Genomic DNA, 144,179 nt, shown 5'->3' on the forward strand with positions numbered 1-144,179 from the left:
CTAACCTACAGTTTTCCTAATATTCCACATTTTTACATCTTTGTTCTATTCTTTAGTGAGAACATATAATATGCACTTAAATTAATACAAAATTCATATGAATGCAAGTCTTCTTACCAAGTGCCTAAATACACAGTAAAACCCCATCAGACCATCACTAACACTAACAGTATCATATATCTTAATGGGGATCTTAAATAAAGAGTTGCTGCCATGTAGTAGGACACCTACATCATCTACTGACCTTGTGACTCATGAGGTTTGTGACTTTGATTATAGAGGCTAAATCAAGAACAAAGTTGTTCTTCAAAACGGCTTTGGCGGGCTCATCCATGTCAGATGATAGAGAAACAGTGTCACATGACTTATTAAGAAAGGTGATGACCATTGGGGTTTATTTCTGTGTCCTCTAATAAAAACAAGAGACAGTTTGGTTGTCTATCTAAAAAGGGAAACACGAGGTGGAGGCTCGTTGCTTAGCCAGGACTAAGAGATCTGAACACATCACACCAGTTTTGAAATCTTTACACTGGCTTCCAGTCAGTCACAGAATAGATTTTAAAACCCTTCTGCTTGTTTACAAATCCCAGAATGGTTTAGGCCCAGAATACATCTGTGATATGTTCAGAGAATATAAACCTAGCAGAGCTGTTAGGTCCAAAGACTCTGGTCAACTAGTCCAGGCCAGAGTCCAGACTAAACATGGAGAAGCAGTATTTAGCTGTTATGCTGCAAACAAATGGAACAAACTGCCAGTGGAGATTAAACTTTCACCAAATGTAGACATTTTTAAATCCAGGTTAAAAACTTTTCTTTTCTCATGTGCCTATGCATGAAATCTGCACGGTAACTTTTTTTAAACTTATCTTGCTTTTAATCATTTTAATGTAATTTATTATTTTATTGTGATTATGTGTTGATTATGCCTTTTACTATTCTAAATATCTGTAATATCTTTGTTTTATGTAAAGCACTTTGAATTGTCCTGTACATGAAATGTGCTATACAAATAAACTGCCTTGCCCTTGCCTCCCTTAGCTATAAAAGTAAGATAACGAGGTAAGCAACTTGATTCAAACCCAAATTTCTATGAAACTCCAAATGACAGCAAAGCGTTTGGGTTTAATTCATATTTTAACTTAAAAATCTCTCTCTCTCTCTCTAAAAAAAAAAACAAAAAAAAAGCTCTCCAAGTCTGTATCTAATCTTAGACTCCGCAACCTTGCTCTGAACTTAAGTAAACATTCAGGATTTAATGCCCTGCCGTAATCTAATCCTTTGCCAGGCTAATTGGAGTTTCACACAACAAAGACACCCTGACCTGATTCAGACCAGGTGAATGGGTAAAGTGTTAGTGGAGAATACAATTAGCTTATACAAGCTCTCACACACCAGTCAGTCAGTCTCCCATTTTCTCCATTTCTCATTGGAAAAATAACTGAATCCTGCATATAATGAGAGTAAAAGTTGCTTTAACTCCCAAATATTAATGTTAAATAAAAATTTGTCACAGCAGCATTTTGTCATTTTCTGAATTTGTTTTTAAATTAAATTATTATTAGCATAGCCACAAAACTGTTTAATATCTGTAGCTATAAGAGTAACGCAACACAAACACACACACACACACACACACAAATGTTTACTTTGAGTGCATATGCCAGATTTACTTTTAGTTCACAGCTGGGACGGCCCAATGTTGCTTCTTAAATGTACCTACAGGCAGGGCAGGCTAGCAACAGATTACATCTAATCCAAAATCCGTAGCCTAATCAGGTTAACAAAACAACTATAGCTCAGTCTTAAAAAAGGCTTGTTTCATTGTTATTAAATATTTGATGGCATTTGGATTGCATCTTCAAAATCAGGCACTTTGGGCTTATGAGTTGTTTCATGATATGAGTTCATATAGGTAAGTACTGAGTAGTCAGCTGACAATAGTTGGGTACAGATTAGACACGTTTGAGTTTTCAAATGATGATTTCAAGATGGACTTTTATTCCTTTTATCCAGTCTTCCAGGTGGCCTTTTCAAAAGCACAGTAGTGACAAAAGCTTACGCCAAAGAAAAATCATCACTGATGTAAATTTATGTATATCACTTGACTCATAGCACAAGTGCCCAAGTTATATTTTAGGGTTTTATAGGCAATGATGCAGAGTCAGTAAGGGATTACAGTTAGACTATTGTCACAATTTAGCCAAAATTTGACTTAGACAATTATGCTATGCGGCTGACAATATGCCAAATATATTTTCGCTGCACTAAAAATATTCTCAGATGCTTATAATGCATTTTTGTCCATCTCTTACATTCCTTTTTATAATTTTCTTTTATATAACAGATGTATATCTTCCTACTTTACCATGTAGTCCATCCTTTTGTACTTATATATTTATCTTATTTTCTTCTTTTATCTTTTGGTGAAAGAGAAACAGTATTTCAATTCTCTTGTATGTCTGGTGCTGTGCCATTTAATAAAATGACCAGTGCTCCAATGAGCTGGTCGGGTGCATATAACAAATAAATACAATAAACATCTTTGAATAGCTTAATCTTGAGTCTTTGAGTCATGAACTGAAATGACAAACATGAAATTTTGAGAAGCTCAGTTTTTAGCTCCTTCTTTTAGTATAAATTATCTATTATTATTATTATTATTATTATTATTAATATTATTATTGGGTTACATTTTATAATGAATTGCCTATTTAATAGCTGCCTCCATTTCAAAGTTCTTTTAATGCTATTTGTAACCCTGATGATGTTTCTTGAAAAAGGGCGACACCCGAAGGCGAAACGTAGCTATGTTGCGCGGTGCATTCTGGGTGACTTGTATCGCCCGTTGTTTGGCCCGTTTGGCTCACTTTCGGCAAAATGGCGACGTCCCTGGGATCCAACACCTACAACAGACAGAATTGGGAAGACGCGGTACGTGAAATCGCGCTCATCGTTTCAACAGCAACGACTGCAACTGAACGGACGTTCATATTAATTATATTCTGAGACTTGACTGAATTGTAGTAGCATCTGCTAGCTCAGTTTTAAGTGTTCAGTTAGCCTTCCGCTAGCTAGCGATGGCTAGCAGTGGAAGCATGGCTGTTAGCCTATTTAAGCAACTGTGTATTAACGTTAAACACGCTGTTAACATTTTTAGACAGCGAAATCGCGTAACTTGAAAGGATCACAAAAATAACTTCGCAGATAAGATTAAACACGAATAGTATTTATTAAACTGTAACGTGAATTACATAAAAGTTAGCTATTTAGGCTAATAAATATTAGCACTAGCAGGCTAACATTGTTGAAAAGCCTTGGAAAATCTTAAAATATATTACACTCTCATAAGGCCAATACTGCTAGACTCCAGTGGGAATATTATGTGAGTAAGGTCTTAGGTATATTAATATACTTAAACAGGCAGCTGACCATAATGTCAACGTAATAGACTGGCGCTCATCTAGGAAAGTCCACTACTGCTAAATGGGACGTCATCCCATATTATAGCAAGACTCGTGGAAATAAGTTTATTGACAAGACTACTAGATCTGTGCACAGTTATTTGTTTATTTAATAATTTTAGATCATTTAAATGTTTGTTGGTAACGTCTCTAGCCGTATAAAATCGGATATATTCATCTACTATATCGGTGTCCTCCCATGATCCATGGCACAATAGAGCGTTTTAACCAGTGTTCGGTTGTCTTATTGCACTAGATGCAATTTTTTTTGGCACCAAAGTTTGTAACTGTAGAATATTGATTGACGTTTGAGCCACAAGAGCTGCTTATATTTAGACGGTTGGCTGATGTTGTCAGAGGGATGGATTAAGGCATGGTCATATTCAGCACATAGCACTTGGATTGAAACAGCAACCTTTAACAGATGGCAAAGTGGGAGTAAGTTTGTCTTATAGCGTACATGCAGATTTGCCAGGATACCCAAGTGGAGGTTGTAATGGAGAGTTACTTCTTCGGACGACTTAAACAGGGCGACTGTTGGATAAGCAGCAGATATGGTGCTTGGGTTAGCTGAATGGACATCTGTTTCCCCTTCTCTTTCAGGACTTTCCAATTCTGTGTCAGACATGTTTAGGAGAAAATCCCTACATTCGTATGGTAAGTGAGCTTTTCTGTGCCATCATTCTACATAATGTTGGTTGCTGACTGTATTCATACTAGTTGGCAGGCATGTATAAATCTGTTATGTTTTGTTTTCTAGACCAAAGAGAAGTATGGGAAAGAATGCAAGGTATTTATTTATTTTTTTTCTGTGCAGCTCTACCCAGTACAACTTAAGCCCAGAAGAGCATTTTTCTTATAAGATTATTTATAAACCTTCCATTTTTGCCCATCAGATCTGTGCTAGACCTTTCACCGTGTTCAGATGGTGTCCGGGCACACGAATGCGTTTCAAGAAGACAGAAGTTTGTCAGACCTGCAGTAAAATGAAAAATGTTTGTCAGACATGCCTGCTGGACCTGGAGTATGGTGAGTCTTATCCTGATTTTTACTATGTACACATTTTTTCGACTTGTATCATAGTAGCTTTGAGAATAACCCATACATTATGCATTCTTTTTGGCAGGTTTGCCCATCCAGGTCAGAGACACTGGACTTACCATTAAAGATGAGGTTCCCAGGTCAGATGTAAATAAAGAATACTACACACAGAACATGGAGAGAGAGGTATGAGGGCTTTGTGGTAATAACATAATCTAAATTGAATTTATTAAACATCTGTTAAGCCCATGAAATTAGTACAAGTTGGGGATATTTGTTTTCCATATTTGATCATTCATGCCTATTTTCAACCTGTTTGTTTACAGATAGCCAATTCTGATGGCACTCGGCCTGTAGGCCAGCTCGGTAAGGCTACAAGCTCGAGTGATATGTTGCTGAAATTGGCACGAACCACACCATATTACAAGAGGAACCGACCACATATATGCTCTTTCTGGGTGAAAGGAGAGTGTAAGAGAGGAGAGGAGTGTCCTTACAGGTGAGTAATAAGATGGACTGCAGCTGCTCTGGCCTATGAGTCAATATACTATGTGTTTCATTCGGCACATGAAGTACAGCTAATATATAAAATCATAGAACAGCTTAAATGGGTCTTAATATCTTCTTATGAGTGATTGTAACTGTTTGTCTAACATTTTTTTTATAATTATTATGGTTGTCTAAAGGCACGAGAAGCCCACAGATCCTGACGACCCTCTGGCCGACCAGAACATCAAAGATCGTTATTATGGCATCAATGATCCGGTAGCTGACAAGCTGCTGAAGCGGGCATCCACTATGCCTCGACTGGACCCACCAGAGGACAAGTCCATCACCACCCTCTACATAGGGGGTTTGGGAGATACTGTCACAGATGGAGATCTCAAGTTAGAATTTTCTTGCAATCTCTTTCAAAACCTAGTGATGACTTAGGTTTCTTAAAAAAAAAAAAAACATATTAAATATGCTCATTTAGTCTTTTAAAAAATTAGGATTACATTTATTTAATTTTTTCTTTTAATCTGTTTTATTCCAGGAGTCATTTCTACCAGTTTGGTGAAATTCGAACTATTACCATAGTTCAAAGACAGCAGTGTGCGTTCATCCAGTTTGCAACAAGACAGGCAGCTGAAATGGCTGCTGAAAAATCCTTCAACAAGCTCATCATTAATGGGCGCAGGCTCACTGTCAAGTGGGGAAGGTAGGATCCTGTTCAGTTCCCATGCAGCCCCACCAAGCAGAGCCACTTAAAAAAAGTGCTGTAATGTGCTTGTTAAATGCCAGGTGGTGGTCAGGGTGCGCGAGTGTTACAGCCTGAAGTAACGCCACCGTCCCTGTTAAGTGTCAGTAAATTAGTGGCTGTGGTGTTTTTAAAAGGTGATCATTACTGACAGAGTTTCAGGTTAGCCATAATACCGAAATAGTGTTGTTTATTCTGGATGCAATTTTCAACTGTTGAAAGCTTTGATGTTTAAGGGGAGATTATCAGTATTTGAAACACGGATGGGGTGTCTTTTTAGGTCTCAGGCAGCCAGAGGGAAGGAAGGCGTCAAGGACGGTGTCAGTGAGATGGGTACCAGACTTGATCCTGTACCTGGACTGCCTGGAGGTGAGTCTCCAGACAGGAAGAGTTTGAATTTGTGTGTGTGTATGTGTGTATACACAATGACAGTCACACAAGTGAGTTTTATTGCATTTTGTATTGTTTACATGTAATTATTAGTTTAGTGTTTTCAAACGTCTGATTGAAAATACGTTGGTCTTCTGTGCAAACATTTCTGAGTAACGGATAAGAAAATAAGACACCAGTAAAATTTCTTCTTTCTACCAGCTCTTCCACCACCACCAGCACTAGATGAAGAGACTCCTGCAAACTACTTCAATCTAGACCCTAGCTCCTCTCCTACTGTCATGAATATTGCTTTGCCACCACCTCCAGGCATCAACCCACCTCCTCCAGGTAGAAACCATTTGTGATCAGTTATCATTTTTATGTAGGGAAGCTAACACCACAAGCAGATACTAAACATAATGTTTTCTTTTTTTCTTGATCAGGCTTTGGCCCTCCAATGTTTCACCCCATGGGTCCCATGGCGCCACCCATGCCCCCTCCTATGACAATGAGACCTCCAGGTACAATCCACTACCCCTCCCAGGATCCTCAGCGCATGGGTGCCCACTCTGCACACGGCTCACGTCACGGCGAATAGCTCCTAAAGTGAAGTCATGTTGTGGTTGGGTGTCCTTCAGTTGCTCATGAAATACCTGCTCGGGGGCATCAAACTGCTGTGGGCCTGAAACCTGAAGGCTGCCTCTGGAAAGAAATGCACTGTACAGGGATCAGTTATTTCTAAGAGCAGCAAATAAACTGAACGAGCACAGAGATGAAATCCAGGATCTTACATGATACTCAAAGTTAAAAAGTAACACAACTTAACAAAGGAAAAGACTTTAAACATGAGCACTGGCCAGTGTGACCAGGGCTGTGTGGAGCCATTGTACATATAAGTACTTATTATTTGGGGTAAACTTGTATTACCCGTAGTATCACATGAAGCTGAATGCAGAGGAGCATTTTTAAATCTTTTCTTTTTCTTTTTCAGTTACAGTTACCTTTCTTTTTTTATTTGACACAATCTTGAAATTCCATAATTAGTTTATCGTAATGCTTTCTTTAAATGTTTTGTCATTAAAATGACCCAGTTTCATCAATGCACATGTCAGTGTCTTCATCCCTATACATCAGTGTTTTCTGTTGTTTGATTAATGAAGTGTGAAAGGAAAGGAAGACAAAGGGGAAGAATGGATTGGACTGATCAACCTGTGGCAACATTTTCTGGGACTTCAGTGACTTTATATAATTAACTCATTCCATGAAAGGCTGCCTCAATAGGCCAAAACACTTAGCAGTAACAAACACAATATATCATGCAAGAGTGTTCTTTTTTTTTTTACTTCTGAAGTTCCTTACAATCAACAGAAGGATCATCTTTAGAGGGAGATCTCCATGCTTCAGTCTTTTTACTCATTGACTCATTTTCATAGTTCATTTGATTCGGGGCTGTAGTCAATTCCCCATCCCTTGGGTGCTCTGTTGAAGTTGGGCCGTCGGTGCATGCGATCTAGAGCGATGCTGGGAAGGTTCCGAGACTCCACAGCCTCAAAGCCAATCACTGGGATTACCCTCTTGCTGGACATAGTGCCTCCAAATGGCATTGCAGATCTGAGGAAAAAGAAAGTGTTCTTACTGAACTGTATGCACTGTGCTTGATGGTTCTGACAGGACATGACTCCAGTATCACTGTCACGATGGGGGAAATCTTTCTAATGAGGCCTGATATTCACCGCTATAAACTGAAAGTCCTCAACCTCTCTTTCTACTATGTTGCTTCTCTCATGTGTTGGGTCTAGGTTTAGTAAAAGCTTTGTAATTTTATAAACCTTAGGATTTGAGAGGATGCCACAGATGGAGGCACAGTTACAGACTGGCAGCTTTAACTGAGTAAAGCCTGAGTTTGTCTTTCATCAGGTTCATCTCCATCTGCCTAAGCTTAACCTTTGCTCTGCCTTGCTAATTTGATGCAATTCCCTGTGTGTCATGAGAAAAGTGATTCCCTTTTGCGTGCAATCTGTCTCAGGAGATCATGAAGCGCTTGTAGACTCCCCCCACTCCAGTGGATCATCTGTCAAGAACCAGGGTTCAAAATAGCCATCATGCTGCCACACTCCAAGGATGTGCAAGCCAGGGACTAGATTAGTTTTCAAACTGTGGAAACATGGAGTTGAGCCGAGGGGAAAGATGATGGATAACTTGTTTAGGTCATCTGTGGATCTATTTGGAGGCAGATGGGCATTGATTCCAGTCCTTCACATCTCAACATGATTGAATAATTAGTGGTTTGTTTGAATAGATTCAGTGTTGAACAGCAGGTTTACCTGTTGAAGCACCTGTAGTTGGCAGGTTGTAGTCTTTGTGGGAGCTGTGGCAGCTGGGCATTAATAGCATTCAGAAGCTCTTCATTGTCCCCCAAAGCTTCCCTCCATGGGGAGCAGTAGGATTTAGGGATGACTGTTGTGTTGAACTTTTCACGAGGAATTTCTTTCAGAGGGCCAGAATACCCTGACCGAATGAAAAAATAACAAAGTGGGAGCCATGTTTAGCAAAATTCTGAATAATTTAACACAAATTTAAAGGATTGTGCACCAAAGGGAAAAGAGCAATTGTTGTATTAAGTTAAAAATCAAAATAAATAAACGAAGCAAGCTGTATAAAAGTGCACACATATAAATCGTAGCAATCTCTTTGATGTTGCTCCGGTCAGCGACAGGAATGACAGTCATTAGATCTCAGTGTAAATCCCTGATTATAAACTGACAGAAGCAGCACCTTCTGTTAGGCCAACAATGCAACAGCTCTCTAAAGATATTTACAGGTAATTGCTTTCCACAAATTCCCGTCTCTGTTGGATTTGATGATGATAAAACAAATTCTTGTGCTTTGTGCATTTTCTTTGGAAAGGTGAGCCACGACAGATCGTGCCAGCAGTGGCTGTGCATTGCTCAAGCATTGGCTCTGTCCAGTTACTGGCATTGTCCAAGCATTTGGCATTGCAAAGACCTATTAATGGCTTGTGACAATCTGGCAATCCTTTCTCCGTGTATTACCATTTACCTGGCGCCAGGACATCAGGACTGCCCTTCTTTGCTACAGTCTTCTGAAGGTTCATGACCAGGCTATGCTTACCAGGGATGGAGAAAGCCTGGTTCTCTTTTCCTCCCTGTCGCTCGGGAACAGATTGTGGGGGAGGAATTGCCTCAAGATGGACCTAGAAAACATGCTGAGTTAGGTTTCTGTGATTTAATTTATTCCCCAAATGCTGTTCAAACATGAAATGAAGGAGCAATTGTGGAGGATCTTTTCAACATCTGAAGGAAAATTTGCACTACAATAAGGTCATAAAAATGGTGATTGTTCAGCTTCTGCTGCTTTCGTGTTTACCATTCTTAGACTGAGAATATACTTGCTGTTTAACCTCATGCTCACACAGGCAGTCATCGCTATCGTCAGCGTAATTATTTACATATTTGTCAGATTTCACCAGGTGCCATAGTGATTTCAGACCATGCATGAACATAAAGACAGTGCAATACATTAATAGCATTTAGTTTCTGTTAAAATGCAACAACTGCTTTACTTTAGGTATTTGAGGTCTATACACTCACATTTGTCCCTCTTGTGATCACCTTCATTATATTCTTGCTGAAGTGTAATATGTACATGTGTATGGAAAGTGATTAGTGCCAAAAAACAACAACCCATCATTCATTTTTGGAAGGTTCACAAGTTATATATATTTGTATGGAAAGTGATTAGTGCCAAAAAACAACAACCCATCATTCATTTTTGAAAGGTTCACAAGTTATATATATTTGTATGTGTAAAATTAATTTTCACATGTAAACAATGTGCAAATAACTGAAAACAGAAGAATAACAAACAACACTATAAAAACAGTGCAATTTTTTTTTTTCTGAAAGGGACTTTTTGCTGTAACTGCAAACGTGTCTAACAACTCCATTTACATTTTTAATCTTTATGTAAACAAAGTAACACCAAGTATTTACTATTAATTAGTATGCAAATATGTTTATTTGCTACACAAGACTATGAAAGACAAGGGAAAAGAAAATTATTTGTTCATTGAAGCCTCACAATCCTTCTGTCTGCTGAAGTGAATCACACACTTAATCTGGGCTGTAGACCAAAGCAAAGGTAATAAACTCTGTGAACTTCAAGCATGAGTTAAGTGTTGTTTGTGTGTTGTTAATGTGTTAAAAATAAACACATACTTCTTTTCACAGACATTGCATCCTTTACATGCAAACAACTTGTCAATAACACGTGAAGAGCTGTTTTGGCACAATTGGTCTTCCATACTTCTGAGTACATGAACAACCAGTGAGCCAAACAATGCAGGATACACAAGCAATTATACTCTCAGCCTTAATCTATGGGCTAATCACCTTTTAGACAAATGTCTAACTATAACTCAACTGGAAATTAGTCCCTTGATTCTGCATTCACACTCACTTATCTGTATGCTTGTACAGTCACTGTGTTGTTGTGTATGTTTAATACCAATAGCTATAGTTATGTTTTTGTAGTCTTATTGCAGGCGCTGTTGTTATTTGTGTTATTCTTTTTTTTCTCAGTTAAGCCCTTATAGGTGCTCCTGATGATTATCTGCTTTGTTTTTATACAGAAAGTTCCTCAACAGGTGTAGCAACTGGTTTTTCTGTGTTGGTTGTGCATTTGTTGCTATTGCCCTTTCTATCTCTGTCCCTTTTTCTTCACCTTACTCTCTCCTGACACTCCCCCTTTGTCTCATCTCCCCTTGTCAGGTTAAGCATTACATGTAACTTAGCAATATTCAAAATAAAGAACAATAATCAAGTATCAAGAAGAGCCTTTTATCCTCCATTAAGCTCCCCTTGGCAAAGAAAATGCAAAGTTGTTTAGCACAACAAGGCCGCCAGACTGTCTCTCTGTTGTTATGATGCTGCAAAAGACAAGTTGGAAAAAAAGCAAAAAGAAAATAACTTCATTAGTCAAGCCACAAAAAGCTAATCATATTAGTAAATATTGTAAGTAAAATTGGAATTAATTAAGTACATAATTTTGCAGCTTTTAAATAAGATTTATATTTTTGATTGCTACAATGGAATATTTGTATATCTTGGATATGCTTTGGTTATGGTAAGATATTAGAGGCCATTTGCAATCCTATTAAAATAAATAAATAAATGAAAGCAGACAGTAAGAAAAGTCAGATGACCATTAGTTGTATCTCAGCAAAGCAGATGGTGGAGCTAAATCAGATGGTGTCCTCGTGGTAAGTAGTTTGTTAAATACATTAAGTTAATCATTGTCCCAGCTAGTGATAACACTAACAGACTGTAAGGGTACATTGGCCCACATATATAGCAGCTTATTTACTCCTACCCTTTAAAATTTCTGTGTTTGCTTGTGTGCCAAAAAAACAAACAAAAAACAAACAAACAACAAAAGAAAAACAGTATTTGTCAGGTTCCATTAAAGACACATCAAAATTGTCTCATATTTTTAGTATTCTCTTTCCTGCAACTGCAGTGCTTTCGAGTTATCATGCACTTTGTGGTATCTCTCAGATCCTTACATTTGTATTGTAAGGACCATTGGAGATATTCTCCAGTGTGAACATCTCCGACCTCCTCTGTCTCTCCTGAAACATCCGAGATCCTCGATTGGAGGTAAGGTTGAGCTCCTCAATCATCACGTCTTTGGGAACACTGATCTTCTTCCCGAGGTTGAAACCTTTTCCATAACATTATAAAGAAATAGAGCAAATGCAATAGTAACTGACAATAAGTAGTTTTCCTCAGGCCAAAATCCAGAACAGAGAAACAGAGAAAAAAATTATTTTGTGCTTTGTGGCATGGAATTAAAGCCTGGATAAATAACTGATGAGATTCTGGTGTTAGCACAAAGATAATGATAGATACAACACTAGGAAACAGAAGGAAAATAACATACTAATAATAAGGGCCTTTTGAAACTCATAATGTCTCCCTGTTGTCCTTGTTTCTGTCAACACCAAACAGCTGAGGAGGCTTGATACGTAGAAGCAAAACCATGTGCAGCATCGCTAAGTATCCACACAGCTTTTGCTCAGGGTCTCTTCTCATGTTATAGCATGCCATGGTGGTGGGTTTGAAATAGCCTCAAGATGATGTCAAATGGTGTGTAATGTTTGTTGTGCTCCAGACTTGCATGGGTAACTGGGCATATAAATAGGATCTTTGGATGAAAGACTTGTGTCAGAGAGGATGGCCCCTCTACTCATGAATGATAAGTGTTGGGAGAGGTCTGAGCATATGCCACCCTCGAGGAGCTGCCTTTGATCGGCCTGTGTAAAATTCAGTGGTGGGAGTCACATTTTGCTGAGTTTACCAGACTTAGTTTCAAAGCCTAGCTGGCAGACATCACTTGGAAACAAACAGCACAGCTGGTATGGTCCCCGTTGAAAAGTCTGGAGAATTTCAACAACACACCAACATTCCTGGGATTTAAATGTAACCCCATCCAGTTGTCTTCAAACATTGGAGTCACACACTTTGGCTCAGTTCTTCTGTCACACACACCTGTGAAAGGTGCAAAACTAATGTATTCAATATAAACCTACCTCCCTTGGCTTCCCGAGACAGAGCCTGAGCCTGCAACATCCTCTGCTTAGTTAAGTCATCCAGGCCAGACTGCATCATCATTAACTTCTTCCACTGATGGACACAAACATTTAAATAGTTATTAAAAGAAATGTTCCACTCTACAGTTTGTATTACATAAAGGATGCAGCTCCTCACTTCTAATGGTTTCAAATTTATAGACAATAGCACGAAAAACAAAAAGGGTTCTTGTTGGTATGTTTAGCCACAAGTTCTAATTTGCATTTTACAGTTTTTAGTTATTTTGAGACTGCCTTTATTTTGTTAACTGATGTCTTCCTGTTAATTCATTGCCTGAATAACCTCATGCCCACCCTTACCTGTGTTTCCAGCCCGTCTGTTTGCTGACTGTTTGAGCCCGTCTGGGTGGTTGTGTGGTTTGTCCTACACTGGAGCTGGGATGCATCCACGCTCCGACACTCCTCCTCAGAGAAAGAACGCTCTGTATAAAACACATCTCAGAATGCCTTCAGTGCTTACCTCACCAAGTTTATTTTAACCGAGGGGTAAGAGAGTGAAGACGGATTCAGGGGGTGTTTGAGGGGGCGATTAAGGGGAAAGGGTAAGTACAAAGATTTACATCCTAACCTCAGGCTCCTTTGATAATAAAAATCGGATCCCCTCTCTATGTGTGTGTGTTTATGTGTGTTAGCAGCAGCTGTTCAGGCATTGACACACAGGAGGCCAAGCATCCAACCCACCCTCGGCAAACTTAGACACAGACACACACAGAGGCACTTTTATAGGAGCAGCTCTTAAATTGCTGAGGTAGCTGTGATCAGAGGTCGAGCCTGTGTTTCTTTGAACTCTGCAGCAGGTTGCTGTTCCATTTTCTGATGGTTCAAGATCTTTGGCATCTTTTTCTTCTAAACTGCTCTGAGGTATGGACGTTGCATACCTCTCTGTAGTTAAACATTATAACAGCAAATGTTAATTTATCTATATACTTCTTTTTTTTACTATACATCTAATGACCTTTAACTTTATATTTGGTCGTCCTATTGCCACTTTTTTTTTCTCAGAAACTGATTCACTGAGCTTAGCGGGAGCCTGGCGGGAACAAAAAAAATTTTTCTTCATCCCTGCTGAGATTAGATATCGATTTGCACTTTGCCTGCTTTGCAACACTACTATCTCCCAGTGGGAAGCCTTGCAGCCTCTCAAAGAAAATGTGAAGTCGTCCTAAGTCACAGAAAATCATCTGCAGGTGCACAAGAAGAATAGAGGCGTTGGTTTGCATTTATGGTTTATTTAAGAGTGTTAATCAAGATGGAAAAGCAATTTTGCCACATAAAAAGAAACCAGAGCAGTTTTGTTGCCATCTTCTAACAAAGAATGTTTCAGCGTTTTAGCAGGTCTGCCTTCATGAATAGAATAAATCTGTCACTTCCAGCTGCATTTCCTCAGACCTGATTAAACAGCTCCTGCCACAATGAGTGTGTGTGATTATGAAAAGTGTCTATTGTGGCTGTTTTAGAAAAGATTTTCCCTAAATATAACAATGGAAGGATGAGATAAAAACAGAAGTACTGGGGACTCAGTTGAATCTTTGCATTATGAGCATGCACATATGCTCCCAAACTGCCCTTATAAGCCTTTTTATTCTTTTCTTTTTTCTTTCTTTTTTTTTAATGAGATTAAAATGTCTCTACAACTGACTTTGCTGCTGTATTGTACTGAATTGTACATTAGATAATCCCAAAATGATTCGATTTTCTGAAAAATAAGACTTTAAATTTTTTAAAAGGCTGAAAGGTATCAACCCCAACAGCCACAAAGATGTTAATGCTGTGCACCATCTCAGTCTCTTCCACAATAATCTCATGCCATCATTATACTTGTAGTCTATAGCTGAGGCTGTAATTTGACAATAATTGTGCAGTAGAGTGGTGTAGAATATGTCCTGAACGGAGACATTTTTATTCCATCTGTACATGCAGTGAACTTGCCTGTGCATACATCATGAGGTATTCCCTGTAAATGTCCTCATCATTGGTCACTTGTTCTGTAAAAAAATGTCCAAGATATTAAACCTAATAGCAGATACTCAGATTATTCTCTGACAGTGTACAATCTGGATATTTTAGACATTTTTCTTCAGTGGTTCTACAAATTATTACAACACCCTTATCAACATTATATCTAATGTCATCTTCCCCTCCATATGCAGAACAAATAGAAAGGAGCTGCTGGAGGCCAGCCAGCCATGACTCACCAGTAAACTACCAACCATGCACCTAATTTGAGCAGCCTTCAACTGCCTTGAAAAATCATCAATATATTAATTAGTTTAATTAGTTTTTGACTCCCTAGTTGTCAACAGATTCTTCAACATTTCAAAATCAGTCCTATGCTTAACTTTAAAGCCCAACTCAGTATTATGAGGAGCCCACAAATTATATATATATATATATATATATATATATATATACAATTTGTGTTCTTCTGTGACATCTTATGACATCATAAGTTCTTACATAAGTACAGAAAAATGACAGCAGGGTTGGAAAGAATGTAAGCCTTGAGCTACTCAACACACACATCAGACCTTGTTTGGATTTTTTTTTAATAAAGAAACTGTTCACACACACACACACACACACACACACAAAGAGAAAGCCTGACATCTCTACTTGAGGATATTAGCAATATTACGATGCTATAACACAATTAATATAACTTATGAGCTGTATTTTTTTATGACAAATAAAATGTAAAAGAAAAAAGAGCCACTGCCATAACAGTAATATCGAGTATTTTCCAAAACACACAACCATATATTTTCATTTTAAAATGAAAAGGCAGCACAACAACAAACCCAGTAGCATGATTGGGCTGCTTTCCATTAGAGGTGAGAATGAAGCAGAGCTGTGAGAGCTCAGGCAAGAAAAGAATCTCTTTAGCATTTAAAATCGGTGCAATCCCAGTTTAAGGCCTTTATCCACAGGCTGAAAAGTGGTTGCACATAAGTATATATAGCTTTTGAGCTTTTCAGAACTATATCTGATGATGTCTCATTCATTCAACTGCTCTTTTACATACATTTATTTTACATTAAGGCTCTAAAAAGAACCTTACAAACAGGCCTATAGAATTAGTAGTAAACAGCAGAATGCATCAAAGTTGGTCCAGAGCACAAAACCTAATAGCTTTACAAAGAAGGCTCAAATATGGTGGTTACCTCATTTGTTGACCTGCATTTGTTGGCCTTTCAATGTTGTAACATTTTCAAGACTCCAAAAATGTTACATGTCCTTTGCAAAATGTTCCATGCTTACATTTTGCATTACCTGAAAATGTCCAAGGTGTAAAATGAGACAACTGTTGTTTCTAAATCCTTTGGATAGTGGTGTTACACTACAGAGAGTGAATTTTGGGTCCTATCTGTTGTTAATTGTCCTGTATTGCCACTCAAGTTTGGGACTCAAACCTGTCTACTTTGCTATGAGATGGTAAGGGCTAAGTTAAGATGCAAATAACAATATGGTTCCGGTCACAGATAAGATTGGGCTTAAACAGTAATAATGACATAGTTAAAGATTTAAATGGCATCACCTGAATGTTCCCCCAAAGCAACAGAGAGCAAACTACATTTTCACAGCATTCTGGACTTGTGGACGAACATGACATTGTCTTGTGAGGCTTGTCTGTAGAGCCTCATTTCTCTATCTGAAAATAAGAATCACTGAACCATTGGTGCTACACAAAAAATTTGATTTGTGGCTTGCTAAAATTGGGCAAACACTAAAAATATCCATGCTGTGGGTGATGACAGCCCATTTTATAGGCAAACACATGCCAACCATAATACATGATGGAGGAAGTTCATAAATGTTCCCCGATGAAGGGTGAGCTTACCAGCAGGCACTAACAGATAAAAATGCTGTTGTTGACACTGGAACTCACACTCAGCACTTGGAATGTAACTGGCAGATATTCAAGGTTGAAGCTGGGAGCCACTGTGGAGACCGCACCACCAGAGTTTTGAAGGAACATTTGAAAACAACTGGGTGGATAATTTCTTACGTGACTGTAGGGGAAAATGATATATTATACTGTAGTTTTAAAGCAAGATGTCTTTTTACAACCTCTTACAGTGCTATCAGCAATCAGCTGAGACAAGCCAAATATGTATGATGGTTACTGAAAAAATTGATCGTCTACACTAGAGCAGCTTTTGATGTCATCGTATAACTAGCTAAAGACATCATTTTTTCGCTGTGATTGTAGTGGATTATTGTGATAACTATCATGAAAAACTGCTACCAAATAACCTCTCATGCTCTGTGTTGGAGCGGTTTCTATCACAGTGTGTTGTATAGAGTGTGCTGCACAGCCACCAGGCACTGACAGCTGACATTAGAACAATTGAGACCCATTCAGGCTGAAGGGCTTGGGTAATAAGACCAACTTTACAAGGGTTCAACCCGCTGGCCTGCAGATAAGACCTTATTGGTAGTGATGAGAGCAGGAAAACACAAGAGAGAAAATGAAGCAAATTTTTTTTATCTCTTCAGACTAAAATCTAAATGCATTAAAATTCAGCTTGCAGCACCACAGAAGTCTTCATTCAGAACTTTTTTCATTGCCTTTGGGAAGACTGCTGAAAGGCAATCAGCTGGGGAGCCGATTTGACAGAGCTTAGTTTGAGATTCAACCCAGACAGGAATAATGCTTGAGCTGATGTGTGAGAGCCTCCATGACTTCATCAAGGTGCCATACAGAGGTGATGTGCAAGTAGAAATCAAACTGCACTCTGTTCTCTTCTGCCAGGAACTTTGGTCACAGTCAGAAATAATAATCTATATGGGTGTATAATGTTTGTGAAACACTCGCTGCATCGTCATATGTCATTTTTGTCTTGGACTTCACAGTCCTGGTTTTTACAAAGTTTGTTTTTCTAAGCGGCAGTATGTGGCTCTGTAGGTGTGCATGTCTCCACACATTGCAGAGGCAGACATTTAAGTGACAGGCTCACCCTACAGTGAGCTGACAAACTCCTGAGGTGTGTGTTTCCTGCGGTTTGTAGGGAAGAATGGCTTAGAAAAGATAGCAAATTCAAAACTTTGGGAGCTGAGAGCAGAGAAAAAGTTATGTAATTAGTTTCTTTACAGGAAGCAAGTGTAAGGCTTCCTGCACTGCACCATGGGTCAGCTGAGGGGAAATACAGGGAAGGCTGTTCTGACACTGAGATCTATGTGGAGGTGCTGTCTGAGCAGATGGTTGGAGACTATTGCCATGTCTGGTTTGTGAATTCTTACAAAAAAGAAACATCTTTTACACGCTTTTATGTGAGAATTAATCTATAAACTTCTTCCATTCTTCTTCACTTAAAAAATAAAGTCGTTTTTTGTGTGTCTGAGCTTTGACAACTCAGCCTGCCATCACACCATGAAGGAGTATGAGGCAGAGTAGGAAATTTTGCCCATTATCTCAGACCGTTCCTCCTTTTAATATCGATTCCAGACAGGTAATTATTTTGAGTTAACCTCTTCATATTACCAAACACTCTTAAGGAATGAAATTAAGTGGCTGCTCACTGAGCTTTCAAATTCTTTCAGACATGGTGGTGCACAAGGAAGGCTCAGACCTGGCTACTGTCTTCCCTGATGTGGATGAACAGAAGATCAATGAAGGCCTTGTGTTGGCTTCCTGTTGGCTCGCCCCCTGGTGGAGTCTCTCTGGAACATGTTGGGACTTTTCAGAGGGAAAACCCAATCTCCATCCATGAAAAAGAAAGAAAAAGCATTTGAGAAGAAAACCTGCAGTAAGACATTTGTTTTCAGCTTTATTGAACCAGGCGAGCTCTGTTCTTTTTTTTTCTTTCTTTAAAGTAGATTCTGCCCCCAGCTACTTACTGAAAAATATAGATAAGGGAGAGTGGTATTTATGTTTTCATCTAGCTGCTGCCAAGAAAATAAATGAGCATACTTCCCAAAATGTCAGGCTATTCTTTTGGAAATGCTAAATCCATTAGGATGACTTTGTTAACACAGGGCCATTATTATCTCATGCTGAAATCTTAAAAATAACTCTCTAAAATTTTGTCCTTTCCACTTCTCTTTTAGACAGCAACAACTCCCATGCAATACAAAGCTGGGGTGATCAAAGCTGCTGCCTCAAATCACGAGAACAAATGAGATACGTGCCAGCGTGAGAGTCCATCATCTTCTTGGGAACCCCTGTATATGCCCCCCACCCCAGCCCACACACACACTCTCACACACATTAAGATACAGATCTTTATTAAAAGGCTGCAGCAGAAAAGTAAAACATTCTAAGAAAGCAGCAAGAGCTAAAGTGAATTACGAGGCTGGAAATAAAAGGTTGGGCAGTGAATCAAATCAGGGGCCCATTCTAGCAGCACTTACCATGCATGAAATGAGCTGCTAATTAGCTTGTAATCAGACAGTGCAGCTCTTGTGAGCCTAATAGGAACCCATTTGCAACTGAGAGTGTTTTCCACCGAGTACATTACCAAAACACCCCCCCCCCCACCCCCACCCCCACCCCTCCCTTGGAAAACATTTTGTTTTGAAAGCAAAATGCCCCCATGCCTGTATTGATCAAACCACTGAAATGCTAAATGCCACATTGCACTGTTTACATTATTGATGCTGCAGCAGTCCAAAAATAAGGTAGCCCATCATAATGGCCTCTTATTTCTACAATTTTTGTGGGAAACAAGCTTATGCCATTAGTTCTGTATTGCATTATTACTTATTTAGATTGAGCTTTCACTGATTCATTACTCCACTTTCTTCTTTCATTCCCTCTTTATAAATGTCTGTGAGGGATGGAGGGTGTGAAACTTACCATATGTTAAAGAATGATCATTTTATTAATGACCCGAGCAGGATGACTGCAGCAGGAAGCTACCGCTGCAGGGCATGCAGCAGTCAGAGCAGTTTAGAGGAGCTGTGCATTTTCTATGGCTGCTCGGCTCACAATGAGGCCACTTTGAGACCATTCTGTCCACATTCAGTCCACAGAGCTGAGATACAAACTAAACATTTCCCTGTTTTTTTCTACATTGGAAGTACAGGAGAACAAAAAGTCAAGTAAGCTGTAAGAGAACGAAGTTGGACTACAAGATGACAATAAGCTAAACAAAGGATAGATGACCATGGTTTTCCTTCCACAACATTAAGGAATGAGACTTAAAAATTACAGGTTATGAATTGACAGAATATTCTGGAGATAACTTTAAGAAACAAATGATAGATTCAACTGATAAAAAAGGCGAGTGATTAAAATATGTGACATCCACTAACCTCTTATGTCTACTTCTCTGGATTGGGATTTCCTTTCTTGTATTTTTAAAGATAAAGAGTCTTCCCACATATGGTCCATTTTAATTGGCTCGAATTAACTCTAGCAGAAAGAGAGATCAAAGGCAAGGCACTTCTTTAGTGGAGAAGGGAGTAGCTGCCAGAAAGGAATGATATAGCTGCACCAAGGAGTAAGGAATGCCATAATGAGACCTCCATGATTTGTATGGTACTTACCTTAAGTCATGCATGCACTAAAGCAGTGGTATAACCATATGAATAAAGATTTCATCTTGTATCTACAGAGAATAAATGAATGTTTTGCACTTGTTCTTAGCTAATAATGACTAGTCACTCAAATACACATGCTCATATATTAATCCCTCTTAATTCAAACGTAAGGAGATTTTTTTTCAGTGAGATCAGGAGTATTCACTTGTTGGTACTTAAAAATATACACACAAAAAAAATGTAATTAATCCCTTGACCTCACCTCTTCATGCATGCCGTCAATGTAACAATGCAAGTATTCTCTCACCTCCTTTATCTGAGGTATTCCATGACCATCCTGTTCAGTGATGTGGTGGGATTTGCTCACAGCCACATTACCCTCATGCAATTGTCTATGATCAACAATATGTACATGTTGTTTGACATGCTCAGTGAGAAGCGCAGCATTGTTGACTTTTTGTGTGTTTTTTTTCACTAAGTGCTGCTGGTTAACAGCTGTTGTCTCTGTGTTTTGCAGGTTATATAATTGGAGATGCATACAGGGTGGAACTCCACAGTGTCAGATGCAGGACATGAGTGACATAGCCTTGGACATGATGCTCTCCATCAATCACCCAATGACCCATCAAACTGCAATAACCTGCAGATTTATGTTGGTGAGTAGAAGGTGAATGGGCCTGTCTGCACCATTTGTGACCTTACTTGTTGTGTACATGTTACTTTTGGCTGCAGGGATGCACCTTGTGATTGTTATAATGGAGTGAGAGCAATGAGAAGCTAACGTGTTTGGTTTTATATGACTTTGTTGTGACACTTTTGCTCTCACTCTCTTAGGGGATGCACATTCAGCTCATCTGCACCACCTACAAGTACTGGAGATGAAGTTGGCTAATCAATCTAATCTTTTCATCAAGGCAAGAAAAAAATGTTACCATAGCAACACTGTGTTCATTACATGCAATCAGCAATTGCAAGAACATGTAATCAACTGAATGCAGCTGTAGAACATATGAGTAACAGACAGCTCACTTGCTTAATGAATTAAATGGTCAGTAAACTGTTTGTGCATCCTAACAGATGGCAAAGCTTGTATATGAATTGATAGCTACTGGTTAAAAGAAGATGCATGTTATGTACAAACAAATGGAATGTCTGCATGAGATCAAGGCTGAAGCTTTAATTTGAGTAAAATGGAAGGGACTTTTGTGCAACCAGAAATCAGACAGGATAAACATTTATTGAATTTCAAAAGTTGATCATTACTTGCAATGTTTTGGCTCTAGGGAGTCAGCATACTTAGTATTCCTGGCTTGCAGTTACAATTTGGTTGTTAATTTGCCATTTTATCAGCACGCCTGATGCTGTGGCTGTACGTAGCGTGACACTGCCAGCAGTGTGACTCCCGAAGGTTTCTCAGGCAGCTGATTACAGGTGCCAATCTCATGAAAGCTAAAATGATTAATTTGTCATTAGGGAATTGAATTTCCATCCATTTTACTTGCATAGATATATTGTGCCTCTGAGTTTGTGTCATTGAATAATTGTACTTCCTGCATGCTTAGTATCTTTGTATAAAAACCTAAATCCTGCTTCTACTTTTTTTTTTTTTTTTTTTTATTAATCGTCGTCATTTTAAGTCGAATGTTAAAACTGAGGCTTGAAAGAGAAAAACAGACAAGGATGGGAATACTCAGGTAGTGTGTTCTCAGTTTTAAACCCAGACCATCAGCAAGGCCACCATTTCAGGCCTTGAAGCCACAGGATACAAGGAGGGACTTGTAAAGGTTCAACTGAGACATATTTGAAAGGTGTACTATCTCATTTGCTTCAATGTCACATTTGCCATCCCTGATTCCTTCAGGCTCCCCTCCCTCTGTCCATGCCCTCAGGTCTTCCCTCTGATAGAAAGAGAAGATGGGAATGGAATCAAGTCTATTCACTCTCATCTAGATAGGAAATTCTGGCAATTCACTGGGGGAGTTAATAGAGGAGTGCTAAGAGAAAGAGTTGTCGGGTGGAACTAAATATCTGGGCAGAGCATTTTCTAAGCTGCCAAAGCTCCACATTTTGTTAGCTATCTATATTGTTTTGTTGATTTGTTAATGGCGAGAAAAAAATAATAACCTTTTCTCTTTGAACTGCTGGCCATGTGGTTCATGTAGCCCTCAGAAGTTCCACAATCAGCTCTTTGGTCTTGCTAATGTTGAGCAGCAGGTTGTAAGTGCTGCAACCTCCTCTCTGTAAGCTGCTTCATCATTGTCGTGATGTAGCCTATGACAGTGGTGTCGTTAGCAAACTTGATGGTTGTGACGGAGCTGCGCATGGAGGTAATCATAAGTGTACAAAGGTAAAAGGGGGGGTCTGAGGACAGTCCTGGGAGGCCCCAGTGTTCGGACTGTGTGGAGGAAGTGACTCTGCCAGTCTGTACAGATTGTGGCCTGTTCAAAGTCCAGGATCCAGCTGCACTGTGATGGACGGATGTGCAGGTCCCTGAGCTTCATAACAAGTTTAAATGGTTGAAAGCTGTTAAAAGCTGAACTGAAGTCCACAAAACAAGCCCTAAATAGCCCTATGAATATTTTACTACATTATATTTATCATATTTCACTTTTTGTTAAATGAACTGAATACATGCATCGGTAACACAGCTCATTGTGGTTCTAGCCAGAAAACTATTGTAAAATATTAATAAAAATATTAAAATAATCTAAATAAGACATTTTCTGGGTAATACCACTATATGAGTGTGTCAGGTCAGCAAAAACACACCGCTTTAAAACAAACATGATTCAATGAAACATTTTATTATACAATACAATACAATTTTATTGTACAATTAAAGAGATGGAGAGGGAATGTGTGCTACCCAGATGAGGGATGGATAGGAGCAGCAACACATAGTTTACCATTTCAGTGGAAATTCCACTAAAGGGGCAAATTACAAACCAGTCAGCCCGGACATTTAATACCTCATAAAAATATCTGACTATGAAAAGGGCTGTCTTATAATTCTTACAGAATTACTTCAGTTAATGCATTAACTAAAGCTGTCCAGCCTGAATGTTATGAGATACAGAGTAGAAGTTTACACTCAGACAAGAGGTACAAAACTAAACATAACCCACATGCTTGGTGGTGTGGCCTGGCAAATGGTTGATTGCATAGCAGTCATACATTTCAAACCTTTAAGTACCACTGTAACCTTATTTTATATAATACAGTTAGCAAAGATTAACTTTATAAACCACATGGTCTTCAGTTTCAGATACAGCAGCAGCAGTAGATCCATCATCATGTCTATGTGAGCACTGAGGATGTGAGACAAGGTGAGCTCATGTAGGCAATGAAGTTATGCCTTTTTAAAATCAATATCTGTGGCTAATTATAATAAAAGAATCTTAGTAACACGTACATAAAGTAGCTTTTATTCTATTGTACATCATGCTATAAGCAGGTTAAAAGAATCTTGTGTATATCTAGGTTGTATGAGGTCTATCCTTGTGGCAGCACAGAGAGAGAGAAAGAAAGAGAGAGATTAAAGATGCAAGTGAAGAAATTGGCTGTGAAGGTTGCTCTGAAGGTAGTGAGGAGGTTGAGGAGACAAAAGAAGAGGAACAAGATGACAACGAGAGGCTGAGCAACAGAAAAGTATATGCCAGATGAGTCAGGACTATGACCAAAGAAGTCATTTTGCCATGTAAAGGTTGAACTGAATTTGTGTTTATTATCTGTCTTATACAGTTGGAAAAGTGTGTGTGAGAACAATTGATCAAGTCTGAATCGGAGCCGATTGTTTTACATAGGGCCCAGAATTTTGTGCTATGCCCAAATTTGTTTGTCTTGTCTGATCCTGTGGTGGACTCTCAACCTATCATGGGTGTACCCTGCATCTTACCTGATGGCAGCTTGGATGGGGTATAGCACCCCTTTGACCCCTGAATAAATAAACTAATGTGTGTTCTGTGATACTGAGGGAACTGCTTCTTCAGTTCCAGTTTCACCTTCTGTCTTGCTTTGTAGACAAACCAAATCTAGCACTCTGCTCCTCTATCACAACTATAGAACACAATCTAGGGCACAAATTAGGGCTGGTTTATATATTAGAAGAAGTATCTTTCTGTGTCGCTTTGAGCCTCAACAGAGTGGAGGATGCTGGGTATCCGTAGGCTGACAGATTTCACATCCACTTTGGATACTGTGTCTTCCACAGCAGAGAAAAAGCACCAACAACAGGGCTGACACAACCAAGACCAGCCCAGCTTTTCAGGTTGTTCCACATATCCATGATACTGCTCCCAAGTGGCAGCAAAATGCTAAAGCATGCAAAATGTGTGTTTGCAAAACACTAATACAGAGAATCTACAGAAGTATGTTGGGGATATTAAACACTCCCAGTATCTGTTTCACACTGCATGATATGCCACATGCCGTTACATTGGATTGTTAGATGTGTGCCAACCAACATTTGCACACGTCTGCAAGAGAGGTAGCACAGACCCAGACTTTTTGTGCTTGGTATCAGACTTGCATGTTAGTCAAGTTTTACACCTCCTAAAAAAGAAATGGGCCAAGAGCCATCCAGTTCAGACTGAAGTGTCATGGACAGATGAACCAAACTTATGGAAACTAGACTCCAGATATCAGCTAGATGAAAGCATGATTCTTGTAATCGGATCAGTGATGGTTTGGAGGTGTTTCGCTGAAGGCAAAAGTTGCTGATCTCAAACTAACATGGACATCACTTGATCTTGCAGTATCATGCTTTACCTTCAAGAACTTGTTTGATATATATTCTGACTTTGCCATTCAGAAAGAAAATGACCCCTAGCATATCTCTAGGCTGTGCAAAAACTGCTTAGAGAAGAAAGAGAAGGAGGGTGTATCAGTCATGTTCCGACTAACCCAGTCACCTGGTCTTGGCCTTATGGAACAGGTTTGGGATGAGGCTAGCTAAAAGGCTTAAACCAAGCAGGAAATGAGTGCACAGCTACTCTGGGAATATCTTTAAGTTGCATGAGGAGAGTTTGAAGAATCATAGATCTAGTATTTGTAACATTTAACTTTATGATACCTCATGCTGTCATACCATTTCTTATGGTAATAAATCAACTAAATTTACTTAAACCAAAGCTGTGCTTCAAAACTTGAGTGGTTTTGAGCATTTTTGAATTGTTGGCTTAGAACTGTATATCTTAATATGAAAAATAGTTGATTTTCAAATGGCCTTGCAGGACACAAGCTTAGTAATTTTCTGCACTGTTTGTTGTGCTGCACCTTGTCGATGATATGTCTCTTCCTTCCAAGTCTCTCTTCTCTATCCTTCAGCTTACATACATCAGCTCATTGCTCTGCATCAGTCAAAAACACAGCCGACGGCACAATGAAATCATTTGTCAGCTCAGTGAAAACAAATGAAGATGACTGCTGTGAACTGTGCAGATCCATTTGCAGTTGTTTTTCTTGATACACAAAGTCATGTGCACACACTCAAATTTACACTTTCATATATATTACACATCCTTACTGAACACAATTATATGTGGATATAGTTAGACTTCTTACATTTATATGCATGTTTATCTGCATATTCTTTAAATTCCACACAGCCCCATAAAAAAACAATACAATCTTTAGATGTATTTTTATTTCAGCTTTAAAATGCATCAAAGCTGTATGTTTTGTGTTTGCTTAGTTTTCCTTCAATCAATATCAAGTCAATATGGGTGTTAACCAATAATCATACATCACTTTCCCTGGTCTAATTAGACAACATTCCCTACTGACTGGTTTTCAGATGAACTGCACTTATAGGTGGCATCCTCTGGATCTTGGTTGTATCTTTTGGCTGTTTGTGGGTCTTTAAGGGATGAACCGATGGAGCAATGGAAACAGAGGGCAGCAAGGAAGGCCAGCAGGAGCAGGAGGCACACGATGCAAAAAGTGATGATAGTCAGAATGGCGTGGAGTTCCATGTGCTGCTTATCTTGTGGGAGAAGTGTGGTGGTGAGAGGGAGGCTGAAAGCTGTTGGGGTAGGCAACAGAGATTTCACTGAGGCCAGGTCAGTCACGACTGGCATGGTGGATGGGTGTGTTGCCTCTGTGGATTGTGATGATTTGGTTGCCTTAAGTAGAGAGATATATTATTAAACTATTTATATTCAGTTAAAAAAAAACAAGATGATTGTATGTATGCAATAATAATTAGAATAAAAAAATTCTGTCACTTTAAATATAATTTTTTACAATGCTAAGCTTTTTAAAGTCTGACATCAGTGTTTCAAACAATATCTTTGCATGCCATGCATTTCAAAGCATTAGGTTAATTTTGTTCATGTCTTTGTTCTTACCTTTGTGATGCAGTTGAAATGTTTCTGTCCAGTCTCTCTGTGCAGGACTGAGTCTTTCTTTTGGCAAGCACAGCTTGGGCACAATGACAGAAATGGAGGACAACAGAGGGGAGAGCCAGCGCAAAGAAGAGAAGTGTCTGGAGGACCACAAATAACAGGCAAGATCGCCATGGCAACAGTTGCTGAGGGGCCACCAGCATAGGAGTGACATCATATCACCTTAAGTCTGTGTTTTATACTCTGCAGATGAAGATATGGATATTTTTCTTTAACTAATGACAGAAGTTTAAAAATATGTGCATACATAAACCTGAAAATTTTAGGTCCATCACCTGAGTAAATTAATTGATTTAAGTAAAAAAATAATTGTGTTACATAACTGCAGGAATTAAAGCAGGAATTAAAGCATTTACCTTTCCTGATGTTTGGAATGGAACCTAAAATTATAGAAAACAGACTGTGCCAAATCACTTGTTTGCAAACAGAAAACAGAGACTGCTATGATAGTGGTCAGACCCTCTAATAAAGACACCTGCTGGCAAGAAAACAGTATTCAGTAGCCAGTTCAGAATGCCACCTCATCTCACCCTCCCCCAGGGCTAGTGCCGTCTGGTCTCTTTCAAACTATAATAATGATCCCTTTTTCCACAAGTTGTAATTGGTTGGAGCAACCCCTGCTGTTTCCCCCAAAAGAAGTTGAGAGCCAAATGTGTTTTAGGACTTGGTTCAAATTTTTGTTGCCAAAGAGATGACACAGTTTTTCATCCAAAATTCTTTAATTTAATCCACACATCACAAATGGACCAAAAAGCAGTTTTTTCAGAACTACTCATAAATAACAGATGAAATGGGGAAACAGATTAATTTACATAATTTAATGTGGAAAAGGATTCATAATAAAGCCTGCCAGCTGAAGTGATTTTAGAGTGCTTTCAGGTGGTTAATTACAACTCCAGACAATAGAAACAAAGGATCCATTACATCCGACTGCAGCTAAGCAGAGCCTGAATAAAGAACTAAGCATATGCCAAGGTCAGTTGAAAAAGACAAACGCAAGAAGGATGATCACAAGATTGTGTAGGCCTTCAAACCTGGAAGGCCTCTGACAGCTGCCCTCCCAGGAGAGATGAGCTAACGAACAGGAGTTCTGAAATTAGTGTTTCAGCATCCACTTCCAAACCTCAAAACAGACACTGAAGAAGGATTTTGCCTCCATGCTGCTTGATGCAAAGTAGACTATTTGCATTTCTGCTGGAAGAACAAACTGTGCTCACAGCTGGATGTAAGATGTGTCACATGGCCGACTGTCTTGGTGAAAGATGACAATGACAAACAGACACACTGCTGCAAGACAAGCAGCGTGTGCTGTAATAGTTCCTAAATTAACATATAAAGCGTTTGAGAAAAAGTGTCCCTGCTGAAGATCAGTCAGTCTGTCTGTGTGTGCAATTTCCTGCACCGTTTGCTCTGCAGTGTCATTAAGATTTGATATCTTGTTCTACCATGCCACGCGTAATTGTAAACTCTTCTCTGCAAGTCTTGCTGTTCAGTTTGTCACTTCCTCACACTACGATTTAAGCTCTTGTCAGTGTAAAGAGGAACTAAAGCAAGGTGACAGCCGAGCAGGAGCAGACCGGTCTGTTGTTGTTGCTGTTGTCACTCAAGGAAGGATTTCCGTGTTTTCTGTCTGTCACTGACTATATTTTCTGGTATCATTTCACCACTGAGCCTGTGTTTTGTGTTTGAACATGTAGCTCCTGTAAACACAACCCCCAGAGTAAAAGAAATCATACTTTGAGGATGTTCATTCAGCCATAAATAAGTTATTATATGAATAAAATCGCAGTATACAAAACAACTTTCTTCAACAGCTAAATATTCTGGTTTTGAAAAGTTACCCTAATCTTTTCTTTTTGTAAAAATATTGCTAAAAGTTTTGTTTGTTTTTTCAGATGAAGTATAGGAAAGAATTGTGTCATGAACCAAATAAATAATATATTCAGTCATTTGTTGTGGCTCTCCTGGCTTTTATGACAGCTTCAATTCATTGTTGCATGGACTTTACTAACGAAACAAAACAATATTGTTCATCAAACAAGTCCTAACTTTGTTGTTAAGTTGTTAACAGATCAGTTTTGCAGGATACATCTCTGTCATGGATTTTTTTTTCCCAATTCCACCACAAATCTGAACTCAAAGTGTTTGCTGGCCATGTTATTGAAGCAATGGGACTTGCTGGAAGAAAAGATTGAATGCTGTGGAAAGCTCTGCAGCATGATGCATTACTTGCAAAATGCAAAAATGCTAAGCCCTGCGTTTACTGTGGAGGTAATGAGCTCCATTCCCCTGCTCCTGACATCAACCCCATTTCATCGACGACTTTGAAAATATACCTGTTTTCTTTAGGAAGTAATTTTTTAAAATGTTTCATTGGCTGTCCACCAAACATAACTTCTGATCATGTCCTTGTCCAAAGCAGATTTTTGATTCATCACTGACTATAATTTTCATTCAATCATCCATTGACTGTTTCTGTTTAATCAACTGTGACCTTATTTTCTTCTGTTTAGGTGTCAATGATGGTTTATTTTTGGCTTAACTGGATGTAAATCCAGAGAAGCCAAAAGTGGTGGTTTATGTAGTAGTGGTTTCTTACTATTTGGTCACAGACAATGCCATTTTTCCTTGCTTTTGTTGTGCATTTCATATTTTTGAAGAAGCACTACAGAACAAAGATTTTCTCAGTGAAGCACAGCCTATCAATGACTAGTTTGGCATCCATCTTGCATGCTACCTGTACACTGAGCTCTCTCCAGTCACTAAAAGTCAGTCCAATGTTGACTCTTGTCTTGTCATTTTCTCTGTTCTTTTCTCTCATTTACTCTTTTCTCTAATAATATCCTTTTGCATTTCTTTGATAGATCAGCCACAGTACACATTCAAACTGGCCAGTGTATTTAAATCCAGTTGCTGGCGTAACGTGGGGTGTAAAGTGAAACTCAGAGGTACCGTGGCGTAGTGTCCCAGAAGCAAAAGTTATGGTTTTTCATAACTTCAGGGTGCTACTGGGCAGCAATGGCTCCAACAATTTACATAATAAATGTCACTGGGTCATCAAAACGAGTCAGGAATGCATATTTTTAGGGTCAAAAGTTACATGGTGCTACTATAAGGCAGTTTATCTTGCTTTTAAATGCACATTTTTAAGGAAAATATATCTGTAGAATGAGCAGCAGGACTGATTATGTCAGTCGCACACATTAAAACCTTGCCAAATCTTCCCTGCCAATACCAAGCAACTTATTTTGCTATTTACTGCCATGGCTGCCCTTCACCGTCATGCCACAGCAAAAGCTGTGTACTGGAATCTGGTCATGTGGAGGAGCGTTATGTTCAGCCATGATTCTCTCAATGGCAGTTGGATCGTAGGGTCAAAGTGTGGAAAGGATGTGGAGAACACTATGCTGACTGGTGGAGGCAGTGTGATGGTATGGGGATGCATCTTCCTCACTGGAGAAACAAGGCTTGTCATCACTGGATGCTTCATTGCAGAGATATCAAGACGAGATTCTGCAACCAGTGGGAATCCCATATCTCTAGTCTGGGACCAAACTCTATCCTCCAGGCTGGTGAACAGCATCAGGAGACATTGCCAGGTAGACCATAGAGGAATTGGCAGAGAAGATTTGGCAAGTTTTTAATGACAGCACCTTATAAACTCAGCTCTGCAGCTCATCCTACAAATGCATTTTCTTTTCAAATGTGGCACAACTGAAAATGGAAATAAACGGGCTTTCCAAGGATCTCTTGCCAAGAACCGTTACAGCAAAGAAATAATCAAACACAAAGTTCTTTTTGTGCTAAATGTATAGCAGAAAAAATAAGTAAATTCAGTCACATATGGCTCATTTTAAGTTGAAAGCGAAAAAAAAAAAAAAAGCACAAATGACTAGGTATTTTATTTTCAAAAATCTTGGACCAAACTTTACACACACACTGAACTGGTGTCTATGCCACTGACAAACTTCAACTGCATGGCTACTCACTTATATCAGTCTTCTCAGTGTTTAAAAAAGTACTTATATTCACCAGATGAGGATTATTGGAACAAAAGGAATACAAACTTACATATTTGGGACAAAATCATAAATAGATGGCTAATTTTTACTAATGCTAGAATATTTGTATATATTGTCTACATTTGCAAAATATTCATAAAAATGACACAAATTGTAAAAACAAAACTATGATCCCAACCTAAGAGGGGAGCTGAATATATCATATATGAGGTCTGCAGACACTTTTTTTTAAATCCCTTATATGATGCAGACACTGTTTGATCCTGGTGAGTGTGGCTTGGGAAGAACTTTCACTTCTTCTTGTTGACAATATTGTTGCAAATCCAGTTCATCCCATCCTGTTGGTGAAACAGAAAATAGTTTTTATATCTTATTCCAGACAGTTTGCAATGTAAAGCAGTCAAACCATCAAATTAAAGTTAAAGAAAACAGCTGAAGCTGATTTTCAGCACTGTTGTGGCACAGCAGGAAAACAGGCAGGCACCTTGTTGTTGCTAATTAAGTTGGAGCTGAAAGAGCTTTAAATAAATCAGTGTTTGGTCTGACCTGAACTCCCTCTCCAGACACTGCTGAGCAGGCCTGAATCTGCCACTCTCGGTCACGGTATGTGTGCAGGTTGAGTCCCTCAGCAATCTCGCTGGCCGGTGACGCTGTGGCCAGGTCCTGCTTATTAGCAAAGATGAGCACGGGGACGCCCTTTAAATTCTCTTCATCAATCAGCTCAGACAGCTCCTGTACAGACAACCTGTGTTACTCATGGACAAAATGTGGTATCTCTACTATGAAGGGACACTAATACAGCCAAATTTGGGATATGACTTAATATAACTGACGACTAACATGAAAACAATAACATTTAGTATTTTTTGTTTTGAGAAATTTCATATAAATATGCAAATGCAGTGTTATCTAATAAAGTATCCACTAATTTGCATACATTTGCCAAACAGAATCCTAAACAGTGGATAAAGCCTCTAAACAATCTTTCCATTTTGTTAGAGTCATTAGAGGAAAAAGAGGGGATTTTAGAAAACTCTCAAACAACAGCAATTATAACAATCCGATGTCACCTCAGAATAAAATGATATACAAATCAGACAGTGGTTTAGAGATTTCTGGCCCTAAAGTTATCGACTTGCTGATATCACCACAGAAGATCTACATACATGAAGAACAAGCATGTCCTGTTTTATATTGCACATTTCTTTACATCAACTGTTGTTGAAATGAATGACTTCTTGATTGAATTTAGAAATACATATGTTGAACAAAATAAAATCTAAATATGTTTTGAACATGTCTTTCCTCAGGTTTTAAAGAAAGCTGTGTTAAGGAAGCAGAAAAGAAAAGATCAACAGAAAAAATCATGCCCTAGACCAGACTTGATTATTTTTCTGGTCAGACTGCATTAGTGGGCTCACCAGTCCTGTCTCTTCAAATCGCTTCTTGTCCGCACTGTCAATAACATAAATCTAAAAAAAAAAAAAGATAAAAAAAGAAAACACATTACATTAATTTCAAATTCATTTTTCTGATCAGCAAAGAGAAAATGAAAAGAAATTTTGGCTTCAACATTTTACAATCTGCATGTCAGTTTATGAAGGAGTCACAGATGTTTATATGTGCAATACTCTCCCAGGTTATAAATCATTAAGAACTGAGATAATATTTTTACTAGAAACTGAAATATAAAAATGACTTAACTTAGTTTAAATGACTCACCAATAGGTCTGTGTTTTCCAGATACTTTTTCCAGAAGGGTCTGATCTTCCTCTGCCCTCCGATGTCCCAAACATTGAGCTTCATGCCATGGGAGGCAACACTCTTAATGTTGAAGCCCTGAAGTGAACCACAAAGTGCAAAACATCACTGCTGTCAACTGAAAACTGTGCCAACACACCCTGATAATACCTTATTAGATAACAAATTAAGTTGCAGTATAAGTAGGTTTTTTGTTGCTCACAGTTAAAAACACCTTACATATCTCTGAGAAGGTGACATGTGCCTTATGTATTTACAAAGATTCATTTAATGTGTTAATCCACAGCCGTTTCTTAAATAATACATTTCCTCTGTGGTTCAGAGTGCAAAGTTGTATAACAACTTTATCCTGAGGGGCAGCTGAGAAGCAAATCTGAGGATAAGACCAGAGGGATCAAGTGAAGTGTATGGACTAATGTGTCAAGTCTGATTTAGCTTCATGGTGACTATTGCCACATCGCACTGGACCACACCCTCTCACACTTCACCAGGACCTGGCAGTACATTATTTCTTCTCTTGGAGAAGTCAGATAAAGGGATAATGATATAAGGGACTGGATGATCACATCAAAGCCAGATGATAAAAAAAAAGACCTGCCATAATGGCAAGATCTTCTAAGAAAATCTGTTGAGAAAATGCAAAACCATTTATATCTTCATCATAAATTGTTTAATGTCTTGATCTGACATCCTTGCATCAACATTTCACTGATCAGTGGTTCAGCTGTGTTTAGTGTGAGAGATACTGATACTGATAAAAAAAAAAAATCATCATTACAAAGAAAACTATAGCAGCATAAGCATTCAACACACACATTTGTTCACGAAACATCCACCATCTAGATGCAACCTCTTTATTATGTCATAGATGGAGCTTCATGGGACAGTAACACAAAACCCTCATCAGGAAATGTGTCACACAGCGAGGCAGCTTGGATTTTTAAACTTTGTTTTACCTGTGTTGGTGTGATAGTGTTGACATCTTCAGAGGCAAGGCTTTTCAGCAGGGTGGTCTTGCCGGCATTGTCCAAACCCAGAAGCACTATCCTGACCTCCTGCTCCGTGGACCCTTTCAGTTTCTCTATGACAGAGAGTAAGCCCTGCAGGAGGAGGTCAAAGGCAACGTGGTCACGTGGAAAAAAGGAGGCAAAGGTGGTGCCGTACAGATCAATAAACCATCTGCGGTGTTGTTTTTGTCTGTCTTTGTCATGGAAACCAAAGAATAGCAAAGCCATTCAACATTAATGTGGACTAAATACAAAATGGTAATCATTAGCAGTACTTGTATACCGTACCTGTCAAAAGTTTGGACACACTTTCCTGTTGAATCTAATGGAAAAAGTGGTGAGTCAGAATAGGGGATTAGCTAGGTTTGTTCGAAAATTACTTCGTCTGGAAAAATTCCTCTTTCCTCACTTTAAGAGTACAATGATACTCTGACTTGTTTTGGAACATCGAGAAGAAAAAGGAAAGACAAACATGGCTTCCATCTAAAGAGCAAATAAAATCCCACTGACCTCTTTCTGATTTGAGGTCAAAGCTGTTCTAACAACACTGTCAAGAGCACATATGTGAACACATTTTGCTCCACCCAACACTCCGGAGCGTCTGTACAACTACCACCCTCATTCTGTAAGAATTAATCTCCTGCTCCATTTAGAAAAGCGCTGGCGTCAATTAGAGCCTCATTCATAAAATAGTTGTGCTGTTTAATGTGATTAGGTTGCAAGGTTGAACAACTGCAGACCAAGACTTCCACACTCCTGACAAGAGGAAATGTGGCTTTAAACGTTTGATTCAAAACAACAGATATAACAGAGCCTGCGTGATCAACTGTACGTACAAACGAGCCATGTAGGAGTGTAATCACTATTATTACTGTGAACTGGTAAAGCCTGAGGAAATGAGATAATCCAATCTAGCGGCAATTTAGAGAAAAACTGTAAAATTCTGTTTAGCTCATATTTTCTTACACATAAACAAAAGTGAGAATGCAGACTACAAATAATTGCAGTTTCACATTTGGCTTTTTAAGTCCTGTTGTATCAGATCAGGTCACCTACCTTTTGAGCTTCTCCCATGTTGGTATGTGTCCTGTGGCTTGGCTGGAGGGCTACAGCTACATTCTCCAGTGAAGCTCACAGAAGTGTGTTAGCTATCCAGCTCACACAGGTTAACTATCTGCAAAATTAACCAGCAAGCACTACCGTTTCTCTCACCCGTCTTGGTAAACGTCTGTAAGGTTAAGGTCTATGGTATATGTGATAATGTCTACCTGGGCACCAATTGCTCCTTAGTGGCACTGTAGAGTTAGCAAGCAGGAAGAGGGGGAGGGTGGACGGAACTGGGATTAGGAGGCCAGAATTAGCCCTAGTCATCCATGTAAAGGCCTCATCTTTGTCCCTCCCCCCCTTCCTTGGTCCATCCCTCCATCTCCACTTTGCAGTGGCTTTACCTGGATTATCCCTTAGCCACCTGCTGTAGGAGAAAACAGAAAAAAAACCTCTCTACAACCCACTCACACACACAGTAGAAAAAGTATCTTCCATATGGCCCAGAAAAAAAAAGCTCTTAATGCAAGACACTGAGAGCAGCGTGAAAACTGATAACATTGTACAAGCTTAGCACATGAAAGTCATGGGATTATATCACCACTGTTGAACCAGAGAACTAGTTCAGTTTTCATTAGTCAACTCTCAGATCCAACTTACAGCCCTCTCTCGGAGGGATGGAATTATTGTTCCATATATCCATTACAGGCCAGCCGCTGTTAAGCTGCTCTGTTTAGTGTGCGCCCTGTGAGCAGAGCATTCAGCAGGATTAGTGCGAGAATCTCTATCCTGCGTCTGGATTAAAACATTTCGAGGCCCTTTTATTTAACTTTACGGACCAACGCGGCTGTAGTGTTAAATTGTGAATATGCCTCGTATGTATGCTTGTAACCAGCCCCCATCATGACACACACTTAGACTCAGAGATTGAAGAGTTTTTATTTCTACATCAAATACCACTACAGTGAATTATTAAACAAGGTTAGTATTTATTACATTTGAATGAGATAAGCTGTTTGTTATTCTGAATCATCTTGATGGACCGTTGTTCTGCTGAGCCTGCTCCCTCTGTCTCATCCTCGCTTTGTGCTTAGCTGCCAAATAGAAGAGGAGTTTTACATTTAATAATCTGTGTTAAGTAAAGTCAAATCTGTAATGCAAAAAAAAAAAAAAAAAAAAAAAGAAAATCTGGAGCATATATCACTCTCATGTCATATTCAGGATACTGATGGTATGTATGGTTACCATGTTGATGTAGCCAGCAGCCAATGAGCTTAGCTTAGCTCAAAGACTAAAAATGGGAGGCAGCTGACCTGGCTTAGGCCAAAAGTGAAAAGGAATCACAAACCAACAATTCTAAAGTCATAATGCAAATCTCTTTGCAGTCTTCTGGTTCCACTTTCATGTTAAAGAAGGGAAAAAGAGGGATTAAAATTCTTATGTCATCATTTGTTTTTGGCCAAGAAAGCGAAGAAGTGATAAAATGATATAATACGGCTATACTATGGATAAAACTAATCAACTTGGTAATACAAATTTTCTTTTTGTCTACTTGTGCTTCTTTGAGCATTTCAAAACCAGCATTTTGCTTTTCTTGAGTAGTTTTTGCTTATTTTAAAGCGATTTTATGTCACAACCATTCATATTGCCTCCTTTACAGTTCTTTTGTTTTTTTTTTTTCAGGCATCCCCAGAAATGTTCTTGATGTCTCATGTGAAGATATATTATCAGTTTCTCATTTAAATACCTTGCACCATTCAGTCCAGAGAAGAAAAAATAGGCCCATTGTAATGTCTGAATGCATATGAATCCTCTAAAGCTCTGTCAAGAAAATTAAAATCCTTGGCCAGATTTAAGGGATTATTTTGCAATTCGGTGCATGAAATGTGACACCTTAATTTGCATAGTCTGCTGTGTTTACAGGGGAATATTGATATCCACATGCTAAAACTCTTCATCCATCCTGTCAAGAATGTGCAGGAAACAAAATTTAAAAGTAAATATTACTTCTTTTTGGAAAGAGGTTGCTGACTACAGTGTTATACTTAATTATTATTACACCTTATAAATCTTCTCATCTTACACATTAGTAAAAAGCAAATAAGAAGAAACAAATAACTCAAACTGAGCTCTTACCATTGTCTCTGTTCAGCTTGAACTTCATTGCCAGCCCCATTCCAATGACCAGAACTAATGCTGCAACACCACAGATCACCATGATGATGATAGATTCATCTGGATCAAACACAGATTCAGAGACGAACACACACACACACAGAGAGAGAGAGAGAGAGAGAGAGGAAACACACACTGTCAAAAGATCATTGATAAGTATTTCATTATTTACAAGATCCTGAGTTAACTTTCATTTCATAACATCAAAAACTCAATATTTCCAAGCCTTTGGTTAAAAAGTGAGCATCCAGAGTCTAAATAGTATGGATACGTCTACTTACTTGGTACAGTGACATTCAGTGGCAAAGACTTGCAAGAGCCACATATGCTGTTCACAGAGCAGACGTATTCGCCAGTGTCAGCTGAAAGAATCTTCGTAAAATTAAGTGTGGCTTCATTTTTATCTGTAATTTTTTCCCCATTCTTGAACCACGCAAATGTCAGATTCAGAGAAGGAAGGTTATGGACACATGTTAGGTTGACCTCATCACCTTCTGACAGTTCGGATTTAGTGCTGTTGATAGATACGTTGAAGACTGACGGGAAGAGCAAACATCCAGCAGCGTCAGACAGGTTTATATGTTTTAATGCAAATAAGTGCTGATATTTTGGCTGCATTAGCTTGAGCCTCAGTCTAGCACCACACCTGATTGTCAATGACTGCATCTACTATTTTGTATTTGAAACCAATATCTTAAAGTACATAAAAAAATAAAGAGTGGACTAACCATTACTGCACTGATTGTTGTTGTTAAGGTGATTTCGACAACACTCTATAGGAAAAACAGATGAAAAAAAACAGCATTAAGGAAATTTTCTACTGCATCTCATTTTGGAATTTATTAGCAGACAATGTTTAGGTACTGCATATTAGCTGCTATGTAACATCTTCAAATTCACTCTAGACAGAGGGCGTCTTTCTGTGTTTCTTTTTACCTGCTGAGATGTTGCATGTTTTACACTCGGAAGGTACACAGGATAAGCCTATACAAACTAAAAGAAGATGACATTATAGTGAGCCAAACTGACCTAAACACAAAAAAAGAAGTAAACATACCAATAAATGTATAAGTGGCTCCTTACCCAAGAAGAGATGGCTGAGTAAAGGATAAAACAATCCAACTGCTCTTGTCATTTTCCTGGTAGAAAGGAATGGGTTGAAACAATTTTAAAAACTGAACATCATAAGCGTCTTAGAATTTTCAAACAAGTTACGCTCTTAAAATGCTCCATATAGATCATTAATGCTGTAAAAATAAAACTGCAAGCCTCAGATGCCTTAGTCTTACCTGGACTTACGCTCCACATGCAGACTCAGGCAATGACCTGCTCTGCTTTGCTTAACCGAGTACTCTTTGCATTAGAAAAACACCCCTGGTGTAACTGATTGTAAACTGTGATAGCAATGCAAATGATTTAATTCCTGGAACGTCATGGGACAAACAGTAGCACTGTTTGTTTGTATGAAAGGTGGATGTGACAGCCAACCACATCAGTGTGGCTACCACTGTCATTCAGCTTTATTCGTTCTTATATAACATCAAATAGTAACCTAAATCTAATGGGTCTTACAATATTAAAGAGATACTTAAAAATTCCCTTCATGCTAAAAAAAATGAGTAACTTTGAAGTAAAAATGATGGTCTTTTTACACTTCAAACTAAAGAAGGCATATGTAAAACTGAGGTTGGTAACAAAGTCAAACACTGTAAGAGAGAGGTGTGCTAACAGGGAAACAGTGTTTTTCTATGCAAATTAGCCACTGATACAGCCTAAAACATGTAATACGACTCATGCTTAAGATAACTTCCTTTTAGAATTTTGGAAATTTCAGTGAAACTTACTACATTTTACAATTTCTTATACACTAGGGTCATTCATGACCTTGATACACAGACACGTGTTCACAGAATGACCACTTGAGGGTGCTGCTGATCGAGTCTTCGCTGCTTCACTTGCTGCTTCTTAAAGCTGAGAGGCTGGACCTTTTCTCAGCATGCACAGGGATACAAACATGGTTTAACTTGAATGAAACAAATCTCTAAAGCTCACAGTGATCAATTCAGTAGTTAAAAAAAAAAGTTTTGAAACCTAAACATTAACAGGCAAATCTGGTTTGTGACTTCAATCTCCATGTGAGCCACCTATCCACATTTCAGTCAATGTCATGAAAATCAGGTGGTATACTTTATGTAGTCTATGTTTCCTTGTTGGTTTAAATTACCTTTTAGTTATCACAAACCAAATTTTACACTTACTCTGAGTCACTCATGCTAGACATGACTGACCAACCTAGGCCATGTCTTTACAAAAACGATGGAGGGAAACAGCACCAGGAAGAACAACAAAAAAGAAAACAAACTTGTAAACCAGACTGGAGTGTTTTAGTTGTTCTGTGTGTTGTAGTAAACAGATCTTGCCCCTTTCTTGATCTTCTTTCACACTCACAGGAGGAATCACAGTAGTTAAAAGGACTAGGTTCCGAGCAGAGTGAATCACCAAAAAGTAATTACTCTCCCAAGTGCCAGTCTTCTATGGGGGGGGAAATAAATCTAGTCCTCACTGGCCTCAAGAAGCTTGAAAAAAAGCTTTACTTTAATTAAATTAATTTTAGCTGCCTATGCAAGAAATTTCAGCCTGTATTGTGTCCTCATTATAAAGATTAAAGAACTCAATTTTCTGGGAAATCAATTAACAGACATTGTCAGGGTGTTAATTTAAATGACGAGGTTAATAACCAAGACAGTTATTTTTTAAAGTTTATTTTTTTAGATCATTTAGAAAATCTTATAGTTTTAGCTCAGTTTGTTGTCTAGTTTGGGCTTAGTTAAAAATACATCTTGTAGGCTCATTTTCTTTTGATTTTCTTCAGTCATTGAACCACAGATGTTTTATAAAACGCTATGAGCAACTCATTTAAACTGATTATGTTAGTATGTTCGAAATGGCAGTTGACTGCATTGAGGAGCTTTAGTCTCTGTATATGAGGTGCCCACTCAACCATGTGAATTACTGGGTGCCAACTGGAGGTGTGATTTACTAATAAGAAATTTTATAAGGTCAAGAAGAAACTCTGAAACATGCTCCCTTATCTGCTTTGCCCCCTAGTGGGGACATATAACAATTTGGTCTTTGTTGCCTCTTATATCTGAAGATGGAGAAGTCATACTGTGCACAGATGGGAACCAGACACATGCTGCAGGTGGGGTAATGAGCCACACATTTCAAGCCACTGCACCTCTCTGCACACATACGTGCTCATGCAAAAGCACACGCATATGCAAATGATTTATGTAGCTGCAGAGAGTAGGCTTTTAAAACATTTTTCTATTATCTTCAGATATATTTTAAGCGTTTAAAAGCTTGTCAAACTGAGTGCATGGTCACTAATGTAGTGGTGACCTGTAAAATGCATGAAGATGATTTTGAGATCTTTAGTCCAAGTAGGGCTGGCCTTCTCCTTACTATTTACTCTATGTCGGGAGTACAACAAGATATCAAATATAATTCCAAAAAGAGTGTTATCATGATCAGTAGAACCAAAAGGGATCTATTTCTGAAATTTCCCCACTTAAAACTGACACTAAACTGAGAATCTTAATTAAGCACAAAAGTCAGATGATGGAGATCTAGCCTGCAGAGACATCATTGCTTATAATGATACCATGAGAGAACTGTTACTGAGATAGTACGGTGATATCTGGCAGCAAAAAATCAACATTATTTTGTTCTTAGAAACTGAATGTACACATTTATTTGTTGCCTTGGAAGATGAGACATGTACAGTCTGCTATAGTTGCAGAGACTTTAGATATTTCCTTGCTCCAACATACCCAATTCAAATATAAAATAGCTCTAACACCTTGTTGTCAAACTCTGCTTGATCCATTAATTTGAGTCAGGTGTGTTGAAGCAGGGAAACATCTAAAATTGCAGAACAGTATCTCTGGGGCACCAGAGTTTGACATCCTTGCTATAAGGTATTATTGTGCTCTAGTGTTTTATGTTTTTATTCTACTGACTGTCTTGTTTGTATTCTGAACACTGACACTTTTATTAAGGTTAAATTAAAACTGTTTAAAAAAACATTTAGTTTTCAAGTGCAGACCTCTTTGAGGCTGACCATTAATGACGTTTTGAAACTTTTAACATTTTATTATAGAGAAATCTGAGACTTTTATGCTTTTGAGGCCAAAATATTGTAAATAGTGGTATTCTGATTCAGAGGGACACCCCTTAAACAAAGCCCCTGTGTCAATTTCTCTAAAAAATTCTGCATGTAAAATATTGGGCTACATTTGCTGAAGTGAACATAAAGGTCTCAAGACCAAACAGTCATGCTAATAAGCTAAGATGTGCTAAACAGTTGAGAGTCAAAAACTTCACATTTTCAAATATAAATAAACATATTTCTAGGAGAGCTTTCAAATCACCCAAAAGTTGAAAGTTAAGAAGTGGAAAGATTTCAGCTAGCTAAACACACAATAACTGCCTTGACAAAATTAGCATTGCTAATTACAGTCTGGTCGCACCTGCTCATTTGTTAACTGCACATGTCAGATGTTGGCAAACAGACCTGAAATTCTTGAGCGTAGTGCTGAATGTTAGTACCTTTCTTGTTTACTTGTGCATTCGCTTTTTAATTTTTGCCCCGAGAATGGTTACTTTAAGCGTACTTTGTCACAGGTTCTGCCGCCTGGCAAAAGTTGCAGCACAAAGGCAACACAAGAAATATGACTGTGGCATCAAGGAGGTCAGCAAGGTATGATAATAATCAGACAAATAATGTGCACATCCGCTTGTGGCTTAATTTCTTATGTGTTGCAGATCGAATACTTTGACATATGTTCGTGCTACTTAATGCAGTGATGCATTTGTGTTTTAAGAAGTTCTAACCATTGCCTCACACAACCTGAAACAAACAAAACTGACATGCTTGAATGAAGTTATTGCTGCACTGCATTAATAATATATAACGATTAACTCTTTGCTAAGTTGGACACTAAAACCAGAATGAGTTTGTCTTGTTTGTCTGCTCACATCACAGTTTCTCAAGATGTAGATGTAGAACAGTTTGATCATAGTAACCATACTTCCTCTTTTGTGGGTTGTTGCTATGGCAAGACTTCCCTTATAAGCAGGAAGTGACAGGGTACCCAAGTGATGAGTTTTTTTAGGTTTTTTTTTTTTTTTTTTTGAGTATTTGTGTGCATGTATTCTACATCAAGTTTGGGTGGAGCCCTCCACTTTGTCCCCAGACGCTGTGCACTTTGCAGAGGACTTCAGTTTTTATCTGGTGTCTGAGCCAACATGGCGAAGAACAACAGCGCTTTAGGGATTCCTGTTGGCCAGATGGTGAGTTGGCAGTGCTCATTGTAAGGCTTGAGGTGTTTCTGTAAATGTCCTTCCTTTTATTTAGTGGTTTGTTTCTGCATTTTTGATGAAAGTTTTAGGAGTTCAGTGCTTCCAGGTTGAAATGAACCTGTATGCATGTTCAGATCTGGGCCTCTCTTTAGAGTTTTTGGTAAACTTTTAAACAGTGCTGATGATAAGTTGACATCTAGTCAAGTGTATCAAGAGGGCTACAGAGCAGTTGTCCTGTGTTGGCCTGTGCTGTCAGTCTCCACTTCTCAACAGTGCCAGAACCAATCAGGCTGCACGGCTACAGTTGGTTGCTGCTGAAAACAGACTTTCAGAGCCAGAAGCAGAAACCAAGCCATGCCTGTTGGCCAATCTGTCATGTGTAGGCAGGGTTGGCTTAAAATACTCATTGTGAGACTATAACATTTCTTGAAATGGTTTAGCTCTGCAAAAGGTGTGAAGCTGATCTATAGATGTATTTTTATCAAAGCTGAGGAGTGTGAATTAAAATACTTTGATCATTTTCACTAAATAAGGCTCCTTCCTACACAGTATATTCCCACATCTGTCTCTGCCTAAAATCATCTCTAGAGAATCACAAAAGTGGAGAACAAAATGTGTTCAAGTAAGATAGTTGTGAATCATTTGTTTTTCTGGAAGTTGTGGATGAAGTGAGTCTAACTTCTCCAGTTCACTTCCTGTTGTCATGATCCAAACGTACTGCATCTGTAGTTATTGAATTGTGTTTTCAGTATGAGAATTTGGCTAAAAGGGAAGAACATTTTAAGTGTGGGCTAGATGAAGGAGTTCCCACCTGCAGAGATGACCAACCTATTTCTACCTAATATGGTCAAAGTCAAGCAGTTTCCAAGAGCTGCTGTCAAGAACCGTTTACAATGGCTGACACTGTGCACGCAGTCGGTCTTTCACACATGCATAAACTTTTCTAATGGGAAACGTATTGTGTATGTTTGTTCAAAGGAGACAAGAGTTTTAATTAGTAATATCAGTGAAAAGTTAAATGTGCTGTAGTTTCCTTAACCTGCTATTAAATGACACGTAGTCTGAGAGGTGACAATAGTGCTATATTAGTGCACATGCTGCATACTCTGTGTAGGTTGCCACACAGTAAAAACCTGTACAGACAAGTAGACACTCCTCAGAGCAATTTTTATTCTCGACCCATATGTGTGTATTCTGGCAGGAAGCAGAGTCTCCACAGGTGGAAACCCAAACAGAAGTACATGTAGACTTGCTACAGGAGTGTCTCTGGATTCAAAAACAGAATTTCTGTTTTTCTCTTTTTAAATATCATCCTCATATTAAGCTGGTGCTTTACTGTCTGCATAGTCTTGTATCAATATGTTTTCACTGCCGCATACAAACGCGGTTGTTAACACAGGCTTCAGGAGCTAAGTTGATTTACTTTTGCAAGATGTGAATTTTGTGAAGCTTGAAAGCTGAATGAGGGCTGTTGTCGTCAGTGTTGCAACCACTTCCTGTGAAAGCCTTGGCTGATTGCACTCCAGTGTTACACAGAAGGTAGAGGAAAGGGGCTAAAAGACAAAAGCCTGCAGCTGTTGTTCACATTTCTTCTGAAATGTCTTTATTTATGCTGTTTCAAACACATTGTTTAGCTCTTGCTCTATTATTGAAATATAGTCAAATCTTACAGTTTTTGTCTTACAAAAACAAAGGTAAGATATGACTCTAAATATAACATTTCTTAAATCCTAATTCAGCCCAGTGATTGTATTATTAATCAAATATGACAAAAACTGATAAAAAAAAATTCTGGATCAGTGAAGTGTTTTTCCTGTTTTCTTGGGTTGCAACACCTCCTGACTTTAGTCTTTTTGTTCACAGAGCCAGGCAGTGTCAGATGGAGGTAAGCATGAATAGTCAGCATGCATGCAGCCAATCCTGTACATCTCAAACTGGTACAGTCTGAACAAGTCTCTGCATGATATCTGATTCAGTCGTCTTTTTGGTTTTACTTTCAAGTGATGATAAATGAGTGTATTTGTGATCGTGTTGTAGAGCTGAACATGTCTGCGCGGGGCTGCGGAGGCAGCAGCTCCAGCCTTCCAGGGACTCCGGGTGGAGACATCGGCCACGCCAACAGTGTGCTGAGCTGGGCCGTCTCATTTGAGAAGCTGCTAGAGGACCCCTGTGGGGTCAGTTATTTTACGGTGAGACACAATGCAATGTGATGTGATTTTCATCAAGCTCAGGAATAATTAAAATGCTTTTTTGCTCTCTCTCCTCTCTCTAACGGATTCTCACACAGTGAACCATGTTTGTTCATAGTGTTTGCACATGCTTGTGTCTACAGGCTTTCTTGAAGTCAGAAGTGAGTGCAGAAAACATTTTATTCTGGCAGGCATGTGAAAAGTTCAGGAAGATCCCGACCACCTCCTTGGATGAGGTATGATGGCAATTTTCTCTCCACACAGATAATGAGTTTATTTCTAGTTAATGTTGTGAGTGACCCCCTTTCACTTTATTTCCCCCAAACCAATTTATTTTAAAGTGAGCAAGATAGCATTATTCCAGGCTTGTGGGGCAGTTACCATGCTCTTAAGTAGTTTTAATTAACAGCTAGTAAATGTCCTGTTAACCACTGTGATGGAAGAGAAATGCTTACATTAGACATATGTGGTTAGAAAATCAGTAAGAAGTGGCAGATCATTACAGTAGAGCATTGACACCTTTTTGTGGCTCAGCTTTATGGGAAACAAATTCCCCTTTAGAACTTTTCTTTAACATTGAAAAAGGGGAAAAAACTATAATAAGTCATTAAATAATCAATCACACTGAGTGCTGACTTGGATTTGTATTCAAAGCTTAACATCCAGACGATTTCCACAGGGAAGAAATTCCGCTGTTACAGAGTGTGACTGTTCTGTGACATCTCAGCTTATGAGCAATACTTAAAAAAAGAAAGTTAAATATCTAAACCTAACCATGACTGCCTCTATTTGAACTGTTCTCAGCTGAAAGCAGCAGCTCGCTCCATCTACAACACATATTTGTCTGACAGCGCCCCCTACTCGGTCAACATCGACGACACTGCCAAGACAGAGGAGAAAGACCTGGACCAGCCCACACCTGACATGTTTGGCAGAGCCCAGGCACAGGTCTGCACAGAGTCCACCGTTTCATTTAATCAGCAAATTAGCTGCTTTGAGCTTCATCCTCTGCTTGCTTTGTGTCAGATATTCAAGCTGATGAAGATGGACAGCTACAGGCGCTTTGTGCGCTCCCCTCTCTACCAGCAGTGCACCTTGACAAGTGTAGAAGGTAAACTTCTACCTCAGATCTCTACAGAGCCTGTTCAGATGGGGTCCTGGGAGGATATGGTCAACAAAAGCCCCTTAAGTAACAAAAAGGTAGATGGATTGAGGCCTGTTGGTAATACACATGTGATTTCTGTTTGACCTCTGTGTAACAACATAAATTTTATGCTTCTCAAAAAAAAAAAAAAAAGAAGTCTGAATCAAACAGCTTGCCAGGTGGCAAGAGTGCCTCAGAGAAGCAGCGACAGAAAAGAGGATCCTGGGGAGGTAGTTTGTTTCAGTCCTACAAATCTTGTGCCTCTAAGATAATCAGTGCTTAGTCTTATTTTGACTGTTTGCCTTAAATCTGTAACTACAGATGCATCCAACATTCAAGGCTCAGGTCCCCGGAAAGAGTCTCACATGTCGGTCAAATCTAACAGCAGTGTGGAGCTTGGCTCCCTCTACAGGCAAATGGAGGTTAGTGCATTCAGGAGAAAACATTTGTGACTGATTTGAGTTAATGAAAACAGTTATTGTAGACATATATGAAAAGTATATGTACTACCCAAAGAGATAAATGTGTTATATTTTTAACCCTAGAGGTCTTTTCTTCACTTTCCATCTGTGGTGTAGAATGGCCGGCCGACTCCTCGCTCTGTTGAGCAGGGTGGTGGAAGTGGGAGTCGTATAGGTGTGGAGGGGGGCTATTGCTGCGTCTACCTACCGGATGGCAGCGCTTCGTTGGCCCCCACACGCAATGGGCAACCAATAAAAGACATGCTGGCTAGCTTGTGTGAGAAGAGAGGCTTTCCACTTAAAGATGTCATCATTTACCTTCATGGCAAGGACAAGGTGAGCTCGTCAGTTTTGTCTGAAGCACCAGCTGCAGCTTTAAATCGGTATGTTGCAACTGTGTGAAAGATGATTACCCTCTTCCTGTTCTAACATCCTCTCACTGCCTCATCTCACATGCGTCATTTTCAAAACTTCTTTCTGAAGGATTGTTGCCTCTGTGTGTGTGTGTGTGTGTGTGTGTGTGTGTGTGTGTGTGTGTGTGTGCATAAAGATTGTTCTCATTTCTTCCAGTATATGCATTAATAATACAAGGACTTTACTGTCTGTGTTAGTGAGAGGGACTGGGTGAATGAGAAGCTCTTTGTTGATCTAAAACTATGTTAAAAGCAGCCATATTGTGTAAAAGTGGATCATTTACTGTCTGTCTGGATAACCATACTTGTCTCAACAGCAGCCTTTATCTCTGGACCAGGACTGCTCTGTGCTGAGAGATCAGCAGGTCTCTCTTGAGCTCAGGGTGACGTTCGCGTGAGTTACTTCTTATTTTTTCTGTCTTTGTCACTCCAGCAGGTTTTCACACCCACATCCCACTACAACATGTCACATTTCAGTGTTAAAGGGAAGTCCCGGATGTTATCATGAGACATTGTCTAGCACTTTGGCATTAACCATGTTATCAGAAAAAAACTAATTTACATCAAGAGGTGATTGCTTCTGTCTTTGTGACTCCATGCTTTACATGTCAATGTTGTTTCGCTGCATTTGGTTCATTTTCATTTTTGAGGGTTGATATTAAAATGCATGTGTGTCACAGGCTGGAGAATGCTTTCACTGGTAAGACGGTGGGAATTATGGTGAAATCCAGCAAGACGTTGCAGGATGCCCTCTCTACAGTGATGCAGAAGCACCAGCTCAAGCCCCATGAGGCCCTGATCACCATGGTGAGTGTGCTGCATGTGAAATTGGATCACGATATGGAGCCTGTACAGTGAGTTACCTGGGTGGGAGTGGAGGGGAGTAGAGTGGTAGCCTAGTCAGGAGGACCCAGGTTCTGGGCCCAAGATGGAGGCTGGACCCCTGAGCAAGGCCCTTAATCCCCCAACTGCTCCACAGTTGCTGAATCATGGCAGTCCACTGCTTTCTAGTAAATCTATGGATGGGTAAAATGCAGAACCTAATTTCCCAATCTGGATCAACAAGGTAAAAAATAAAAAAAAATAATTGAGCGATTGTTTTTCTCTGGGCTGTAATTGATTTACCTCAGATTGATCATATTGATTATTTATTTTTACTGTTCTGAAACCTGTAAATCTTTTAAAAAGAAAGTCATGGACAGAGTTACATTATTTTTTTAGTAAATATATTAGTTGTTGCAGTTGGACAATTTCTCCCTTTTAATTTTGTGTATATATATGTGAACCTCGTAGCTTATTACCATTTCTGTCTCTCATGTCAGGGGTCTCTGTCACCCAGTTCTGACTGGAAATTTACATCCACTCATAAGTCATGGCAGAATCAGACATTTTTAGGGTACAGAACTTTGTGAAGGTTATTCCTAAATGTTAGTGTTAGCCTGCTTTATGTGTTATTTGGTATCATCATCCTTGGTTTAAAAATTTTGACTAATAGAGTTTGTGCTAAAAATTCCTAAGGTGGTAGTCCTTTATTGTTCCATAAAGAAAGTTTCAGATCTTCACTGAGCTACACGAACTAGCATTCTTCTGACAAGTGGTCAATTGTGTGGGTGCTGTTGAAATTATTTTCTTTTAAGATGTTTTTTTCATGTTTTGTAAAGGGAAGCTGTTAGCTGTAGTTGAATCATGATCACTCACAGGATGTGAAAAGGCTGTGCCTTTAATCTTAGGTGTTTTTACATTTTTGATAGACATAGATAGATGTTGTATGTTGCTCCAGGAAACATTGCCATGAAAATCTTGTCAACAATGAATGAATGGAAGCTAATGATTAGAACTGTAATTACAGAATCCACTACAAGCCACAGTTAATATCTACGTGCATTATTATATTTTATTTAACACTATCTTCTGTATGCGTCACTGAATTCTACAAGACTCATTTTCTTAACTAAAAACAATAATCTGTGCTGATGATTGTGTGTGCAAATGTCCAACTGGAATCTTTTTTCTGTTTGTTTAGGCTGAGAGTGATGAGCCTGTGAACCTGAGCACCTCTGTGTACAAGCTGGCCAATAAGACACTACGGCTTGACAAAACCAAAGGTTAATACACTTGACATTTCTAAAAAGCCACTGATTTTGCTTTAACCAGGCAAAATTGTGATTGGAACAATTCAGCTAATGCAGGATGATGATAAATCAATGTAGCTGATGAACGACTCAAATCAAAGTGGATTAAAACAAATAAAAGCACTCTCCTGCTCTCCATCAGCTGTTAGTGAATAGTTTGTGGGATACCCTGTTCATGCTCTGTGGGCTTTTTTTTCCTGCTACACAGGCCTCCTCATTCATTTAGGTGTTTTTTTTTTTTTCTTTAACATCTCCTAGACAGTGTTCTGCATTTCATGGCTCGCGCTCCTTGTAGCTGGCAGCACAGTCTTTTTACAACCCACTTAACTGCCCTGCTTTCTCCCCACTCTGATTCTTTTATGTGTGTGTTTTCTCTCACCACGTCTTTATTCTTTTTCGTGTGTTTGAAACGTCGGAATCCATTTTGTTTGCTTAATGCTGTGTCACTTCCAGTTCACTAACCTCATTCCCCATTCTGAGAGACCAGAACCAACTTCACTTTGGATCAGTCCTCTATGCTTCAGCTCCTCTCGCTGCTTTTAGGAGGAGCAAAATAATTTCACATGGAGTGGTTTTACTCTTTTGATATTATAGACAATTGTGACTGATGTCAGTTTTCAAAAGTCTGTAGGTCCATCGCCTGCTCACAGAATTTCTCTGAAAGCACTTTAGAAACAGATAAATATATTTTTGCCTTTATGTGAATACAGGTAAAGAGCAGACCTTCATTCCCAGAGGCACTGCTGCTACACAGGTGAGGCAGCACTGATAGAAATATCAGCATTATTAGTATAAACATAAAATCAAGCTGTTTGGATTTATGAGAAGAAAGCCAGTTTGGTAGAGTTTTTACATTGATATATAGTTTTTAGTCTGTAATTCTATGTTACAAATTTCTGCAATTGACTGTTAAATGACTAAAAGGTGACCTTATATCCAAAATATTTCTGGCTTACTTAGATACTTATTCATGTGTCTTTTTTCTTTTGACTCAATGACTACATGTTCATCTGCTACCGTCACGTCATAGTTGAGCTTTTCACCTTTTGGTATTTTGATTGGTCTGATGAAAGTTTGACTCCTTGTATTAAAAAAAAAATATATATAAAATTTCATTTAAACTTCAAAACTAATGCATGTGAATTTACATATTTTATGAATAATGTTTGATTTCAGGCCGGATCATTGAGCGCAGGTGTGGAGACTCGATCGTCGCTGCAGACAGACCGAGCCAAGACTCAGCCCAGACCCAGTAAGAACCGCGAAATGGACGGTAGGAAGCCTTAGCAGTGTCCAGTAGCTGGGTAACATTTGAATACATCAGACAATTTGATAACTAGCAGAAATTGCTCCAGTATTTCTTAGATTTATTTTAACAGTTTTTTTGTTTTTGTGCTGAAAAACCAAGATGCTCTTTTTATTTATTTACTTTTAAACCCACAACAGAATCAAAACAGAAGTATCAAAACAAGGTCCAGCACAAAAAAGTGGGCCAGGTGGTGTGATTCCCAGTTCATGACAAATTGGACTTGACATGAGATTATTTAGGAGCTGCTTGGAAGCTTTCACTCACATCAGTCTTTTACAGGCAGACACATTTTTAAAAGTAATTTTCAGGAAATATTAATTAAATAGGCAACACTAATAATATGCTTCACTCTGTATTCCACATTGCTTAGGCAAGTGTTTCATGCCAACTGGTTTGCACTTTAATATTTATGTCTGTGCACCTTCTTAGTCTTCTTAAAGACGCATGACAGAATTATGTGCACCCCTGACACAGCATCTATTTTGCATCCTACCTGTACTCTGAGCTCCCTCTAGCCAGTAAAAATCAGTCTTATTGAGACTCTTGTCTTATCTTTTTACCTTTTTTTTCAAAACCAGAAAGATGTCCAGTTTTATTTGATTAAAGATTGTAGAACATGTTGTTGAAAAATCACTTAAACTCATTGAAACATCACTTATCAATAGCAAAATTAGGCTACATAAACTGAATTAAAATCCCTGAACATTCTGTTTTTATTCATTTATCTTGGAGAAACCTTTCTCGATTAACATAATATTTCATCTGCATCAGGGTTTCTGGAGATGTTGACAAGGGCTCAGTGCTGCAGGGTTGACGACCAGCGAGGCCTTCTAACCAAAGAGCAGCTGGAGATCCCCTCGTTCCTGCAGCTTCCCTCAGATCAGCAACAGGGCACAGACGATGCCAGTACAACCAGCTGTTCCACTACTGACTCCAGAGTAGAATCAGAAGACAACGGATTGACTTCTAGTTCAGCCAAAGCAACTGAGAAAGTTCCTAACTCCAAAGACTGTAGGGAAACAACAGTTTAATGCACAGTCATGTGCAAGATGATGATCTGTTGATACACGGAACTCCTAACGACACTGAAATGTGAATCATGTCCGATAGATGTGTTAGTTCAAATGCACTTTTTATACCTGGTAATGAATAAGCTGTGAGACAGCTGTCTGCTGCTGTCTCTGCTACTGATTATTGGCCTTTTGAAGGCATTATAACGAAACCAAAAGCAAGCATTCATAGTGTCGTTTCAAAACACTACGGATCCCGGTGGGAAAATGTTTGCGGATCCCGGTGGGAAAATGTTTGCTAGGAGTTTTTCAATGCAGCATAAAATGTAAAAAAAATTATGTTAGCTTAAACTTTGGCCCTGAAACTTGTTCAATGTAATATTTACATCTATTTTTCCACAAGTTCAACTTGCAGTCATGTTTTAGGTGAACCCTGAACAGGAAATGGCAACTATCTAAAAGGCTTTATGAAGTGTTTTTGCATGATTGTTATGTTTTTAAATGAAATGACAAAATATTTTATGAAGGTTAGTTTGTATTATGACATTTTTGTTTTCTGCTGTGTGCTTAGTTGCCATTTCGAAAGTTTGTTTCAGGGAGTTTAGTGTGCATGTACTGTGGTTTTCTATGATGCCTCTTATCTGGTCAAGTCCTGTTTTTTTCTATCACCTTAGACAGCATCTAAGGGTCCAAGTCTTAAATTATTTATGTGGTGTTACTACAAAGGAGTTGGTGTAATATTGAAAGAATTCCACAGGGTAAGATAAGTGAGACCCTGTCTGCAATATCTGTTGGAGAGGAATTAGACATTACTTCAGGGATTTTGTGTGTTTAATAAAATGGAAGCAGTAAGAGTGTGGTTGGTTTGTCCAAATACTGCCTTTACATTTTAGATATGGTTTTATTAAATAATGCCATGGTGTAATCTTAAATATGTCATTCATTTAAGGTATCAAATATACAGAAAACCTTAGATGAACCATGAAATGAACAAATCACATACACGATAAATTGACTAATTCTGAGTACCCCTATAAAAGCAGAAGGCTTTTATCTGTGTTTTACTGCAGTGCCAAGAAGAAAAGATATTGATTTTTAGTGACACATTTTCTATTATCTATTGATATGGGAATGGTTATGAATTTCCCAAGAGAGTAATTAGTCACAATTGCACAACATTTACAATTCATCCCGGACAACTCCAACCATCCTGGGCGTGGTTACGCTCCACCAAGTTCCCCCCATGGTCAGACTGTGCAACACCCTGAGAAGTCACAAATGACTCAAAAGCTGCATCTCAGACACAGCATAAGTTTTCAGTTTTGTCTTACTGCAGCATCATGAACCTGAACATTTAAGTCCAGGTTCATGATGCTGCAGTAAGAAAAAGACTGAACAAGCATGGCTTGTTTTGAAGATTTACAGTTAAAAGCCAATTGTCTAACATGGCAGAATGCCTTTTTTTACATGCTAAATAACAATAAAATGAGCCTTGAACAACATTGATGTTTGCTTATGATGTGCAGCACCGTGCTTGGAGAAACCTAAACAGCATCTCGGCGCAAATATCTCATGCCAGCCATTGTAAAGATACTTTATCCACATGGAAGCTTCATGTTGTTGCAGAAAGACAGGTGCTGAAAGCTTGTGTTAACATTTCTGGCAGCAGGACAAAACATGAGATGTAGATCAGCAAAAGCAAGAAGTTACATTTAGATGGTCACAGGCACGACTCTGAAGTACACATAAGTTTTTGATAGAACAGTAACCAAATGGTTAACAATTATATCTCAACCTGAGCTGCTGGCTGGTGTTAAAATAAAGTTGAAGGCTGAAGTTTTATGATGCCTCCTCTTTTCCTTCATGACAGAATCATGCAGGATGTTTATTTTCTGACTGGGTGAGTCATGGACATCAAAATAAGTTTGATCTGTCTGAATATATCACCAGTGTTTGACTATATTTCTCTGCCTTAAACGGTTAATTCTGATTAAGGAAGCTCCCTCCAAAATCCTCTCATGCAATGACGTCAGTATTGCAGCGTGATGACGATCATTGCCGTGTTGTGATTGGTTCTTAGGATGGGTTTTTTTGGCCAGTGAATTTCTTGATATTTCTAAAGACTTGTTGCTGGAAGGCAATTTATAATTCCAGGAAGGGGAGGACTGAGTTTTAGGTTGGTATATGAGTTACAAAATCAATGAGATGAGTCATAGATGATCTCATCCCCATGGATGATGTCAGCAGCATGCATGTTTCAGAGGATGTGGCAGTATGTGGTTTGAAAAGCATCTTATTCACCTACCTTTGCCCACATCATTACTCCGTGGTTGTGATTGTTTCTGAAGTAATTAAGCGTCAGATAATGAACAGAGCTGCATTAGTGTGCAGTGTTTGATACCTGTTAGCTACACCCATAGTATCTTCCTGCCAGGCTGCTGACATTAACATACAGTAAGTGTCCCACCTGGTGTGTGTATGTGTGTGTGTGCATGCATCTTTATCCATGCGCGAGTTGTGCGTCGGCGGAGCTATGAATGGGCAGAGAGGGGTGTTCTCTTGCAGGCACCATCACAGCAGTGAGATGAGGAGTGCCATTTACTCCACTGCACGTCTGCTGTACTGAGAGCAGAAAAGAGAAGGAAGAGGAAAGAAAAGGTAAGTTTACTCCAGGCTCTTCATTTCTACCATGTTTTAGGCATTAACGTTTTAAGTCTACGGATGTGTTTGTCTTCCTTCTCTCTCTGTCACTCCCCTCAGTCATCCTCCCCTCCTGTCTGTCACAGGGTGCATCCCTATGCTCCATGAAATGTCTTGTACTATCTTGTGATAAACCTCTTCTTGTCCACATTTACATCATGAAAAATGTCACATTATTATTCAGACTGGATAAATGCAGTCTTCTATCCATGTGTTAATCTTCCATGCTATCCATGCTTTCATGCCTCATGGATTTGTGAAGTCTTTATTGGGGTTAATAACAAATAGATTAGGAATAAATGAGTGTTTCTCAGTCCTGCTGATCAAAGCTTTGAATGCTTCTTGCTGTGTCTTTAAGAGTCCTGCAGAGGAATACATAAGTGGAGCAAAACAAAACCAATTAATCAAATCACTGCATGCACATTGGTGAAAGATCCTTCTCAGCAAGATGAAGAGGAGTCTGTAAATGTGTTAAAAAATGAAAGTGATAGTGGATTGATGCTAATACTGATTCAGCCATCAGGTGAAACACACATGGTTCTGCTTTGAATTGGACAGGGAGCAGCTGTGCTGAGAGACTGCTGACTAAATTCATTCAGCTGGGGGGGAGTTGGGGCTGTGAGGGTCACACCTGAACGTGGCAGAACAGACAGCTCATCACCATCAATTACAACACATAATGCCCTTGATTCTCTGAGCCCCCTCATTTTATGTCTTCTCTATTCAGCTGCCACCATAATAACTGCCCATGTGCTGACCTTGGAGCTATACTCATCCTTGTGTGAATGTATGTGGCATAACTCCTAATAAATACAATGAGCAATGGAACTTCTATAATCTGCATGTTCACTGTTGCCGGTGGGATGAGGTGGCAGTGTCAGACTGAGGCAGTGATGTCATCACCTTAAGTGGATTTGTACCCCCAAATAGGTGGAAATGATCAACTCATGGCCAGTGGCATTAATGTTCACCAGTGTGATGACCACTGGTGATGTTTGCAGAAGGTAGTTATTTAGCGGATGAGCAGAACTTTCCTAATGAGATGCAAGAAGAAAGCAGGAGTTACGACTGTAGAAAGTCATTCAACACACACACAAGTTATACTTAATAGAGTTTGTGTCATATTCTGTCTCTCTGCTGGGGAGTTAATTAGTGTTGGCCCTACACTAAAAGATAGGCCAAGAGTTGTAGACCCAAATCTCTGGAGCAGATTTTGTTCTTATGTAAAGTGGCTGCTAATATCAGTATTTCATTAAGCTACTGCTTTCCTCAGTTTTATGTTCTTCATGCTGTTTCTGTTGGAGTGACGCTGGGAGGAAAACGGTGGTATTCTGTTCTTCAAAGCATCACTATGTAGCTTTTAACAGGAAATACTTCTATCATGACATGATGGCATTGTTAGATTTTACTTTGCATGCATAGTGCATGCATAATGATTTTGAAAGTATTATTTTGACTGCTGTTGGCTTCTCGTGTGGACTAAGGACAAGTGAAGAAGATTGCTATCTTTCCATCTTTGTAACAAAGGAGATGAACTTCCCTACACTCAATCTAACCTCTGTCTCTTTGCTTTATATATAATGGAGGTATTCCTCTTTGAGACAAAGAGAGAGCAGGCCAGCAAATCATTCTCATTTAGGTCATTTCCCTCAGTGAGCTGGTCCGAGAGAGCACTCAGTGAATGGCTGCCCTGCCATCAAAGCTGAGATTACCCTCCTCTGTCCCCTCAAAGGGCTGTGATGCACATTTTAGAGTAAGTGCACAGAGTTCAGCAGCTTGTTTGTTACCTCTGGGTGTGCTAACTGAACCTTGTATGAAAGAGGCTGGAAACACTCCACGGGGTCAGTTGTGTTTGTGTTTCCATCTACCATACAGACCCAATTGAATATCACATATATTCCAGTCCAAGTAGGACTTTGTAATGGTGTTCCCCACAGCATTAAATGTGATGCTGCTTTGACCGCTGACGTCAGTCTTCACAGTGGGCGGTGGAGCTCCTGTCGATCAGCTACCATTCATTCTTTATGAGCCCTGCATGGACTGCTTCCAGCAAAGCAGTAGGGTGATATACAATTTCAGTTCTTTTCTTGTCTTAAATCTGAAAGATAACAACATGTACCCAACTATGAAAGAATTTAAACACAGTCTTGTTCAATTCTGTGGTTGACAAATTTGGTGTTGACCCTTGGGTTTGTATCCACCAATAGGGATTTTATCATTATTTGACTGAAAATTAAGATGATAGAGCATATCAATTACATCAGATTAAATAATTTCCCCAAAACATGTGTTTTTTCTTTGCAGAGGGCTTAACTGTGTATGCGGGAATCTTGCAGGAGTGGCCTTGTTGCAACTTTGATGCTCCAAATCGCTTTTTTATGCATAGGTCTCACTACATATTTGAAAGAAATATACAAATTATAATGTCAAGCCAGGGGCTTTTTTAGAAGGTGTTAATACTCAAAAACAGCTTTTGAGAGGAACACCCTGTTAACCTCCTCTGCAGATGCAAGGAGCTTGGGAAAGCTTGAGCACAGATGTAACACCTTTCAGCTGACATTAGCTGAAAGTTGTCAAAAAGCTTCAGAAACACAAAGCAAATGCTCTCAGTGTTTGATTTTGTTCTTTAAACTGAGATCCAAATACCCAAAATATGCCACTTTTCTTTAGCTTTCTGCTTTCTGACAAGCAACATCCTTGAATCACATAAATAACATAAATCCGTGCTTCACATTAAATAATCATGTGTTTGTCTGACAGATGCAGGCATTACCAGAGACTGTTGGACTGTAAAATATTTGCCTCTTAAACACTTACCCAAACCCAGAGGTGTTTTGTCCCTTGCCACCAGGGCTCCTGATGCCAGCTGTGCCTCTAGCTGTTTCAGCAGCCTTGTATTCACAGTAGCCTTTAGCTTCTCTAAGAATTATTATCTTCCATGCATTGGTGTGCATGAGTGCATGATTTGAGCTTTATCACCTTTAAGAGTACTTCTTCCTGTTTATATACAATTTTAAATCTTCCTTTGAAATGAATTTTGTCTGGATTTGGGATTGTTGAGAGAACTGTTTACATTCATTTGAATGAACTCACTCTTAGACATGATTTTTTTCAGTAATTTTAAGCTTCAAATGAGCTAGCAGGACTCACAATTTATTTTTCCACATTCATTTACAAATATCTTACTATTTTCCAACTATCTTATTATACTATCAGATGTGCAAAGAAGCATAACAAGAAACATCATGTAAAACTATTTTAATATTAATCTATTCTTGCTAACACAATTACAATACTTACGCTCATTTTACACAATTTTTTTTTATACCATAAAATGCTGCTGCAATTATCATCATCATGCATCATGTCTTTAATGCAAAGATCTAGCTTTTGTTTTTGCTAAAGTTCTTCTTCCCGTCAGCCTAGTCTGCTCTGATGAGCAACCTTATTGGTCAAAATTGTCAGAATGCAACTCAGCTGCTTTTATTTACTTGATTAAAATAAATGGCAAATGCATATCAGAGTTAAAGTCAAGTGGACTTTAAAAATACTGCAGACTTCACCACTGCAGCAGACGATGCCATGGTAATACATGCCCAGAGAAACACTTTTAGCACGTCTATGGAGATTCGTTTATCCTGGTAGAAGATTCTTCTAAAGAGATTTTATTTTTAAAACCTTGGACTTAAAAACAAAAAACAAAACTTAAAAACATGTTTTGTGTTAATCCAAAGACATTCATCAGTTGTTTGGTGCACAGGAAGCAGCAATGGCAATTGCAGACACAAAGGAGTCACATGATCTACGTCACTTGATATGTGTTGGTCCAGTTGTTTTAGTCCAACTTTTAGCAAACACTTAGAAAATAAATTTTTTTAGAGTTAAAGGTATTATCAAATTATATTACAAGGAAGCCAAAAAAAAAAAAAAAAAAAAAAAAAATCTAGAGAAATAAAACTGTGATGTTGAACACCATTATTCATTATCAGTGCCTGAGTTATCCTGATGTGGAGGCCTTGACCCTGCAAATTTTACTGTCCTGTGGTGCTTGATGTTTTGCAGAAGGTAGTGAAAGTCAAACGAGATTCATCACCAGAAGTCATTGCTTCAAAACGATCATCCATCACATTAAGCCTCTGATAAGCTGTAAAAATCGAACGCACCTTTTGATGTAGGTGAACGAGCCACTAGGCTGGCATTATGCTGTATTTAACCGTGATGTCATTAAGTAAAGGAAGACAAGTCTGGCCTAAAAATCGGGGTCATCCTCTTCTTTGGGAAACAAATTCCTCTAAGTGCGATATTTTGTTAATTTGACTGTCTTTTACATTCTTTAAGTTATAACATACTGATGGAATTGTGTAAATAGCTGAAACCACAATATGACTTCTTTAAATTCCATCTAACTTGCAGATTAGGTGAATTAGGAGTCTTCCTACTGTCACCAAAATGAAGTCAATATTTCTTATCCCAGTGTTTTTTGAGTCAGCATAGCAATTAACTTCAAAGCTGGGTTAAATCCATGAGGAAAAGTCTTCCAGATAACGTTTATATTACTGACAGGAAGTCTGAATCCCTGAGTCAGAGACGCCATCTAGTGAAAAGATTTGCACATTGAGCGGCTGGATTGTGTAGTTTATCAGACTCTTCAAGACAGTAATTACCATTAACGAGTCAGTTTCATTCATTTTTAGATGCAAAACAAAGCACTACTCCAATACAAATTATGTGATTCTGAAAAGATAAGCCTCAGTCTTTTTTTTTTTGTTAAAATTTGCAGAAGGACAAGGTGATCCATCCTGAAGCAAACAACAGCTCTGAATTTCTCCTGATAGAACTCGTCCAGTCAGCCATGGAGCAGAAGACAAATGAGGTTCGTGAGATAGTGATCCTCATAACATTTGAAACATTCAGGCCCAGCCTAATGTGATCCTGCCTCTCTTTAGTGTCCCACTGCCACCTCCCCTCAGAAGCACATGAAGAACAGATCCAAATCCACGGAGGAGATGCAGCAGTCCAAAAAGGTGAGCACTGGTCTGACAACGTTTCTTATCAACCCTCTTTTTCACCAGTCATACCTCATCTGACTGCACTGTCTCATTTGAAAGGCTTTTTCCTCACAAAAATCCCTGCCAGGCAGGCCAGAGTTGGACAAAGTGAAGGTGAGCTTTCCACTGTGTGTGTGTGTGTGTGTGTGTGTGTGTGAGAGAGAGTCTCTTGAAATTTTGCACTTTAAAAAGACTTTTAAATGAATAATTCTTATTCAAGGCGATTCTATGCTTATGTCTTTCTTGTCAAGTCCTTTGAAGTAGTACTGGGAGTGTCTTTAAACCCCTACCAGCAGAGACAGGCAATAATTTTACTTCTTTCTGCTGCAGGAGAGTCCTGATGGCTCTGACACGCCTTCGTCCTCCTCTGAAGAACTCAAGTGATAAATAAAACCAACAAATCTACATTATCTTCATTCATTTAAAAATGCATAAAATGTACATACACCCACAGTAAAACATGCACAATATTGAATATAATAGAAAACTATATAATAAAACATGCAAGCCGGGAATTTATGAGGTGAAGTGAACAAAATGACCAAACTGGCACAATCCCATGTAAACACCAGGATTCCTGTGATGAAGCTGTGTCATTGTGTTGTTAGTGTCATGTATGTGCCATCGGAATATGTTGTAATAATAAAGTGATGTGGCTGAGTAAGTTCATATTTATCCTGTTTCTCATTCATATACAATAAAAGAAGCATGCTTTATGGAAGGCTTAAATAGTTGTTCTTACTAACATCAGAGACTTTAAGACACAGATGGTGGAGGGCTGTGGGGGGTTGGAGGAACAGTGGCTTCATAGTAGAGGTGGGAATCAGAAAACAGTTTTAATATCTTTAGAAGAAAACACTATTTGACCACCAAACACTTGCAGCCAGAGGAAAATGATAAAAAACCATGAGAACAACAACAACTTTGATGTCTACAATAATATGTTTTTTTATAATCCCAATAAGCTCATTAATTCAAACATTACAAAATATTTTAGAATTAAAATAATTCAGCTCACGATGAATTTCTTGTTATTATAGTAACAGTATTTTAAGTATTAATATGGGTAGATTTGTCACAACATATACATACACTATATACATAGGATGCAATTATTTTAGAGCAGTGCATTTTTTAACTTTGTACTGATACAAGATAAAACATTTTAATAAACAAAATCAGAAAATGCAGTTTGTAGGGGACCTTATTTTATATACAACATATTACAATTAAGACATAAAACCTAAAGTAGCATATAAACAAGATCAAACTAAGAAATAGTGCAGAAGGAAGTGTAATAGTGTGAGCATAAATCCATTCAGAGCTGAGATATAAATGTAAAGGCATCAAATGCAAAATACAATACGAAATACAACAAAAAATACAATGATAACAATGATAACTAATATTACTATCTATAATAATTAGAGTAATAATACATTATTATATATTATATATTATTATAGCACAAAAAAGAAGGAATTAAGTGTTTGGCTGATTGTTTCTCTCTTTGAATAAAAATAATTTGGTGTTGTATTACACATCAGTGGAAATCCAGGCCAGTCATCTTTGCAACGAGCTGCTGTATGACTCATAACAATCGTGCATTTGTGGAATATGGAATGCAAACATGTGGGTAGTTCACCCAAAATAAGTGTCAAAATCCTCTGCAATATACTTCTAGTTCTGCTGTTATTTGCTCTTGTTTTGAGATTCAAGTGCGGCCAGTTGTGTGCCCATTACCGATGTATGACTGGCACCTTAATGACAGGCAGACATATTGGGCTGAGATTGTGGGGCCTGCGGCAATCCAAATATCTCCAAAATCTGGGACCTAACTCCATCCTCTAGGATGACAGCACTCCCACAGCCAGGATCATCACAGGGTAGGGAGTGGACAGTATGAAATCCAGACCTCAACCCAAACAAACACTTGTGAGATCAGTTTGTGTGTGCTGTAAGTGCTAAAGTGACCAACACAATTATGCTGATTGACCTTCAACAACTCCTGGTTGAGAAATGAGATGCCATCCTACTGCAAAATGTGACAAGCTGTTTGGCTGCATGTTGATTTTCCAAACATTACTATGGGCCCTGACAGTGTAAAATGAATTAAATGTAAAAGTGAACAATATGTGTTGGGTTTTCCATGTTACTGTGGGAGAGATCAGAGATCATGTGCACATACAAACCACCACTAGACCCTGGGGAGAGAGCCAATTTGTCTGGGAGTTGGTATAAATCAATAATATTATATTCATTCATTCATTTTCTGAACCGCTTAGTCCATTAAGGGTCGCGGGTAAGCTGGAGCCTATACCAGCACCCTGGACAGGTCACCAGTCCATCACAGGGCCAACACACAGGGACAAACAACCACACACACACTCACTCCTAGGGAGAATTTAACCTAACATGCATGTCTTTGGATGGTGGGAGGAAGCCAGAGTACCCGGAGAGAACCCACGCATACACTGGGAGAACATGCAAACTCCACACAGAAAGGCCACCGCCCTCAAGGTTCAAACCTCCCCCCCAGCCGGGAATCGAACCAGTGATTTTCTTGCTGTGAGGCTGCGGTGCTAACCACCACACCACTGTGCAGCCAATAATATTATATTTGTATTGTTAATGATCTGACCTTATCCCTGGGGAATTACCTCAAATAAAAAGAGAAAATGTTTGTACATCCCCACGTGGCATTCAAGGTAGGACATTTCTATTTTCTCATGATTTCATTTAGATACCTTTATGCAGATTAACCAAATAAGATGAGTGCTATACACATGCAAACTGAGTGCCAAATAGAAATCTACTCTGCTTCATTATCCTTGTATTTTATGGACATTCTTGCATGTGATACAATAAGCACACTCACTATCTGAATCAAATCATAACATCATGTTGAATTTAAAACATAACTAACATTAATTTAATCTCTAATTGAGTCATCTTGCCTCTGCTTGTGGGCTTTTCTCCAAATTATGGTTAATGTTTTCATAGCAGCTGAGTTGGCTCACTCAGAACTTTAACCAGGTGGCTGTCGGAGGCAGCAGAGACTGCTTGGCACAAATAATAGCTGTGTTATTCTAATCAAAACTAATCTCCTTATTAGATCTGCAGTTAAAAGTTTATTTTTCTGTATGAACTAACTTGACTGTTTCTTATTTTCTTGGTGAGTTCATTATGAATTTGGCTTTTAAAATTGAAATCTTGTTACAGTTTCTGCAAGAAGAGACTTTCACACAACAAAATGGAAAGAAGGTGACAACAAATTTTTCTTTATTGACAAACAGATGATTAATTGTTGGGTTGAGTGGTAAGTTTATATTGGCTGTAAATGTAATGATTGTCAATCTGTTTGTTGGATCTGCTGTTCGTACATCTACATGCACAGGCGAGCTGAGCTGTAAAGTTTAGCCTGTCTGATTATTCTGATCACCTCTCCAAACAAAAAAACAGAATGAACACTCAGACAAAACATCATATTTCATTCCTAAATGTAAAATGAACATGGGTCACCACAGCCATAGAGCAGCAGAACAGGATGGCTAGCATGAACCTGCAGCTCACTGGCTGACCCTGTAGACCCTGCCATCTTTGCTTTGCTTATCCCCCATCTGACAGGTCTCAGAAACTTCACTCTGGCTTCCACATGTGAAGAAAGGATTAACTGCAATATGGACTGCTTTTCTTTTTATTATTTTCAACTAAAGTGCTCTGGATCTGTTCCACAGATTTAGCTATCCCCAAACGTATGCATATAAAGGATTACATGAAATCTAACGGATTTTTTTCCTTATAGTCAACACTGATGGCTGCAGCCTCATCTTCAATCCAGCAGCCTACACAACAACAAGAGCTGTTAAATTGCCCCAGCTCCAAGCTCTCATAATACTTTGGAAAGTACCAACTTAGTTGAGGGGGTTATTAAATTCTGCTCCTCTGAGGTCAGCAGGTTTAGCAGATATGGATGAAAGCACTGCTGATATGACAGAATAGTAGCTGGATTAATCATTAACAATTACCCCAATACACAGGTCAACACTTCTCTCTCCCATGATCTCTCACATGTGGGTAGTGGAGTGTGTAGGTAAATGTGCGTTAAGAGGCTCTCGTGGTTTTGCTCTGATAGCTCAATTCCAATCACAACATGCTCAATCTTAAGTACTGCCAAAGCACATAAGTACCTGTACGCTCTGCACAAGTTGAGTAGATTACACTGTACATGTCTGAAATACTTCTACTGACTTATCTCCTGGAAGAAATTATTATTTAATACTCTGGTTTAAGTCTTTGCTACTTTCCAAAGCGTGATGAAAACAGCTGTGTGAGAATATGAGAGAACTACAAAAAAAGTGTCCAAGATCAGAGACATTCCTCAATGTTTGCCACTAGGTGTCAGATTTCTCCTGCTATTACATCTGAAACCTGCTTTAACAGGGATGATGAATCACATCAAACAGCCCCTCTTCATCTTTGGATCCTTATCTGGCCCAAAATCAGGTGAAAAACAGCTGGCTGAGCCAACATTATTCATTACCCAAAACACAACATGCTCTTTCACCTAATGCATCAACTTGATGCTTTGTGTTATCGATTAACAGTGCTTTCTCTGGTGATGGGACAAGTTAATCACCAAGGGATTAAGGTGTTCCCCTTGACCTGATAGCTTATTTAAAGATGATTTACTCCTCAGTTTGATGCTTTGCTTTACAGGGGTCACACCAAGGCTGTTTAAGACAAGGTAAGAGATTATATTTCATGTCAGAAACAAAAGCAGTTAAGTCTTTGTGTGATGTTGGAACACTTAGAATAAAACTTGCAAATCAGAAAGGGGAAAAAGAAGCAGACTGCCAAACAGATCAACATTGAGCAATAAATTTCAGTACATATAGAACAACACAAAATTCACACAAATAGTTTATTAAGTTTATTCAGCTGTGATTTATGGAAGTTGTTTCAAAAACTCCCAAGTATGGAGACTTGTAGATATGCTAGCAGGGCCTCTCCATAGATCAGAACCTGCAGGAGGACGCCACACACAATGCTAATGATGCAGTGACTGTAATTACTATAATTTCAGCTGCTGTAATTACTTCCATCCTCTTTGCTTTTAAGGGACACGTTAGAATTCCCTCTTCTATTAAAGTCTCAAAAAATATGGCAAAGTGGCTGACATGAAAAGGGCAAAAATAAAAAACTCTAAATTGAGATTGTGAAAGCTTTTGAAGGGAAGTGCAGCTTTTAGATGGTGGAGCATCCCTATAAGAGCTGACTTGCAGCTGTAAGAAAAATGGGGAGAAGTTACATTGATACCCGTGTTTTCATACTGGTTCTGATATTCCATTCATTTACTGAAAGGTAAGGTGATGTTGCACGGTGTACCATCTGACCTCAAATCAGAGAAAGATGCCACTTACAGACTATGTTGGCCACCTTTGTTCTCTTAATTGCTTGTCTCTTGCTAAAAGTAGCTCTGTGAAAGATGGGCTCGTTTACAGACACGGTCTTCTCTGGCTTCTTTTAACTGCTGCAGGTGGCTGATAAACACATTCACTCTCATCCGTTTCCTCTACACTGGTGTCATTCTATGATTTTAATTACTTGCACGTCTCTCCGCAGCACTCAAAGCACCATATGTCCTCTCACTCTCTAACTACAGTGTCCTGTGGACAGAGAGCAGGACTCAACTACAGTGGTCACTTCGACTCCTATTAGTTTAAGTCTTTGAAATGTTTCAGAGTTGTTCTTTGTCGTCCAAATGAGTGTTCTTGTTCATTGTTATCAGGGGAGAGGATGCCCAGTGCTCAGCTCTCATCGCAGCCCAAACTCCTGCTGGAGGAGGACAGGGAGTCCGGTATTGGCTCCACCCTTGACCTCACGAGCAGCTCAGAGAGCCCCAGCCAACATACCAATCACCATTTTAGCACACCTTCAGTAAAAGACTCAGGCAGACTCCCCAGAAAGAAAGGTACAAAACAGGAATTGAGAGGAGCACTTTCATCTCTTGGTGTGGCAGCCAGTTAGATTTCTTTGAAAAGGCAAAATACAATAGCAGAAGCTTAGACTGGCTAATATATATATATATATATATGTATATATAAACAAGCTAAAACATAAAAAAACAGTGGGAAATATGATCTGAATGTCCCTCAGTGAGATTTTCTTGTATATGGGTAAAATAAGTCAGATGGCTTTGCTCTGTAAATGTGAAAGCTAACCGGGGTGATATTTCTCACCCAGAAGACAGAAATAACCGAGTAAAAGAGAGATTAAGCTGACTGTAAAATATCCCTTTTTCCTGTCAGCCTAACCCTCTCTGATTACGGTTTTCAGCAGATAACTCTACTCAGGCATCAAGAGCGAGTCTACACATGACCAAGCAGTTCCTTATCAATATATCCAAGATCCCTCTCCTCTTCATCCTTCTCTTCCTCTTCATTTGCTCATTGGACACTTTAAGCTCTGCCTTCCAGCTGGCAGGGGGTAAGTATAACCATTGCTGCCCCATCAAGGGGTTGATCATGAGTCAGTTAGTTGATGTTTGACAAATAAGTGAGTCACTGAAGAACAGTTCACGCTGGGCTCTGCTGTATAATGCACTGCAAAGCCTCATCTGGTGACCTTTTGGATTTAGAAAAACAAGCAGTTTCAGTCTTGTTTAATATCGCTTCTAGCAACCTTGTCATCTCTGAGGCGGTTTTTGTTTGCTTTTTAATTGTGTGAATATGTATGCTTGTGTGTTTCCGTGTATGTGGGCGGCATATTTAACCAGGTAAAGTGGCAGGGGACATTTTCCAGGACAATGTGGTGCTGTCTAACCCTGTGGCAGGGCTGGTGGTGGGGATCTTGGTTACTGTGCTGGTCCAAAGCTCATCAACCTCCACCTCCATTGCAGTCAGCCTGGTGGCCTCTGGATGTGAGTATATGCATATAAAGTGTGTGTAAATATGTAAGTGCCAGCATATGAGTTGCTCTAGGTTTTAAAAAGGATCTGGAAATGTAAAGAAGGTATGCAGGCAAGCTTTAATTAGTTGATGATTTGTGTGTTCTCTGCATTGTATACCTCTATGTCTCTGCAGGCTATTTTTATTTATTTATTATTTTTTTGTATGCATAGAAATGGCAAAAACATTGACATAGCAATAAATACAGAGAAAACAAAGCTCCCATGGTTCATCTTTGACATTAACAACAAATGAATTTGCAGTTAGAATCTGTAGAATCTGGCTCTAAACACCATCACTGACTGTTCCTTGTGGAAGATGTGGAACATTGTGCTCCTTGATTTGCTATTTACCATCAAGTATTGGCTGAGCAAACATTTATAATAAATGCATAAATGTTACCACATGACTGCATATCAGGAAAGACAAAGAGTCATCTCTGTATATTTTAAAATGCATATATGTGCATGTACACCAAGCATGGTAGTTTAGTGTAAAAGAGGACAAATCCCCCAAAACACTAAAACCAATTTTATCCATCCATCCATTATCTATACCACTTCGTCCATTAAAGGTCGTGAGGAAGCTGAAGCCTAACCCAGCATTTAGCGAGCAAGAGGCAGGATACACCCTGGACAGGTTACCAGTCCATCGCAGACCAATTTTATCTTCTCATAATATACTTTTACATCTACACAAACCTTTACATACCCTTTCAACTTTTTTATGGCCTAAAACTTATTGTGCATTGTTGCTTGTTAAAACATATTAGCATATGCTCACATGCCTCTTTAAATTAGAAACAAATAACCATTTGAATACTTAAAAAATCCTTAACAGGATAAAGGTCACAGTGGAATCATAATGTTCTGCAAAGGCTCTTTTCTTAGCCATCATTTAGGATGAGATTTTTTTTTTTTTAGGTTAAATATTAGTTAATGCTGAATTAATATTTAACAGTTACAACAAGATAATAGACGATGCTTTATGATACAGCAATGAAGATGTGTTTTATTATTATAATCATAATTATTATTACAAACAGTGATTCCTGTATGTGTATAAAAAATAGTTCAAGAATGTTGTAAAAATTTTCATCTGCACCAAAATATGATTAAATCATTATGGAGGTAGAATTATCCTCAGATTTTGTATATCATGGCCAATCACATTTGCAATAAAAATATTGTTATAATATTAATAGAAAACTTAAAAAAATATTAAGCTATACTTTTTTTTTTTTACATATTCTTTTAATAGTTCTCCTTTTTTGGTAATTGATGAGGGAACTTTAAGAATTGCACAAAAAAAAACAAACAAACAAACAATCAAAAAAAAAAGAAAAAAGAAAAAAAAAGCACATTTACACTCTACAATGTTTTGATTTTCATCAGCTGAGATAAGTTCACTATATTATTACAAGTGTATTATCAACATTATATCAAAATTCAGGCTGCTCTTGGAAATGGTTTGTATGCTTTCTTAGGAAACAACGGTGCATATTCTTACATATCAAATCAAATCAAACTTTATTTACAAAGCTCTTTTCATGCCAAAGGCAACACAAAGTGCTTTACATGATAAACAAAAATGTAAGCATATTTCAATTCTTGCATGTTAAATAACAAAACAAGTCTTTACACATCAAAACAGAAATTAAAAACACTCTTAGCCAATTGGTGTCTGGATCTGAAACACACACACACACACACACACAGACATGCACACAAAAGGGCAGAAAATAGAAACAAAACAAGTTTTTAATACCTTTTCATAATTTGACTGAGTTATCGAGGTTACGGTACATTATTAAATTTTCCTTCTCAAATAACCTTATTTTTGTGTGTCGGTGTGTGTGGCTTTTTTACATTATCAGATCATTATGAATGAAACCCACTTACTCTTAGAAGGTTTCATTTACATGATTGAAATCATAAGTTTATCCATCTATTATCAATTCACCGTTAATATTAAGAAGTAGCTTCTCATCCTCAAATGGACCTTAAACAAATTAAATTATTAAATACAATAAACAGGCTGTTTCATTCCAATTCTGTTTTGGCCCATCTGCCAACAATGGGCTGTGTTTCATTTCAAATTACTGTTGGCCAGAGGTATGAGGAGTTTATAGTCTTTGTCTGTCTATTTTAATGTAGATATTTCAGGAATATACAGGAGGTTTTAATTTATACTATAATTACTACATTACTGAAAAAAAAGAGAAACAAACAAAAAGTAAAATATGATCAATATTTAATTATACAGGTCTTTATAGACCCCATCCTTCATTAAATCCTGCTTTACTTTGATTTATTTAATCAAACTGGACTTAGTATTGCATTAAAATGCCCATCATTCAATTACTTATGCTCAAGTGAATACTGAAAATGTTTTATGATCAGTGTAAAAACTATAGTCTATTTTCTTCTGTGAATGATTTTTAGATTACAATTTCCCTTCAATAAAACTTTTAACACATTTTTTTTTCTTCCACATAACTTCTCAAGGGTGGTTGAAATGTTAGCCTATGGATGTGTGTATGATAATCAGTGATGTAACCCTGACTCTGACCCATGGGCTGTGTGCTGACCCTAAATCCAGCATCAAAGCTTAATTTCACATAGGTCTTGCATGTGCTCTCTAAAAGAAAGGCTTTGAAGATCTTTCTCAATCAAACGGGAAAAATAAAAACTTTAGCTTTACCTATAAACAAATATATATACCAAAAACACGTTGAACAGGTCTTCATCTGGAGAATAATATATGATAGGATGAACAATGTACATAGCTCCTTCTTTGAAAAACTGACCTTTGAACCTTGACCTCATGTTCAATATTCCCGATTGTTGGCTATGACCCACTTCGGAGTGGATTATTGGAGCAATCGGCTCGTAACACACAACAGACCAAATGATAATTGGACAGGGAAATCTCACAATGATCGGGTGTTTCCCATCCGAGGTCCGGAAGAGGGAAAATCGGGACAAAAACAGCCCAAAAATCGTTATGTGTGTACGGGGCTTTAGTTTCTGTATGAGGCTGTTCCCGTGGAGAGCAGATTGCACTTCAGCAACCGGGTTGGGGTGGAGAGCTGTAAATTCCCCACAGCTATCCTTTTTTTCCCTTCACCAATGCATCCTTTAACAAACAGAGATAAACATCTGGATTAAGTGTCAGTGAAAGCAATTACATTAACATCATAAAACAGAATTTGTCTGGGTCCTGATTTATCAGATTAATGACCCAAATTTAAAATGTTGCGCAATGTTTCAAGATCTCTGTAAAAAAATTACTAGATGTCTAAGCTACACAAATCCTGTGTTCAATAATGACGATGATACCAGGTAGACCTGCAGTTAACCAAGACGAGTCATAAATGGGGAAAATATAGGCATATTTGCTATAAATACTGCAGATGAGTAAAAAATTCAAAGTCTATGCCAGAAGCAATAGGCTATATAATACACAAATCAGTATCAGATTACTTTATGTGATACTTCTCCTGCCTTACAAGTAAAAGCCAAAGTAACAAGGTTTCAAATTCACAAGCTGCACCACAAAAAAAACACATTGACATGCAGCAGATAAGTACCTCCTGGAAAAGATTTGTATAGGTTCCCACAAGCTGCACATGGACTTACTGAGTACATTTACACTTAATGAGTTCACCGGCAATTCCATTGTTGAGCGTTTGAGAAAGAACGGCAAACCTGTGGACAAAGTAATGTAATGTCAAAGTAACTAACTTTGCTACAGCTACAGGTCCAATTCGTTGATCATTCAATTGTAAATCGATTTAACAGCCCATCTGTGCAGATTCATCTGTGCAAACATACGCATTTCTTGTTGTAAACATGGGTGGTTAGTACAAAATTTGCACAAGCCTTAGGAGCTGGCACTAATATGAAAGGGCCACAACCAGCCCACAGTGACAAACCGCTGACGGATCAGCGATGACCGGTGGGAAGTGGCTTTGGCCATTTTAGAGCAGTGACAAAGGATAACTGCTGCGAGAGTGGTAGGCCGTTCGCAGTCTTTGGATCTCGGCATCTCTTCACTTTACATTCTTAAGAGATTTGTGATTTCAAATTTGGTACACTTGTGATGACAGGACTCCTGGGCAGGGTCAAAATATACCCTTCTTTGAAATTATACAATATAAAAAACTGTAAGGAAGCGTTTGTAAATTTTAGGAAACATGGATGTAATTGCAGTATTTGTTCAAGACTAGTCTTTGCTGCAGAGAGCACAGTGAGTATTTCTTAAAGCAAGGCTGTTTATGTGGTCTTGATTCGAAATAAAGTAATAGCTCATTCCTGCACTTCAAAGTTTTTATTACCATATTATAGATTATAGTGCTGTAGAGCAAACTTGTAAAAGCCACCTTTGAATCACTGGTCTAGTAGGCTGGACAGGAATCAGAGCAGTAATTAAATCTCACAATATGACCCAGTGTGATCTCCCACCATCTCATTCAGTCTGGTTTATTTCCCCTCATGGGAAAATTTATATCAGCTCAGGCTCTTACCTGACGGTGTTCCACATTAAGTCTATAAAAGAAATGACATCAGTATGCAGGAGCTGCATCTCTGCCTCCAAAGGCCGTTTATACGAGAGCACAGAGCAGTATTGCAGTCAACTGTCAAATAAAGAGGAAAGCATGAATGTTTGTTTCCATAAAGCTTTTCCTCTCTTGTATGGCCGCCTCTATTCACTTGGAAAACTGATGTCACATTCAAGGTCATGTATTTATAATAAACATGCAATCATATAAAACACATGGCTAGTTAGCATGCATTCAGGCATTGATTCAAACCAGAGAGAGCGTTTTACACTCTTCCAGGAGTTCTTTCTTTTTTTAATTTATTAATTTATTTATTGATAGTTTTATTAAGAACAAACTGTATAAAGGACTTTGATGTCAAATACAACCTTCTGTTTTCTCTCATCTTAGTGTTAGAAGTGAAGTCCGCTGTTCCAGTCATCATGGGGTCCAATATTGGAACTTCTGTCACAAACACCATAGTAGCCATGATGCAAGCTGCTGAGAGAAATGAGTTTCAACGGTGAGTGGAGATGAGGCAAGGCAGATGATGGGGGAAGCTGAAGAGTGGGGAATAAGAAGCTAAAATGGACAAGTTAAGAGAAGTGAGGAAATGGAAAACAAAAAGAGAAAATAAGTGATAAGTGTGGATAAAGCATTGGCAGTGTGTTGTTGCCTCCTACTATCAGCCTATATTACAGTTTGATTTCTGAAATGTGACAAAAATGGCATAAATCCACACTGATTCCATAACAGATAATCTCTGCCATTAAAAAATATGCCACTGAACAGTTGGCTTGTTGCTTCATCTTTGTAGTAAAATCATTCTAATGTATTAATCTTTTGTGATATAAGCACACTAGGTCACAACTAAAATGCTCATCATATCACACGCATGTGAGCTGTGGAAATCAGATTAACAAGCAATTACGCTGAGTAGACCATCATTCTGTCCTTGGTTGAACACAGTTTATTATTGTGACCTATCACAGCGCTTTTGCTGGAGCAACAATCCATGATTGCTTCAACTGGCTGTCCGTCCTTGTATTGTTGCCTCTGGAAGCAGTGAGCGGTTTAATAACCCGGCTGTCCCACCTGCTGGTCACAAGCGTAAGGCTCCAACCTGGGGAGGAAGCACCTGAGCTGCTAAAGGTCATCACAGAGCCAATCACCAAACTCATCATACAGGTAAAGCTGTCAACCAATCAGCATTTTTGTAACACCGTGCTTTATAAAACCCTTCCCCAGACAGGAAATATCCCCAGAGGATGGCAGTATAGGCTGTGATGCTAGTTGTTGTTAGGCAGAAGAAGAAACTATGACTACAACAAATACAGCGATGGAGGGCTCATCTCCAGGTGTTACTTTAATCTCTGGGAATATCAGTCAGACTTGAAACAGCAGACGAGTCATGTCATTTAAATCTTTGCCAGGTCAGACATGATTTGTAACATTGCTTTTATTCTTTAAGTTAGTGAATTTTTACCATATGTCTATTTCTGATTCCAGTTACCTTTTCTTACAGTTTTTAATAGCAAATTGTGTATAACATGGTTAAGATTAAAATTACAAGACTCGTTAGATGTTTCCAGAGTCAGAAAACAAGCTTATGTGACTGACCTGCATGTTTCTTCCCAATTATATTCAATCCCCATAGCAACTGATAATGTAATAATGGCCAGTTACAAAATTAATGTATCTATTTGAAATGTAATAAAGCCATCAGTGTCTTACCTTTCTAATAATGTGATAAGTTATGACATTATAGCTTGCAGTTATTACATTTTCAACATATTTTAATGCTAGGCCAAAAATGTAATAATTAATAATATCACTGGCAAGTTATTACATTATTGGCATTATAACATTAAAATTCAAATTCATATGTTATTGGCCATTATTACATTATTGGTTGCTAGACTCTCATACATGTCCAAAGATTAAATTAATTCCTGAATAAGGTGAATTGTTTTTTTTTAATTGTCTTTTTATGAATGTCAACCAGATTATTTGTTTTTGTAGTTTTCTTCTTATCAATTCAAAAGCTCTAGTTTCCAGTCAAAACAACTTACCATCACCATCTGGCAATAATATGCCACCTAGTTTAGACTGTTTGTGTACATTACCACTTTGCTTCTGCATGTCTAAAACCACTATTTGGAAAGTGTTTGATTCACTTCTATTTTTTGCAGCTTTTAAACAGATTACTTCAGATATGTTATCTTAAAGAAAACAAAAGCCTGCTGAAAATGGACAGACATGAAATCCTCCAAAATACTAACAACAAATAGTCTCTGGAAATTATGTTATCTGATTGGATCTGCAGCAAAACAAGCTTAAGCAATCAACAAAGTGGAAGCAAAATATTTTATGTACAGAGTATGTATATGCTAGGAACCACTGGAGAGCTCACAGAGGACTATGTGAAAGGTGTCATGTTATTATACATGACAGTATCCACTACCAGGGGCAATGGTTATTTCCCTTCGTGAGGTCACAAAGAGAAAGATCTCAGACTCACCTGTCTGAGTGCACATTCGCTGAAAAGTGGCGCATGCAAGTGAGAGAGGTGACAGAATTTTTGCCTTTTTGGGCATCATACACAGGCTATGAGGACACATATAACTGTTAGAAAACCATTAGAAGGAAAATTTTGCATTATACCTTCGAGTCCTTTATTAGAGACGTTAGGATCAAATACAAGTTCAACTTGAACTACAACAAACACTAGATGTTTTCTTGTCTGCTTAAGCCATTTTTATTTTATTTTAAATGTAGCAAACGTATCATCATGGTGGTTGCTTTTTACAGTTAAACTGAGTAACTGTGTGGAATTTTAATGTGCAATATAAACAGCTTTGTGAAGGCTTGTATCAAGTCACAACAGTTAACACAAGTTAAATGTGCAATCTACAGTTAAAATTGAACACACAAAATCAACCAGTTGTTTTCGAATCCTTTAACTTTATTCTCTTTTATTTGTCTTAAAATATTTCCTCTTTTATCTTTAGCTGGACAAATGTGTGATCACAGAGATTGCCATGGGAAATGAGGGCATGAGGAACAAGAGCCTGGTGAAAACATGGTGTCAGAGTGACATGTTTATGGTAATCATGCATATTTCCATCTTTCTCCTACACATGGTGATGTTTCTGTGACATAATGGCCTCCAAATGGCTTCTTCTACTTAGTTTTTTTCTTTCTTTCTTCAGTCTGATAACAATAGGAGCATTGACAACTGTGGTCTCAGTGAAAACATGTCATTGTCAAGCATCAAGTGTGAGTAAAAATTCCATAAAGTCTATATTTCAAACACCTGTTGTTATATTTAGTAAATTTGCTATTATTTAAGAAGACTTCTAAAAATACAGTGAAACTGGCTTTTGTGAGAAGTTATCCTGATGTTTACTGGTTCTGTCTCTGTAGGCAGACATTTGTTTGCATCTACAGAGCTGTCAGATCTCACAGTGGGCCTCATTCTCCTGGCAGCATCCCTGGTTGTCCTCTGCACATGTTTGCTGCTTCTGGTCAAACTGCTTAACTCTCTTCTTCAAGGCCAAGTAGCAAGGATCATTCATAAAGTTATCAACACAGGTAGGTGTGACCTTTTTTCTCCCATTTTCAAATCCAGGTACCTGCATTCACTAATACGCAGAATATACAGACATAGGTTAGGATAGAAAGACAGGCCGGCAGGTAAATCGAGAGCTTTGCCGTTTGTCTCAACTCCTTCTTGATACAGAGTCCGGATCACTGCAGATGCTACACCAGTCTGCCTGTTGATCTCCCACTCCGTTCTTCCCACACTTGTGAACAAGACCACAAGATACTTGAATTTCTTCATTCTAGGGCCGACTCGTAGAGGACACTCTGCCCTAAGAGTGGGCAACTTGAGGGCTTTAGTCCTTAGATGTTTCCCTGCTCCAGTACACCAGATTTGTATTAAATGGCTCTCTTCAACGGCTTGTTGACAAGTTCCACCCAGTTAATCTGATTCAGGTGTGTTGCTCTACTCTCTTCCGGCTGAGAACCACTGGTCTCGGACTTGCAGGTGCTGGTGCTCGTCCCACTTGCTCCACACTCAGCTGCGACCCGCTCCAGTGATAGCTGAAGATCACGGGCCGATGAAGCAAACAGAACCAGAAAAAGCTGCAAAAAGCTGAGACCCAACCCTGAGTCCACTGAACAGAAACTCCTCAAACTAAAAATTAATTACATAATTTTGCAGTAGATTTAATCAATTAATATAACGAAAGCACTTTTGTTAATGAGATTTTAAGGTTGTAGTAGTTGGATCTGGTTGCCTTTGAACAGATGTGAACTGTTTTTACTTCAGGTTGGGTTATTTTATGCTGACTGTAAGGTTTTAGCCCATTCCACTCTAGCTGTTATAGACCATGCCGAAGGCAATTGAGTAATTTCTGTCTCTGTGCATCCCCTACAGACCTGCCCCATCCATTTGGGTGGCTGGCAGGATACGTAGCCATGTTTGTGGGTGCGGGGGTCACATTTCTGGTCCAGAGTAGTTCTGTCTTTACTTCAGCCATGACTCCTCTAGTTGGTAAGTAATATGTTTTTATCCCACATTAATGTTACAAGAGCTTGGAAAAATTAAGATCTAAAAATGAAAATGAAGCAGATAGTTTTTGTGTATTACAGTGTTTTTATTTTTTTATTGTTTCTTTTGCTATTTTTTTTTTTTTGTTTTTTTATTTTTATTATTTTAATTAATTAATTAATTTGTTTTTTGTTATTTATCCAGTTGAGTGGCTTTATATAATTCACTGATAAAAAGCCATGGTGGTGTCTGTAATGTAATGTCCCAGTTAAGTCTCTGCCCTACATAGACAATTTTATCTCCAAGCACGCTCTATTAACGAACTTGAATTAAATTGAATTGAATTGAATTTCTTGTTTGAGTAGAGAATTCCAAAGCACATCTCATTATGTCTCATACAAGGCAAATACAAGTTTAAAGCTAAAACCACAGGATGAAAGAGGCCAACAATAATTGAAAAAGTAGAAAAGGGGCTGAGCTTGTGGCTCACTGGATTTTCATACGTTTACCCACTTGAGACTGGCAATCTTTTCACGTCTTAATACCTCAATTTATTTACAGTTATATAAAAACAAAATAAATATAGTAAAAAAGAAAAAAGAAAAAGACTGGAATAAGATAAAATAAAATAATTTAATTCATTTATACCAATAAATAAAGGTAAATGATAAATGATTCTAAAATAAATCCCTAAATATAGGTGAATAAAAGCAAATCAAATAAATTAGTTAGATAAAAAGAAATTAAATAAACAAAGGCCAGAAGTGGTTTGTCACCATTGTGAAATCAGGCGTCAAAGTGCTAACATGACCCCCTCAAAAAACAAAAGAAAAAAAGAAAGAAAGAAAGAAAGAAAGAAACGATTTTTGAGAAAAAAGAGCTCATGTCTCCATGGAGGCTTTACTTGCATAGATAAGTAGGTCAGAAAAGATGTGAACTGTGTAAACCAACATTAAACTAGTGGTGTAAAAATGGCAGATTTAGATTTTGGAGGTTAGTGAACTGAAAAATTTTGCATTATTAATACAAACTTTTCTTTCTTAGAAATCATGTATTTGTATTCTTCACTCCAGACACCACAATTGCTGATAAACACTACATATGTTTTTAGTAGAGACATGGAAATTCAATTTACAATGCATGTTGGAGCTTGGACATGGGAAAGCACTTAAATAATATACAGCAAAATGGAAATGCATATCTTATGTCTTCTTGAAGCAAATCATCATGGTTATGACCTCTGTTTGGAAAACTGGTGCTAGAGTTCATGATTGACTTTATCTGTTGGGGATGGTGCTGGTTTTGTTTGGCTTGGCCAGGTACGACTGTCAGTCATAGGTTTTCACAGCTTTCTGAAAAAAAAAGAAAAGAAAAAAAACAATATGAATGCAAAGGATTAAAGGAGCAAGGTCATTTCTGCATGAGGGGATGAACTATTCTTGACTTATTGAGCCAATTACAAATAAATCTGCATTTTACTTGCTGACCTGAGTAAAATAGATCCTACAACATGAAAAAGACGAAGATTGTTGCTGTGAAACCTTTAAAAAGCATTTACAGGAAAAATACCAGACCTTCTTCTTCTAAATTTAAATCCCCTCCTTATTTGTTTTATGAGATTTTGGAGGTTTTATTTGTCACTGTAAAGTAGTTGGACTCAGATGGTCAAAAAGGTAGGAAGATGGCAGACTCAACAGTCCAGGAACTTCTTTATGATGATCATTTTATTTTCGATCCTCTGTTCATGGTATAATCCAGATTACATCAACATGGAACCCTGTGATACATCTTTCCTCTGTTCCTCCCCTCGCGAACTCCCAAAACTGACTACTTCTAAACACAAATGAGAACACAACCTTTTCTGATTTAGACACTATTTCCCCCAAAATCCACATACCCAAACAAATCAAACTCAAACAAAACCTACATACAAGAAAAGAATACCAGTTCTAAGAAATTAATTCAATTCAATTCAGTTCTTTATTTAAGACTCACAATCTGGTCCATATAAAAACAAACAACAAAACACAAAGAAAAAGAGACAATACAGAGAGACTATAGAACTTTGTCTATAATCTATACAAGCACTTCCTCCAATGCCTCCAGAGTCCAGAGTTCCAGCTTGACTTCAAAATAAGTCACACAAACAAATGATAATAATAATAATAATAATAATAATAATAATAATAATAATAATAATAATAATAATAATAATAATAATAATAATAATAATAATAATAATGTTACATGGCAGCAGAAAAGGAAAAAGTAAAGTTAATTAAGGTTAATTTAAGGGATAAGTGGTGAACAGTTACAGTCTCACTCACTTTGTCCCTTTTGTTCAACTTGGATATTGTTGAACCATAGAGATAACTTCTTATGTCTTTTCCTGAGCATGTTTTCCTCAAAGGAAGTTCAGAGGAAACGTCGATGGATTCTAAATTGAATTAGCCTTTTTTCCAGGAAGAGTAATTGACTAGCAACACTCCAACTAAGGTTTTCAATTTTGTTTTGAGCTAAGGTGTGCTGCCCAGTATGACTCTTTGAAACCCTTTGAAGACTTGGAAGAGACCATCTAACTAAATGAGCAATTTAACAGTGTGGGTGTCGCACCAGATATTTGGTGGATGGTTTTCATGCACTTTGCTGAAATGCTGAGTTTAGCAGCTTCATGTTTGCCTTCACACCATCACACAACCACACCACCAACATTTTTGTTTAGGTAAAGCTGCTCTTTTTTTCTTTTTTTTAAAACAAAGGCCATGATATTTCTTTTTTCTTTGTTTTTCCAGTTTCTTCTGATTGATATTGATATCAGTGGACCAAAAGATTGGGGGAATGCACTGCATATAGTCCTGAACTCATTAAAAAAATATGTTCAGTTTGATGGTTGAACCGTTTCTTATTAAGTTCCTCATGCTGTTAATGTTTTGTTTCATTTGGTGCACATCTGTGTGGAGATGGTTACCTGTAACGGCTTATTAAGCTACTCTCTAACTAGCTGACACGTAGTTCTTATTGTCGAAAGCATCATTTGTACGCTGTTTCTGGAACTTTGGCTTAGAAATAAAAGCTGATGTGTATTACTACTACACAGATCATTCATTAAAAGTTTGTATCTGAAAGGGAGAAAATGTATGCAGACTCAGCTCTTCCAACACATTTATATGTTTTGTTTTATGTGACCTTCAGACAGTAGTGAGAGCTACTTTTCGCCAAAGAGATTTTTTTTATATTTTTCAATCTTCCTAATTTAACTGCATCATTAGGCCGACTTCTTTTCAGGCCTGAGCAGCCTGCAACAAAAGAAAAAGGTGCATATTTAACAGAAAATTACTTATCAACTACTTATCCATGGCTGTTATTTCAATGAGGCACAGAGAGAATAGCTAAAAAAAACAAACAAACAAAAATAAAAACAGCATAACTTCTACACAGACATTTACTATAGTAGTAATAGATTTTTAACATTAGGCTACATATAACCAGTATACTGTATAACATTTGTTATTTAACACATTTCTTATGTTGTTGTTTCAACAAAAAAAAACCACCAGAAATATACATATAAAATAAAGATTCATTTGCTAGGCTAGACTAGGCCAAATGAGGATATTAGCACATGCATTTCAATTAATAGAGTTTTGTTAAATTTGTAAGAACATGTTGCATAACTGGCACTGTATACTGCTGGCTAAAGGAAGCATATAATATCAGTGACAACTGAGTCATCAGCCTGCTACACAGTGATAAATGTGAGATCAGAATAATTTCTTCTTTAGAAAAAGAGTAATTAACCAAGCTTGAAATGAAAAGGCAAGAGACCGTATAAAAGAGGGATCTTAATCCACAGATAGATTTATGTTTGCATTCCATGTTGGATTATAGCTCTACCTCCCCTTCAAATCTCTGTGCTACCAAATCATAGTATCATGGAATGAAAGAAAAACAGCAAATGTTTAATTGAGAGCATTCATACACACACCATATTTACCATTTATCTGACATCTCTGTTAGGCATTGGTGTCATCAGCCTGGAACGGGCCTATCCGCTCACGCTTGGCTCCAACATTGGCACCACTGCAACAGCCCTGTTGGCAGCTCTGGCCAGTCCGGGGAACAAACTAGCAGCTGCCATCCAGGTAGGCTGATGTTTTGTTAGCTAGCTACAGAGAATTATTCATGCACTTCAGCATTATACTCTGCATCTCTTCTTTTTCTACACAGGTTGCGCTGTGTCACCTCTTCTTCAATGTCTTTGGCATTCTTCTGTGGTATCCTCTTCCATTCATGCGTCTTCCGATAAGGATGGCTCGTATACTGGGAGAGCGCACCGCCAAGTACCGCTGGTTTGCAGTCTTGTATCTCCTCCTTTGTTTCTTGCTCCTTCCATCACTGGTGCTGGGTCTCTCGATGGCTGGCTGGCGGGTGATGGCTGGGGTTGGGGGTCCTTTTTTGGGTGTTACCATCTTCATTGCCTTGGTAAATGTGATGCAGGCTCACAGTCCCCGTCATCTTCCCACCAAGCTCCAGACTTGGGATTTTCTGCCCAAATGGATGCACTCTCTCAAACCTCTTGACCGCTTGATCAGTAAAGCAACAGCTTGCTGCAGCTTTACCTGTGAAGAGGTTCAGGATGAGGAAGAAGAGGAGCCCATCTCAACAGAGATACTGTCTGGCAACATGCAGGAAGAATCTGCTCAAAGGAAAGAAGAGCTGGCTTATAACAACCCAGTCCTGGACTGCCTGGATGAGAGCAGACCAGGTGTGCCAGTTTTTAAATTAAAAGGGTTAGAGAGATGCAACAGCACTCCTCTGTAGTGGGACTGATAACAAAACATGTTAAATACTTCACTGTTTCAATTCTCACACTGAAACCATTTTCTTAAAAATCATGTTCACAGCTATGAGCTCTGTATGACATTTGAGCCAAATCCAATTTGTCCCTTGTTTGTTTTGTGTGCCGACATGATATTATGGTGGATATTCTCAGAGGTAGGGTAGCAGTCCATGGTTTTGTTAAAAAAAATTTCAAATCCCAGCCCCTCTTGCTTCGTTCAGAATAATACCCCCCCCCCCCCCCCCCGTGTCTTAGCTCTATCAGAGGCGATGACCAGGATTTAGTGACATCTAGTAGCTAAGTGAAAGACTATTACCTGCCTGTGAAGGTTATATGGACATATGGAAATTCAAATTTACATTTTTAATGAGCACTTTTTTTTGGGACATCTGTTCAATGTGGAAGTGGGACAAGCAGGCAAACAGTCTGCTGGTGAACGCCGAGGCAGATCGTCTACACCCTGAAAGGGCTGCAAATCTATTTATCCATGGGAAGATAATCAAGTGCTCCTAGTTTGAAAACAGATACTAGACACTATTTTAAAAGTCTGTAGGCGTAACCCACATTTGGACATCTATCGATAATTTAAATGTCTTTAGCTGCGGTGCTCAGTGGGTGAACCATTATGTGATTACTGGTGATTGATGACGGCCCTTTAAGGTTGTAGCGTGTAGCAATAACAAAGAAGTATAAGTTATTAAATACTGTTTTATATCTTATCTAATTTGTAGTTGGATGAATTTTTATTATTTTATACCCTTAGAAAAATAAACCCATTAAGGTTTTTTTTTAATGCCGATAAGGCATTAACATTATAGAAAATTTATTTATTTTTTTTTTTTTTCTTTAAAGGAGACTTCTGGATTCCTTTGATCAAGATTAATTGGATTTTCTTCTTTTTTAGATTTTATTTAAAAAATAAATAAAAATGACCATAGTTATGCCATACCTCTGCAACGCTTTGAGGAAGACAAGTTTATTTGCAAAGCACCTTTTATATACAATTCAAAGTGCTTTGCATAAAATATTAAACGCATCAAAGCAGGGAGCAGAAAAGTATTACGAAGTACATTTAAAACAACCTTTAAAATATATTTATAAATGAAATAATTATAGAAAAAGCTAAAACAGAATAAAATGCAGAGAATAAAAGAAAAAACACCGATACCTGACCACTGGCGAGTACTGCGATTAAAAATAAAATAAATGCATAAATACACCTCAAAACTGTCTGCAGGCCTTTGTTCAAGAAGCAATAATGATGTATATCCTGATTTTTTAATGCAACCATAATATATGATTGACAGAAGTAGACCCATGAAGTTATCACATGGATTTCATTGTAGATTTTTTTTTTACAGAACAGTCACCATAATTTTGTTGGCAAAGGGGCAGTGATCCATCATTAACCAAATTCCCAGTCTTCTTATGTAGTAGTGAGTGCAAAACAATATTAATTACTTGTTCACAGTTTTCTCTGGCCCTGGGGAAAAGTTCATATACTTATTTTGTCCTCCGGTCTTTGCTGAAAAAGGAAACCAGCAGATTTCAGCACAAAGTTTAATAAAATAATTATATAGCCCAAGAGGTTAAATGTTTGATCATTTGTCAAAATATCATGTTTCCTAGTTACATAAGTGTTAGTGGGCGACTGAATACACACAGTCACTATGAATAATCCAAAGCATCTCCACATTATCTTCTTGATGTTATCTTCAAAGACGTGCATGGATGTGTCACAGCTTGTGTGTTTTTTAGTGTTTGTGAGTGTATGCTCACTAAGTGGCTGAGTATGCACTCGGGAGGTGTTGCTGAATGTGTGAATCTGCTCTGTGAGGTTTAACAATTGATCATGTGTATAAGGAATGCTGACACTCTCAAGTCTGTTGATGCAATGAAAGAGTGAAGTCACACACATTTTTACTTGTGAGGTGACAGACAAAGAAATGAAGACCTGAAAACCTGCAGGATTGAAGTACATATAAAATAAATAGTTGTACAGCTTCCTCTGCCGGTAAGATTATACCTTTACTGATCAGAGCTGCCAGTAAGATAAACTGACAAATGTGCTCACATGAAAGTATGCTTGAGCTGGAATATATTTCCTTTTTGTTTAAATACTAACCTCAACAAAAACAGCCACATGTTCCTCACCGCCGCTCCTGCTCAGTCTACATTGAAGTTTGGTGGCTTCAGAGAGCAGTGGAGAAGAAATGGGAGGAAAGAAGAGAAGCTCCTTACAATCAGCCATGACACTCAGTTCTGCATACGCTCACAAAAATACCACCTATTCACTGAGTGAGACTTGATCTGAGTACAGATAACCACTTGTGTGGGTGCAGTCTGAATCAGTGCTGGAGGACAGCAGGGTCCTGTCCAGCCTTTTCCTGTCCAGGGATACAAAGCCAGGACTGAGCTGCCCCGGCTCTCTGCTGTCAACATTACATTTAAGTCTTATTCTTAGATCAAAAAGAGAACATCTTATTCACACATCTAAGACCTTCTTTTCTTCGCCTAAAATATATAAAATCTGCAGGGTTTCATCACCGATTCCTCATTTTTACATTGTTATTTTTGTGGTTCTGTAATCTGTTAATTCAGCATTTTTCCAGTGCATCATTCTCTAGATCGTATTTATTTGTGCATTTACATCCACACCCAAATACAAGTGGAAAATCCTGTAGTTCACGTAGTTGTAGAAAGACAGAAGAGTAATTTCATTCAGCCATGCAAGGATATCTTGTGCTGTGTGGGCCTGAAATAATATCACATCCTTCACTAACTATTTCCATGAACCCACTCAACCCTCAAGCTCTGAGATTTAGCTATGACAGCATTTTTTGGTTCACTACCCAGAGACTGACTCAGCAAAACCTTATCAACAGCTTTTTCTTGATGTATTAGATGTTGAATATTTCTCTAAGGGGTTGCTATGTTGCTAATCAAAATGATGATTGGATTGAATCAGGACTGATGAGGACTGATGTCAAATTTTCTGGCCTGTTCACTGTCATTATGCTTTAAAAGTGTACAAGGTTTTACCTCCAACAATCACGAGTAAAAACTTTAAGTTAGACATTTTCTGTAGCCTATTAATCATAGAAAATTGTTTATATTCTATTATACTGTATATCTATTGCACATAATGGTTAAATTGGCTTTATTGTGCTCATTTCAGGCTAATATATTTGAATATGTGAGACCACAAGAGAAGGAATTAATCCAGCATTTTTCACATACCAGCTTTTTGGGTCAAATCTGGATGTGGCTGCAAGTTTTTTTTCCTAACACAATGATTTATGTTACCCAGTTCATTTTGATTTAATTACAACTAGAAAGGGACAAAACTCCACTTTATTTATATAGCACTTTCAAAACAAAGTGACCAAAATGCTTCACACCAAATAAAAAACAATAAAGTAATAAAAAAAGAGAATAAAAAAACATATACGATGAAACAGTATAAAACAGTAAATATGTATACCCGTCAGTCAAAATAAACAGTCAAAATAAAAATCAACATCTCAACCAGTGTTAAAAGCCAAAGAGAAAAAAGGGAGTTTTAAGCAGTGATTTAAAAACAGTTAGTAATCTGAGGAGGCAACTGGTTCACAGCTTCGGCCCAACTACAGAAAGGGCTCGGTCACCCATCTGCTCACCTGTCTGCCGACCTGAGAGAGCGTGACGGTGTGTAGGGCTGGAAGAGGTCTGACAGAAATTGTGGGGCAAGACTGTGAAGGCACTTAAAAACAAATAAAATCATTTTAAAATCAATTCTAAAACAAACAGGCAGCCAATGCAGGGAGGCCAAGATCGGAGTAATATGCTCTCGTTTTTTAGTGCCAGTTAGACGTCGAGCTGCTGCATTCTGGACCGGCTGCAGCCGATCAAGGGAGGTCTGACTGAGCCCAACATAGAGTGCATTACAGTAGTCCAAGCGATTAGAAATAAAAGCATGGATTAAAATCTGAAGATGAGGCTGAGAAAGAAATCGTTTCACCTTTGACCGTTGTCCTAGCTGAAAGAAACTAGACTTGACCATCGAGCTTACTTGTGAGTCAAGTCTAAGATTACCATTCAAGCGCACCCCAGTTTATTGCTGTCGGCTTCAAATAACCTGTCAACAAAGTATTTATCAGGTCTTATTTTCAAAACAGTTATCATCTGCTGGTTGTGAAGTCTTGTCAAGGAGGCTTTTATTATACCATCCAACTCCCTCTCTTGCATCCTTTTGAGAAGTTCAAAACTTCTTAAAAGAAACAAGAAACATAGAAATGGCATCTAGTCTAACATGGAAATGTTCATATGTGTCATATTTCCCTCCTGGTTTGAGGAGGTGGCTATTTACAGGAGGCTGTCATTGGGGCTTAAGGTTATGAACACATCGCCTATATAAATCTCCGAATTGGATCTCTTGTTAAAAAGCTCCAAGAGCTGAAACTTTTTAAAATGTAAAGGAAATGGCCAATTCCTTGTCTCTAAAGATAATCCCCACTAACAGAATCATTTACATTGTTCATGAATCATAAGGAGAAGCTGATCATTTGTGGCTGATGACTGCTAGTAAATCAGCACACTGTGGGCATTTTGGGAAAGCAAACTTATAAAAAAAAACTTCTGCAGCCATGGAAATGAGTTCAGTTTTCCAGGACAACAGTAACAACTACATCTAACATTAACATCAGTCTTAAATGAGTTCATTTAGATAATAACTACATTATGGCTCTGCTTATAAGAATCATGAAGCTGCATTTGAAGAAGAACCTTAACCTAATACAATAATCGATTTACATGTCTGCACATACTAAAACAGAATCAAAGCTTTGCAGCCATGGAAGGAAAAAATTAAAATGTATTAAAGCACCAGTGAAAGTGGAAAATGATAGGAAGGTGAAGGCTCAGGTGACACACTGTAGGTCACCTCTCATGTCTCCCACAACTGGGAATAATATTAAATGTTAGAAGATGTCCAGAATTTAAATTAAACTCACACACTGGGGACATTATTACCACTGAAGCTTATTCAGTAGTTAAATAACTACATTATCATAAGAACTGCTCACTGTTTTCAGCTGCAGAAAAGTTGGAAGGGTTCACTTAAAAATATATGGAAGGTTACAGTACTGATTCATTAAGCAGTCAGAAATTATTCATGAATTCTGCAACGTTCTTATGCATTAAATAATTTCAGTAAGGTGTTAAGATATTTTTGGAAAGTTATCGTGAATAAAGATATCAAATGCTTTGCAGAAAACTAAATTAACCTGGGCTCGATTTGGTAGATGCAGTTTTTAATCTTTGTTGCCTTTATTTAATAATCTGAAGAGTACAAACACACTGAATGCAGCTGAATATGGGAGTGTTTCTGAAAGTATAGAATAGAGACAGAAAACATCTTTACCCTCTGCATGGCCATTTTCTAGACTCCAAACAATCAGAAGCCCTGAACCAATTATCCAGTATCTCCCTGAGTGCAGAAAGCTCCAACAACAATCCACATACAGTCATTCACAGACCCCACTTCACATCAAAATTACAGGTTGACCAGTGCAAAACTCTTTTTAGCTCAAAGATCCAAAATAAATTGAAAATGGAAAAAGAAAAGAAAAACATAAAGCCACACGACGGGGATGGTCCTGAAGAAAACAGCATGTAAGATATTCCCAGAACTTACACATGCTGAAGTCTTCATGTGAAATACACTGGAGCTCTTGTTGCTCCTGATGGCAGGTGAGCACCTTTCAAAGCAAAAAAACATCACTGCTGACAATAATAATGGTAGCAAAATAATGACTTCTCAGTATCATTTTGAAAACACACATGCAAATGTTTTTTAATTTCATTTCATTTCATGAAACAAAAAGAAATATTTTCCTACAGAAAAATGATAAATGATGATGAGTTAGTCTGATAGTGATATCTATTTTTTCACTGACATCAGACAGTATCATTATCATGAATTTGGATGCAGCTGTGTTATGAAAATCAAACATTGTGATGTGATTTTTGAATGAAGTTGGAGTTTCTAGCTGAGAGGAGAACACCTTATTGATTCTGTAATAAATAAATAAGTAAAAATGTTCCAAATTTAGCATTTCCACTCAGGTGGTCATTCACCATGGATGCATGACAATTGTTCCCTCTTGAAAGTATATTCCCAAAAATTCCCCAAATTATTTGCTTTGAACTTAGTGACGGCCAACATGAATACAAAAGTTGTATTATCCATAAGGGTAAAAACTGCTGTCATCATGATTATGATTGGACAAATGATGCTGCTGATGCGTTCCATCAAAGACATTCATTATTGCGAAAACTTATGTCCCCTGTGGTTTTTCTGAAATTCCTGTGTCTGAGGGACATGTTTTATAAACAAAGAGCTTTGTCATTGCAAAGATACGTCTAGTATCCTAGTATTCCCCCTCCACAATAATAATAATAATAAAAAAAAAAAAACCTCAATGGGTTTATGCAATTATTGTGATTGCCTGATTAGGATCCCAAAATGCCAATTGGTATGAAAAGCAACAAGATTGCAGGAAAGGCCAGAATTAGTGGGAAAAGTCCTACCTGCACTATTTGAGGCACATGTGGAAATATACACTGTTGGTCCTAATGTTGATCATCTTTCTGTTGACCTGCCTGTTTGGTCTGTAGCACAAACAATCTTCCCAAATCTACTGGTGTCCAGATCACACCTTCAAGAGTCAGCCTGTCTCTGTAAATCCCAGCAAGTCTGTCTCTTTTAGACATGTTAACGCATTCAGATGCATTTTCCTCTACATTTTCCCAATTTAACTTTTGGTAATTATTGAATCTGAAAAAAAAAACCCCACCTCTGAGACCCTCACATCTTCCCTCCCGCAGCAGAGAGAGAGAAAGGAATATACAGAAAGAGTTCAGGGGTAAAACTGGCTCTCTTCCTGCAGGGCATGGTGGGTGGTTGATTTGAATCAAGCCCTATAATGCTTTCTGTGTCGCAGCTTTGCGCAGGCTGGATGGGAAGGTTGTTTATACTACATGTTCGGAGTGCCAGTTAATGCAGAGATACTTCATGTCAGTTATTGGATTCACAAAATATGTAAATTTCTAACTAAACAGGAAAACAAACAGCACTACTACCCCAATTTAAAGCTGTGTGTAGCCATTAGTTTAAACCAGGCAGTTTCATGTTAATACCCACAGTTTCTCGATCGTTTTAATAAGAAGATTGTTTCATAGTAATGAATCATAGAAGGGAATCCATGTGTGGTAGAAATTGTGCTAGCCTCAAGGTTATAGTTAATTTGCACAGTGTCAGGAAATAATTCAAGCTTCCCAGGTTCACAATACATCATGTATAATGTGTTGATACATTCCATTAATCCCAGTATTTGGTCAGGGTAACTCAGGATCAGCCATCATTTTGCAAACATGGTGTTTCAATTCAACAGAAGATGGAAAGCAACTCGTGAAGCATTTTTGACATCTACAATGAAATGCAGCTCATCTCTTGGCACAACATGGGTTATAGAAACCAGAATTTATTGGTGTCTAAATAAATTAACAATGAGAATACAGGTAAATATGCAATATTAAAAACATGGATCTGAAACCCCAAGACTAGATAAGAAACTGCGTTCTATTTTGATAACTGCCTAAAGCTATGTGTTCCTCTGTTACAGTGACAAGCAGAATGTAAACACAGCTGGAAGTAAAAAAGAAAACAACCAGACTGCAGTGTTCCATGCAACACGACAGAGGAAAATAAACAAAGAACGCAGAAAGTAAGACTAATTAGACCCCCAAATGTCCAATCTGATATCTATCTATATCTCTCGATATTTTTTTTTCGATACTCTCATGATAATAGCAATGTGACAATAAAAACAGTCTATAGACTTACCAAAAAGATCAAGCTTAATGTGCTGTAGTATATCTGTGTATATTTTATTCTGTACACTGGTGCATTGCAGAGATCCAGGGTCCAGAAAGTGATTCTGGTCAGCAACAGTCAGACACAGGGTGTAGCATAAAATTATGGCTGGGAAGAGACTGATTATGTCAACGAGTTTACAATTTGGCAGGGAGTTGTGGATGAATCAGGCTATATGATGAGTAACAGTTTGTGGGCAACCTTCTGCACACCTTTCAATATTCCTGTAATCAAACAGATAAAAAAGGGAGCAGTTGTCTAGCAGGCAGTGGCAGAAATCCAGGGCTTGACAAGCATATTAATGGCTGAAAACAAACACATCATAGCATCATGTACAGGATCTGAATCAAGGTAACAGTATGAATCCAAGTTCAAGCAATGAACTTATTGGCCCGTTGTTTATCAGATGACTGAGTTGCCAGCTGTAAATTATTAACACGAATTAAAAGTGGAGATAGACTTTTTCCCAGTAATATTAAATCTTATCCCCCCTGAACCAAATACTCATTTTCATTTGACTTTAGTTAAATAATGTTGGAAATGTCTGATCAAGAATGGTCTTGACTCAGTGGGTCACATTTAACCTCAGAAAACTTCCCCAGGATTTAAGATAAAGTGAATAAATTTGAGTGTTTCTAATATGAACCAAAACACACTTCTCTATGAAAACTTAAAAAAGAAAAGGTTTATATTAAATTTATTGATATGAAAAGGAACAAAAATTAGAATCTTAAACTGAATTTCTGAGCAGGCATGACTATGAATCTTTAATAAACCATTAAACTAAAAAAAACAAAATAAAAAAAAAATAGATGGTTTGTTTATGTTTTTGTGGTTCTTAAAGGTAAATTAGTTTTTGAAAAGAGGTCTATTCATATGATCAAAATGTCAGTTTAATCATATAGTAGTTATGACTTTAAAAAAATAGGTCCGTTTCTGACAAGTGTTAATTTACAAAATACAAAATATGATATTAACTTTTTTCTTCACTGGAGAGCCGGAATTTTTCAGACATCTGCTGGAATTCTTTGTGAGAACACAGTGTCCAAAGCAGGTGGATCAGATGTTGATTCAGCCAGCTCTTTGGTGAGAAGTCAGTAAAGTCTGATTAAGCTAATGTCTGAGTAGAGGAGGTAACTGGAGAAAGAACACTGAAGAAGCTCGCTAGAGAGGTTTCTTTTATTTTATTGTGGATGTGGAAGACACAACCTCAAGTCTAGGGTTGAACAAGAGCCAATACCACAAAGATGCCATCAAACTCTTTATAAAGCAAAAATATGAGCTTCACAATTTTCTGCTAGTAAGGGGTGAGACTGAAATTGTCATGTAAGTTTAAACAAAATGGCAGGGGATTTTGCCATTCAAGATAAATTATGAAGTAGCTGTACTTTTGCCTTATGCCCTGCCTCCTACATCCCCTCTACACAAATCAACCCTCACCTGATTAAGTTCTTCCAGCAGTAGCAGAGGCAGTCGGCACTTGTTTGCTAAAAGGCTTTTGGAACAACTCCAGAAATAGATTAACTCAATTCCTAAACTGAACCAAGGAACACAAACTGCTTCATTGTTTTGTCTCCAACCCAACAGCGGTGACTCAACCAGCATTATCAAGACTTACGGTGATGGAGTCAGGCACATGCCAAGCAAACAGAAGTAAGCCACTAATCTTTGGTTTTAATCAGCTTTTTAGTGCCCAAAGCAGACAATCTTCTACATGGTCCACATTAGTCCGATTTATAATAACTATGTTTATGTAAGTAATTTCTTTTTTTAAAAAAAAGAGCGAACATCTAGAGAAATACTGTTTGGTCCCTCTGCTTCCAAATTACCATTCACCATAAAATGAAGAGCCAGTTACAAGAGATGTTACCTGGAACTAATGTCTAGCAACTCCCCTGGCTGAGCCAGCTGATAGCAGCTAATAGCATTCAGGCTAAAGCCTGGTTACTATCAGCCTCTAACTTAAGTGCCTATGACTAGGTGAATAGTGACTTGTACCCACTCACTCATCAGGTCCAAATTCTGCATTAGGGGGAGTGGTCACAAGTCACTGGTATCCTCCAGCTAAGTTTTTCTTAGGGCTTTTGCTAGTGTGGTGGGATAAGCCTTTGTAATATTTGAATACTGTCAAACTCATTACCTGACTTCCGGTGCTCTTGGAGATGCGAGTTTCCTCAACATCCCAGTTCTTGTTGCTGCTCTGTAACACTGACTGTAGATAAGTATGCTTTTCTGGACAGTCCTGTTGTGGGCTTCTTCTGGTCACTTACGGTCAGATTAATACTGATTTGTTTACTTTTTTGTTTTGCATTAAGTAAGCACCACTGACAACTGGGTAACCATGAAACCTTATATTCTGGTATCGAGAGGAATTGCTTAATTCCTATGTAAAGTTTACTAAATGCAGCAGTTTCTATATTATAGTAATTATTTGCTACTGTGCTCCCTCATGCTCAGTGTAACTGCTGCTGATGCTTCTATTGCTTTTTAAAGTTTTAGTTCTGTTTAAGGTAATAATATATTGTTTAGTTCTGTAAAACAAAAGAAAAGATTCAAATAAAATAGGGGGCACTGTCTATATCAGAAACAGGAATCCTGGCAAAGCTGTAATTTGCACAGGGGATCTTGCCAACATGTAATAATAATAAGTGTCAACAAGTGCCAAGTCTCTTTAAGCTTTCTTAAGGGACCACTGTAAGATCTCTTTCAGATGTATTGTTTATTTTCAGAATGAAGAGCTGATCTGATCTCATGTAGTCCTCAGTTGAGTGAAATGCCCCCCACCCTACCCCACCACCACCACCACCACCACCACCACCTTTATTCTGTGTCGTGACCAGGAGATATGGATGACTTCGCTTAAGCCTATTTATATTTGTGTAGCCCTCTAATCACATGCATATGCATACAGTCAAGGATACCGACCCATGGAAACACAAGTGCACACGCACACGCACACACACACACACACACACACACACACACACACACACACACACACACACACACACACACACACACACACAGATGCACAAACACAATAAAGGCCAAATGAACTATCAGATAACTGAAAGAGAGGCAGGTCAATTTGTTGGTTTAACTTTAGGATTAAGCAGAAAATTGGCAGTTTTTTTTCCCACAGTTGGGGCTAACGCATTCATTCATTCATTCATTCATTCATTCATTCATTCATTCATTCATTTTGCCTGACAACATACTAACACAAGATCAAAATCTGCTTCACAGCTCGAGTCAGTCTTCAAAAAGAATTATAAATCGTTAACGCAGCATATTTAATTTCATTATGCTGAGGCCAAAATATGTCCTCTAAGTTGGGGTTGTATTAGGTTGCATTTATTGGTACAATAACAATGAAAATCTAAGACCGAAAGTTTGTGGATATAGGATAATAAATAACTGATACTAGATGTATGACAGTTGGGTTTGATAGACATATCACCACCCAATCTCCAGTCCAGTACAAAACACTGTTATGTTATTATCCAAATCTACGTGAAGGGAAAATATGCTGTGAGAATATTATTTATTTATTAATTGATTATTATTTTTAAATATTTTTTTGTTTTATTTTACCACTGATATTACTGTGATAAGGTCCTTTGACTGCTGAATGTACATGAGACACACAATTCTTGGTTTCAGGTTTAACTCTAAGTTGAATGTAAAGGCAAGTACATAACCTGATGAGGCAACGTTTGGTCTTACTGATGAAAAAACCTAAACACAGAAAAGCCCTATAAACATCATCAACAACAAAAATGCAGGAATTTGGCAAAGCTTCGCAAAAGTAAACTCATGCAGTGGTGATGTCTATGAGTTCCAAGGTTTAGGCAGTCTTTGCATGCAATGAGTCTCCAGCAAAATATTAAAACTGAATATTCAGTTGTGGTTACTTTGTCCTATAACAGAGCCCCAGACAAAAGAAAGGCCCTACATTACATTAAACTATTCCTCAAATTTAGATCTGAGCTCCTTAAAGTAAAGTGTAAGCCCGTAATCCCCATAAAAATTTTAAATTTTATATGTAAAAATATTTGTGTAACAGTACTGGAATACAGACTTTTGTCAAATTTATAGGCAAGAAAATAAAAGTCTCAACACAAAATCTAAACCTATTTTCACACACAGACTCTAGAGATGCTCAGGAGAATGTGCAGACAATTTAGTATAGTCACGTTTTTGCATTTGCTATTTACACAAGTACTTCACAGTGGTAGACTTTATTCTTATGAAGAGCTCTCGCAGCTGGAACGTGATGGAAGGGCTGCATGAAAGTGTCAAGAGGCAAAATGTGATGAAAAATATGCACAGTAGAAATCTTTGTTTTCTTTCTAACCTGTTGAAAATAGCAACTGAGTTTCCTTGATGACTGCTGTGTTGATATCAATACCACATGTGTCTGAATACACATACAAAAGTGAGGAGTGGGTGGAAAGCAGCAAGCAGAGTGGGTAGAAAGGAATATGAAACAGTAATTCTTATCACTGGGAACACTCACTCAGGTCACTCAATAGCAACAAATGTTCCAGGATTTGCCACATTCTCACCTGCTGATGTTCCAGAAATGTGTTTATTGGCTGGGTTAGAAAGAAGACTGAAGCAAATGTTGCAGATATATCTCGCTGCTCTAGAACGTCCCTATCACAGTTCAGAGCTCCAGAAGCTTGTGACACAGTTTACAAAAGAACTCAACAAGTCATTTTGTTCTGCCTCTTTTGAATGAATATCCCACGTGTTTACACATCTCCACCTATGCACCATGTGCTCTGCTATTGCTCCACCACAAAATTGTGCTCATTAAGTCTGATCTTATGAATAATGTTTGACTAAGGCTCAAATCTGGGCTGTGTTCCAATTTATGTATATTTGTTTTCGTCAGAGTGGGACATGGCTTGGTGCCAGACTGAATAAGTTAATTGTTATTTTTTCCAGATGTTCTCATCAGCCTTAGGTGAAAAACAGTTTTGGTACACTTTTGTCCTTGCATCTGCAGACATCAGGTTTGATATCTTGCCTACATAATATTCTTACTTGGGAATGTGCCAATAAATTAAAAAATTCCCAGACATTATTTACTGCTTTATCACCACAGCATCTATGATGTATTCACTTGCTGTATTCTTTTTTGTGTGTGTGGTTGCTTTATAAATGCTTTCTTCTTATTTTATTGTTGCTCAGCGGTTTCATTATTTGTCATCATGTTTCTTTTCTATAAAAGAAACTATGAAATAACTGGTTTGAAAAAACAATCCCCAACCAATAATCCACTCTTGGTTTTCTGTGAAATTATTCTGTCATCATTCCATTAAATTAATGTTACTGCTGCAGAGAGCAATCACAAAGTGCTCTGCAGACTCTTGTTTGTATTCTTTAGCTTTGCGAGTACTGTTATTTTTTCACAGAGTGATTATGTACGTGTACTGTACAGTGTACAGTGGTTTGCGTGATAATTGTGCCCCGTTGTTACTCCGAGTATAAAATGATGATGATGCTCTATTTAAAAGTAATGACGTCTCTCATTCTTATTCTGGTTGTAGGTTTCAACTATATCGTTGCTTTTTCAGCAGTATGTGAAGCACTGTTATATCATCCAGTGTCTGTCAGCAGCTCTAAGAGGAGAGTGCTCTTAATTCAGATGGATCAGAGGTTAGACCACCTGCTTTTGATCTGTAAAAGTCAAGTGAATGTGTCAGTTCATCTCACTCATTTCAGCTAGATTCAAAGAAAACGTGGACATGATTTTCAGAAGCGGAAAGAGAATACGTGTTATTTTTGAACAAGGAAAAATAAGTGGGGCGGGGGGTTGGTTTGTATGGTGGTTTACCTTGAAACGCTTTTCACCAAGATAATCCTTGTCAATCATATTTGGGTTGTAATGCCGCCTTTGCTTTTTTGTAAACTGAGGGGGCTGCAGACAGGTTGCAGCTGTGCGTACGTCTGCAGTTTCCATGCAGATATGCAAACAGACAGATGGAGAGAGAAATGTGAACGTTTCAGTCCAAGCATGATGCTGTTTTTGGGTCCCTCTCTTCCTGTTGTTGACAGCTTTTGGCAGCTCTGGCTTGACGGGGAATTTAATACATTTAGCCAAAAAAGAGCAACCCAGATGTCACAGTAGGATGTGTTCCAACCGGAACTAAAATCATCTTCTGTTGATGGAAAAAACTTTTTATACCCCCTTAGAAAACACTTCTGCAACAGTTTCAGATGAATTTCTAAAGCATTTTCTCTCACTTGGTGTGACAGTTTGAAAATTTAATTAATCTGTTCAATATTAATGAATAATCATGTCTGTCACGTCTGCTCATGACTTCAGGTCAATTATTAATGCGTTCAATTTACTGGCACAAACTTCTTAGACGTTTACATATACTGTATAGACCACATACATATATACAGTATGTTTATTATTAGACCAATTTTCTTAAACATTTATTGTTATATTGAGTAGAAGTACTAGTAGCATTAAGGCCACTGTAAAGCAAATAGGATTATTATGGTGACAATATACTTCTAAACTTGTACTTTTGCTGAAATGTTTTTAAAAAAATCTGAAATAATTTTCAACTTTCAAATCTGAAGTGAGCATTAAGCCACACTGTTAACTGTGATGGTCAACAACAACAAAGAAAATACTGACATATGTAAAAAGTGGTGGTGGAATAAATGGGTCACCTTTCTGCTGTTTGCAATACAGCCATAGAAAATAAAGATAGTGGTGGAACAAGGGATGGGGGTCAGAGGTTGCCATGACGATCCCAGTGGGAATCATTTTCAGTTTGCACTCAGTACAGTGCTCAACCCAATCACTGTGAATATGTGTGAAACTCCACAACAGACCCTGGCTAAGAGCAGCCTCTCTGGTACATGCATGCACTGTGGGACCGTGTCTTACTGAATAACTATGATTGCTGTCACGTATACTCATGATGACATTCTATTAAAAAAACACTCTCCGCTTTTCTCCTTGCTGCTTACACTCCTCTAATCCCCAGCCCCTCCCCTTCCCTCCCCTCCTGTCTGGGTTGAGTAGGTGCACAATGAGCAGAATGAATCCATTTTAATTGACACATTGATGTTGCACTGTGACCTGACTATGTGCAGTGGGTAATGCATGAGGGACCCACCTGGTCTGGTTTCCAATGAGGAATGACACTGTCATGCACTAATAGTCGGAGTGTGTGTACATTTCTGTTTCTGTGCACATGCATATTCTCACTTGACCATACTTCAAATGAGCAGAGCCAATTGTCCCTCAGCAGCTTGCGTGTTGGAGTCTGTAAACAGACTCATCTGGCTTTTATGGTGCGTTTCAGTGGGCAGGAGTCATTAACGATATCACATACGGAAGCTGATGTTGCTTTGTTGCTCGAAATGCTCAGTTTCCAAATTCTCCTCTTAATCAGTGGAAAATCAAACACAGATGACAAATATGCACTCATTTGTGTGGGCAATTATCCGATGTCAAACATCGCAGCTTTAAGACCCAGTCTGTTTAAATGTGAACAGAGGAAGCAATACCACAAGAAGGACGAGCACAGTGGTGCAAATGAAAAGAGTGAAAAGAGGTGTTGTGTGTTGGTATTTGTGAGATAGAATATGTTCTCTGCTAAGTAAAGGTATTCATAACACGTCACATAACCATGCTGTACCCTAGAGAACAGGCAAAGAAAAAGAAGGGGATTTCCACAAACCAAAAAAGATAAAAGATATTAGTGATAAAGACAGAGAAGGCTGAGCAGAGAGGAATCAAAGGCTAAGGAACCAGAGCTCATCTAATGTGTCATTAGAAATGATTTTGTATTCATTTGCATAAAAGAGCTCCAGGTTTTATAACACACAGTTGGAAAAAGCAGTGATTGCATAGCTCTTCTTAGCTATCTAGGTCCATTACTGAGACTGTTTAGGAACTGTGGTCAAAAACAAACTGAAATTTATTTGGATGTGTTTGCTTTAAGCTTGTAGCAAACCTCTGATGTATACGTTTGATATCTGAAACCGACAAACAGCTTGAAGCGTATTGTTGAGAGAGAGGAACACTTAAGAGAAAAAGGATACAGAGGTCAAAAGATGGAAGATTTAAATGATAAACAATACCCACATTCTTTGCCCAAAATGAGTTTTCTTACAGTTTAGAATAGCTGCAAAGAGGATTTTAAGGACCTGAAGCAGAAAAGCTCTATTGCTCTGACTGTTCTTTCTTTCTTTCTTTCTTTCTTTCTTTCTTTCTTTCTTTCTTTCTTATAAACCATTTGATATGCTATGATTTTAGAAACCTTGGCCATATCTCTTATATAACAGATGAATGAAGATGAAAAGAAGTTAAAGATGTTTGCATGCAACAGGGCAGAGGGGTCATGGGATAGGGGTTGAATTGGGATGTATTTCAGGGCTGATAGTTTTCAAGTCTCGCTCAGCTCCACGACATGCATTTAAGTATGTTTATATGGTAATAAGTGACAATATCTGCTACATATTAAGCACTTTTACTTCATAACAAGCAGCATGATGTGCTAATTAGCAGTAACTGTAAGAATCATTAACAACAGATAAACCTGGAAAATCTTTAACATCCAATCTAACATTTACAGACTTTGCTACTGCAACTTTGGAACTTCCCAACACACCCAGAACATGGAAAGAAATGATGCGACTCCACGCCCCCCACATAGATAGTGAAATTGTTAGGAATTCACATCAACGACAGGTTAAAACTCTTAACTGAGAACTAAATGGTAATCTCGAAGACAGCTCTAGAAACCAGGTAAGAAAACAAATTATTTTTCTTTCATTGTCAGTGTCATATGCAACCGAAATAATAATAATAATGTTGCAATATTTTACCATTTTCATCTTCAGTTCAATTTTTCTTTATTTGCTCCAACTCTTTTAATAGGGGAAATAAATTTCAGATAATTATCTCTGAGTTGTTTTTGTTGCGCTTCTGAAAAGTGAAAAAGTCCAAGAATATAAATTATAGAGTCCAATATGGCACAAAGAAATATGCAGTTTGAAGGCCATTAATGCTGCATCATATGTTTATACCTTTTCATTGCTCCAACATTTTAATGAGTTTATTACCACGATTTGCTCGACTTGTTTCAAAGGTTCTACTAATTTGTCTTCCACATATTGATTAAATATGGATCTGTAAATCAGGACAACAAAAGAGACTGTCACACTGAAGTCTCAGCATGTTAAATGAAGCTTAGCTCCTCTTAATACAACACCATCTTAGGGACTTATTAGGATCTTATAGAACTTTCACATTTAGAAACACAGCCCCACAACCAGTGTGTACCAGTTCAGGGTCTGTACACTTCAGAGTGTGCAGACTAGGTAGGCTACAGAGTGTCCTCTGTAGTCTACACACTTCAAAGTCCGCTTAACGTTCTTGAAATGGGACAGCCTACATACACAGCAAGAATTTCCCATAGTAACAACAAAGGACATTGAATCACTTAAAGGTCCCATATTATGCAAAATTCACTTTTTAATGGTTTTGGAACAGTCATACTGGTCCCCCCGCATGTGTAGGAGACCCGTAAGTGTGAAACTCTTTCAGGCGCTCTCTCTCCCCCCTGCTCCACCTCTAGGGAAGTAAACGCTGAATTGAGCGAGTTTGAAAGCCTGTACGTTAAGACGTCATAAGGGACAATAACCACTCCCCACAGAGCGATGGACCCGCTTACCGGCTCTCAAAGCCCGCCCTCTAAAAATCACCTAGCGCCCAGTGTTTATCCTTTTCGGCAACCCTCGTTAGCGGACATGGCTAAGCGACAGAAGCACTGTTCTGTTTGTGGCTGCATAAATGAACACGAAAACGTTTTTTTACTTCCATCCACTGAACCCACGAGGACTGAGTGGATTAATTTTATTTTTGGAGGAAATGTACCCGGAAAACTTCCAAAGGTTTTGCATGTCTGTGGCCAGCATTTCAAAGAGGACTGTTTCCACAACATGGGGGCATGGAAAGCAGGCTTCGCCAACCGTTTGAAGCTGAAGCCAGGTTCAATACCAACTGTCCGTGACACAGCTGGAGAGGTAAGAGCTGGCAGTTATTTTATCGTTTCGGCCTTATTAGTCTGATAGCTTGAAAATATATTAGCACTGTTGTAAATGTAGCCAAGTCACTGTTTCTACTGTTTGTATCCGGTGCCATTGTGCATCAGATTGATGAGCGTAGCTAGCTGTGTTCTCCGTGCGTCGCGGTTTGGGTCGGTAATGGGGGCTTCAGGAATGGGTTCCGGTGTTCCGGCGTTTTTTTATCCTTCACTACGCTGTAATCAGCGTCTAGTTACCGCTAAGGCCTAACCTGTCAATCACCTCATGACGGGCGATGCGATGGGCGGAGCCAACAGCTGAGCTGCTCCACCAGGGTTCCGCCCACCATAAACGGCACATTTCTGAAGCTGCTAAAAAGAGGGAGGTGAAGAGAAGCCGCTGCACTCAAACTGAGGGTCGATTTGTCCATACCATGGCGGAAATATTTCATTTAGATATTAATGAATGGTCTCAGATTGGGAATAAAGTGTATAATATGGGACCTTTAAATCTCTGAAATTATTCATAGGACACTTAAGCAAATGTTAACACCATGCGGCAACCTCTGGCAGTAAAAAGTGAAGCCTATGCGGAAGTGCAAAAATTGCAGTTCACCCCTCATCCACTAGGGGCTGGCTCCAAAACAGAGGAAATCCCCATAAACTCCCATGTTAAAAAGACCAACTTCACAGCAGAAATAAACATGTTTAAAGCCTGGTACAAAAATCCATTTTAGGATTAAAAGGTCAAGTTTACCTTCATGACAACTATGAGGAGGATGAATTTTTTTCTAACTCATCCATTTGGATGTTATTTAATCTTGAAATTCGGCATAATTAGGTGCATGTCCTTTTGACAGGTAAAGGAGGATGTAGCACTACCGCAGTTTTTAGCCGGCTAACAATACGCCTAAGTTTTAGCCCACCTACCTTCATTAGCCGGTTAGCTCACGTTAGATTAGTTGGCTCCGTTAGGTCTTAGCTAAAGTTTTTTTTTTTTTTTTGTATTTTTTTCGGAAGCGACGGCAGGCATGGCGTTTTTCTTCAGAAACCTTTGGGTGACGTCACGGAGGCTCTGTCCATCTTTTATATACAGTCTATGGTTAACAACGACCGGTAACACCGACTAAAAAAAAGAAAAATAAGTCTGAGGCTCTGTTGTTTTCCAGCAGGTAGACACTTCATTAAAGGCTGAATAATTAGGATTTTTCTCTTTCGACTGCAGTTCTGATTTGAAACACTAGGTGTCAATGCTACATATTTTGCCAAATATTACAGAATTTTATTGTCACCATTTAACAAACATGTTTTTAATGTACTTGGTTTTGTAACGTTTCTACTAAAATGTAGTTAAAAAGCTTTATTGAAACCTAAAACTAGAACTTCTGAGCTTGGTTGCTGATTCACCACTGTCTTCTGCGCAATGAATTCTAGGAGACAAGAGTCCACAAAGGATGCATCACCAGCCGCCTTCTTTTGAGGCCAAACGAAAAAACCATTTGCACTTAAATATCAGTTTTGATAATGGTGCAAATACATATGATATCCATCTTAAACCATTAAATATCTTATTTAATACTCTCTGCAGATTCATCTTACAATGGTCTTATAGAACTCATCATTGTACTCTATATGAGAAACTCAGTTGGTTACAGCCTGACGAGAGAAGACGTTGCCATTGGTTTCAACTTATTTTTAAATGTGCTTATTTTGACTTACCTCCATATCTAAAATGTTTCTTATTTCCTTTGTCGTCCTCCTACTCTTTAAAAAACTCTGAAAATCTCTATTAGTGAGGAAGGAGGCAGGATGGCGGTCCTTCTCCTATAAGGCCCCAAATGAGTGGAACCATTTACCTGCATCTTTGAGGTCAATAACATCCTGTTGTCATTTTTAGAATTCTACTCAAGACTCACCTCAAAATAGTTTGTCAGTTTTTGTAATGCTGTTTCCACACTGCTCCTTATGTGTTTATCCATTAATCTAAATTGTGTAAACTGCAACTGACACAAACTCTGTGTTAATGTCGTTTCCATATAGTTTTGGTAGGAGTGGGTTGTGAAAGCAAGCAAGTGCTAGTCGTTGTATCATGTATTGTCCTTCATTTATATATTGTGTTACACAGTATGCTTGGTATATTGTAATATTATTTTGTCTATTGTTATGTCTATGTCTTTATGTTTCTTTTGGTCCCCCTTGCGAATGAGATGTTACATCTCAAGGGGTTTTCCATAGTAAATAAATAAATTGAAACAAAGTGTGGACTTGAAGGGTGGATTCGGAGGCTCCATTAAATTCTGTGAATTGGGACAGTGCTTCGTGCACCACAATGACATTTGTAGCCTACGAATCCGCACTTCGAAGTGTGCAGACCCTGAATTGGGACACACATGGCATTCCATGAAACTTTTTAAACTTCAAAAAGGGATGAACAGATTTAAAGCAATTTTACTGAACTATTTGACCTTAAAACTCCATTTTGATGGTACACTGACATTCATTGAGCATAATCCTGGAGCTGTTGCTGCCCTGTAGCATCCAACAGCTGAGAAACCATTCTTTTTGCTAAAGCACTTTGTTACACAGCAGCAACTGGAAAAAAAAAAAAAAAAAAAATCAAAAGTACATTATCAGAGGAAGTGAGTAAATAAGAGAAGAAGTGACAGAATAAGAGATAAGACAAGAATCAACATCCGACCGGCTTTTACTGGCTAGAGAGAACTCAGAGAAGAGACAGGGTGCAATATGGATGCCAAATTAGCCTTCATTAGGGGGCACCAAAGCAGTGGGGCTTTAATAAAACACAGTTTCAGGGAAGTTTATGACACTTTTACAAAATGTCATTTTCAGATTTCATTACACTACATTTAGAAACACGGCCTTGCCTCATTTCATGAAACTAAACGCTACAAGGCTAAATACATTTAGAGTTTGGGGAGGCTTAATGGTCGTGACAAACTGTCACTATCAGTGACCGTTAAGTCCAGGCTTTAAAAACAACTTGGTTTTGGTGAGGAAAATATTGTGGCTTGCCTTTAAATGTGCATCCTTATAACATCCTCTTTATTTGGCTTTTTGGGCCTCCAGTAAAAGATACAAAATATGCTGACACAAAAACAAGAAAAAGAAATACAAAGTGTTAGGTGCTACATCCACTCTGACATATTTCGTGACTTTTTTCTCTCTGTAACAACCAGAACAGTCAAAAAGGTTTTGTTCTGGTTGGTCAGAAGAGAGAAAAATACAACTGACTGCCCATTCATCTGGAATTTTCATTGTACACTGAAGAACAATTCTGTATTTCAAAGATTTTATGTAATATCAGTAATTTGGTGTACAACTAAAAAGAAATAGCTTCTGTCTCTCTGCTTGCTGGACTCTGCATCTCCATGATTTCTATCTTTTCTTTCCTTGTTTTTCCTACTGTAAATAAGCTGTGAGTAAAGATAAAAATATAGACTATGCAATGAATGAATTTGAAAAATAAGAAAAAGATGAGAAATCATTAATATGTGCTGTTCAGCAAGCAGACAAAGGGGCAATGTCTTTTTAGTCGTGCACCCCTATTGCTGATATTACATAGAATCTTTAAAATACAGAAACTGGCAAGGGTGGTCTGTTGACTCTATTTATGACTCCAAGTCACAAAATGTTGGGATGGGTAGAAAAGTGAAAAAGACAGAAAAATATCAAAACATGTTGTAAGTATTTTTACCTACTTTGACCATTGCAAACCATATGAGCATACTTTATTTTATGTTCTATCTCAACTTCATTAAATTTGTTGAAATACATTAATTGTTGCCTGAAGATAATGTTGACATATTCATGCATTAAACACAGATTCATTTATGTATACAGTTCAATGGACTCATAACTGAATTCACAGCTATGAGGTAAAGCAAGATGGTTTTTATGTTGGGTAATATTTTATTTTAAATAGTTCACATTCTCAGACAGTTTTTCAGTTTAAATTTTACACACTATGCCTCGAATCTTTCTGGGAATCCTTAAGTGACCTTTGCCTTGTTGTTGATCAGGCCATCTCTTTAACTACAAAGGAAACCAAGACAATTGATATTTTCCCAGGAAACACATACAATGTACGTACCAGCCAGTCCCCTCTGAACTGCATCAGCTGCCCACACCAGACATTGGACCGTAGCCCAGACGCTCCAACTGCATTAGCATGGCCATGTGGGGGTGCTGTCAGGGCAAGGAGAAGGCCTGTGTCCTGGTCTAAGCCTGCTCTGCTCAACCAGCTGCTCCGCATGGTGTTGCCAGCAGGCAAAGCAAGAGTTCATGGACATATTTTAAAGTGAGATCCAAGAAGAGACTGCTACAAGAGCTGTATGTTGGTGACTGTATGCTGAACCCCTCTCATCACTCATGAGTAATACCTTGAGTCAAGGTAGAGTGTGACTGCCCTTTCTGAACACAGTTTGTCAACTTTCTTTTCCTGTGATGAGCTGATGAACCATTTTTCAAACTTTTTGAAGCCAACCAATAATCACTCTCCATGACCACTTCTTTCATGTTCTAAATGTTTCTACAGAGATCTCTCAGATGCAGCAACCCTTTAGCCTGCTGGTATCAGCCTGGTGAATCTGATGCTCCTCAAGTCAACCAGGAGTGGAAAGGTTCCTCCTTCAACCCAGCAGCCTCCTGCATCCTGGAATCCTGGGAATAATGTATAAAGGGGTTACAGAGTACGTCATTTCATCAAGATTTTCATATTGAAGCTGAAAAAAGAAAAAAAACAAAACATAACCACAAAATAATAATGATGCCTCAATATCCATGTTACTTAGTCCTGACTAAGCTAGCGCTACATCTTCCAGTTTCATTTTAGAGGCTAGCAGGCTGGTAGTTGATTTTAAAGCAGCTACAGCATGAAAATGTGGAGAAGTATATCCTGTAACAGTATTATTTTGTATAGGAAGATATGGGAATGAAAAAAATATGTATATATTTCTTTTACTTTTTTGCAGAGAGGAAGGCTGAAACAGACAAGCCCCAAAGTCAGCAGCCTCCCAACAAGGAGCAAGCCACGCAAATTATTGTGGTCAAACACAAGTCTACCACCACCAGCAGTTAGGAAGCCAGAGCTGTAGAGAAGCTATTCATTCACTTACTACCACATGAAACTCAAAATACTGCACCCCAGAAGAACAAAATCACCTTTCTATGGACTGTTATGAATTTTTTGTAAATAATTACACTTGGTGATTCAGATTACAGTTATCACAGTAGTGTGTGTGTTACAGAAAGGAACACAATAATTTCCTTTCTTAGCATAGAACCTCACGTGATAAAGTCTTGCCAGCCCTTTTGTCATCCCACATAGTCTAGCTCCACTGCTGCTTGAACAGGGTCCATTTGCACTCTATGTTTCTTATTTCATCTGTGATTTAGGAAAAACTCTTGGAAGTGGACTTAAATAACTCTGGGCACAGTTCTCCAACATTCTTTTCTTAGAAGAAGCTAACTTTTTTTCAGAGATCCAACAGGGGAAACTTTTATCTTTATACTCTTCTTGCAGCAAAGCCATGCCTGCACACAGATGTGCAGACACTCGTATATTGTTAAGCTCTTGAGTCTATGAGATGTGCAGTTGTCTCTGAAAATTTACTGTTAGTTGAAAACAGGTGTCAACACAGTGTTGGCTGAATGTTTTCTCCTGAACAGTTGAGTTGTAAGAAGATAATTCTTTGGAGGGGAATTGAGCTATTGACCTAAGTATGTCCAATGCACTGACATTGTGGACGCTGTGAGAAAACATTAAAGATGTTCTGATGCTTCTATCTTTCTTTGTGGGAGATCAAATGTAAATGTAAGTTCAGCTGAATGTACTGCACAGATGTTGTCTTTATTTATATAGTGATTTATTTCCGATGATGCTGTAAAATTAGGAATTTACAGACAGTGTGAAAATACTTTACTGTTTTCAGTCACAGTTTCTGACATTTTTAGTTGTCTGACAAAAGAAAAAAATGTAAAAGACGCCAGCTTTATGGGCAATTTGGCAACATTAATATACAATGGTCCTTAGATCCATTTGAGTCTAGTTGAGTGTGTTCTTGTAGGATTGTTTTGACCCTCAGACACCTTATCTGAGTGCATTCATCCAGTTTCAGGAACTTTGATTTTATACAGTTTTGGTGGGACTAACATGCCCACATGCATTTTAAAGCACTTTTAGTCAGACTACAAAATATTTTCTTTTGTGTTTCAGTGTCATGTACATGTTCATTGAGTGAGTCAAAGTTCAGAATTGAAATACATAGAACATCTATTGTTATCCTAAGAGCTCGAACCAAAGGCAGCTGGACTTCTTTTTCTTTCACACTTCAACCATTCTGTATTTACCTTCAGTCTTACACCTGCTTTTTAAACAGCTTCATCTTCAGAGTGTACTCTTATTTATTTTTTTTTATTTATTTCAAATTTTAGACTCCATTTTAACTTGGTGAAAACCTGTAAAATTAAGTTCTTTGGTGTTCAGATTAAATAAAAGCTACTGGCCCCATTAAGCTGTTGCCAGACAAAATTTAAAAAAATATTAATTTATTTTCACCAGCTTCCTCCCACAGTTTGTTGTCATTTTTTAACAAAACCTCTGCACATTACGGACGTGCATTATTCACAACCTATAAGTCGCTCACCACCTGTATTCCAGGCTAACTTTATTTCTCTGTATACATACTCAACAAAATCATGAGCAGAAGTCTAGACTGTCAAGGCGAAATGCTTTTTGTAGCTTTATTTATTAAAAATAAATAAATATATAAATATAAGAGGTGGTCCACATATTAGCTTTCTTTGCTGTCACTGTCTGCAGTGTGCATGAGCCATTGGCGCTGTTACAGTATCCTGATTGGTGGAGTTGGTATTGATTCTAGGCACTAGGAATAAAATGCCACAGATTTCTTCAGCATTGTCATTGTTAGGCATTGTACTCCAAGCCATCCATCTACTGCATAATTCATAGGTACAGCACAGGGATGTGATGCCGTAATAAACCAGTGTGACACGAATCCTCACCTCCACCAGCAGAGAACTGGATATGTGACAGAAAATCAGCTCAGGGGAGCTGGAGAATACAATGTGCTATAGATAGTCACACTGAATGTAAACAGAAATGCATCATCCTCATCGCAGAACATTTTTTCCCTGTAGAGAAAAATTTCAGTTTCTTTTTTTAACATCTGGACACTGTCAACATGATTAAATACCCTTCATTTCCAACCAAGAGGTCAAAGGGTTGTAGCGCCAGTCAAAGTCAGAAATATGTAAGAAACTGAAACTTTTCAGCAGATTTGAATCCAAACAATTGATTTGATCAGCGATATTGACAGCTACAAGACTAACATAAAGACGAGAGGAAGCAGGGGGAGAAATAGATGCTGGCCCAGTGGGGGCATGATAATTAAATGTCAGAGTTTGACAAACATCCCTCCACCCCCCAACTTTTATTTTCATATCCCTTCACAAACTCAATTGGATCTTCCTAATGAGATCAAATTAAAGAAAGGTCACATTCTGAAACTCAACACGAGAAAGAATCCACAGCAGCAGAGGATAACATCCTTTGGGACTTAAGCTTAAAATTGGGTGTGTTGAGTGTCTTGGAAGAGTGAAAATTAGATGTATGATGTTTAATGAGGGGAAATTACTGTTAATGCTAGTCATTGAGTAACAGATCCTTAGCACATTTTCAGTGAGAAATGTCTGTTAAAGTATAGCAAAGAAAATATAGCAAAGGGTAATAAGAATGTAATTAGCTTCTGGGCATGGGATCATAAACTAAATTGTGGAAGAAAATTAACATTGTGATGGCAGTAAAGGAAAACTTAGTGAATCCCCCAAATCGACTTAAGTTTATTCCCTTGGGTCCTTAGAAAATATGACATATTTTAGCAATAGACCTTCCACACAATGTTTTAAATCTGTAACTAGTTTGGCTAAAAAGCTAAAATACAGTTCTTTTGTACAAGTTTAAGTAAATTATTAGAAATAATACACTCTAGGGGTGTTCAGAATATGAAATTCAAGGTTGATATTTGTACTGCTTATAAAATTATAATTTGACTAATGGTTTATAGTGATTGCTTTTAAAATTGAATCAAAACTGTTTAAAAGTACTTCAGCACATTTTGTTGCACTATTTTTGAATGAACAGAAATTCTTTCAGGCAAAAATTATGAAAGCTTTTATCATGATCTTCTATATAAAAAGATCCCATTCTTTTCCCCAAAATCCCCAGAGTATTCAATTTAAACAAACTTTGTCAGCTTTAGTGCAAAGTCATAATGAAGCCAACCAGTACACACCAGATAATTATCAGCCACTGCCACCAGTTGATGTTATCCTAAGTGCCGATAAGCTGATAGTCAAAAAGCTGAATGTCTTTTGTAACCGATGTTAACCCAACACATCTGTGCATCCTTACTGTAAACATCATATGGCTGCTGAATTGTAAGGGAATTGCTGCTCTTGCTGTTAGCCATCAACTCATTATCACTTAATCAACATTCCCTCCCTTCTCTTAGTTTTGTTTACATGTGTCGGTGTTTTGGCACCGCAGGATATCTCTCTCTCTTTTTACCTTCCTCTCTCTCTCTGGTCTGCGATAAACTTTACTCCACCTTCCTGCTATTCAGAGCACGCAGGCTGTCCCCTTCCTGCATCATTTCCCCTTTCACAGTGTTCAATTCACTGTAACTGCAGAGATACTACCCACTCATTTAGCTGCGAGCCAGCACAGAATCTACATTCACCTCATGGCTTCATGAAATTCGATCTACATAAGCGTCAGGCACTTTGGATCTTTTCCCATCACTAAATGTGTAGCTTTTATGAACTGCCAGCATTTTCAAAGCTGTCGTGTCCTCTTTAAAAAGCTGCCTGTTAGTGACACTAGAGCAAATCTCCTGAGGTTTTCCATGCTGAAATATGCACACAAAAGGAGATCCCCCTTGTGGCAACTTGACAGCTTACTGTGATCTGACCTCAGTTGTATTCCCTTGTTTTTTTTATGTAGGTGTTACCCATGGTTCACATTATTATTTAATAGCTGTGTCAGAGCCCTGAGGCTATTGCTAAAGGAAGTTTGTCTTAATCAAATGAAAATGACTGCTTATGTTCCCTTTGGGAACCAGTGTAAACACTAGCCCACATGTGAAATCGGTCAGCTTTGTGACAGCTTATGTGTAACCCCATGCATAAGCACAAATGTAAATACAACAACACATACACAGTTTATTACTCCTACACACTTGTGAGTCATGGGACTGAACTTAATGTTTATCCTCACACACATAAAGAAGAAGAGCAAGTAATCATCCAGGGACCAATCAGGTACATTTTGAAGTTTAACTGGCATGTCATCTTGAATAAGAATGTGTGATGCATGCCATACAAGCATGCACACATAACATCCATTGCCACGCATGTTAACAGATGTGCAACATCTTCCCTTATAAAATAGTTTCCCCCCATTTCAAATGATTTTATAGGCAGAATCAGGACAATGGTGTCTGTGAGTGTGTGTAAAATTTGTGCAAGACTTAGGGGGCATGCTAGTTTAAAGGCGCCTTAGCACCATCACTGATACCCTCTGACAAATAGGCCTCAACTACAATTGCTCATGTGCAGTGTACCAATACATCTGATATGGTTAATCTAGAAAAAGCTCTCTTGTGGCTTCAACAACCTCCAGTACAAACCATCTGATTTTTCACTGAAGAAAAAATAAATAAATAAATAAATAAATAGAAGGATACTGTGATTTCAAGTGTTTAAATGGTGCAGTGTCATTTTACATAACTGCAGATGAGACATGGAGGATGAAAGAAACTTAAATTCAACAAGAACTGTGACCCCAGGCTAAACACTGAACCAGTTATGTGAGGAGACTCCTTAAAGATAACTGGCTGTTGGACAAGACTTTTAATTTAATATTGTTTGGCAATATTAAATTTGATCAATGTACCAAACAAACTGTCACTGCAAATAAAATTATAAAAGAAAGAGAAAAAAAAAGCTGCTTTAACATTTCCCCAAATGGTGTTTCTTTTTGTAAAACAACAGCCTAAAAAACCGTTTGCAGAATATGCACCCTCTATTGGCCATGATGACCAATAGAGGGTGCATATTACCACAGAACAAATTGGTATGATTTTATCTATTGAAGGATTTGTCTAAAATGTTTTACAACAAATTTTACAACACTAAAAATTCAATTCTGTAACTGCATATTAAACCCTGATTAGCCACAAAATTATGACCACCTGCCTACATCTACAGGTCTCCTGGAGAGTCTGGTACTGAGACACTACACACTTCAGGCTCTTTATTATTTAGTCTGACTTTTTTGTAGCTTTTGTGAGGCCCTCTGCTGTCCTGTAAGGAAGACTGTTGGTCTGAGAAAGGTGGATACTAGAAAGCAGCATGCATGTGAATGTCAGGATTCATGCATTCCCTGCTGATACTAACAAGATGAGCCGAGTTAATCACTCAGGACCACAATAAGACAACAACATGATAAACAGCTCTCTATCTATCTATCTATCTATCTATCTATCTATCTATCTATCTATCTATCTATCTATCTATCTATCTATCTATCTATCTATCTATCTATCTATCTATCTATCTATCTATCTATCTATCTATCTATCTATCTATCTATCTATCTATCTATCTATCTATCTATCTATATATAACAGGAGCAGTGGGCAGGTGAGACACAGCAGAGTCTGATTATGACTACAAACACTACATGGATTCCACAGTGTGAAATTCACTAGACTGGTACAGAACAAATAGACCATCTAGTTTCTCTGGCTGAGGAAATGCTGGCTTACAACCAGAATTGGATCATACATTTGATAAGGTCTCTCATGATTTGTTATCTCTTGTTCTATATTTACCTGATAATTCTTGTTCTCAAAAGTCTCAAACACAGATTATAGGGTGACCAAACGTTCTCTTTTACCCAGACATGTCCACTTTTTAAAAGCTAAAATTGTGTCTGGATGGAATTTCAAATTGCATGGGAAGTTCAGTGCATGACATGCAAAGCAGGGAGCTGGAAAGTCAGATCAGTTCATATCAGACATAGGTTTTTTATTTTGTGATTGTTTAAGTTATTGTTTATAAGGGGACAAACACCAAACAGAAAGACATTTGGTCAAAATGTACTAAAAGTTAACAATTTATGTAGGCAATATAAATTCAGTAAAAAATTCAGTGCTAAGTACTGGCCTTGAATGTGGAAACATATCTATCCACACGGTCGTGATGATACAGATGATGTACTAGAACTGTGGTTCTTAAACTGGGGGTCCAAAGATAATTTCAGGGGGTCATCAGATCATTTAATAAACAAAGATATATATATATATATATATATATATATATATATATATATATATTCATATATATATATATATATATAGCCGACATTTATCAATCAAATTTGGGATTTTTACTGGGGCTGTCAGAATGAATGTGTTATAGCAACGAGATTATTATGTGAAATTTGCACATTGTTGTTGACGCATTAATGCAATAAAAAAATCAGTTATTACTCATGCAATATTAAAAAAAATGGCATTATCGCAACAAGGGAAGCTGATTTTAGACATGTTGGTACCCTGTTATGGTGGTGAACCAAATCCACCAAAAGCCACTTTAACCTCCTTATTTATGAAGTTTCTGATAGTTTCAAGTCTTATATTTGGAGGCTGGTCACAGGCTAACCCATTTGATATAATGACACAGTTAATTAACTGTGTGATTATATTTTCAAACATTATATTAAGTTTTTCTTCCAATATCTCTTTTGAAATGACTAATAACTAAAACCTGTTTTTTCTTTGCTTTAGTTAGGTCATATTTCTAACCAAACAAAATGTGGAAACTTGACAATATAAAAACTTTGTGTTAACAAGTGTGACCGCAAATGCCTCAGTATTATTCAAAGTTCTGCTGAGGAATCAGTTTTCCTTTAAATACGTTAGAACACTAAAAATTGTCTTTTTGCATTCAAGCCGCAGTTCCACAAGGAGTCAAGATGAGAGGTCAATATAAAATACTCACCTTCCCACAGTCTTTTCCTCCACCCAGCATACCTTTTAAATCTGAAAGACTGATGTTCTGTCAAAGCAAAATCCAAAGGAAGATAAACCAGTCTAATCCTTCTCACAGGTAACGCCTGACCATCCCTTTTCATACACTTTTAGATGTCCTGAAGGCAATTAAAGAGTTCTGTTCATGTGGGAATTCTCTGCATAACTCCTAAATACCAGATATCCATCATCTAAAGGCTTTATCTCATCTAATCTCCAAGCAGCCATTATGTCTGAATATGAATTTCCTTTCAGAGAGCTTGTCAAGTATACAGTAATAAATCTTGTAATCTACACTGATTAATTTAAAGTCTGGGTTAGATTTTAAACTCTTGTTTTTTTTAGAATGTTATCAGCATTTTGAATGAAGTGTTATTAACATTTTGCTTTTTCTAATAAAAGTTAAATATTTTCTTTTAGAAAACAACAAGGTGAAACCTGGGATAGTACTGGATAAAGAGTAAAATGCAGAAAATACTTATCCCACTCTGTTTTCATGCATCCAAGTGACTGCACACATTAATATACTGTCAGTTCAGTTAAGTAATCCAGGAATGTACAGTAAAGTTTATTTAGCAAAGAAATGAACAAAGTCTTCAGCAAAGTGAGTTGAAGGCAAATAAATGCAGGAGAAAGGGGTCAAAATTCATAAAAACAAACATTCTCCTTGCTTGTGTAGTTTGTGTTGTTTTCTCTGTGGGATTATTTCCTCGGGGTGCCATAAGCAAATGTTTCATTACTCCTGTATGTGTCCTCTGTCTTTAGTTTAATACCACAGTGGAATTGTGACTCTCCATTACGTACGAAGGGCCACTATCCTCCACAGCTGTTCTCTGTTTGCAGTTGCCTTCAATCAGCTTCTTGCTTTGAGTTATTACTTCCTGTTGTCCTTAGGAGGTTTCCTCCACTGTCTACAGCCACAGTTTGAACCTTCATCTTCATGGGTGATTGGGAGTGCTGCTGAGTGAGTAAACCAAAATAGTTTAAAGTCCAAGAATTAGATGAAAAGCAGGTCAGGATGGAAAACAAAATGACTTTCCTCTCTTAGGTCAGCTGTTTGTGGACAGGTTGCAAGTCTGTGAGAATTTAATGGTTGTGTGTGTGGGAGCCGGGACATTTCCTGTCCCTCAGGGAGCGACAGATGGGTTGGTGTGGTGATAATTAGGTCATCATGTGTGATTTTATATCTGGAGTAGCAGAGTTAAAATGGCATTATTCCCTTACAGGCTTCCATAGGCATGATTAAAAATGTGAGTGCAGATTCATGCTTATCTTGTAGAATGAGAGTCAGGCGTCATTAGCGCTGCGTTCAGCTCAGTTGAACAGAGACTGAGGTCAGGACCATGACAACCTTCCTCCAGCCTTTTCCCACATCATCTTCTACTTCCTGTCAGGTCAACTGGGTTTTAATCGTCCCCTTTATTATCTACACACTTCAATTGAGATGGAAATATTCAACAAAACAAACAGAAATAATTTGTTTATACTCAGCCCATAATGAAAGTTTTTAAATACATATTTACAAAAAAAACAACAACAAAATACGGATTTACATCCATGATGAGGAGAAAGACAATTTAACCCACTGGCTGTCATGCAAGAGATTTGTAGTTTGAGACTCACCCTGCACACTTTCAACAGAACCAGCTCATGCAAGTGGAGAACATACAAACTCCTGGTTACATCTAGATTTTGTAAAGACAAGCTCGGGCAATTAAAATATGCTCACAGCTTACACGTTTTAGGTTACAATTTCTTTGATGTAAATACTGCCTGGCAAAAAAAAAAAGATAAATTTCATCTTAAAATGTACAACTATGAAACGTTTCACTACTATGTATCACAAATGTACCCACCTTTTACCATTACATTACATAAAGTTGGGTAAAAGTGAAAAGCAAGGTGTCACAATACCATTTAGATTTATTATGTTTCTCTATGCAGATGTCAAATGAATTTAATCATGAAGAGTGTGTAATATCACTGAAAGATCAGACTTTGTAATTATGTATAGAGCCACATGCTGTCAAGGCCACAACTAAATTCTTAATCTTCAGGCACTCAGAAAGCACTGCACTGACAACTTACATTATTCTGTTGTGGAAATCATTAAATAGGCTCATGAGTACTTTTGAGCATCACTGTCATGGAACACAGTTCAACTCTGGATCCTAAAATACAAGTGAAAACTTCTACGTAAAGTAGCACGCCATCCCCATCAAACTCTTCACATTCTTAGCTTGTTAAAAATAAACTTCTGTAAAGTGATCTGATGACTGAAAAAATGACATAATTTCTGTAATCCCTGCGTTACCCAGGCTAAAGAGGGGAGGTGCTTTCTACCAGCATGCAGTTTACTTGTAATTATCAACGTCAGCATGATGGCAGAAAGTAGTTCCCAATGTCAATTTATCTTTATCCACTTTCATGAAATGACCAAACATATCTGACTTAGTGGAGAATCTTTCAATTTAAAAACATGAGTATAAAAAGTAGTCTGATAAAAATAAAAATATATCTAAAAAATACTCATGAATGACAGGAAACAATGCCAGACTAGGAAGAGCCAGCTTGAGTCAAGACACCTAAACACTGAGTGGCTGAACAACCTTTACGTGTGGAAAACAGTCAGAATACAGCAGCAACACAAAGCTGCAGACTCACCTGTGACTGATGATATTCACCTGAAACAAAACCATCTGGACTTCTTTTCTTGTTTTTTGTAGGACACACATGTGAATGCTATAAAAAATGTATTGTTTTCTAACAGATGTCACAAATAATATGTTATCCGCTATTTGCCCAAAAGTTTTGGGACGACAAAACGTTACAACCAAATTTTTATGTTTTGTAATCCTTCTTGTTTTAGAAACATGATCATAAGTATTAGATGACTCAGCTTTTACCAGTGCTGAAATGCACCATGTGTTTGTGAAACAGAGATGTCTCAGAATCACACATACGTTTCTGCTCAACGTTACTACAGACGGAGCTTTGTGTCCATGTTTTCTGTAAATATAGAGGTGTTATTATATCTTTAATATATTTTATATATTTATTTAATACTTATTTATGTGTGCCTGTTATATTTCTAGTTTCATTTTTGTGTGTGCTCAAGCTGAGAGACTCCATAAAATTTTGTTGTGATTGTGTAGTGACCTTAAAGATCTTGAATCTTGAATCCTCTATGTTCATGGAAGTATTTCAGGATGTATTCTGCATGAGAGTTTGCAGATGTGCTCTCAGATTATTAGAAAGCTGCAGTTTACAAATCATATATACATATAAAATGGGCTGCCTGTTGAAAACTGGAAACAGTTGCATAAGAAAAAGAAAAAAAGTCAATGAAATCCCAAATCAGGAAGACTGGGAAAATACAGTATTTAGCTGTCACAGTAACTGATCTCTACAGTTTTCGATGCGACCAAAAGAAAAAAATCCTAAAAAGAAAAAGATTTAAGCAGCAGCAAATCTTGTATTGTTTAAAATATGCCACTTGCATCAAATGTAGTGATGATAATAAAGATAATAGTAAAATAACACTTGATACAGTGTGTTGTATTTGTATTTTTTCTAGTTGAATATTTGATTTTGATTACTTAAGGTGTTTAAAAGTAAATCATTAGTTTACGTATTTATTTAACTATTCAGTGTAACAGAACAATCTAGCAGAAAATTCTATAATTATTTACTTTGGCTCCTTTTGGGCCATGCAATAAACTTCAAAAACAACAATGGTGTATTAAAATTATTACTTCATGTAGTTGGTACAGTGTTAGAAATCAGCTGCTTATTTACACAGCAGTTATGAAGCAAGATTATTTTCTTTTGGAGTCATGTTTCTGACAATCGGATGAATCTAAAGACCAATTTTTAACAGCCTACTTGCTTTGTTTTTACATTGTCTCCTTGGGGAAATATCTGGCTCTGTGGCAGCTAGAAGCACTCCTCTGTGTTCACCCGTGCATTGCACTTTGCTGTTGTCTGCTGTTCTAAAATCTTAAAAATTAAAATAAGTTGGGAGGTGCTGAGTGGAGTAGCATGAATTCATCGTTAAACATTACAGCAGAATATTGATCAGTACAGCTTTAAAACACAGTGCTGCAGATTTGGTTTTTATCTCTCAAATGTCAGGCAAGTTTTTTTATCATAAAGTGTGTCCTTAATTCCACATTTAATCCTTAAAAATTTAATATTATGCATGTGATGTGAATTTGATCCTGTAAGGATAGGAGTCAAAGCTTGTTATCCTTCTTACAGTCGCTTAAGACAAAAAAAGCGGAGAAAAAAAAACAGCCATCTCCAGGATTAGAAGAGCTTCACCAGCATAATGGTTTCCAGTTGATTGCAGGAAGGCAGCAACACACGTTTCTTGAAAAGGATTACTTTATTTGAAATTCTTGATAAAAAAGAAGACGGAAGAAAGAATTAAATAAAAAGAAAACTTACATGAAGGCTGAACAGTTGTGACAAAGCTCTTCATTCATGGAGAGGCAAATTTCTGATCATAACTTGAACTTTCTTGGCAGCAGTCTGGACCCTGAGCAAAAACAGGCCCCTGTCCCACCACTTTTTTTTAATTTATAAGCAACATAAATGTAAGGTAAGCACATGCAAAACTAACAAGAAAACTGGCAATAGTGGGAATTCCACCTCAGTCTCTGTGGCTGTACCTCAGACTGAAGGTAAGGCTCTTTAATATAGCCACAAGTTGATTATTATAAAGGCCAGCTGGTTTACACCAGTAGTAACAAACTATATTTACTCACAGCTCATCACATGCTGAGCTCAACACACCTCATGCTGCTTGTGACAGGACCAGAATTCTTTCAACTTTGGATTATACCATTGCTGACCCTGGCCTTGTTTGTTAGTAAGTGTGTATTAATTTGTCATCTCCACATGGATTATTTGGAACCTGAATGGGAGGTTCCTTTTTTTCATTTAAGCACCTGAACTTGATGCACCTGAACGAGTTCAGCCCTCAGTTAACTCTTTCTCTCTCATCCTGCATGCAGCCTGGTTTGTGTGCACTTCACAGTACTGACCTGCATCTACACATACACACACACACACACACATTTTAAAACATGATTATTTTGTTGGTTTTGTAAATAAAATATCTATTTTTGGTCCCTTAATATATAATTTTCTGGTCCCTTTCCCATTTTTTTCATACACAGGTTGTGGCACCAGCAGCTCATATTTAAAAACAAAATTGTCTTTTCTGCTGCTTTGTGTGACAGTTTTGCTTCAGTTAGGGTGGAAAGAAAAATCCTTTTAAGAAAAATATGTTTTAAAGTCACACTACTGAACTTCACAAGCTTTTTTCACTGACATCCTCTAACGAAGGCTAATTCTGCACCATACTGTTTCTATTCTGAGCTCCCCGTGTTGAGTCTTACCTCTTGCTCTGTCCCTTTCTCTCGTTCTTTTGATAATGTCCCCTTGAGTTACTTAGCTGAATCAACTATGGTGTACGCTCAAAAACAGCCAGTGTGTTGACATCCAGTTGCTGGTGTGTGACATGGTGCTGTAAAGTGATGAAAGTTGTAAAGTGCAGATTTTCAGCCTGAGATTGCTGCAGGATAACGATGGCTCCAGGAATGTGTGAAATACATGTCAGCGTACCTTCAAACAGAGTCAGAAACACATATTTTAACACATAGTGCTACATTAAAGGTTTAAATACAAAAAGATGATTGTGACAAAGGTTATTTTATTAGTTTGGGTGTAGTTGATGTGATTACAAGAAAAACTGTTGACAACTACTGGGACTTATTTCAGTGGATTATGTCAGAAATATTTAACTTTTTGCTATTTATAGTTTTCTATTTCATATATTTGCTCACTTTACACACACTTTTATATATTCAGCTCAAACTTTATAATAGTTTTCAAGTAACACGAACAGGCAGCCCATCAATCCTGTTTCCTGTTTTGCTATGTCAGGGTTCCTGTGGATCATGTGTCATAGGTCTCCTTTAATGGTGCAAGCAACAGAGCTTAAAAAACACAAAGACAGTGCAAAGTGCCAAAGGTGAGCATGCCCGCTTGTGTTTCTAGCTGATGATAGACATACATAACAAAAGGAAAAAAAGCAGAATAGTCCACCAGGACAGATCATTATATCACTTATCTCCTTCTGAGCATGACCAAGGGAAGCATTAGAGCAGCCTCAGAGTGGCCCCTTCCAGCTGAGACTGTGAGGAATATATAGAACAAATAAATCAACAGACCCACTGTTTTATTTGAGTTGAAATGTTGCATGTGGATAGAAACAAACAAACAAAAAAAAAAACAAAAAACTAATCTCACAGAGAGTATGTGCCTCTTGTAACAGTCTGCAAAAAGACCTGAAGCTGACTCAGTTCATACCCGCCAGCTCCTTCAAAACCCAGATTTCAGAGTTGTTGTCATCTTCGTGTAGATGTTTCTAGTTGGCACTGTTCACTGTATTTGAAAGTGAAAGTTCTTTGATTTATCTTAAAACTTTAAAGTTTTTGTATTTGATAATAGGTCTCCTGTTTTTTTATTTGTGATGCATGTTGTTTTCTGTCTGTAAATAGTTGTTGCTCTTCTTGGCCAGGTCTCACCAGCAAAAGAGATCTTAGTGTGACTTTTCCCTGGTTAAATAAAGGTTAGATGTGCACTTTGTAAAAAAAAAAAAAAAAAAAAGCAAATCTCTTAACTGATGTAAAGCATATTAAAAGTTTAGGATGTAAAGAGTTGTCAGAGATGTCCATCTGTTTTGCACCACCTTTGTCTCCAATTTTACAAGGTTTCATTCATGTGAACTCAGACTTTGGATGCTTTAAATTAAAAGCAGATCTTATCTTCACATGGAAATCTATTTAAATTAGTTTGTACGAAAAAAAAATTCTTCTCTGGCATCTTGGAGTGATGTATCTTCTAACCCTGGAACAATCTGGATAAAGAAGCTGAAGAATTATGTTGCAACTGATTGTGTTGTTTAAATAAAAATAAATAAAATATTTTTTTTTAGATTGACCCTTTTTAATTGGAATTAGCAGTAAAATAAATACAGAAAAGGGATGAACCATTTTTTAGCACTCTTCTTTGCCTAGTGAACTACACAGCCAGCTTGCCACATAGAGGATTTCTGTAACACTGATAATGGAAAAGTAAAGAAGGCACTCAACCTTCTAACTATGCATGCATGCTACAGAAGTTAGTGCAATTTCCTAACTATACATTTATGTATATAATGTTATTTATGTTCCCATTTAGTTTTTTCCAGTAGCATCTTGCTAGCAGCACATATGTATATATATATATATATATATATATATATATATATATATATATATATATATATATATATATATCTATATATATATATATATATATATATATACATGTTTATGATTAATTCATTAAATGCATAAAGAAAGTAAACCCCTACCAGCTCAATATGACTTTAACCAATATTTCATCAATTGAAGCCAAAACCTGAACAAATCATATAAATATCTTAATATTTTTGTACTGTAGGTGGTTGAAACAAAGAAAGTAGTTTTACATATAAAGTGGTGAATGAGAAAAGAAAGGTTATTGGCTACATTCCGTCACCATTCACGCAGTCACAATGCCCGAGTTGTCGGCTCTGAAATATTGAACATGTTCAATATTCCCGATTGTCGGCTACGACCCGTTTCAGAGCGGATTATTGGGACAAATCGGCTCTTAACACACCACAGACCAAATGATAATTGGACAGGGAAATCTCATGATGATCCGGCGTTTGTGTTCCCAGGTTGGGAAGAGGCCAAATCAGGACAAAACAGCCCAAAAATCGTTATGTGTGTACCAGGCTTTACAGAACCAGCTCCCAGTTTGGGTGTTAAACTTTTTAACTTTAAGATCAGGCTTAAAACCTTCTTTTTTGATAAATCCTACGGTTATTGGTGGGTTAGCCATTACTTTAGTAATGCCATCATGGGCACTGATCTCTTCCTTCCATTTTTGTCTCTTTGCACTTGTATAAATTTATGACATTATCGGCGTCATTACCTTGTATTTCTCTTCTTTGCTTTCAGCAAGTCTCCCTGGCTTAAATTTGTTGTGCCTTTTGATCCCTCTTTCTAATTCTCTCCACCTCCAACCAGTTGAGGCAGATGGCCTTCTGAGCCAGATTCTGCTGGAGCCACCCCGTGCATGCTTAGTGGCTGATGCAGTCCCTTGATTTTCCTTGGCTAGGCTATGCTTTTATTTTATTTTATTTAATTTTTATGAATTGGCTTGTATAAACACTGCTGTCACTGGAAAGAATTGGACTAATGTAGATTTGTTTTAACTGAATTTAACTGAATTTAACTTCATTGGCTTGAACTGATTATGTCTGTAATGAGATGACTTTGTTGTGAATTGATTCTACATTAATCAATTAATTCAGTTCTCTCTCGGAAACAGATAAAATACCTTCAATGCATATTTAGGGGTTAGAAGTTCACTCTCAGTGTTGAATCTGCATTTGCAGTTAGATCACTGGAAGGCGTGTTTCTAAAATAAGTATCACAGCTCACAGTATGATGTAATTTAATAAAACAAATTAAAAATTGCACTTTGTCCTTCTTTTTCTTCTTTTCTTACCACTCTGCTTCTCTGTTTGGAGCTGACAGTTTGAAGCAGTAGAGACAGGGTTCTCAGGGTGGGCCTCTTTGGACATACTTTTTACTTTGGGATGAAACTGGAGTAGCCACAGAGAACCTTTAAATGCACAGCAAAAACATATAAAATCCATACAAAAAGGTTTAAGCCGAAGATTGAACCAGGAACCACCACACTACTCTATAAACTCATTTCACCAAATAAATACAAAATCTTTCAAATGCTATTTATTTACTATATAAATGCAAATGAAAACTTATAGTTAAAAACAAGGCAAAAAAAAGTTCCCATTTCTGAGATGCATCATGATTTGAAGTTTTGGGTGGAGGTAGGCATGAGGAGGCTGGACAAATCTCACCTAAGGCTGTGATGTCACATTAGGTTGTCCTTCAAAAATAGAAATCTACACAATAGAGCCCGGTGATCTTAGTGCTGTTTTTAAACTAACACTGTGCTTGTCTGATTCCCTTTGCTCACTGTAAATGACATTTTGCTCATGTTAAGGTTGATATTGTATATTAGAAAAGCCTGAAGACAAGGAGCTGCAGTCCCACCTCAAAGTGACACCAACTGATTTACACTATTGACAAACTGGCTCATCTCCTCCAAATGCTGGAGTGGATTAACCTGAATTTTAGCCTTGCTCGCTGTCAACCCTTATCTTGTTAGAGACAAATGAAAAAAAAGCTATTACCTGGAGATGCTGCTGCGGGTGATAAAGTAATGGAGCAGACAACAAGTAGAAACGACTTCTTTCATCACTCTGTCCTGCTCTTCCATGCTGCACTCATCATGAAACATTTATAAGCGTCTCTTTTCTGGCTGTTCTGACTGCAAATAGGCTTGTTCACATTGCTGACCCTAAACAGCTCTAACCCTTCACTCCTCTGCAGGTCCACATATAAGAAGCTTGATAAACGTTTTCTAGGGAATGTGTGAGCTCTGTCAAGTTGGTGTGTTGCTCTCTCAGAGTTTTTAGATGAGAGTTTACGAGGCTGAGTGCAGCTGAAATGCTGTCACTCCTGTTCCAGGCTTAAAATTTGTTTACAGTCAGGAATAAAGACGTGGACTTAAAAGATGCATTAAGCAAGTAAAGTAACTTAATTGCTGACACTATTAAATTTAAGATTAGAACTGTCTGTTAAAGCCTTGGAGATAGTGATGAACCTCTGTTTTTGGGGAGGAAATGTGATTCAACAATAATCTTGAGTGATTGTGATTGAAGATGTCTTAAAGGCTTGATTAAAACAAAAATCAACAGTAAAACTCTGGAAATGAGAGGATTTCCACACACAGTGGTTACTAAAGGTATTGGGACTAAACATTTGTGTGGTCTTAAGAAACCCACTTTTCAGTAAGGCTAACTGAAGAAAACATTTTGTGTGTGTGTGTGTGTGTGTGTGCTTGAGAGCAAATTGGACTACAGAGTAACAAAGGTCATGTGGTCTGTTAAGTCCAGATTGACTCTATTTCAGAGTGATGGGCGCATCGGCGTATAAAGAACTGCAGGTGAAAAGTGGAACCATGCCTGGTTCCTATCATCCAGGCTGAAGGTCTGCATTATGATTGGGAATTTCTTCTGGTCTTAAAAGATTCAGGAGCATTACGCGCCCAAAGGAAGAAGTCAGCTGGCTACTTAAATATTACTGAAGGATGCCTGTTGCCATAGAGATATTCCATGACAACAATGCCAGCATGTATCAAGCTCAAGTTGTGTGAAATGGTGGTTTAGGAAGCACAGGACATTGTTTTCCCACATGGACTGGTCATCACAGAGACCAGATCTTTAGGAAGCGCACGAGAAAACTAAACTCACTGATCTGACTCTCAAATTCATCAACACACAAGAACGCTGATGATTATCCATGAATGCTTGCTGTAATTAAATTAAATTAATCTGACAAACTACTACTATGTAATGGCCTTTTTTGTGAATCTATTGTATATTTATCAGTCTCAACCAGTAAACTGTTAGAAATCTGTGTCTTTTTCTTGTGGAAAACTCGGTTTTCTGACATCAAAACAAAATGAAGGCAACATAAAGTGACATGGCGAGGGCTCTGGATTAAAATGTGGAACTGAGCTGTGTCGGAGGAAGAGCACCTAGAGAGATTACGCATTCCTGCTGTGGTGGAGCTGCTGATTAAAAAGACAATTGAACTGGGCAGTGAGATTCAACAAGGGAGTTGCATCTCTTGTCAGATACTAATCAGTATACTTTCAGTACTAAAATTAAAAATGAGTCTTCATGTAAACATTTTCACATAGAGTAATGAGACATGAGTTGATGACCTTGTCCTCTAGAGAAATTAGATCACTATATGTAAATGACCAATAACATCTCAAAAAGTGACAGACAAGTAAACACTGCTTTCATCTTTGTAAAGATGATGAAGATGAGGATACTAATTTGGCTGCCTCTTGTAAGCGTAACTTGGTCCAGACTTCAATTTATTTCAAGAATTGGTGAATCCCTTTGAGATTACATTTCCTTCCTCACACCACCCCAACATCTCTCTGACTTTCCCTCTCTGTTCACACACATGTCAAAAAGGAAAAACACAACTACCTTCATGCCTGTTTTCTGTGATGACCTCTTGAATATGACCACAACTCACAAACTAATTTTAAATTTTTCTTTGCAAACACAACACCCCTCAGATGGGGTGATTATCTTTGGCAAAGCACCAGTAAGCTGGAGGAGTGTTTTGAAGACATTCCGAAGAGGATATAAATAGTGTATTTTTCTTCAGCACCCCCACACAGACAATAGGCTGATATGGAAGTGGTCAGCTGTCCTCTCACTTACCGGCATTTTCCCAAGGAAGCATAGGCCTTTTCCTGCAAGCTCTGTACTGACCACAGTCAGAATTAATATGGAAAACAGCGTTGCCATGTTTAAAAATAGTCATGCATTTTACCATGACACTCCCATTTCACGATCTCTCAACATAAATTACTCAATATCTTTTCTATATGAGCTGAAAATTTGCCCTGACATGAATTATTTCTTTTCAATTGGGGAGATATTAGTTTGCTCAAATAATAATTTATTTTTTAAGGGATAATACATCTTTTGCTGGGATAGACTCCAGCTTCCCCATGACCCTTGGTGGATGAAGCAGCATAAATAATGAATGAATGAATAAATTAATACACCTTTATAAAACAGAGAATTCCAGTCTGTGTCTGAGCTCATTAATAAAATGCTCTTCTTTTCAACCAAAAATGCTGGAATCCAACTGTTTTTGGAGATAATATCCACTGGAAAGAAACAGAAAAAGAAATATTGGGTGTAGTTCTACTGCCTGGCCATGACACTTTTTATCTATCAAAAAATGAAAACAAATAAATAAATAACTTGGCACTACTGTGAAACATATTCCTATTTCATGAAGGTGAAGCAAGATTTAATGGGAGAGTTGTGACCTCACATGCTTAAAATATTTACTGACAAAATATTGAGCTGCTATGAGGAAATGAAATGTAGAAATTTATCCACTTAACGCTGCGCATGCGTGCCTCAGCCTGGCCATTGTTGTAGTGTGAGGCGGAGTGAGGGTGTGAGATTAGACTCTTACATAAGTTTGATGGTTACTAAAAAGAAACAGCTGAGAGGCTTGCAGCAAGCAAAAAGGGGCGTATGTACATGAATGACCTAAAATCACAGCATTATGTCAACCTGCAACATTCTGCACCTGGAGATAATCCGGCTCTCTCTCTCTTTTTTCCATGATTCACATGCTTGCTTGCCATCTTATCACCAGACTTATAAGTTAAAGATGGTGGAGATTATTCTTCTATTTATCTCAACACAAAACGCTCACTGTAAACCAGCTGTCAGCACAGGAATCTAGAGCCATGCCAGTTCAGTTTTAGTCCATAATATCTCTTTCTTCTTTCATGCTGTGGGATTGATCCAACATAGAGACTGTTATTAAAACATGCAGGTGTGCAAACCATCTTAGGCAGCAGAAATAGACATTTATATTGATTAAATAACAGTTCATATATCTGGTTTCCAGCTTAGATGGACTAAATATATTTCTTTTTTTGTCATTGTTGTTTAACTCCACCTTATGGAATTTTATTCATAGACAGTTAATTGTGTACACAACACTGGATTATTTTATTTCTAATAATAATTACATTAAAATGATGGGGAGGCAGAACACTGAGCTGAAGGGTTACAGCAATACGTTTCCAATCACATACTAATGGGTGAGTGAGGCAACACAAAAAACCTTTTATGTTTGCTTTGAAGTCCTACATATGATTTTCTTGAAGGCTTTCCTAAAATCCCTGTTAAAAATAGTGTAAATGATGGGGTTCACAGAACTATTGCAATAGCCAATCCAAAAGAAAAGGTTAAAAAGTGCACCAGGGATGTAGCAGCTGTCTCTGCAGATAGCATGGAGAGTGTAGGTAAAGAAAAAAGGGAACCAGCACAACACAAACACCCCCATAACAACCGCCAGTACGAAGGTGAAACGCTTCTCGCGCATCTGAGCTACTTTGGTTTTGTTGGCCGCGGCCAACTGTTGTCGGCCGGTTGGGTTCTTCTGCTCCGGGCAGGGTTGTAACGCCCGAGCTGAAGCCCAGGAGAGGCGGCAGTTCTGTGGTGGGCAGCAGTCCGATCCCTCCACCTTTCTGCGCTTGGTGAATCGATGATGACGGGGTTTAGTATCCGAAGAATAGCAGCTTTCCTCCAGGTCAATGTCATCCAGCTCCCCCTGCCTCTGCTGTTGGCTGCCGGAGCTTTGGCTGCTAGGACTCTCCATCTCGAAGCGGTCCTTCCTGACAAAGCAAGTCTCTGACTGAGATGGCTGCCTCTCCAAACCGTTTTTGGCCACAAAGACGGTAGAGGAGCGCTGCTTTGCCACTTTATAAATTTTACAATATACCAGAATCATAATGAGACCCGGAGCGAAGAAGGATACCATGCAGGATGAGAGGATATACCAGGTCTCATCATTAAGCAGACATTCCCGTTCATCATGTTTGGTCATGAGAAGAGGAGGAAAGGATATGATGGCAGATATGATCCACACCACAGCGATCATTGACTTGATGCGCTTAGGCGTGCGCTTCAGGTTGTAGCTTACCGCCTTTGTCACTGACCAATAGCGGTCCAGGCTGATGGCGCACAGGTGCACGATGGATGATGTGCAGAACAACACATCCAAAGCCAGATAGAAAGCGCACCAAGTACTTCCAAAGTACCAGTAACCCATTATCTCATTGACAAGAGAGAATGGGATGACCAGCGTGGCCACCAGGATGTCCGCTGATGCCAGAGAGACTAGAAAAAGGTTCTGTGGCGCACGCAGTGCCCGACTGGTCAGCACCGCTACAATCACCAACACATTGCCCACAATGGTCACAGAAACTATCACAGTAACCACCAGGATGATGAGTGCAGTGGCTGCCTCCGTGTGAGGCAGTGTAAACGGTGCGTCAGTGGAGTTTTCATCACTGGAAACGTTTTCCACCAGCAGATTTAACTGGGCTAGATTCATTCTGCTTGCAAATAGTCCTTCTGTGTCATCTTTGGTATTTTACACCCTCTTCCTTCCCAGAAACAGCCAGGGTTGGCTGCTAAAGCATAGCGACAGGGTGCGCGTAACGCTCCTGGTCGGAACATACGGAGTGCAGCATAACGCGCCCAAGCTGCAAAAAACCGTTATCATTAAACAGCTACTCCTTTATTACAAGTCCTTCAAATAGTTTTGACGCGCACACATAACTCCGAATCACATACGTGAGATGAGCCGAGTTCACGGTCCACCGAGGCTCCAAGAACAAAATCGCTCCTCCAAAGTCATATCGTCATGCGTAATGCTGCTTTTGCGTTTTGGTGAACTGCTTCTATTTAGGGATGAACGGGAGACGCACGCTGCGGGTGGAATGAATGTCCTCACAGAAGTGAGATGACATCACTAAGAGGACCAGCCCATCTGTAAAACTCAAGAAAGCGAGAGAGAGAGAGAGAGAGAGAGAGAGAGAGAGAGAGAGAGAGAGAGAGAGAGAGAGAGAGAGAGAGAGAGAGAGAGAGAGAATCTCTTTAGAGGGTTGGATTTCAGATTTCTTTGAAACTGAAAGTGTTTCTCTTCAGACCAACTCTTTTGGGCATGCTATGTTTGATTTCATGCTCCTACACTTTGTTATTTTCTGTTTATTTACATATATATGTTTTTTGCAGATTTTATCTAAGCAGAATGTGATCAGCACAGAAAACACCAACAGTCTGTACTGCAGAGCAAAATGTAAAACAATAAATGTTATCATTTTGTAATTATGCTTTCCAATAACATAATTTTGATTTCTGGTTATCAAAGTTTATCGGTCACTCAGACTTTATTCTTGGAAAAACGTTAAAAATTATGTTGATAGACAATTTAATTTGCCAGTTCAATGAAATATACAGTTTAATGGGAAATTATCCTACAAATAACAGATAAACAAGCCAGAAAGACTTAATTTGATTAGTTTATCAAATTATCAAATAAATGATCACTTGAGGTTGTTAGCCTAGTAGTTACTCAGTATTTAAATTGATATAAAAAGCAAGATTTTAGTCACGTCTGAGTAAGAGTCATATATTTGTATGTAACTATTGCTTAATAAACATTTATGTAAATGAACTCCAACTAACTTGATGGCAGTACATGAAATTAAGTTACTGCAAATAAATCAATCACATCAGAACTTTATAAAATCATTTGGTCCTCACTAGGTTAAAAAGTTGGGTAAATACCACCTCAGAATAACATCAAATGACACATTACGCTATCAGTATTTAAGTTAAATAAATAAAAAAAAATAAAAAATAAAAGCTGTTTATACAGAAATAAAGGAAAAATTAAGAAAAGTACACCCTGTGTTGGCTTTTAAAGACATTTTGGAATTTAAGCCCATTCTTCTTTACAATGCTTTGTTGAGGTTTGTGGTCATTTCTGACTCTTCTAATGTCCTACAGCAGCTCAGTCAGGTTGGGGTCTGTTTTGTTTGAGGGGGGGTCAAACTTTGTTCTATTTTTCAGACCATCTGTTGTAAATTTTCCCTGTAGCTAAAAAAAACAAGCTTGAATCATAAATTCTCCACTACTGTGCTTGACAGATACAGTATAATGCATTTGTGCTGACATATTGTGTTTGCTTTTCACCAAACATGGTGCCATTATGTAGTCGAACAACTTCACTTTGGTCTCATCTGTCCAAAGGACATTATTCCAGAAATCTTGTGGTTTGTTCACTTAAAAGTTCACAAAGTCCAAAGCCAAAACACCATGTCCTTTTTATAGAGAAGAGTTTGTCTCCTGAACCCTTTCCAAACAAGCCGTACTTGTTCAGTATTTTTCAAATTGTACTGACAGCAGCTTTTCTCTGAGCATTGTACTTTCTGACCTTGATGTAAACTTGCTGGGACTCCTGGGAAGATTGTCAGTCTTGAATGTTTTCCACTTTTGAATAATCTTTCTCACCATAGAGAGATGGATTGCAAATATTTTGGAAAGGGCCTTAAAATAATTTCTGATGTCTTTTCTCCTGTTACACCTCCAGACCAATAAATTGCTAAACATTTGCTTAGATGTTCACACTTACTGATACTAAGTTCATCAAATGTATTTATTGAAAGCACATAGCTACTAGTTACCCACTGAATTCCTGTTCAAGCAGTGAGAGCATACTTAGTTTTCCATTAAATAAATAATGACATGGTGGAATAAGAAATGCATTGCTGCTTTTATGAGGCTGTAAAAAGCTACCAACTAGTGCTCAGTGTTCAAAGAAAAAGGACTGCAGTTCTGTGATCGAATGGTCTGCACTTCAGTTTTTTTCAATTAGATTTCCATGTACATTTAAATATGGTGAATTCCCATTGTGTGGCTGTTTGTATGCACACTCACTTTATTCATTATTCATATATTTTAGTCTGGAATTGTTCTATGCTGCCACTGTGAAGGTGAGTGTAGTGCCTGTTGCTGAGAAGCATGCCTGTGTTTGCTCTCGAGGTTTAGTTACATAACACCTGTGCAGCTGTGTCAGGCAGCCAGACATATAGCCAGGAGATATTTACCAGGGTCCAAATGCCAGTGATACAAAAAGATGCTCACTCATTCCCCCATCAGGCATCACTGTTAAGTAAAAGAATGAAATACAAACCTCAGTGAGCAGACCCTGTCCAGCAGGTGTACTTCACTTGAAGTCAGAACATTGATATTGTGGATATGTGTGCATTTTTGTTCATCCTCCAGAGGGGGTTACAGTATGTGGAGGCTCAGGAAGAATACTGGCTGCAGTGAGATGACACACAAAAGGAGTTGCCAGGGATTTGACCGAAGAAGTGGAGGAGGATTCAGACATTCTGTGGAGCTTTCCTCTCTTTTCTAGCTCATGCCACACTCACTCATAAATACAACATAATACTGTAAAGGTCATCTGCAAGGTTACTGTCACTATTTATCAGTGATATGTAGACATTCCCTTAAGGACCTACCTGGTGCATAAAAGCAGGAAAAACACTGCCCCTTGGAAACAAGCGTCCTCTAACACAAACACACCCTTTGCAAGCAGAAGAATAGTATTTATTTTACATGACCTTTTAAAGTTGAGGGCTCAAACATGTGCATGCAAGAATAATTATTACAAAAGAAAATATTGTTATGCTGGTCTGATGGATGATGCAGTTACAAACATTTCTTTTTTAATTGCCTTCCTGGGTAATAAAGCTGACTATTAGTAGGTTTCTGAGGGGAACCTGTGTGGAGTTTGCATGTTCTCCCTATGTATGCATGGGTTCTTTTATTTTTTATTCAAGTTGAAGTCTGGACTTGGGCTTGATCTTTGCAACACCTTGATTCTTTTTTTTTTTCAGTTCATCTGTTGCATGGGGGGATCATTGTCCTGTTAGATGAGCTATTTGACTACACTTTATTTGTCAGACATATAGGCTCTTATTTGACTCTATATATTTGACATATAGGAGTTTAGGGTTTCCAGGTCCTGTAGCTGAAAAACAAGTCCAAATCATCAACCCTTCACCACCCACCCACTCACAGAAGAAATGCGTTTTTGTCCTGAAATGCTGTATTTGGTTTTCACCAAACATGGTGCTGTGCATCATGATCAACCTATACAACAATACCATGTTCATTTTAGAAGCAAGGAAGCTGCTTTCTCTGAAGGCTGCACATTACTTATGTAATTTGAGGGCCAGATTATTTTATTTTATGTTATGTTTGCCAAAGCTTGGTAACAGCAAACGAAAGAGACTTTTCTGCATTTAAACAGTTTATTTTGTATGTTAACTAGGGTTAGCTTATGGACCATTCTTACGATGTCACACATGTTTGTTTAACCTCCATGTTGGGTGGCGAAAAGTTTCATATATATATATATATAGTTTCACTATAGTAGGAAGTAATAAAGTAGGAAGGTAATAGTTATTCTACATGTTGGATATATTTGTAGTCTGCATGACCCCTGAGTGACGCAGATGCCACATTCATTTACTGTCCCATTTTGAAATATTAGCAGCTCTTTGAAGTCACAGCAGTGTTGGGAGCAACACAAGCATTCAGAGTCACTCAAATAGCTCTGAACACATCAGCTTATCAATCATTAGATATGCACAGTGATGTGACAACTTGTCCCACAGCCAGCAGGTAATGTTTTGAGTGATGTGGTTTTTGTGATAATTACTGCCCCCAGAAATGATTCATTAGCTGAGCAGTGAATATTGACATGCACGTTTCACTGTCAAAGAACCGCAGCACACACATTTCTTCTCACTCTGAGGTAATTGCTGGGGTACTTGTGTTTTGCTGTGTGTATAGTCTTGCAGGAAACTAACAAGAAAGGTTACCACTTCTGATTAGTATCCATGGATGGAAGTGTGGTAAAAATATGTTATTGCACTGCTGACACACGATGAAGCTGATAACACTGTTTATCGCAATACAAGACTCTGTAGACAGTCTGGACCTGTTGCATACAGTGGACAGGTTCACTGGGCCTCCTCAAAACGTCCACTGTCACACTAGTACGAGTAACAGTCATCAAATGCACTATCTTGTCATATTGAATTTATTGTTTGTACTCATGTACTAGGCCACCTTCCCCCTTCCTGGTGTCTTTTCCACCTCGTCACATTGTTAAGCCTTGTTTTAGAGGCTGTGTTTTATACCAAATCATGATATTTTATAACCCTACACAAGATTGTAGAAACATGAGACCAGATAAATGGAACTAATGAATAACAATGTACGCAGGAAGATAGAAATGTGCTTGGTTAGAAATGTAAAAAAAGAGCACAATAGAAGTGTTTGTGCTTGGTCATCCATTTGTACATTTGTAGATATGCTTGGGCCTGATTTTTATTCCTATCTTTATCCTGAATGTTATTCACATAGTGAAATATTTATATGCAGAAATGCTTTCACATGGAAATGAAAAAAAATTGCAAAGCCGATATGCAATTTTGCTAGGTATGAAAACATTTATTGGAGAAGTGGACAAAATTAAACATGATGTATTTTGTGGTCTGGAATCACAATCAGAACAAAAATCCCTGTATGGAAATCTGATGGAGGCTATCGAGTGCAAATTCCCAGCAATATGTTCTGGGAGAGATAAAAAAAAAATAACCACAACAGCTGCTTTAAAATAATGTGTGTACACAATAATATTTGGGATGCACGCACTGTCACTAGACAGCCATTCTTTATAAATACCATTATTAGAGGGGGAAACAAGTACATGCATAGTTACACATTTATACTTATAGTAGTTTACATGGTTATCCCATGATATCAAAGTAAATAAAGGGCAAAAGTAAAGGAATGGAGTTTAATATGAGTATCACAGATGAAGGACTACAAATGTATACCTCCAGCACCCTACCAACCTCCAAATGAGTTTTCATGTTAGCTGATAAGCTTCAGCAGTAAAGAAATAATGAAAACAACAGAAACATATGTAATGTCATCAGCTAAGTGACTTTTTTAACACAAAAGAACTGCTATGATGTCTTCCAGTCAGGTTTCAGACAGCACCACGGCACTGAGACCAAAGTCATTAATGACATATGTTTGAATGCAGATGATGGATAAATGTCAGTCTCAGTCTTACTGGATCTCAGTGCTGCATTTGATACAGTCGACCACAATATATTATTAAAATGACTGGAGAACTGGGTTGGCATCTCTGGCACTGCACTACACTGCTTTAAAACTTATTTACAGAAGAGAAAGTATTTTGTGTCTATAGGTAACTTTACATCTGAGCAGACAAGAATTACATGTGGAGTTTCCCAAGGTTCCATCTTGGGGTTCCTTCTGTTTAACATCTACATGCTCCCACTGGCACAGGTCATACAGAACAAAAAAAACCAAAACAAACTAGTTACCATAGCTACGCAGATGACATGTAGATATATAATACACTGTCACCAGGAGATAGAGGCCCCGTACAGGTTCTTGGTAAATGCATTGAGGTAATTAATGACTGGACGTGTCTGAATTTTCTTCAGTTAAAAACAAAACTGAGGTGATTGTCTTTGGAGTCAAAGAGAAATAATTAAAGGGGAGAGCTTCAGTCTATACACCTAAAAACCACCAACCAGGCCAGAACCCTGGGTGTACTGATGGACTCAAACTTTGAAAAACACATTAAGGGAATTACAAAGTCAGCGTACTATCACCTTAAGAATATATCAAGGGCAAAAGATCTGATGTCTCAGCAAGACCTGGATAAACTAGTCCATGCTTTCATCTTTAATAGGCTTGATTATTGTAACAGTGTTTTTACAGGTTCTACCTAAATAATACATTTGCAGCTTATTCAGAACTCTGCTGCTCGAGTCCTTACTAAGACCAAGAGAGTGGACCACATCAGTCCAGCTCTGAGGTCTTTACACTTGCTGCCTGTTCGTCAGAGAATAGACTTTAAAGTTCTGCTGCTGGTCTTTAAAGCTCTGAATGGTTTAGGTTCAGAGCTTTCAGCTTTTTTTGCTCCACATGTGTGGAACAAACTCCCAGAAAGCCTCAGATCAGCTGAAACCCTCAGTTTATTTAAATCCAGGTTAAAGATCCACCTGTTCTCTGCTGCATTTTAGTAGTTTTTATGTAGAAGTCAAAATCTACATCTGGTTCTTTTAAGCTGAGATTTTTTAACTTGATCATGTTTTAATATTGTTTTTTCCCCCACAGGAACTTTATTTATTGCATTTTATCTATTTCATTTTAGCTTTTTCTTTCTGTTTTTATTTCTTTTATTTCTTTTAATGTTTGTTTTTTAATGCACTTTTTGTGCTTCCTGCACCCTGTTGTAATGCTTTTAATGTTTTATGTAAAGCACTTTGAATTATCTTGTACATGAAATGTGCTATACAAATAAATTTGCCTTGCCTAATGGAAAACAACATTTTCCCCTGGCAGCTGCTGACAAGGCAAGTATATGAGATGAACTACTTTCTAATATTTCTATCAGGTAGTCGTACATTGCTGAAAATGGCAGCCTGAAACATCCTAATATACAGTCCCATGTCCATTGAATATTGAATCTGAGTTGCTAAATGCCAAAACTGAAAGCAAAACTTAACTTTCTCCTTTTGTTAGTGTTCCTGTCAAGACCAGGTTTAAAACATTTAAAACTTCTATGTGAAGATAACGTAGAGTTACTGAAGTTGTTATCAGAGTGGGAAATATAACCTCTTCATTTTGAATGTTGCACTGCCTGAATTACCCACCTTTGGTTAACAAGACTTGCACAAAGTGAGGAATAAGATCCGAAACTATGCATGTAGGCTTTTACCAAAACATAGTGATTATTTAACCATTTGATGGCCTCCAGGTTAAGTTGCTTTGTTGGAGACTCTTTAGCCAAAGAATATGATTCACACAGAAGGAAAATTTGCATACAGACTGAAAGACAAAGAATCACATGTTTTAAAATGCACACAGAACACAGCAGCACCGATTATTTGCTTTAAGCAAAATTTTTCTTTTTCATTTCATTTCATGAAACACTGCTTGAGTGTATGCTATTCGCCATCCAGATGTTAACTATGACTAATTCAACTATGAAGTATTAACTTGAATGTGTTCAAAATATAGCAAGTTTGTTAGCTTGTTCGCTACTTTGTTTTTTCCAACATATTGAAAAAAATGCAGCCTCTCTGCAATATTCATCACCAAATAGCCTTTTTTTTATATATTTGAGCCCAATTCCAGGCTCCTTTGCAGATTGCAGGATTTCTTAGAGGAATGGGTATGTTTTCGCAGACTCTCATATGAATGCACACGTATGAGGAAATAAGACATTATTCCAAGCTTTATGAGGGCATTTTGCATACTGATGGTTCTGAGTTTTTTTATTCTGTTCACTACGCTGCACTTATCCCAGGAAATCACCTTTTATTGAGGCAGCCGATGGCTGTGTTTTCCTGGCTGCCCCAATCCTCTTACCTTCATATTTTCTTCTAAGAAGTCTGTTTGGCTGCTTGAGAGCAGAACCCACTGCTGGATTATGTAACATTCCAGGAATAAATGATCTGTGGTGGTGTGTGAAACCTCATCTCAGGTTTCAGGTGATTTGTCATAGTTAAAATTTTCATCAGGGATTCAGTATGCAACAATATTTCAGTACCTGCATGGTTACCTAAATACTACATATGCATCTTTATTTGCTTGTTTTGTACACTTGTAAGCAACAGTATACAATGGCGTGGGAAGGACTGTTTGTGTCACAGCTACTCTGTGAATCACATTTTTATTTTCAGACATCACACCTTTTCCACATCTACCACTTTCTAGTGTTGCTAGCATTGTTAACTTGCTTGGCAGGTCAGAAGAAATACACGACTGCCGACCTTTGTTGTTCCCCAAACAAACAAGAACTTCCTCAGACTTTTCCTCCAACTTTTGACAAAACCACACTGGAATGTTAACAGCGTGAGCAGATTTACAAATTCTTGAAGGTCATATAATGCCAACAAGCTCCTGACAGAAGGAGAAACTTCCAATTAGGATGCAATTTTAGTAAGAAAACTGTTGAATATGAAAAGGCAATAACAATTCATACAACAAATATTCAGAACAATGGTCTAATCGCAATAAACTCACAAACTTAAGCCAGCATGGCATCATTTCTGCAGGTCAGTCCAATAACTTTGAATATGCTAAAACTAGGAACTGGTCAGCTTGTCTGATGAATAATAATGAGGAATAGAAGGGAGGACTGTAGAGTAGTGGCCCTACAAAAACACTTGAGTGAATTATTAACATTTGTAGCAGAATAAAGGTGGTTCATTGTCATAGTGTTTGATATGATCTGGTTAACTGCATAGAGTATCTTTTGGCCTAGTTTAAAGGCAAAATAAGTAGCATGACACCTAGTGTTTCAAATCAGAACTACAGTCGAATAAGAAAAACACGGAGAGCGTTCTTCCCCCCTCCTCTCTGAGAGTTTTGCGTAGGTTGTCGGTTTGTGAGAGGACGGTTCTTTTATATACAGTATACGAAGGATGGACAACATAGCGCCAGCAAACATCATGATGAGAAGCGAAGATGATTCACACACACAGTAAGTTGCTATGCTTTGCAATGCTGGCGCTAATTTCACACGCTAATTTACGTTAGCATAAAATAGAGTGTAAACAAACACTACATTAATCAACAAATGCCACTCAGCGGCAGTTTTCCCTTAGTCTCACTTAATAAATTAATTTGATAGTAATTTCATAAGTTTATAAGGACAAACACAGTATTCACTTGGCCCAAACATCATTACATTTGTTGTTGTAAACAACAGGCCACCAATTTACTCCACTAATACATCCATTCAGTCACAAATTAATTTAATGAGTGCCGAGAAAAAAAATTAGACTAAAATCTTTGTAAATCAAGATAAACTTTTCGGTTAATTTAAATAAAATTCCGGGGCTTACCTGTCGAGGAGAAACTTTGCCAGCTCAGACTTCTCCACCTTGCAAAAGATTCTCCAATATTGATCCTCATTTAATTCCGTTTTTGGTCGTTTGCTTTTTTAGCAGGATGCAGAGGCCTTTTTAGGTTTTTCTGAAACTATTTCTGGTCCACTTCTTTTACTAGCTTCCATACCTCCATGCTCTTTTGCTGACATAAAATACCAAATGCTGCCTTGTTGTTGTTAGGCAACCGTGGGGAGTTGCATATGATTGGTTAAGGAACCAGGAAGTTGGAAAGAGCAACACGGTGCACCCAAGTTATCCTGGCACGGAACTCTTATTTTGAAGGAGAAAAACTTGACAAAGACATTGTTGATGTAGGAGACAGATTGTTTATAGCAGGCTACTCAATTCGGTCCTACGAGGGCCGCAATCCAGCAGGTTTTCCATGTATTCCTGTACCGACACACCTCAGGTGTGTCGGTACAGGAATACATGGAAAACCGACACACCTCAGGTGTGTTGGTACAGGAATACATGGAAAACCTGCTGGATTGTGGCCCTCGTAGGACCGAATTGAGTAGCCCTGGTTTATAGGGAAGCTTTCTTTTATCCCTCACAGCAAATGAGAACATTTTAATTTATTTTTAAGGAAAAAATCCTAATTATTCAGCCTTTAATGAAGCGCCTACCTGCTGGAAAACAATAGAGCCTCAGACTTATTTTTCTTTGTTCTTTTTTTCTTCTTTTCTTTTTTTTTTATTATTCAGCCTTTAAAAGAAAAAAATGGAGGTTGAATAATGGATAAAAGAGCTCTAAGCAAATCAAATTTTCAGTTTGTCTTTGGTAAAGGATCAGTTTCAATACTGTATTTCCCAGAAAAGTCTAAAAATCCATCCATTTGTTTAATTTTGGAAACACTGCAAATGAGTCACAGGATTTTTGTTCATTGTAGTAAGCTGAATGTTTGGAAGAAAAGAATTAGAGGGAACATTGGTTGAATTATCTTGTTAATGTGATTTAATTAATTTAATTTTTAGAAGAAGTGTTAAAAGTCAGAATTAAAATAATTACGTATGAGAAAGCAATTGTGCTTTAAAATTAATGAGAGAGAGAGCAACTCCTCCAGGATCATCACATTTAATCCTGTAAGAAGTCCATGCCGTAACACAATAACATCTGTAGCTGTTTGTCTGAAATTAGGTAACAAAATAAATATAAAATGTGTATAAATGTTAACTGCAGTGCTCAAGGATGATTCACACCATCACTAAAGTTTTGTAGACTCTGATCATCACAAGGAAAACATTAAAGATTTAATATGGTTTTTAGTCGACTTGTCAAAAGATTTCCATGTTTAATGTTTTTCTTTTTAACTCAGTTCATGTTACAGGACAGCTTTAAACACATTTGTGTATGCACTGCAATTAAACTAGAGATGTGTGAATTTGGACACAATGTGCAAAAGCATTTCTTTTTGATGTCCTAATTAATGAAATATATAAGCTTAGAACAAAACGTAGAGAAAATTTGTGTTTGGTCAGTTATTTCTCCCCTTTAATAATACCAACTTGTGTTGTATTACACATCTTAGGAAAGCCTGATTAGTCACTTTCTCAACAAGGTACAGTTTGTAAGGATTGTGCATCTGTGAAATGAGCAATGTGTGAGTAGTGCCCCTCAAAAATATGCCAAAATCCCCAACAATATTCTCTTATTGGCATTCGCACTTGGTTTGAGTTGCTTGGTGGACTGGATGATTGCACATTCCCACAATGATAAGGAAAAACAGCACATACTGGCCATTTTTACACTTTATCCATTTTAAACTGCCATGGACCTCAGTTGCATGTGGAAGATCTAAACGCAGCCACAACAGCTTGGTATTTCCTCCACATGCTGGTCCCCAGCCTTATCACATTTTTCTGTCGAATGGCACCCATTCCTGTGGGGGAGAGCATTGTCATGCTGGGCGATGAAGTCCCAGATTCTGGAGCTTTGAGATCAGCACTGGCAAAATGTGTCTGTCTGCCAATTTGGTGCCAATCAGGTGTCAGTCATACATCTGTGACTGGCACAAACCTGGCAGCACTGGAAGCTCAAGATAAAAGCGACCCACTACCCACATGTTTAGCTATGTTGTTCCTTCCGCAGAAAAAAATTATACATCATTGTAAAGGCGATTAATCAGGCTTTCCAACAGTGTTTAATGAAACACCAACTGGTGCTAAAAGGGAGAAATAATTAACCAAACACATATTTTTCTATATTTTGTGCTAAGTTCATATAAGAATTGGTTATAAGTGTTGTTTAGTACATGTGCCAAGCTATGTGAAGTCCCACTATCTGAACTCACTATCTCCATACAGACACATCAAATGACAACTCTGGTTGTTTCCTCACAAATTAAAGAAAGGCGAACTTAATAATTTCAGCAAGTGACTACTTTAGCATGCACACCAATATTCTATTATCAGATTGTCTAAAGATTCCCATATATATATATAGAGAGAGAGAGAGAGAAAGAGAGAGAAAAAAGAGAGAGAGAGAGAGAGAGAGAGAGAGTTGATATTTGTTTTTGTTGATCAGATTGCTTTTTGGCATGTCCGGCTCTAGCAGGAGATTTGCTAAAATGCTGGATGTGATGGTACACTTTGAGTGTGAGGAATAGTGCTCTGTGTTTTGTGTTATAAGGTTAAAATGAAGGTTTTGCATGGATGAAAACAGCACTGTGGTGTAGGAGGATGTCTGCTCTGAAACATGTAAAGGGACTGTGGTCAAACAGGACTGGACGAACAGTGAAGCACACCCACTCAGGACTGGAACAACAGGTGCTTCAGCTTTTGACTTCAACTACATGCAGTGCTCACAATGAGGTTTCACCTAAATGTTTGCACAAAAACATAACATGAACAATATTCACAGGAAATTACAAAAACAAAATTAAAAGAAAAAATGTGGGCAAATGCAAAAATTAAACTGAAAAAAAATCTCAAACTTGAATTGTTTTTTTATTTATTTATTTGTTTTTTTTTTTAGAAAAGTTGTAAATATTTCATAACAGTAGATGAAGCATTCTGTCTGCATCATGTCAGACATCAGCTGACTTTTCAGTCTCAACCAGTTTGTCACCACTTTGATGTGGTCATGCCCAGTACAGGCAGCTAATCCGCTATCATGCTAAATTAGACACAAGTTGACGCCTACATCAAATGAGTTGTCGTCACATTTCCTACCACCCACCCATCAGTTACAAGCTCATGCTGCCAAACAAGTGGTTGGATTTGGCAAAAAAAAATTTAACTCAATAGTCTTTTTTTTTTTTTTTTTTTTTTTTTTTTTTTAGATTTTATCATGATACAGTAAAACAACATCTCTGATTAGCTCACCTGGTATGATTTTGATTCTGAACCAGTTTTGTCAGTCACACCAAAGCTCATTTGCCACATACCGTATGTTGTCTGATTTCCATCTCTGCCCTAGATTTCATCTTTTAAAGTTTTCTCATGGCCCATGGATATTCCTGACTAAGCCTCATTCATGACAGTATTATATGAGAAGGAGTTGTCCTCTGAAGTGGATTTTAGATTTGTAGTTATAAACAGATTCATAGAACCTGCTTTAGTGATTTTTTGTTTTTACCTCCACATCCTCTGTAAATCAAACGTAAGGACATTGTCGGGAACAATCCAGGTTTAAATATGTGAATATATTTTTTACAAATGAGGCTCCAGATTTGGAGTTATTGCCAATATGTGGGCTGAGGAGGTTTTGTGAAACTTCTGCTTTCACGCTTGTAACAATATTAGTGAGAAAGTTGTCCAATATCCCCACATTAGGTAACATTAAATTAGATCTTCAGGGCTTATGTCCTCCGGTGACAGCTGTGAAAATAGAATCATTTCTCCTGAAACAATTTTGTTAAGTCTTAATCTCTGCAGCCTTGTGACTCTGCTTAGTTAATATTCCAGTTACTCCTCTAAATGCTGCAGCCAAATACAGTGCTCAATATATATCTTTTATTTTAAATGTGAGCTTGGCCTGTTTCCCTATTACCTTTGTATCTTCCTATGAAGTGAAATTGCCCTTGTTTATCTTCACAGAAAGAACCTCTTATCATTACATTTGAGTTTTACTGACACATGTTTTTAATCATGGCTGACTTACTAGAGTATTTCTCTTATTTTTATTGCAGAACACAAGCTTCAGATTTATGAATTTATGTGCAAGAGGTTGCACTGCAGCTTGCCTTGAAGTGTTTACAGAATGGCAGATGAATGACATCGATATGGCTTCCAGTAGTTCATAGCCATCCAGTGAAGGATCCTGGTATGACACTCATCAGCCTCAGGGGTCACAGATTGCAGGGTGAGTCAATGGGCTTTGGTCCATGATCAGCCTCCCCTGTCTCTGGACCTGGCATGCTCTGCCACTCAGATGAACCCTGTTAGAAATACTCTGCTGCTCCACATTTACTGAAAAAAAAAAAAAAAAAAAAACAGGTTACTGACATGCCGCTGGATTTCTGTGGCAGGCACAGCCTAAAGAGCTTAAGAGCATGATGCAAGCAGCAACACAGAAATGATGGCATTTGGCTCTTGGATGCTTTTTCAGAAAGCACCGCTGTTTGTCCTATCGCTGTTCAACACAGCTTGCTCATCCTTTCATGTTTTTGTGGTGACAGCTGACACCTGTTAACTCAATAAGCTGCTGTTTCACTCCACCTCTCTACCTGCAGATCTCTCTTTCTCTCACATGTCACCTTGCATTCCTGGACATCTGCTGGGATTATTTGGGATGCTTTACCTATTCTCTTCCCATTCTGCCCTCTGGCAACAAATCTCTAGCTAATTTTAAAAGCAGTTATTGCATAACCAGTTCCAGGAATGCACCATCCACCTGCATTTATGTGCAAAAATTCTACTTGTTTTTGAGTCTTCATTTATTTGACAACTGCATGGCAACATTATAAGTCCTTAATTTTGAATGATCTTATCTTATAGGTCAGGAGTGGCCAACGTCGGTCCTCAAGAGCCACAATCCTGCAGGGTTTCCATGCATCCCTGCACCAACACACCTGACTCAAATCAAATGGATCCAACAGCCTATAAGGATTTGAACAATGACTCATTAGTTTGAGTCAGGTGTGTCGGTGCAGGGATGCATGAAAAACCTGCAGGATTGTGGCTCTCGAGGACCGACGTTGGCCACCCTGTTATAGGTGATTAAAATACATTAATGACTTCCTCTAAACTACCACTCTACAAGTGTCAGGAAGGAAATACGAGTGTTTCCACATCAGAGTTAATGTCAACATCATTCTGTAGTGTTTCTTAACAAGCAATAAAATCCTTAAATCCCATAAGGAAGAATTGGGTGAACGTCGGATGGCACGGTTAAGTGCAGTGCTTTCAATCATTTATGTGTCCATCATATGGTGTGAGGGACCAAGCTGGTGAAGGACAAGGAGACAGTTGATTTTAAAAAAGAACGGGTTTTGTTTACCCCCCCCCCCAAAAAAAAATACTCACAAAACAATTTTGGACCCTTAAAAGAGGGCAAATGAACAAAACTAAACAAAGATATAACAATAACTCAGAAAACTTTAAACTAACTGTTTAACATGTAACTCAAAAGAAACCAAACTAACACAAGAACCAAACTGACCCAACAAACATGAAAAAAAGGGGCACTTAAATACTGTCTGATCAGACCAGTCTAACACACATGAGGGGTTAACAAATACTAACAAATACATTAAACAATGAGACCAAACCTAAACAGTTAGTTCACTTTTTACTTAACAAAAGGAATCACAAAAATGAAACAAGCAATCAAACTAATCAAAATCCAAACAACAAATCTAAATGTTTAAAGATATGGAGGCAATTGATCTCCCCTCTGGAAGGAGCTGGCTTGGTCTAGGCCCATGGCACTTCCTGCTCCTTGGCTTCTACCAGGTGAGCTCACTTCTGCCCCCCCTACCATTCATATGACTCCCCCAGCACCATTAAGAGAAAAGAATAAATGTTAAATACTCAAAAATTAAACAGAATTGAAAATACAATGGCGCCCTAATGTGTGCGCTAACAAAAGAGAACTAAAGCATTTCAACCTAATTTAAACCAAATATAAACAAAATAGTGTTAACTCAAACTAAAATAACTGAAATGTGTTGGTGTAGTGGGGGTTACCGCCTTTAAATGTGTGGCTGAAGGTACGGCCATCACATATGGCAACATTTTTTCTACGGTACATTCAGTCAGTAACACAACATAAATAATTTACTCACTTCCTGGTTAGATTAAGCCAACAACTAAACTTTGTATATTTGGCCCCATTATTAGACTTAACTGAACACTAGAGGCCACATATTCTTGCTTTTTTTTTTTTTTTTTTTTTGTTACTCTTGCTATCTGCATGATCTCCCTTATACGTGGAGTATTATGTCCTCTTTTGTGGTTGTAGATCGTATCAAACTGCCATCTTCCATTTGTTCAAGTGCTGCATTTTCCCCCAGATGTAGGTGATGTGAGGAGAAACAGCAGGGGAGATTTCATTGTCAGTGATTGCTGATGTCAGTTTGGAGTGTCAGGGCCTCGAGGCAGAGTTTTTTTTAAGGCATTGGGAATTCCCCTGAAGGATATTTGATTCATCTGAACTGATAGTTGAGGGAGTCACAAAGCAGGAACAACATCGCAGTGTAAGTATAAGCTTGTATGGCAGAAAACAACAACCAAGAATCTTGAGACTTACTGCTTCTGCAGCATACTAAACTAGGATGCTTCTTTTTAGCTCAGCATAAAGTCATGCACAGTAAAAATAACAAGGACTTCTTGTTGCATGAGTTAATTCCCTCTTCACAAAGATATTTGTTGTCCTCCTCCCTGATTGCCTCATATGTGAAACTAACCCTCCGTATACTGTACTGGCCATTTAAGTTGTTGTTGTGAAATCTCCCTTTTCTGCTCAGGCGTTTCGTATCATGCACTGAGGGACAGGGAAATATCTATCACTTCAACTGTTCATCACATTTTCATACATTCTTTCATGTTTTCATGCACTCTATGTGGAGTGAGTTTTGTGACTTTATTTCCTCACTACGCTTTTAAAACACCTCCAACTTTAAGATAACACCTTTCAAAACTTCTTAAAAGAAGTTTTGCTGTGTTTTGTAGTACAAAAACTGTGTTCCCAGCATGCTTTGCTGTCAGTTTCAGGTGAGTGTTCTTTTAATTAGCCTTTATTATCCTGAGAAAACACCTGCTGATACTGGCTAGCGTAAAAGAAACAACAAAAACATAATTTGTTTTCTCTGGTGTAAATAATACTTTCATTTTCAGATTAAATGGATCAAAAGTTTAGTAATATCAATTAGTGTAATAAAGTAAACGAAAAGACAGAATGCTGTAGTTAGTTGTCCTAACCAGTGAGACAGTTCTTACCTCCTGACCTAGCATCAGAAAACCAGAAATCAGTGCAAAACATGAAATACATTAACAAGTATTTCTATTTGTTGCAAACTTGTGTGTTCAGAAAAAGAACCTCTAGTAATTAAACAAAATTAATGACACGAAAGTTTATCAAATGAATTGCAATAGTTATTTAATTCAGTCTTCTTTCAGATGAAAGGCCATTTCTCTTATTTCAGTCATATAATATTCACTGATCTCCTCAAATATTTCTAAAGCCAGCTGGAGTCATGTTAAATATCAAGGCTTTCCAACACAAGTAACTACTAATGATTGCCGGCGTGCTTTTGTTCACCTTAAAAACAGGAAACAGCATGCTCGGTTGCTGATGAAGAATTCCATCTTTAATTTGTGTCCATATATGGGCCTCTAAATATTAGGAGTATTTTTTTCCAATCTCTCCTGCTTTGTCTTACTTAGTTTGGACCACATTTTTCAACTGAGGCAGATTTAGAAAAGACCGTTTTTATGTCATAGAAACAATGAAGTTACATGTTACCACTATTACTGCATTTTGCAGTATTTATTTGTTAAAAAAGTGAGGCTAATTTTCAAGAAGCAGACAAGGCATAGACATAAATGCCGCCTTTATGTATTAATCACCTTAATAAAGTCCTCATGTTTCTGAATTTGTGTCAGGAGGTTGTGTGTGTGTCTGCCCGTGATGACTCATCCAGCCTGATATTCCACACAGCGTGAAATGGTTGCAGACATTTGAGGTTAATAACCTTTTTCATCCAATTACACGAGACAGCGGGATAAAAATGTACATTTCTTTGAAAAAATAAGTATAACTTTTAAAATAACATTCAGTTTTCCTAGAAAATGTGTTTGCCCTCAGAACAGGAAATGGGGAAAAAACTCACTTCAAATATTATTTTAATCTTAACTATTAATGTTGGCGTATGTGGAGTAAACGATATTAAAAACAAGCCTGTAGCTGACAACAAACTAGTCAGTGTATGTTACAGCTTAAGAAAAGTCACAGCTGAACTGGGCTTAACAAGCTGTTGATGGACAACTTACAAATACAGGGATGCTACCAATCCTTTTCCTGTTATACTTCAGCCTGACTGAGCTTAAACCTTTCTAGTAATGTTGTGTTTATTAAGGCATTGCGCTGTTTTAGGTTTTTATGTTCTTTATAATTTATCAGGAATGTACCATCGGGAATCAGCAATGGTTGAGGAAGAGTGAGCTTTGGGGCTGCACTGTTTGAATGTGGTTTGCATCTCAAAATGAGACATCTGTTTGCAATAAAGTAAATAAATGAATAAAAAGAAAAAAAGTAAAAAAAAAACACCTATATGGGCTATTTATATATAACTGAAGATTGATTAGAATAAAACTGTCCATATAAAAACTAATCTGGTCTGAAGTTAGATTTTAGTCTGACCTGGAAGCATCTTCTTCAGGTATTTCTGTATTTAAATACCTCCTCTACATGAGTCCACAGCCATGTTGCTCAAATCTAAAAATCTTCTGCAGTACATGAGTGCCCTCCAGTGGTGATAAGCTAAGATTAGACGTAATAATAACAACACAATCAGTGGATTTGGGCTCATTGGATGTTTCAGCGTGTGTTAGTGAAAACACTGAACATATACTTATTGAACAACTTACAAGTGTAAGCTCATTTCACTTGTTTCATCTTGTTCCAGCAATAAGCAAATTAAGTTACTCTAATGTAATTCATCAGTTTCTCCTGTTAATACTGGGTAACCAAAGCAGTTATAAGCCATGTTTTTAAGTGCTGTCAAGTGAAAAAAGAGAAGTCATCTAAATGGCTGCATGTCTTTCTTCAAAACCTGCTTATGTTCTGAATGTCATTCCACCCTCACAGATGCTGGACTTTTTAAAACTGTGAACTAACAACAAACTGGATGTCCAACAGCTTTCTTTTCTCTTTTTTTTTTCTTTTTTTTTTAACACAGAACACTCACAACTTGGTGAATTTTTAAAACTTATCACAAAATGTGAGGAAATTTGTGTTTGGTGGATCATTTCTTTGTTGTGACAACGCATCCGGGCAATACATCTGATATAGTTGCCTTTTCAATGTTGCCACAAGGACAGTGTATTTGTGACATGAGCAGCTCTGACTCTTGTTTTGACCTTCAGGTACCTTAGGTGCTGACATTCAAGTGCCTGATAGTCAGCACCTATAAGGTTAAACTGTGAAGATGTGGAGAAACATCATCCTGACTGCTGCACCAATAGGATAACAGGTAAATATCTCAAGGCTTGTCCTCATTGGAGGCAATCTAAATGCAGAGAGTTACTGAGATGAGATGCTGCAACCAGTGATTTCTAGATCCCCACAGTCTGAGACCAAAGATGACAACACACTCCCATAGCAAAGGTTTTATCAGAGTCTACATCCAAAATTTGGAAGTGGGGAGAACAGAATGACCTGCACCTCACTGTCTACCCCACCTGTGCCGGCCACTGCGGGTCAAGAATCCCTCAAAAATTACCCTCAGCCTAGACATTAAAATGACTGGAGACTGTCCCGTGGTAGATGTTACAGTAGAAGGGGTAGACATTGAGTGTTTGGTGGATACTGGTTCCCAGGCCACCTTATTCAGTAAAAGTGTCTCTAAGGAGCTACTGGAACATGTACGGTTGCAGAACCACAGCTAGGCTTGCTAGCCGCCACCCTGTAGCCATTCCTACACACACTGAAGCTATAGTGTGGGCCAAAATTCCCTCTCACCCAAGGCAAAAATAATATGGGCTGGTAGAACCCCTCAGGGAAAAAGAGAGCATAGAGGTGGCGAGGGCCCTGGTTACAGTGGGGAAGGGTCAGATCCACCTAAGGTTGAGGAATCTAAACCGTTCATCTGTTCATCTAAACAGGTTCCAGAGGCTGGCCACGATTTCCTCAGTTGATCCTAGCAGTATAAAAGTAGGCCAGGAGGTTTCTATGTTGTAAATTAGTCCAGGGGTCGAGGAGGTCAGCCTCATTAATGTGGAGCAAGAACAGCCTGAAACATCTGGGAAGGCCAATGTCCCCTTCATCAGTAGAGAGGGGTGACAGAGAGGCAGCAGCAGGAGCTGACCCAACTGCTTCACAAATGGCGACATGTTTTTGACACTCATGAGGAAGACTATGGGTGCACAGATATGGTAAAATATAGGATCCCAACAGGTAACACAGAACCCATTCAGGAGAGGTTTAGGTCTGTGCCCCCTACCCTTCATATGGAGGTGCGAGGCCCTTTTAAAGAGCATGTTGGAGGGTGGGGTTATTACAGAGAGCAGCAGCCCCTGGGCTGCTCCAATCGTCTTGGTACAAAAGAAATGCGGGACCTGAAAACATCAACCATAAAGACGCTTTGCCTCTGCCCCATATCAAGGACTCTTTAATCAGCCGAACAAATCAGAGTGGTGCTTTACATTGGATCTAGCCAATGGATACTGGCAGGTCGAAGTGGAGGAGAGCGATAAAGAGAAGACTGCATTCACAACCCCATTTGGCCTGTTTCAGTTTGAGAGGATGCCATTTGGCTTGTGTAACGCCCCTGTCACTTTTCAAAGACAGAGATGTTTTGGGGAACAGCTCACAGAATCTGCCATGGTGTACCTGGATGATGTAATTGTGTTTTCTAGATGTTTTGCAAATCACCTGGACCATTTGAAGGCAGTGTTCCAAGCAATGGGACGTTATGGACTCAAAAATGCCAGCTTTTCAA

At 38.1% G+C, this 144,179-nt stretch overlaps 7 protein-coding genes and 1 long non-coding RNA gene across 16 annotated transcripts; 4 read left to right on the forward strand and 4 right to left on the reverse strand.

Moving 5' to 3' along the window:
• Positions 1–2,834: 2,834 nt before the first annotated feature.
• Positions 2,835–7,214, forward strand: rbm22 (RNA binding motif protein 22). The gene is made up of 11 exons (XM_041990602.1): positions 2,835–2,931; positions 4,065–4,118; positions 4,222–4,251; positions 4,358–4,490; positions 4,588–4,688; positions 4,829–5,001; positions 5,189–5,389; positions 5,539–5,703; positions 6,023–6,111; positions 6,334–6,462; positions 6,558–7,214. Exons 1-11 carry the CDS (start codon positions 2,878–2,880, stop codon positions 6,710–6,712), a joined length of 1,284 nt encoding a protein of 427 aa, XP_041846536.1. The 5' UTR covers positions 2,835–2,877; the 3' UTR covers positions 6,713–7,214.
• A 190-nt stretch (positions 7,215–7,404) lies between these two features.
• On the reverse strand, positions 7,405–13,210 carry LOC121643267 (myozenin-2-like). 2 transcript variants are annotated; one of them, XM_041990604.1, is made up of 6 exons: positions 13,085–13,210; positions 12,725–12,818; positions 11,699–11,856; positions 9,247–9,328; positions 8,439–8,622; positions 7,405–7,725 (listed from the first exon to the last, which is right to left on the reverse strand). In XM_041990604.1, the coding sequence occupies exons 2-6, from the start codon at positions 12,804–12,806 to the stop codon at positions 7,542–7,544; spliced, it is 690 nt and encodes a 229-aa protein (XP_041846538.1). In that variant the 5' UTR covers positions 12,807–12,818; positions 13,085–13,210; the 3' UTR covers positions 7,405–7,541. The 2 variants fall into 2 exon arrangements, with proteins under 2 accessions (XP_041846538.1, XP_041846537.1); XM_041990603.1 differs by having other exon boundaries at positions 9,175–9,328.
• A 17,351-nt stretch (positions 13,211–30,561) lies between these two features.
• On the reverse strand, positions 30,562–34,965 carry arl3l1 (ADP ribosylation factor like GTPase 3, like 1). Of its 2 annotated transcripts, XM_041990645.1 has the most exons (6): positions 34,517–34,965; positions 33,410–33,553; positions 32,415–32,531; positions 32,114–32,164; positions 31,239–31,424; positions 30,562–31,030 (listed from the first exon to the last, which is right to left on the reverse strand). In XM_041990645.1, the coding sequence occupies exons 1-6, from the start codon at positions 34,532–34,534 to the stop codon at positions 30,983–30,985; spliced, it is 564 nt and encodes a 187-aa protein (XP_041846579.1). In that variant the 5' UTR covers positions 34,535–34,965; the 3' UTR covers positions 30,562–30,982. The 2 variants fall into 2 exon arrangements, with proteins under 2 accessions (XP_041846579.1, XP_041846578.1); XM_041990644.1 differs by lacking the exon at positions 34,517–34,965 and having other exon boundaries at positions 33,410–34,247.
• Positions 34,966–35,273: 308 nt separating this feature from the next.
• LOC121643292 lies at positions 35,274–38,049 on the reverse strand. Its single transcript, XM_041990646.1, has 7 exons — positions 37,969–38,049; positions 37,763–37,818; positions 37,616–37,672; positions 37,408–37,452; positions 36,961–37,215; positions 36,641–36,739; positions 35,274–35,598 (listed from the first exon to the last, which is right to left on the reverse strand). The coding sequence occupies exons 2-7, from the start codon at positions 37,812–37,814 to the stop codon at positions 35,534–35,536; spliced, it is 573 nt and encodes a 190-aa protein (XP_041846580.1). The 5' UTR covers positions 37,815–37,818; positions 37,969–38,049; the 3' UTR covers positions 35,274–35,533.
• A 3,173-nt stretch (positions 38,050–41,222) lies between these two features.
• Positions 41,223–51,555, forward strand: LOC121643289 (regulator of G-protein signaling 14-like). Of its 7 annotated transcripts, none has more exons than XM_041990642.1 (16): positions 41,265–41,282; positions 41,366–41,432; positions 43,907–43,928; positions 44,081–44,232; positions 44,376–44,468; positions 45,037–45,180; positions 45,259–45,432; positions 45,531–45,606; positions 45,698–45,798; positions 45,955–46,173; positions 46,568–46,644; positions 46,931–47,057; positions 48,274–48,355; positions 49,093–49,136; positions 49,559–49,655; positions 50,463–51,555. In XM_041990642.1, coding segments are annotated over exons 1-16 (1,737 nt in total). In that variant the 5' UTR covers positions 41,265–41,280; the 3' UTR covers positions 50,723–51,555. The 7 variants fall into 7 exon arrangements, with proteins under 7 accessions (XP_041846574.1, XP_041846572.1, XP_041846571.1 ...); XM_041990641.1 differs by having other exon boundaries at positions 41,266–41,282; positions 41,366–41,441; XM_041990640.1 differs by having other exon boundaries at positions 41,223–41,441; positions 49,559–49,634.
• A 1,639-nt stretch (positions 51,556–53,194) lies between these two features.
• On the forward strand, positions 53,195–59,113 carry LOC121643270. The gene is made up of 5 exons (XR_006011077.1): positions 53,195–53,359; positions 58,182–58,274; positions 58,348–58,425; positions 58,510–58,563; positions 58,780–59,113. It is a non-coding gene; the product is annotated as an uncharacterized LOC121643270 (long non-coding RNA).
• Positions 59,114–63,174: 4,061 nt separating this feature from the next.
• LOC121643110 (sodium-dependent phosphate transport protein 2A-like) lies at positions 63,175–80,091 on the forward strand. Its single transcript, XM_041990332.1, has 12 exons — positions 63,175–63,196; positions 64,241–64,423; positions 64,789–64,938; positions 65,228–65,371; positions 70,354–70,465; positions 70,935–71,130; positions 72,954–73,049; positions 73,155–73,221; positions 73,369–73,536; positions 74,387–74,503; positions 78,518–78,642; positions 78,728–80,091. Exons 2-12 carry the CDS (start codon positions 64,249–64,251, stop codon positions 79,319–79,321), a joined length of 1,944 nt encoding a protein of 647 aa, XP_041846266.1. The 5' UTR covers positions 63,175–63,196; positions 64,241–64,248; the 3' UTR covers positions 79,322–80,091.
• A 42,098-nt stretch (positions 80,092–122,189) lies between these two features.
• adra2db (adrenergic, alpha-2D-, receptor b) lies at positions 122,190–123,991 on the reverse strand. The gene has a single exon (XM_041990375.1). The coding sequence runs from the start codon at positions 123,601–123,603 to the stop codon at positions 122,332–122,334; it is 1,272 nt and encodes a 423-aa protein (XP_041846309.1). The 5' UTR covers positions 123,604–123,991; the 3' UTR covers positions 122,190–122,331.
• Positions 123,992–144,179: the final 20,188 nt, after the last annotated feature.

Source organism: Melanotaenia boesemani, chromosome 7, assembly GCF_017639745.1.
Source record: "Melanotaenia boesemani isolate fMelBoe1 chromosome 7, fMelBoe1.pri, whole genome shotgun sequence".
Classification (NCBI taxonomy): Eukaryota; Metazoa; Chordata; class Actinopteri; order Atheriniformes; family Melanotaeniidae; genus Melanotaenia; species Melanotaenia boesemani.

What these genes read in the sequence shown, in the direction of transcription:
- LOC121643289 (XM_041990637.1), top strand. Translation starts at nt 41,337, where the DNA reads ATGGTTACTTTAAGCGTACTTTGTCACAGGTTCTGCCGCCTGGCAAAA. An exon ending in GAGCTCAGGGTGACGTTCGC is followed by an intron (nt 46,645 to 46,930) that starts GTGAGTTACTTC and finishes TGTGTGTCACAG; the next exon opens with GCTGGAGAATGCTTTCACTG. An exon ending in ACGGCTTGACAAAACCAAAG is followed by an intron (nt 48,356 to 49,092) that starts GTTAATACACTT and finishes ATGTGAATACAG; the next exon opens with GTAAAGAGCAGACCTTCATT.
- LOC121643267 (XM_041990603.1), bottom strand. Translation starts at nt 12,806, where the DNA reads ATGATGATGCAGTCTGGCCTGGATGACTTAACTAAGCAGAGGATGTTG. An exon ending in GTCTCGGGAAGCCAAGGGAG is followed by an intron (nt 11,857 to 12,724) that starts GTAGGTTTATAT and finishes GTTATGGAAAAG; the next exon opens with GTTTCAACCTCGGGAAGAAG. An exon ending in AACTACAGGTGCTTCAACAG is followed by an intron (nt 7,726 to 8,438) that starts GTAAACCTGCTG and finishes CTTTTTCCTCAG; the next exon opens with ATCTGCAATGCCATTTGGAG.
- arl3l1 (XM_041990644.1), bottom strand. Translation starts at nt 33,688, where the DNA reads ATGGCTTTGCTATTCTTTGGTTTCCATGACAAAGACAGACAAAAACAA. An exon ending in GATTTGAAGAGACAGGACTG is followed by an intron (nt 31,425 to 32,113) that starts GTGAGCCCACTA and finishes TTGTCTGTACAG; the next exon opens with GAGCTGTCTGAGCTGATTGA. An exon ending in TGTCTGGAGAGGGAGTTCAG is followed by an intron (nt 31,031 to 31,238) that starts GTCAGACCAAAC and finishes TTTCACCAACAG; the next exon opens with GATGGGATGAACTGGATTTG.
- LOC121643110 (XM_041990332.1), top strand. Translation starts at nt 64,249, where the DNA reads ATGCCCAGTGCTCAGCTCTCATCGCAGCCCAAACTCCTGCTGGAGGAG. An exon ending in TCATAAAGTTATCAACACAG is followed by an intron (nt 73,537 to 74,386) that starts GTAGGTGTGACC and finishes CATCCCCTACAG; the next exon opens with ACCTGCCCCATCCATTTGGG. An exon ending in AGCCATGACTCCTCTAGTTG is followed by an intron (nt 74,504 to 78,517) that starts GTAAGTAATATG and finishes CATCTCTGTTAG; the next exon opens with GCATTGGTGTCATCAGCCTG.
- rbm22 (XM_041990602.1), top strand. Translation starts at nt 2,878, where the DNA reads ATGGCGACGTCCCTGGGATCCAACACCTACAACAGACAGAATTGGGAA. An exon ending in CCTGCTGGACCTGGAGTATG is followed by an intron (nt 4,491 to 4,587) that starts GTGAGTCTTATC and finishes TCTTTTTGGCAG; the next exon opens with GTTTGCCCATCCAGGTCAGA. An exon ending in CTCACTGTCAAGTGGGGAAG is followed by an intron (nt 5,704 to 6,022) that starts GTAGGATCCTGT and finishes GTGTCTTTTTAG; the next exon opens with GTCTCAGGCAGCCAGAGGGA.
- LOC121643292 (XM_041990646.1), bottom strand. Translation starts at nt 37,814, where the DNA reads ATGACAAGAGCAGTTGGATTGTTTTATCCTTTACTCAGCCATCTCTTC. An exon ending in ACTCAGCCATCTCTTCTTGG is followed by an intron (nt 37,673 to 37,762) that starts GTAAGGAGCCAC and finishes ATCTTCTTTTAG; the next exon opens with TTTGTATAGGCTTATCCTGT. An exon ending in AACATGCAACATCTCAGCAG is followed by an intron (nt 37,453 to 37,615) that starts GTAAAAAGAAAC and finishes TTTTTCCTATAG; the next exon opens with AGTGTTGTCGAAATCACCTT.
- adra2db (XM_041990375.1), bottom strand. Translation starts at nt 123,603, where the DNA reads ATGAATCTAGCCCAGTTAAATCTGCTGGTGGAAAACGTTTCCAGTGAT.